The sequence below is a fragment of the Culex quinquefasciatus genome, chromosome 1 (genome assembly GCF_015732765.1).
Source record: "Culex quinquefasciatus strain JHB chromosome 1, VPISU_Cqui_1.0_pri_paternal, whole genome shotgun sequence".
NCBI lineage: Eukaryota > Metazoa > Arthropoda > Insecta > Diptera > Culicidae > Culex > Culex quinquefasciatus.
Window position 1 is genome coordinate 35,153,546 of NC_051861.1, and position 115,726 is coordinate 35,269,271.

Below are 115,726 nucleotides of genomic sequence, written 5' to 3' on the forward strand. Positions count from 1 at the left end.
TTTAAAATATATTTCCAACACTAGTTATAAATAAATAAAAAAAAAAAATACTTTGTTTACTAAAAAGGACCTAAAAAATTAATTTTACGAGAAAAAAAAGTTAACAAACATTACTTCCGGCCCGCCACTGCTTTAGAAAAATCAGATCCGGCCCGCAGGGTTAAAAGGTTGGGCACCCCTGCGTTAAACCTAGAGGACCTAGAGACCCTAAATAGGGAGACTGGTCTAAGTTTGCTAAATCGATCTGGCAACGTATGTTTTGAGCTTGGCAACACTGATAGGTTTTGCTGGGCGTAAAGGCAAATACGCGTTTGGATACGTCAAACTCGTGTCTGTTTGGGTACGTCAAAATCACTTAGACCAGTCTCCCTATTAAGGATCTCTAAGAGGACCTGGAGCTTATTAGAGAACGGCCATCTCAAACCAAAAGTATCAATCGAAGCACGAGAACTGTCAAACGGAGGTACCAATCGAGCAAAATCCTTTGTGTTTTGCTTTTGGTTTGAGATGACCGTTCTCTAATAAGCTCCAGGCTCTCTAGTTAATCTTATTGAAGCCCCGGGTTTGGGGGCCTGTATCTCCCAAACGCTTACATCCAGAAGGTTTTTTTCAATTGGGTACTAAAGCCCTATGTCAATTTTTATGTACAACGGTAAAAAACACGCTTAAAAAACATTTCTGATCACTTTTTTTCATTTTAATGCATTTTTTTTTGACAAGACAACATTTTTTCGATGGATCAACTATGGTCTCCTTGGAACGAGCTGTCAAGTAGGAGCTTTTCTGTCAAGAAGGACCGCGAGGTAAATTTTTCAAAATTGATTTAAAAATCCATTTTAAACTTTTTGTGGTCGTACAAAGGATCATTGTACTCAGAAAAATAAACTTTATCGCTGTAAACAATAATATCAGCAATCTAAGCTTCATTTTAGGACCCAATTGAATATCATTTGAATTCCGGCAACCCGGAACATCCGCCGAGAATGTTTTTTAAGCTTTTGTCATTCAATCGATTTTTGAGCCAATGTTAATAATCGTGATTTGTCATTTGAGGGCATCTGTTGTCACTCCGGAACTGATTCCATGGTGCCACGCAAATAGATCCGATGATTGTGATGTTCAAAAGTCGACATGTTGCTTATCAAACTTCGTGATATGTATGAAAAGCATTGATATATTATCATGCCTTTGTCCTTTGACCCAATCGGACTACCCCGAAACCGGTAACCGGTGGCACCGGAGGAAGTGTACTGACTATAGAAATAGAAAATAGACAATATCACACTTCATGAAATTGAAAATTATAACCAACGAAGGCCAAACTGACGTCATCGGGGTTAATCCTTCCGGAATCAACGCCTTATGAAGAATTTCATATAAACAAATATTTATAAGCTGTACACTGGTATTTATTGGTTGGCTGGTTTACAATTATCGACAGAACCTCGAGAATTATGCTCTTTCTGTTATCAAATATGTTTGATCCCTGACAATCCGGCCAAACATACATGCATTTCCATGCATACAAAGTTCGAACTTATTGTCGCTCTGGCACTAAACCGAATCGAGCGATTTGAACTTGATAAACTTGAGATGGATCTAGAGATGGATTCATTGTTTATACTTCGAAATTGGCCCATTTAAATTTATTTGATTGGTTTTGAGTGCTTTTTTGTTCGTATACGTTCGAATTAGCAAGGATTCATATCAGCGGGCAGCGAAATTCGAATTAACGAGTCCGCTCTGTATATGGAGTTAAACCCCGTAAAAAAATCGACAATTCGCATAACTTAGTCGGGTCCAGTCGGGTGGTTTCTACCGACTCGTTGGCCAACGAATCGGCCGACCGGATAACAGACTTCTGTGTAATCTTTACATAAGCGTCTGATGGAAAATCGGTTGACGAAGTCGGCCGACGAAATTTGACGGAATCGGTTATAAAAACCTGGGTGACGAATAGAGCGAATGCGTAACGTGATTTTCGAATGATCCCACTTTGTTTACTTCTACAAAGTAGGAAGCTGTTCAAGCACAAGCATGACTTTTTTCTCACTGATAAATGAGCTGTTTATAATCATCATGATTTTGGCTAGTGTTTGATATTTTTTGCTGGGAAATTGTGTGTGATGAAGGTTTTCAAACGGAATCAAATCAAAATTAAGACAGCTTCTGGATGGATACAACCGCATCGACTCCATAAACAATTTCAATTCATAATTATAACAAATTACGATCTTTCCTTCAACTTTTTAAAGATTTCTTGACTTCAACGTCTGGTCCTCAAAAGCCAAACAAAAGTCATTCTTGGAAAAAAAGATTTTTGCCTTTCTTACAAAAGAAAGGTTTAAGGACAAGGGGTTGGAAACTCTTAGAGCTATAATTATTATGTCAACCAGTATATCAAAATATATGTCAGTATACTTATTATTTCCTTTACATATCGCCAGTATACTTACCAATATACTGAGAGTATCTTAATATACTAACAGTTTATTGCTTTTCGGTTAGTATACTAACAAGTATACTGGAATATCGTTAATATACTCAGTATTTAAAAAAAAAAATTAGAGTTTCCAGCCCCTTGTTTAAGGATTGCTTTTTGAAAAACGCTTTTTTTCAGAAATCTTAAAAAATTCGTGCACGGCGAGGATTCGTCCAAGGAAAAAATCCTATTACTAAATTGAAGGTTTAGATGCGCTCTTTCGATTGATTTTTGGCCCGAAACCCGGAACTCAAAGTGTGATTTTGAGAGCTCTTTTTCTGAAATACATGAGCGATGTCTGTATCCGCTCTTAAAAATTTGTGTCTTCCATCACTGGAAAACCCTTGGGAAAACCGCTCGTAAAACCCACAATTTTTATAAGTCAGATCTGTAGTCGTGGGGTCGGAGACGAACATTTTATTTTTCTATTCACAATTTTCGACCAGTAAATGTGGTCAAAGCCATTTTTAGAGGTATTTCTTGGACTATTTTACAGATAACACTATCAAATTTAAAGAATTCAGTTTCAAACAAAAAGCCATTCGAAAACATGCGAAAACTGTTTGGGCCCAAAATTTGAAGCTTTTCCAACATGTATTTCCAGAGATATAACGATTTTAGTGTTTTTCGTCTTATTTTTACCCTATTTTTTCCTATTAAATTTTTGGATTTATACAAAATCATATACTGAACATTAAATTCGAAGTCCCGGCTCGTTCTCGCTCGAAAGCTCGACAAGTCGTCAAGTCGAAGCTTCAACGTCAGCGTGTTTACGATTGCGCGTTTTACGCTGCGCGTGAAAGTGTTCTTTCTGGCTTCTCATAATTGAACTCATAATTGAGTACTCTGTGGTACTTTTGAAGTTAAAAAAAAATGGCATTTGAGATTTAGCCTAAAAAGATTCAAAGCTTTAGGTAAAATTCTCACTGGATGGAATCATTATGTTTTTGAAAAATTAATTGCACAAATATATTTCTCGGAGTTTCATCATTTTGTAAGAAAGGCTCTATTTCACCTCTGGTGATATTAAATCGGGTTTTTTAATGATCGATAACAATAATCTCTACTTTTGGCGAACAGTAAATTGGTTCCACTTTGACAGTTCAAAATTAAGGCCGTTTTGCGAACCACTATTCAGCACCCAGATAAAAACAACCGATTTTTACCGATATAGTCTGTGAAAATAGATAATCTGACCCAACCCAATTTAATCGGTTTATTCGTAGGGATACTAACTTGGAGACTAATAATCTTACTCCTGACGCATACCGACCGGTTGGTTGTTTTTGATTACCCGATTTCGTAGGGTGTTTCGTCTGGTCGAGAACTGTAATTTTTTTACGATGAAGTCCGCCCTATTATTTTACCCTTTTTGATCACCATTTCTTCCAGCGTGTAAACTTGTTACCGCCACCCCACCACAAGTTTGACAGCTCTCCCTTCTACGCCCCCTCTTCGACGACGACACGACACGGTTGACAAATCATTCCATCAAATTAGAGAAAGATTTTTCACTCTGTTCTTCGTCCGGCGTAAATAGTGTGTTATTTTTAGTGTTTTCACAGGTTTTTAGTTTTGTAATGGTGAGTATCCGATTGCTGACGATGTGGTTGATGATTTTTCGAAGTAATTTAAGTGCCTAAAGAAGAATCTGTTCCGGGAAATTCCTCCCAACATCTCCGACCATAAAACCCTTCCGATGACGTCATCGAGCCTACGATGAATACTGATAAGATTTTGACCCCGATTTCGCCAGATGCAATTTATGCTGCTGTTTAGCCGGCAGGGCAAGCTCCGCCTGCAGAAGTGGTACGTGGCCCATCCGGACAAGGTGAAGAAAAAGATCACGCGCGAGCTCATCACGACGATCCTGTCTCGGAAGCCGAAGATGTGCAGCTTTCTCGAGTGGAAGGACTGCAAGATTGTGTACAAAAGGTTGGTTGGATATTTGGAAGCGAGTTGTTTTGGAATTAATGTTGGTTTTCTTCTTGCAGATATGCCAGTTTATACTTTTGTTGTGCAATCGAACAAAACGATAACGAGCTGCTCACGCTGGAAATCATCCACAGATACGTAGAACTGCTGGACAAATACTTTGGAAGTGTAAGTTGTGGCGGTTGCATGCCAAACTAGACTTGCTTTAATCTATTTTATTGTTCAGGTTTGCGAGCTGGACATCATCTTCAACTTCGAAAAGGCTTACTTCATCCTGGACGAGCTGCTCGTCGGCGGCGAGATCCAGGAAACGTCCAAAAAGAACGTTCTCAAAGCGATCGCGGCCCAGGACGTCCTGCAAGAGGTCAGTACTCCAGACGATACTTACGATATTTGACTTCCCAAAACTTTCTTGCCTCAAAACACACGCCACAATAACTTGCCTTGCCAAGCTAAACTCTTGCTTGTTGAGCAAAAGCTACCAGAAATCAAACATGCCACACATGCATTACACAGTTTTAGAGACACAACAAACAACATGTCCTGTCGTGTTTGTATCCGTCCGTTTTGAACTTCATTCGCGTTACTTGCCTTTAATTGTTAAGAATGTTTTTATTTTCTAATTATATTTATGTTTATCTATTTTCCTTCCGTTAAAGTTTTGTTTACGTTTGTGTTTTGTTAAATTATATGTTTTGTGATTTTGTTGATATATTTTATTCTTGCCTGGAACCAAATTTGAATGATCTTTTTTGTTTTAACGCTAACAAAATCCTTCAAAGAAGCCTTATTTTACTAGAATAGGAAACAAACATATTTTACACCCTTAGAATAAGCTTTTAGTGCGTTAGGGAGAGCTATAACATCATAAAAAGAGGCATACAATATTCATCTACCCGTTTAGAATTTAAGGCATTTTCGATAAAGATAAAACAATAACCAAAAGTAAAAAACAAAAAAAGTAGTTGCTAGAAATATCCAAGCCAAGAGCCAAGCGCGCGCATCTTCCACATCCCACCCCCAATCAGAGACCCAACAAACCACCATTCTTGCATGAAATCTGCTGCGTGATCCGCCGACTGCTAACAAACCCTGGAGATTGGTGCATTCTTAAAAAAAAACAAAACCCAAATTGCTTCCCCGGGGCTGTAGTTTTTTCCGCCCTCTATTCTTTTCTGCTGTTGCATGAAACAATCGTGTCAGTTTTGCTGGGTGCTCGACTAGAAAAAAACAATGACTAGAGTAGGTTCGGCGAGGTCCGTCCTTTCCGCGTAGAAGCTCGATAGAGGAATGTGACCCCTTTTGCGCATGTTTATCTTGTTATGGTTTGTTGGTGCAATTAGCTGGCGAATAGTTTCGTTTACATTCCACGCTTTTCATTCGTTTTAAACGGCTTTTGTTAGTTTGTAAGTGAGGGTGGAAGTACTACCAAACCGGAATTTAGCAAGAGGAAATACTCTGCTATACAACGAGATCTACGGTTTACAGATTGCCACATACATTTGGAAGTGCCAGATTTATTAGATTAGAAATAAAATTATCTGTTGTCCAGATTTTGCCAGAATCTTACCATATATTAGATTTCAAAATTTTGTTCTAAAGTCTTTATTTCAATCAAGAATATAGCAAATTATTCAGAAAATATAATAATATATAATATATAATAATACATAATATATAATAGAAAAGTGTTGGCTAAAACTAGTGAAAAAAGTTGCCTTCTTTTATTAAGTAACGCATAATTTGGGATTTTTACCCCCCCCCCCTCCCTTTTTGGTAACAAATCGTAACAGATGAGCTCCCCCCCCCCTGTAACGCGTAACACAATGTCTTTTTGCAATTTTTACGAGTGCTTATCTGGGTGCTGAAAAGACAGAATGCGTAACGTGATTTCTGAATGATCCCCACTGCTCCTCACTAATACAACTGCAACTACAGATGTAAACATAAACAAAGTAGAAGGCTATGTTCAAGCTCAAGCGTGACATATTTTTTTTGCTGCTGAAGTGACTTGTTTTGAAACAATTTGGAGCTGATGATATGAATGTTTACGCTGAAAAATTAAGTTCTTTGCGTTTTGTTTTGTTCGTAGACTAAACGATGGGCGGCCAAAATAGTCCTTCTTTGTTTTCAACGTGACGAAAAACGTGCGTCAGAAGTGGGAGGAATTTTGTGAATCAGAAGAGCAACTGAATGGAAGTTACGAAACAATTCGTAAACAAAGGTTTTGCATGAGATATATCGCTTATTAAAATGTTAGCGACGAATTATGCCAATCTCGATTTCAACCCTTTTCTTAAGATTTGTTGACTTTGAATACCTGAAAAGCTCGACGCCCTCGACCTTTTTATTTCTGACAAAATAAATTATAGATCGATTGCAATACTTGCCACTTCTTGGCATCATTTCTCAAACAATAAATTGGCTCCGCTTTGACAGTTCTAAATTGAGGCCGCTTTGCGGTCCACTATTCTGCACCCAGGTGTTTATATGCAAATTTAGCGTTACGTAACATAATTTTTCATCACCCTCTCCCTCCCCCAATTTTCGTAACATTTCATAACAGACGCCGACACCCCCTCCCCCCCCCCTAACTGCGTTACGTAATAAAGATACGCTCCCTTTGCGGCAAACTCGCAAATAAAACCAAATGAATACAAGCTGACGCAAACAAACAAAACAGGCAAACTGTCAAACAGTTTGTTTGTTTGTCATAGTCTAATACCTTCCTCACCGTTTTGTTTCGTCGACGTCTGGTTTTTTTTTCTTTAGCGGTAGTTGCTTGTGTCAAAATATTGTGATTTCGGACATAAATCGAAATACAGAGAAACCTCTTTTTACGTGGTGGCGTTACGCTTTTTATTATGTCGATTTCTGTAAAACCACACTGAGCAAAACTCCCACAGCGCATCGAAGTGTTTCGCACATGATCTGACCCTGCTGTATGAATCGCAAAACACTTGAAATTGCGCTGATTGGCCATGAAATAATTTCAATACCCAAACACTTGAATTTTAAATGGTGTTCAAAAATAAAAGTACGTACAAGCGATATACAGGTTCTCGCTTGCTAGTCGTGCACGCTACCACTGCGCCAGCCAGCCAGTTGAAAACGGAAGAGTTTTTTTTGTGCTAATCGTTCTAGCATCGCTTCTAGCCTTCGATAAAAGTCGCGCTAAAATCAATCAGTGGAACACATTAAATTCAAGTGGAAAATGACGTTGACTTTGAATAGTGCTTGTTTTTATTTATCTATCTTCGTCTTAAACAGACTGTTTCCTAACAGCTAATTAATTTCTTAAAACTATCTTTCGTCATATTTAAAACAAAACGGTCAGAAACTACATTAAACAAACGACAGCATACATCAAATGGTTGGTTGTGTCCATACACAGTATGGTGCAGAGATAGACGAAACATAGACGGATTTCGACGAAGGTTACGTGGTGGAACATAAACGATCAGAAGTTGAGACAATTTTTGACAGTCCAGCCTTTTCGTCAAAAGATCGAAGATGAACAGCTGCTGCATCCTCTGTCTCCTCTTCAACAGCGTGTCCAGCCCCAACAGACGACGGCGATCATCGATTGATGTCTGCTCCGGCGGATTCCTCCACGGCAGCGTGCGTAATGCTAGTCGCACAAACGCGCGTTGCACCCTCTCCAACCTGGCGATGTGAACATTGTGATATGGTGCCCACACATGGGCAGCATACTCCAACTGGCTTCTGACTAGGGCACTGTACAGAGCCTTTAGAGCGTGGATGTCTTTGAAGGCAGTCGTATTTCTTCGGATGAAACCAATTGTAGCAAACGCCTTAGCCGTGACGGAAGTGATATGCTCGTTGAAAGTCATCTTTCTGTCAAGAGTAACGCCAAGATCCTTAACAGAACACACCCGGTCTAGCAAGGATATTCCCATCATGTATGCGTGCGTGATTGGGCGCAGCTTACGGTCGAATGTAATTACTTGACACTTTTTGCGTTGGCCTCCATCCCGTTTTGATCGCACCACCTCATGAGCGAATCAATGTCACTTTGGAGAGCCAGGCAATCGAGCGGTGAAGTAATTGTGCGATAGAACTTCAAGTCATCAGCGTACAAGACCTTGTCGTTCTTGATCCAGTGGCAGAGATCGTCGATAAACAGAAGAAAAATTAGTGGGCCCAGATGACTACCCTGCGGGACACCAGACGGGATCATGAACAACCCAGACTTCGAGCCACCGAGTTTAACGTAGGCTGAACGAGAAGTTAGGTACGAGTGCAGCCAAGTCGTGATCCATTCAGGAGTCCAAGCCTTCGCAGTTTTTCAACGGCAAGCTGGTGCGGCACTCTATCGAACGCCTTCGCAAAATCCACATAGACAGCATCCACCTGGCAGCGACTCTCCATACTCCTTAAGACGTCGGTGACAAAGGTCATCAGGTTCGTTGTCGTAGATCTCTTGGCCATGAAACCATGCTGACAGGTAGATATTATTGGTTGCACGGCACGGGATAAAAACTTATGCACAATTTTCTCGAACACTTTGGGTAGGCAGCTCAAAATGGAGATTGAACGATAATTTTCCACGTTGTGCACGTTCCCGGACTTGTGAATTGGCGTGATCGAAGCTACCTTCCATTTAGCAGGGAACACACCCGATTCGAGGGAGCGGTTGAAGATAATGGCGAGCGGGTTTGCTAGTGTAGCTGCGCACTGCTTTACAATGGACGGAGGGATACAGTCCGGGCCAGGTCCTTTGGAGGCGTCGGTAGAGGCCAAGACCTTGCGCACGTCTTCCTCCGTGAGACACACCAAGGGCATGTGTAACTCGTGCGGCAGGATCTTGTCCAGGGACTCGTTGCTGGTTGTAGGTTGATTGGCGCTGTAAACGGTTTTGAAAAAATCTGCAAACAGTTGTACAGAATCGTCTGGCGTTGAGGCGCTTGAGTCACGATACACCATGTCCTGCGGAATCCCTTTGTCTTGCTTCCGCTTCTTCACGAATGCCCAGAAGGATTTTGGCTCACGCTTCAGGTTCGATTCGATGCCACTGATGTATCCTCGGAAGGCAGCTTCTAAGCTCATCTCGTAGTGCAACTCTCGATCCGCCAACTCCCTGCCCAGCATTTCCGTCGGATGTTTAAGGAAACGTTTCCTTGCTTTTCGCAGCCTGTTGCGAAGATTACGGGTCTCTCGATTCCACCAAGGCTGGTGGCTGTTTGGGTGCGGACGTCGATGCTTTAGAGGTACAACCTCCCGGATAATTTCATTTAGCTTGTCGTAGAATCGCTCAACGATGTCATCAACAGATCCAACGAGTAGCAGATTAGCCCAGTCCAAGCTTGCAATAGAGTTGTTTAACGCCATGGTGTCGCAGTTAGCAAAGTCGTAGTACGTTCCGGATTGTTCGGCAGCGGTCCCCGTTGATTGCGTTTCGAGAACTAGGATAAACGGCCTGTGATGTGCGTCAACCTTGAGAATGGCCCGAGGTGGTTCAATGAGTTGGAATCGAGACGAGTCGCTTACGAGGGCCAGATCGAGTAATCGTCCATTTGCGTTCGGAAGATCAAACATTTGCTGGAGGCCAGTACCAAGAACGTCCTCAATCAGAGCAACTTCCTGTTCAGTAGATTGGCCGCTGGGCAGGTACCCGTTGATGTCTTCGTCGAAATGCCAAGTGAGATTCGGAACGTTGTAGTCGCCAACGACGATGACTTCATCAGGACCTTGCGCCAGATCGCACAGTTGTTGAACACACGATGAGTGCTGAGTGTAGATAGTTGCATCTGAGTTGGGAGGAATGTAAACACAGCAGACGAATATCGTCTTTCCAGGCAAGGGGATACGCACTGCGATCTGCTCAAGCTTCTCGCCGCCCCGCAAATGAATGGGTTCCGGGTGAAAACGTTTTTTGACACCGATCAAGACGCCGCCACCTCTCTCCAAGACGCTTGTTTCACGACTAGGATCGGCACGATAAAAGGTATAATCCGAAGAAAGCTCTGAGTCCACAATCTTCGCATTGAGCCACGTTTCAGAAAATGCGATCACGTCGTAATCACATGAGCTCAGCGACAGGTGCAGTTGATTGGTTTTCGTTCTTAGTCCTCTAACGTTCTGGTAGTAGATGGTTAGCAGTGAGGAGTCACGACGGTCCACGGAGCCGGGGCGTTGAGGTTGAACATCATTAGCGAGTTGACTAGGGACGGTGGCTGACAGCGTCGAGGCGTTTGCGATTTGAGTCGCCGACGGACTGGCACACGAGCTAGAAGTTGGACGGACATCAGGCAGGAAATGTTGCGATCGAGAAGGGTACTTGCCGAAGGGCGCCGGTTGAGAGACCCCTCCCCCGACACCGACACCAGCACCAGGACGGCTCTGATGGCTGCGACTTGCAGGGGTTCTCAAGCGTTGGCGTGGTGAAGACGTGGTGGCGTCGTGTAGATCTTAAGATCAATTTCAGGTGTTTTCCTCATCACTTAAAATAGTTTAAGACAGTGGGACACGGCGTGTTTTCTGGGCAACCTTAAGGAGAAAAAATAGTCATCGCTACTTTTTTATGTGCCTTATAGGAAATTTTCTCAGCTTTCCAATGCTTCTAAGAGCGAAATGTTTCATCGGGAAATTTCTGAGATATCTATATTTTAAGTTTTTTGTTTTAAAATCCTTGATCATTTATTGGAAACTTTTAAATAACAGCTGAAAAAACTTATCAAATGATGTGTTTCATGTGTCATTTACTCATTAAAATGTGCAAAATAAGACAAGAAACAACTTTGTAGAAGGTTGCAAACCGCTTAACATTTTGAAAATGAAGTTTTAACCGATTTTTTGAATATGTGAGATTTATTCAGAAATTAAAATCATAAAATCATTAAGCATTAAAATATTATTTTAACAAAAACAAATAAATTATTACATAATTGTTGTGTACAAATAACACCGGTCTGCTCTGATCCAGCATGGAATTAGCTGATACAACCGATTTTTGCAGGTTTGAGATTGATGAGGTTTTTTTCCTTAATCAAACATTAACCAGTTGCATAGATACAAAACATGTTAATGTTTAATAATCGAAATTGAACTGCAAACTACTGTTGCAAGCTTTATGAGAAATACTTTTCATTTGTATAAAATTATTGTTTTAGTTTTTTTATTAGATAATCAAGGAATTAGCAATATTTTAGAAGTTTTTAAGACTCTCATCTTCAATCTCATGTTTTTAAAAAATGTTTTATTTCCTGATTTTTGTTCAAATAGTTTGGAAAGGAAGTTTCTGTTTGATTTTTTGTTGAAATGACAAATAATATTGTTCGAACAAAAAAAAAAAAAGTTTGTGACGGTGTTTTCAGCATTCTGAATTGGAAGACTCGAGTTTTATTGCCACTTTTTAAGTGCATTTTCAAAAGTAAACATTATATAAAATTTTATATTTATTTTAAACTCATGGAAATATGACTTTTGAAGCTTGCAACAGTAATATGTAGTACAGTTTCGATTTTAAATGATATTTGTATTTATGTTCCTGGTTAATGTTTGTTTAAGAAAATATCAAATTTATTCATTAAAATTCAATAATATCATTCACAATCACAAACCTGCCAAAGTTTCGGTTGAACAAGCTAAATTAGAGCAGACACGCTAGATTTGTACACCAAAAATATGTAATAATCTAATAATTCTTGTAAAAAATATATTTTAACACTGTTTTATCATTTAAATTTCTGAATAAATCCCATATATTCAAAAACTCAGACAAAACATAAATTGAAAAATGTTAATTGGAATGATTTTCAAAATTAGCAATCTAACCTCATTCTCGCGTTTTCAATCCGGATCTCAGAATTTTAAATTAAAAAGGCAACTTAGCAAAAAATCAAAAAGTCAATCGATAGAACTTTTTATTTCTTACCTCCTGTTAACTTTATTTTATTCCAAAAAATCACTTTTCTTTCAAAAAATCTTAAAATAATTTTCATTCCCCTTTGCACTTATTGCGCAAAAACGTAAACGTAACCTTGCACCAAAGTTCTCCTACTCGAATGTAGGTGGCGAATCGAGTTTTTAGCTTTGGTTTTGGGGGCCTATTGAAAAAATATATATTTCGGCATTTCAGTAAAAAAAAACTTGATTTTCGCAAATTAAATTTAAAATGAGCCTTGCAACTAGACGACGTGCCATTCGAGCAACGTTGCTAACGGATGGGCTTAAAAAATCGATGATGGTTTGGGTAAATATTTCTGGAGTTTTTTTTTAAAGGTCCAATAAACCAAATTTTCAGTTTTTGCTTTTTGAGTGTTTTTTAATATCCAAAAAGCAAAAACTGGAAATTTGGTTTATTGGACCTTTAAAAAAAAACAACTCCAGATTTGCACTATCTTGCCAAAGGTAGCAAAAAATTGGTATTTCGGTATTGTTGTTAAGTCATACTTAAAAACATTGTTTTCAAAATTCAATTATTCAATTCAAATATTTATTTGCAAAGTTCAAAATGTTCAAGTTTAAGCTTGCGCGTAGACATTTAATTTCGCTTGGCTTTTCTTCAAATTCCGCGTCTTAAGCTGCTTTCCAAATAATTTTCTCAAAATTTGCCTTTAAAAAGTACCCCCCATTCAAACTCCATTTTTTCCACTTTCTCTCTTTTACTTTTCTCTCTCTTTTTACATGTGTCGTCACACACACACAAACACCTACACACACTCAACTCTAACCCCCTCGAATCGGCGTCCACACTCGAAAAAATTACACCTAAAATTCCAACAGGATCTCAACGAAACACTCAACTGATAGTGGCTGAACGTTTTTGGTTGGCTCTGCCTCCCCCCCCCTTTTCTTCCCGATTTGTTTACGAATGGCTTTTTTGACAAAGGATTTTCTTTCTTTATCTTTTCCCTCCCAATGTTTTTCTCCGCTTGTCCTCCGCGCACTAAAACTAGAGGGAGCTGGATTCTTAAATAGCAATTTATGTAAAAAAAACAACAAATAGTTCGTTAAATAGTTACATCGTGCTGTAAATAAGCCTGGGATTTCTCGTTTCATCGCGCGGGTTTTAGTGACCACCTTTCCGATAGCAGATAAGTTCAACCGTTCATCACAGCTTTTGTCGCAAAGTCCATCGCGCTGGGAACACTGCGCTAGAAAAAAAAGGTAATCGGTGCTGCTGGGTGGATTAATCGGTACTCATTTTTGTTTATCTTTTTTTTTTCATTTCTTTTCTTTCGCGCTGCTGAGATTTGTTTCTCTCTCATTTCTATTGCAAATTTGGCCCCATGTTTGAACTTTTGTATTGCAGGTATTAGATGAGGATGATTATTTTTGGATTTACTAACACGCGTGAAAAGGAAAGGAATAATTGGAAACGCGGTGCGAAAATTGCGAATGAAAAGCGTGGAATGTTGCGCAACGTAGTAATGATGATGCATTTAGGAAAGTCTTGCCGATTTTAGGTCGTAAGGTTTGCTTTAGGGTTAAGAATACTTTCCATAATATTAATAGAAAACATATTTTAAAAATATAGATATTTGAATTTAATTACAACATTTTACTAGAGATAATCAAAAGATAAACTTCATCAATTTGGATAGCATTTTAAGCCTAAGATTGACAAGCTCGGTTATGACATCTATAAAAACTACATACACACTAAAAACAAAACACTGTTACACGTCCTACAATATACAGTATACACATTGAAAAAAATTTACTTCTGTTCAAAAGAGACAAAAACCAATAAAATTACTCCAAAGAAACCACATCTTTCAGTATTTACTACTTTTTCTTGAACTTTTCCGTATATCCTTCCTGTTTCGTCGTGTAAACAACCTGTTTGTTTACGTTTTTTCCCTGTTTCTGTCAAACGTTCGAGTCTGTCAAGTACACGTCATCCACAAACACTTACACTGAATATCCAGCGAAAAAAAAAAACGTAAACATTGACCTCCGCAACTGTCAACTTGCATAGGGAGCGTTCATTTATTACGTAACGCAACTTGGGAAGAGAATAAAATGGAGTTACGTAATACATTCTAAAGTTTGACTCGCGCATGCTGCCATCTGTTGGCGAACACGTGAAGTGGAATTCATTTGACGTTTCGCAGGGACAATGTTTACAAATTAACAATCTTCACACGCGTTCACAAACACGTAACAGGCTGATGTAAATAAAGAGTTAGGTTAGAATTTAAGAAAAAAAAGTATTTTAGTTGAAATGTGTAAATCAGAATTTTCTCGGCAGATTTTCACTTCGGGAGTAACAACTCTTTTCAAAGTAATGTCATCAAGCATGTCATCAAACTATTCATTGTTCATAAGGTTCTAATCACACTTATTTCTTGTAAATAGCCTCACGCAAAAAAAAAGTGGGAATTTTTGGTTAGGTTCCAAACACCGTGTAAATATGCCTGCTTTGGTGGAGCACATACACACACACTGAGTTAAATTTACACATCACTTTTTTCTTCTTATAAATGTACCACCCTCGCACTCCAATTGTTTGATTCGTATGTATTGTTTTGCACCTTTTCTCTATTGTTGTTGCGCGCACCCCCTCACAACAACAACAACAACAACAACAACAGGACGAGACGGTAGACGGCGCGCTGCGAGAGATTGGACTGCTTTGAGAGGAGAGAGAAAGAGATAAATCTGAGAGGGAGAAAAGGCAGCGTTTCTGTTACCCACTTGTTCAAATTTCTCAAAATTTTATTTTTAAGTGCATTTAAAAATAACAAGTGTCATTCCATTCTTTTGTGTTGCCATGTTTTGATCAAATTTATAGGATTTTTTTCTTTTTTTTGTAAACAGATTTAATTATGTACATTTAAATAATCATTCATAAAGCAATGAATATCAATAGCAATACACCATTTATAACATTTTATCACAGACTTATCAGACTTGAAACTCGAACATCATAACATGATTTTAAAATAACAGCCGCTTTAAAAATCTATCGCTTGATGACAGAGTGCACACTGGAAAGAAATTACTCTTTATTTTATATTTGATAAACTTTGATCTGCTGTTGTTTGAAAACGGCCTGATAAGTCTGTGATTGTAACACTTAACAACACACAACAAGGGATTGCAGCGATTGTTAGCAGTACAAATCTAAACCGAGTGAAATCAGGGAACAAAGTATTTCGTTATAAGAAGAGTTGTTAGAATTTGAAACAGAAAGATGCAATGAATAAATCAACTAACAAACCGTACTTACAAGCACTTGTTTGAACTAATTGCACTGTTGTTTTTTTTTCTTCTGTAGAGTTGTTTTACCTTTTTTGTAGAGTAGTTTTTTTTCGGTGGTTGGTTTGACATTTTGGAAAATAATAGATTTAGTGGAATTTCTAGACAGTAGCAGAGTTTGAAATCGAGACTGGTAATTTTGTAGAGGTGAGTTTGTTTGATTATTACGAAATAAGTAGAGGAAATTTGGTTGTTGGTGAACTATTCCATTTTTTTACTAGAACATAACAAAAATCCGTCTTTTTGTGGAACTTTTTTTTCAAAATTTGTAAATAAAAACATAGAAAACTATTCGCAAACAAACTTTTATTGACAATAAATTTTTCAAATTTACTCTCAAATCGAGCACTTGTGACAACGATTGTGACTCTCAAATTGTAATATTTGAACGCTGTTTGACACTCACACTGTTTAGCTGGTCCTAGCCAAGTTAGGGAGGTTCAATAAAAATTATAAATTTCCGAAAAAAAGTAAAACAATTTACAGTGTATACCTTTTTGATACAAAAAAAATCCAGCCTAACATTTAAAAAGGTCGTATGAAACTTTAATATGTCGTTTTGAACGTGTCTGGACCAAAGAGCCCATATCTGAAAATATATTTTGTGAAATCACAAAAAAACTGGATAGTTTAAGTCAATAAAATGGCCATAAAAAATAAACAGAAAAGCGATAAAATGTACATTTCTGGGTACCAAAATGTTGAAAGGATATCGTCTAACGTCTAAATTTGTTAATTTGTGAATTCGATAATAAAAATATTTTCAGACAGAAACACAAAATAAAAATATTTCTGAATGTTACATTATTTATGATGTAGAGTAGAGTGGGACAAAGGTGCGCACCTAATGACAATCGTTCTGTCACCGGTGACCATACAATATTTTGGATTCGTTGTATATGCCAAACACTTTTGAACGACATTAAACATGTAATATTAAATGCAATTTGGTGTAAATTCTCAACAAATTATACGTAAAAAACGTGATAAAATCACGTTACCGTCGGGACGATAACGATAATCTATCGTTATCGTTATCGTTATTTCGATAATTCTATCGGCGATGATTTTATCGACGATAATGGACGATAACTTATATTTAATATATTTCTAAAATTGACTTAAAACCAAGCAAATTGTCTTAAATTTTCAAGCTTCCTTGAAGTAAATATTTTTTTGATAATATGGTAAGTTTCAAAGTATAAATTCAAAAAAAATCACAAATACCCTATTTTTTAAAGTACTCTAATTTTTTTAATTTGCAATATGGGTATCAAACGATTCGAAATATTGCATGCATTTGCACTGTTTTGAAGTTTTTTTTTTAAATAAAATACTCAAAGTTTCATACCGTATTTTCTCGAAAACTCGAAAAACCATTCAAATTTTTTTATGTATTTCAACTGTTTTTTAATGTTTAAGTTTTTTAAGTTTTTTAAACGAAAAACTTAAATTTAAACAAATTTCGTATTTTCGCGAAAATATTCAAATTTTTATAATTTGCAATATGGGTATCAAACGATTTGAAATTTTGCATGCATTTGCACTGTTTTGGAGTTTTTTTTTTTAATGAAATACTCAAATTTTCATACCGTATTTTCTAGAAAATACTCAAATGTTTATAATTCGCAACATAGGTATCAAACCATTCAAAATTTCGAAATTTGTGAAAATTTGAGTTTTTTATTCAAAAAACTCTAAAACAGTTAAAATACATGCAACATTTTTCATCGTTTTATAGCCATGGAAAGTTTCAAAGTATAAATACGTAAAAATAAAACACAAAATACTTAAATTTTTATAATTTGCAATATAGGTGCCAAACGATTCGAAATTTTGCATGTATTTTAACTGTTTTAGAGTTTTTTGAATTAAAAACTAAAATTTTCACAAAATATTGTATTATCTAAAAAAATACTATTTTTTTATGACTCACAACATGGTTATAAAACGATTCCAAATGTTCCCTGTTTTTTGACTGTTTTAGAGTTTTTTGAATGAAAAACTCAATTTTTTACAAAATAACATATTTTCTCGAAAATACTATTTTTTATGGTTCACAATATGGTTATCAAACGATTCCAAATTTTGCATGTTTTAGAGTTTTTCGAATTTAAGTATTTCATTCGAAAAACTCTAAAACAGTTAAAATACACGCAAAAATTTAAAATCGTGTGAAACTTATATTGCGAATTATAAAAAATTGTGTGTTTTCGAGAAAATACGGTATTTGGTGAAAATTTGAGTATTTCATTTAAAAAACTCTAAAACAGTGAAAATGCATGAAAAATTTCGAATCGTTTGGTACTTATATAGCAAATAATAAAAATTTAAAAATCGAGCGTGGACAATCGGCATACCCCCTAAAGTGTCCACGTGGTTTATGGATGGTCCCTTAGAGGAAGCTTAGAAATTCAACATAATTGGATTGGCTTTAGTCATACGGTTTTAGTCCAGACACGGTCAAAGCCGTCATTTAAAGTTTTCATACGACTTTTCCAAATGTTTGGCTTGTTTTTTTCGGATCTCAAATTGTTTTGTCTTGAAAGGCAAACTGATCAACCCTTCATTTGCGTCCAAGACCGCTCGGTCGAAATGGCACGAAGGTAGGAATTTTTGAAAAATGTGGTTTTTGCGAAACAAAATTAAAGTTGAGCCCGATTAGAGATTTTTTTTTGGTTTAGGCTCTTTTCAAATGGAATTGCTGAAGAGAGTAAATATTGCATCATTAAATGACATTCGATGACGGAGGTACTTTCAATCGTGTCCGAGGGTTTCGGTTCTCTAGTTTGATTGTATGTATAATAATTTTCGTTCTAAATGACGATGGAATAGTTTATGTTTAGTAGATATGATTTGTGTTGAAACAGTTTTATTCATAAATGACGCATGATATTTAATAAATTCCGAATGTATAGAATTCAATGAAATTGGAAAAAACAACATTAAAATAAAAATATGTCACGAAAGGGTTGCCAAATTTGTATAGTCTATGGCCCGACTGGAAGGTCATTTTAACTCTCTAAGGCTCTTGCATAAATCACGTAGCATACAAATTTTTAATTTTTAACCCTTCCCCCTCTTTCCGTGGTTTTTTCTCCATAAAAAAGTTTAACTTTTTATGGAGCGTAGTTTAGTTTTTTTTACAATATATTTTTCATACCATTCGAAAGCGAAAATATTTTTTTTTAAATACTCAAATTGTTCAAAAAACAAATTATGTTTGAAAATGTGCAATTCTTTTTAGTTATTGTAATATCAGCATTAAATGATTGGTAGTTTTAGTACACTTTAGTACAAATCTTCCCTAGTTTTGTAAAAAATTTTAGCTAAAAAAAATTGACATTTAATTCTATGGAAAATTTAATGTAATTTTCGAATCTGCAACAACCCAGAAGAGTCATTTTTTCATTTTATAATCACATTGTTTTTTTCTAACTTTGCAGAGTTATTTTTTAGAGTATAACAATGTTCTACAAAGTTGTACAGCAGATGATTACACAAAATGTGTAGTACATTGTTTATAGAAATAAAAAAAAAACTTAAATTTTTAAACTTTTAAAATTGAGAAAAACAAAACTAATCCGAGGAAAAACGGAGAAAATACGGGACTCCCAAATTAAAAACGAAGAAAACTGTTAAAAAAATAACTTTTTGGATGTTTCGGTCTTCGAGAACACCGGTAGGTCACCTGGCCCAAGTATACCTTACACAGCTAAAAAAGTAGTAATACAGCTGCATGTAAAAGGCCTGGGTGTAAAATAAATATTGCATTATGTGCAATTTTATGTGATTTTACACCCTGAAATATGTAGCCCATCAGCAAGGGAAACCTACTTGACCGAAATGTTTAGCTCATATATGCGTTTATCCTAACAGCTTTTCATCGGTCTAATGGCCGAGTGGGCTAAGGCGCCAGTCCTTACTGTAGGTGCTGGGTTTGAATCCCGTCGGTTGCAACTTTTTTTTATGTTTGCAAAAATTGTACATGCAGTGTGTAATATTAAGTGTTTATATTGACGAAGGTGATGTGCACGCTTTTGCATGCGATTTTACCATCGGATTTTTTGCTGTGTATAGTATCGAGCAATTCCAGCTCAAATCACGAATATTTCTGGTACTTTTGTACCCGACCCTCTCCGATTTCAATGAAACTTTGTAGACATGTTATGTTATGTTGTTCAAATATTTTTGTATTTTGCAATTTAAAAATGACTGTATCTCGAAGCCGTTGCATCGTATCAAAAAGTAGTCAAATACAAACTTGTAGGAAATTGGACGGGCTTTCTGAAAAAATACACTGAAGTAAAAACACACGCCACTTCTATGATTTTTTTTCGTTCAATTTTTTTGAACAAGTAGCACAAGATGTTACAAAAGACTGACGAAAAATGCAGGATGGTATGTTTCTCATAAAAAAATACAAAAATCATTTACTAAAACTGTTTTTTTTAAAGTGGTCTAAACGTCAAAATTTTTAAAAACCGATAGTGGGAAACGATTTGCCATACAATGTTACATAAAAGTCTCTATATTGACTACCTTCTTAAGTCAAATCATTGGAAAGATACAGTGGTTTATAAATTTATGTCGAAAAAATAGGTTTTTTGGTGGTTTATGACAATTTCTATATGACAGACTTGATTTTTCAGTCTTATAAATATTTTTACCGGAAAGCTCGTCCAATTTCTCAAAAGTTTGCATTTGACAGCTTTCAATTGGGCAAACAGATGTGAGCTTAAATACATTGCTCATAACTGAAAATATCATATTTTTTTCAGTGTGGTAGAAACCTGAATGGTAAATAAGCTTACGCAAATATTAAAACGAGTCAAATTAAAAAGTTGTCCAAGGCAAACTTATGAGAAATTGGACGAGATTTCCGGTAAAAATCCTACGAGAGTGAAAAATCAAGTAATTGCCAAAAAACCTATTTTTTCGACATTTTAAATTTCAAGAAATTGCCAAAAAACCTATTTTTTCGACATTTAAAATTTATACCGCTGTATCTCAAGGATTGGACATAAGACAATGGTCAATATGAAGACTTTTATGTTTATGACATTTAGACCACTTTAAAAAAACAGTTTAAGCAAATGATTTTTGTATTTTTTTAGGAGAGACATACCATCCTGCTTTTTTCGTCAGTCTTTTGTAACATCTTGGGCTATTTCTTCAAAAATTTTGAACGAAAAAAATCGTGACATCACCTTAAAATTTGACTTTTAAACATAAAAATCAAAAAAATCTCATTGAAGTGGTGTGTATTTTTATTTCAGTGTATTTTTTTTTTCAGAAAGCCCGTCCAATTTCCTACAAGTAAGTTTGTCTTTGACCACTTTTTGATACAAATCCAATTAAGTAAAGCAACACATTAAAAAAAATCTATGTAAAACCGCATGCACATCATCTTTGTGTGCAGAAGCATGTAATATTGTATGAGAAAACGCGTGCACAAACGTGCATCCCGATTACCAAGTCCGCGCCTCAACCCACTAGGCTATCTCGCCGCTGTGAAAATGTTTGGATCAAGTTTGAATTTTGGAAGATCGGAAAAAAATATGGTTGAGACCGTCCATAAACTACGTTGGCACTTTTTTTCGTGGACAATCGTCCATTTGCAGTACACCTCATTTTTGATGTAATTTTACTTCAATTTACATGGAATATGTGAAATTACAGAGCAAACATGTAAATTTACACATTTTACGAGGTAATAATACACTTTTTTTGCAGCATTTCTAGATGTAATATTATTATGATTTTTTTACTGTGTAATGTTAAATCTCTTTTTAAAAAATGCGCCATTTGTGGATATTTCCTGGTTGAACAGTACAAACTAGTCTCACATTGTTAGATTTCCCTGAAAGCAATAGAGCCTGTTAGTGTTTGTGACGGTGAAGCCCAAATCTACTCTCAACAACGCGGAAGCTGCATGAATAATCTGACCCTTTCCAACTTTTTGCACCTTTCGAAACGAAACAAAAAAAATAGTCAATTCTTTGTCGCGAGGAACATCGCGTTAATTTGGTCTAGTTTAGTGCTATTGGTTTTTCGCCATTTTCCTAATATTTTAAACAACTGAGCTGCCGCGTTGCCCTAGAAGTTTCCCACCCTCTGTATTGATTAATCGCAACCACAAACAAGGTATGTAGAGAACGATTATTGAATGTTTGTATTGTTTTGTTTAATTGTTGTTACTGTTTTGCTCTTCTCAATTTCATCACTAGACAAAATTTTTAATGATACTAACCAAAAGAATGTTAACTTTTTTTTATTGCTAACAGTTTGGTGTTTTGTTTTAACGTCCTTGTTTTTGGTTACCAAATTTCACTAATATTTTTTTGGTTTGTGCTGCGCCCACTGTGTGAAGTGAAATGTTTGCACAACCATTTTTCCAACCTTCATCATTATAATAACGAATGCAATAACCGAAATGCCTTGCCTCTAATGCTCTCACGGCTGCAGTGGCTAATGAATGTTCCTTTTTTGATTTTTGTCAACTTATAATTTAACACAGAATGATACCAAAATTGTCCAAACATTTCCCAAAACACTTTCTTAAACTCTTTGAAAAAAAAAAAAAAACTCTGTAGCATAAACAATAGCATTCGTTTTTGTTGAATTCAAATTAGTCAAATATTATCTAATTCAATTCCTTTCGCAACTTTATTTTTCAAATACTTTAGGACGAAACACCGCAAGGGTTCTTCGAGGACCACGGCCTCGGGTAGAGGCCAACGCCAATCCGACGGCACCATCTAGCGCCCCAGCGAAAGCCAGTTGAATAAGTGTTGACAGCACAATCACAGCACAGAACAAACAAAAGAAAAAATCCACACACATACACAAAAGTCACACAATTTAATCTGTAAGCAAGTAAACATTGTAGAGATAAGGTCAACTTGTCACATTTAGCGTGTAAGATTTTAGGTTGTATGTTTATCGCGTTACCCCGACGGAGGATTTCAGACGGCATTTTTTTTCTTCGTAAAACTTTAATAGATTCTCAAAAAAAAAAAAAAACGAAAGCTCATGATCGATTTTAGTTGCCAAATGAATTAAATCTGTAGGATGTAGAACATATCAAAAAAGGGTTTCTTTTTTTTTGCTTTCAACGAATGCTTTAGACAACGCGGAAGGTTGTTCAGTACTTAAAAAAAACTGCATGGCTTCATAATCAAAACTTATCCTTTCTTCCATTATGTTTATTCCGAATCTCATTTTATTTTCAATTCAGTTGCTGAAAAAAAAACAAGAAGTTAAAACTAGAGGATGCGTTCTTCACAAGATCTAATTCATTTGAATGTGATAAGTAGTATTTTGATACCGACTCAATAAATAAAGTAAAGTGATCGCGTAAAAGTTAATAAAACCCTTCCCTTAGTTTTGTATTTGTTATGAACATTTGAAAGAAGATCCCAATTGAAGTAAGTGTCACAACAGCAATAATAAAAACGAGTTTTTTTTTTAAATTACGTCCGTCTTTCTGTTGTGCGATAATCGATTTCGAATTTACAGGGCGTAAAATTACTAAATTCAGAATAGAACAGAAAAACATCCGATGTGCCTTCCGAGCAACGACAATTCAGAAAGGACTCATTAAACCCTGTCTGACCAGTGCCAATTTTTTCCCCCGTTCGAGTCTTATGGAATCAGTCATGATGTTATAGAATTTCAAGAGCTCTATACTTTAACTCTCTACACTCAACCCCCCGATGGTTCTTTTCGTTTGACACTTGTTTAGTTTGTACACCAGTGTTGGTATACTCGCGCTCGCGAGAAAATCTTCTCTCTCTCGAGTTCTCGCCGCGAGTCTCGAGCTGCCGAGAGAAACTCACCAATTGCCCGTGCTCTTCTCCGCTCGCGAACGGGCTTTCCCGTGAGCCAGAATTGTCCGTTCGCGAGAAGTTGAACGTTTTAGAAACGAACAAAAAACAACACATTGATTGGAGTTACACCTCTATACCACCGCCTGGTTCGCATTCATAAGCCCGATTAACAAATTGCTAGATTGGGACGAACGGCTAGCCCGAGGCGCTCGTGAGCGCTCGTAGTAGAAAAGTACTACAAGTTCTCTCCCTCGCTCGCGAGCTAGAAATGCTCTCCTACTTCTCGCTCGAATTCCAACACTGTTTGTACCCCGTTGGTTGGTCAAAGTCAAACTAAAAAGTGACAAACTGTCACTTTTACACGGCGCTCACGCACACTATCAAAACAAATGTTTGGTAGTGTGTGTGAACTCCGTGTAAAAGGGGTGTCAAACTAAAAGTGACCCCGTTCGTTTGACAACAGTTGGTGTCAAACCACCGGGGTTTGAGTGTACAACCCAACCCCGCCTTTAGACGGGCTTCTATTTAAAAAATCGCCAAAAATCAATTTTTCAACCAATTTTTGATCTTTAAAAAGCATTGGAAAGAAGAACCCTTAAAATTTTAGAAAATTTATGTGTTGGAAGTTTCACTTGTTTTATGTGACTTTACCCAAACTTTGCCAATGTTTTCAAAAAAATGGCATTTCTTAGGTGTCAACTTTGGCTGTGTTTTTTTTTACTAACATTTCCTATATTTCAAGTAAAAAAAACTATGCAGTAATTTTTCTAGTGTCCCAGACTATGCCTCTACGCATTTATTAACAATTTAAATGATAATGGTGCCATTTTATAGCAGAAAATGTAAAAAAAAACAATCAGAAAATTGAAAAAGTGGCTATAAAAACATGAAAATCAAAATCAAACATAAACTAAACAAGATAAATGCCAATTAAAATACTAAAAATAAAACAAGAAAAACATAAAACAAGCGAAATAAAGTTTTTTGTAGAACAAAAGTTGCTCAAAATGACCTGAACACGGGAAAAATAAAAATTTTCGAAAAAAATTTGGGCAGTAGAAGTATAAGGCCTTTTGAAGATTGGAATTTGTTGAAAATTGTAGCATATTGTAATTTTTGTTAAGAAAAAAAATGGCGCCCGATTTAATTATCTACTGAAAATTACAACAAAATATACAATTTTAAAAACGATACGTTAGAATTCAATTTGAACTTGTATTCTTTGATTTGGATGAAACTGCAGGCCAAGGGTGCATGATACTGATGATACTCGTCGAGACGGTTAGAAAAAAGGGGCGCGTCAATGTGGGAAAGGGAGGTAATTTGTGATTGTAGACGGTATTGTTTTGATTCGCAACAAGTTGAGTCAACTGTTGTGGATGTACCTGAACATTGCAGAACGAGGTTTCTCTTTTTTTCCATTTCTGCTATCTTCTGTGTATTGTGTTTCACTGATTTTCTAACACGGTTTCGGTTTATTATCCTCCATTTGATTTCGATTTTACTGTTTAGATTCCACTCTATTTTACCAATTGATGTTGCTGTAACCGAGGCGTGCATAACCGATGCACAGAGCGTATGAAAAATCATGCAAACATCGAAAAATTATAGTGTTTTGGAATTGGGATGATGTCAGCTATCCGAAAAAAACGAAACTATTGGCACTACGCCCCCCGGGGCATGGCCTTCCTCTAACGTGGGATTTCTGCTCCAGCGCCTCTGACGAGACAGGAGAAACCGGGACCGACGTTTTACTTCACCATCCGATAGAAGCTCAGTGGATAAGGCGGGAATCGAACCCGCGTCTCAAAGCATCATCGGGATCGGCAGCCGAAGCCGCTACCCCTGCGCCACGAGACCCACAGCTATCCATTAAAATTAAAATTTCATGAAATTTTTTACAAAAATACGTATTTTTCCTATATTTTGAAAATGCATTTTTTTATCTGAAGAAAGCAAAAATATATTGTTATTGCAATCAAAAATCAAAATCAAATTATTCGCGCTAAGCATTGCCTTGGCGTTCTCGATTCCGAGATTCCTACTCGAAACTAAGTGTCCGAAGGCTTGATTGTTGAGGCAATTGCAAACCTCTTTTTACACCTTAGCTTCCATCCACCCCGGGATTCGAACTGACGACCTTTGGATTGTTAGTCCAACTGCCTACCAGCGACTCCACCGAGGCAGGACCCAGGGAGACGACTCCTACACTTGGACTGAGCTAACGACCTAACCTTTTGGTTAGTCCGGGGCCAACATTTACTTCCTCCGACGGAAGGCGTGATCAGACAAATCTCGTCTCGAAAAATGCCACCGGGACCGTCTGGGATCGAACCCAGGCCGACTGGGGTTATTGCAATATGGGTATCAAATGATCAGTTCCAGAGTTTTTTTTTAATAGGTCCTATAAACATATAAAACACAATATCTTATAGGTCCTTTACAAAAAAACTCTGATTTTTTAGCATTTCGAATGCTGAATATTTTTTTTAAATGCTCAAAATTTTCACAAAACTACGTATTTTTGAAAAAAAAACTCAAAATTTCAGTTTTTTACAATATTTGATACCCATGTTGTAAAAACTGAAACGTTGAGATTTTTTTTTATACATTTTGAATGTATTTTCAACATATTTTGAAAATACTTAAAATTTTCACAAAACTACGTATTACCGAAAAATTACTAAAAATTTCAGTTTTTACAATATGGGTATCAAACGATTAGCATTTTTCATTCATTTCGAATGTAATAACAACATTTTTTTCAAAATACTCAAAAGTTTCACAAAACTACGTATTTTCGAAAAAATACTCAAAAGCTTCGTTTTTACAATGTGGGTATCAAACGGTCGGGATTTTTTCATACATTTCGAATGTAATATCAATTTTTTTTGGAAATACTAAAAAATTTCACAAAAATATGTATTTTCAAAACGATACTCAAAATTCAAGTTTTCAGAAAATTTGGACAATTTTCAAAAGAAATTATTACATTCCAAATGTATGAAAAAATCCTGATCGTTTGAAACCCATACAAAAATTTCACAAAAATATGTATTTTCAAAACGATACTCAAAATTCAAGTTTTCAGAAAATTTGGACAATTTTCAAAAGAAATTATTACATTCCAAATGTATGAAAAAATCCTGATCGTTTGAAACCCATATTGTTAAAATTGAAAAATATATGAAAAAATCCCGATCTTTTGATATCCATACTGTATAAACTGAAATTTTGAGTATTTGTTCGAAAATATCGAAATGTGAAAATTTTGGGTATATTCAAAAAATGTTGTTATTACATTCGAAATGTATGAAAAAATCCCGATCGTTTGATACCCATATTGTAAAAACTGTTTTTTTTTTTCAAAACTACGTAGTTTTGTGAACATTTTGAGTATTTCCAAACAATGTCGTTGTTGCATTCGATATGTATGAAAAAATCCCGATCGTTTGATACCCATATTGTAAAAATTTAAATTTTGAGTATTTTTTTTCAAAAATACGTAGTTTTGTGAACATATGGACTATCTTCAAAAAAATGATTTTACATTCGAAATGTATAAAAAAAATCCAATCATTTGATACCCATATTTCAATAACAATAATTTTGAGTATTTTTTTCGAGAAACATTGCATTTTTAAAATGCAGGAAAAATACGTATTTCTAAACAGAAAACTGAGAGAAGAAATATAATCATCAATTTCGTAAAATTGTGAAATATACGAAAAAAAAACTTGGATTGATGTACAGAATAATTCTACTATTGATTTCTTACTATTTTGAATGTGTTTGCTTAAAATTTTAATTTTTCTTTTTTGAGGCATTTTATTCAAATTGATTTTTTTTAAATAAAAGAGTATGCAAAAAATTATGTTGTTTTTAGAAAACTAGAAAATTATTTTACTAATAAATTTTTAAAGGAAAAAGCTTAAAAAAGCAAATAAATTGTACAGATAACAAACAACAATATTTTTGAATTATTGACAAATGTCTCAAAATGAGTCAAGAAATTTAGCCAAAAAATATTTTTAAAATAAGCTTCAATAGTTTGAAGAAATTCCAAAAATAACTGTGTTTGTTTGAAATCATTTTATTATTTTTTTAAAGATATATGCATAAAAGTGCACAATAACGTAAGAATTGTTATTTTTGTAAAGAAGATTTGAATCCAAGTTTCGTTTAAATAAATTATAATGATGCCTGATTGATTTTTATAAATATATTTTTGTGATAATCAAATAAATCAAAAAAACACATTTAAAAAATATCTTATTATCCAAATAAATGAATCTTATTTGCAACACTAGTTTTTATTTGTTAATTTTAAAAGGATCTGATGAAAATAATGTTATGATTTTTTTCCGGGGCAGTGCAAAACCGAGGCGTGTCTGTACCATTTTTATATGGACAGCTGCCAAAATTGTATGGAGACTTGAATGAAAATAAAAATGGTCGAAATCGGCCGATTTTGTAGAGAGTTGCTCAGTTGAATAACAATCATTTCAGGCTACAAATTATTGAAAAACTTGTCTTTTTTCACATGTTCAAAAATTGAAGGGCTCGTACCGCTCCTCCGTCACGAGATATAAAAAAATCGGACCTCGGATTCAAGGTCAAAAGTTACACCTTAGGACAAAGTTTATCGCAAATCGAAGAGGGGTCGTAGCAACTGCCGTGTGAGTTGGTGGCCCAAATACCAAAGAGGGTTCAGGTCAACTGTTTTGTGAGTTGGCAGAGAATTGTGGTTATGATAAAGTAGGATTAAAAGGCAACAGCACTCAGTGGAGTCGCATGGTCTCCCAAACCATCCAAGCAATCGCACTGGTTAGTTCAAACAGCATAAAACACCGACGACATTCTCACCTTGCCGAAGAAAAACTCAAATTTCCCTCGTTCAACACCGTGTCTCTCTACCTCCTCTCTCTCTCTCTCTCTCTCTCACCTCACATTCTGTCAAAACATTGTGTCGCCTCTCCTTCGTTTGACATGTGACAATTTTCCTGAGCAACGCTCTCTCTGTCTCTCTCTCTCTCTCGCACCATCATCAGCAGGTAAAGGAAAATGAGTGCCGGGCGGAACTCTCTCTCTCTCTCTGCTCTGTGGTGGGCTCTCAGGTGTGGGGGACAAACTTCACCACACGCATCTTCGAACCTGTCGACGTCGGTTCGTCGGAAGATCCGTGCCGCCGCCGCTGTGTGTGTGTCCCCCGTCAGAGTTTTTCATCGGATTTTGTCACGGATTTTGGGAACAAAAAAACGAAGAAGAGGAAACAGTTTGACGTCGTCGCGATAATCGTGAGTGCATTGTGACGAGAAACGAAGAAAAAGTGGGATTCTTGAAGAAGACGGGTTTGGCCGATTACGGAATCTTCTCCTGCCCAAGGACGGATTTTTCATCTGTCGCGAATCGAGGAGGGGAACCTGTGCTCCTCCAAGACGGAGAAAGAGAGAGAGAGCGCGCGCGAGAGCGAGAGTGGGAGAGAAGGATTAGAGTGGCCATTTTCCGTGCGAGTGTGTGTGTGAGTGCTTCAAAGTAACACACACCGTACAGTAGGTTGGAAGTGGGTGGACGTTGTGAAGGGGTGTGTTGAGTGGCGCGGGGGAGTGTCGGAGAAAAACGACGTCGTCGTCGTCGTCGACGTTGGAGGAGCAATCTGGATTTCGTCTTGGGCGAGTGGGAAAGTTGGGAAAAAGTTGTTGCTGTTGTTATTGTCATAGCCTCAGAGCACATCGCACGCACACAGTTGGTCAACTTTTGCTCGCGGGACAGTGAAGAGCGGAAAATGTGTTTGATTGTGGCTTAGCATGGTGTTTACTTGATTTTAGAGCGGAACAATTAATGAATAAAACATAATCTGCTACAACTATAGTTTATCCAGTAAAAAGCAAGCGTGGCCAGAAAATAATATTTCTTTTTGGCATCTATATATCCCGTTGGACCACTTTCATCTTACATTTAGAGATGGTATATGAAATCCGTGCGAAATTCCATGAAAATTACTTTCGCTTACATAGCTCTTCCGTTGCAAAAGTATTTGAAGAACTTTTATCAAAACGCCATAAAGCTTAACAATCATAGATGATCAATGTCAGTTCTTCTATAGAAATGATAACACCGACCAACAATTTTCTGCGCAGGCTTAACTTGAGGGGAATGTTGAAGTTTGGGGTCCCCAAAAACACGTGCACTTTGAATTTTTCAAAAATATTAAGACGGGGTCGAATGGTTTTTTCTTCCAAATTTGTATGGAGAATTAGTGTTGTTCACTACTCCCACATATTGCATGCAATTTTTGGTTGTATGCAAGAGCGACGAACCGCCCTAATTATGCATACAAACTTTGGAGAAGAACCATTCGGCCCTGCCTAAATATACTTGAAAAAATCAAAGTGCACGTGTTTCTGGGGACCTCAAACTTCATGCTTCCCCTCGAGTTGAGGCTGCGCAGTAGGGTGCCAATAAAAGAAACCGGAATCAAGGGTACCCTCTTGCTCGATTCCTTAGGCGAAAATTAAAACAAATCTTTGTCAATTTAAAATCAAATCGGTTAAAGTTCAAGGGTCGCTAACGTCATGATTCGAATTCGGACGCTTCGAAACCCGGACACCTTATCTTGTTTTATCAATTATTTAAATATAAGTTTGCCTAGTTATTGCGAAATCTGTGTTATTTGATGAATTCTAAAATCAACTTTCATCAACTTTAAATATGTTTGTACGCTGTAGTCAATGTTAAAACAATTAAAATAAATAAAAATGTGAGTTGTAAACTGTGAAACGTATCGCTGAAACATTTCATAGACGTCCGAAGCACCGGGAAGGCACTTTTGGTTGACCGCAGTAAATTTTCTTGAAATATTTCGAACTGTCAAAAATCAGCCAAAGCACCTACCACATTGATCACACAAGAAACTTTGGTAGAAAAGTATCCACCGTGATCTACCGCGATCAATATTTGACAGTTCGACGCCAACGACGCCATTTTTTTTATTCAAAATATCGATTGTGTCGATGTTAACAGCTTATTTGAGATGTAAAGAAAGCCGTTCACTAAAATTTCAGTCTAAATTTGTTCGATTCATAAGCAAAAACGAGTGTCCGGAATTCTTTTATCAGTGTCCTGGATTCGATGCACAAGAAGTCAATTTAAGTTTGAAATTCTGAGCTGCATTGTTATGATTTTGGTTAACCGCGGTGGATTTTCTTGAAATGATTCGAACTGTCAAAAATCCACCAGAGCATCTACCGGTGGATACTTTTTTAACAAAGTTTTTTTGTGTGGTAGATGCTTTGGTGGATTTTTGACAGTTCGAATTATTTCAATAAAATCCACCGCGGTTAACCAAAATCAAATTAACAATATAACTCTGATGAAAAATTGTTGGAAAAGACATATTTTGCATGCACACTCTTAAAATTTACTGTGTATTAGGGCGTCCCAAAAAAAATTAAAAGTTGTCAAATTTTGTCAGGAACAATGTTTTCATACAACAAAAAAATCCAAAAAATGGTTTACAATTCGCGCGCGGAGCTTGAATGAAAAAAGTGCATTTTTCAAGTATTTTTCAGAAATGCGCGTAACAATCATACTAAAGTCATTCAAATTTGGTCGCCTTGGACTTCAAGTTATAGTTTAATGTCCCCTGAACAAATTCCTGTACAGACATAGTCCAAAAAAGCTTGTGTTTGGGCATGGCAGGGCGTTTTAGGGAGAAAAAATTGTATTTTTTAGCTGAAAAAATGTCAAAGATCACTCCCAAAAAACGAGCCAAAAAATTTTGCAGTCAAAACTAATGCATTAAGCTTACGGCGATCATTTTGCTTTTTAAACATTCAATTTATGTCCACGCAAAGCCGATGAGATATTCGCCTTTTAGTGAACAAAAAGTGACGTATGTTCAAAAATCTTAGTATGTAAGCGTTTTTAGCATAATACATTGGCTACTATGATTACAAACGGGAAGGCATATTTTTATTTTGCTCGCTCAAAAACGACATTTGTTAAAAACATTTTATGAAAAAATAGGAGATTTTCTCACAATGTGACGTAGGAGTGATTTTCGTTTTGGGGAGTGATTTTGCGATTTTTTTTTTAGCTACTTTTGATCTACGAAAAACTGTACTTCTCTTGTTTTATATATATTTTTGTTGTTTTTTTAGTATCTTAATTTGCATTTATCTTGTTTAGTTTATGTCTGTTTTTGGCAGTATTCTATTCTACCCCTTTTCATCATTACATTTTGCCTACACAGAAAAAAAATGATGGTAATATTCATCAGGAAATGGTGACAGATTTTGTGGCAAAATAAATGATAAATTTTACCCCAGAAAATGATTAATTTTCATCAGTTTTTGATAAATATTCATCAGGTTCACATTTTTACACATTTTTTATGTAATATTACACAAATAAAGAGGTAATATTCAACCTACCAAATTTTCAACATTCCAAAATTCAACTTTTTTTTCTGTGTATCTTATTTTTTTCATGTTTTTACACACAGAAAAAAAGTTGAATTTTGGAATGTTGAAAATTTGGTAGGTTGAATATTAACTCTATTTTTGAGTAATATTACATAAAAAATGTGAACCTGATGAATATTCATCAAAAACTGATGAAAATTTATCATTTTCTGGGGTAAAATTAATCATTTTTTTTGCCACAAAATCTGTCACCATTTTCTGATGAATATTACCATAATTTTTTTTCTGTGGCAGCCACTTTTCTATTTTTTGCCTGTTTTTCACATTTTATGCTTTAAAATGGCAGCATTCACACTAAGATTTTTTTTGTCGAATTCGGCAGTTGAAAAATCAGTAAAGTTTAGATCGGTAAACTTCGCCTGAACGCATAAATGTCCCATATGCATTTTCATCGCTTTTGAGTTATTGATGCAGTTTGGTTCAAAAACGTGTGCCCTTTCAGAAAAGCCTACAATATCCAGTACTTTGTTCTAGAAAACTTAACACGAATGCGTTTTTCTCAGCTTGTTGTTTTGCGTATGGGACATTTATGCGAACATGGGCAGTAAACCATCTGTCATAATGAAAAAAATTCTACCGAATTTCGGTTGTGCAATGAATAATGATGAACTTCATTACCAAATTTCGGTAAGTTTTTACCGAATTTGATAGTATTCAGTTTACCGAACTGTTAAGCAGTTGATAATTCGGTAAACATTACCGAATTCGGTAAAAAATCTAAGTGTGTTATCATTTAAATTGTAAAAAAATGCGTAGAGGCATAGTCTATGACACTATAAAAATTACTGTATACCTTTTTTTACTTAAAATTTAGGAAATGTTAGTAAAAGCACAGCCAAAGTTGACCCCTAAAAAACCACATTTTTAAAAACATTGACCAAGTCTCATAAAATAAATAAAACTTCCAACCCAATATTGGATATCCTAAAATTCCAAGAGTTCTTCTTTCCAATGCTTTTTAAAGATCAAAAATTGGTTGAAAAATGATTTTTTAGCATTTTTTTTTTAATCGAAGCCCGTCTAAAGGCGAGGTTGTGTTGTAGAGGGTTAACCGATTTGGCTAAAAAAATTGCTTGATATTTGCGAATTTAGTGTATTTGTCCCTTTCTTTGACCAGAGTCGAGGGCAAAAACTTCGAATAAAATTGGTTCTAGTCTAATTCTAGTAAAACAACGTAGCAAAGAGTCTATCCTGCTCGTCCTAAATGTAAACATCAACTGACGTAAGCAGGATAGAATTTGTGTTTACATTTCTATATTGGCCCATTTTTATTGTTTCGTTTGAATTGAAATTGAAAAAAAAACTAAATGCTTGTAACAGCCCAAGTAACATTTTTTTTCCAGGAGTTCTACAAGAGCTCTTCAAGATAGCTACAGCATAGCAGTTTAGACCGCGGTAGGATAAAATTCTCTTCAAAACTTCTTCAGGAGTTTGGAAGAGTACTTGAAGAGAGTTTTATCCTACCGCGGTCCAAACTGCTATGCTGTAGCTATCTTGAAGAGCTCTTGTAGAACTCCTGGAAAAAAGTTACTTGGGAGTCTAATTTTATCAACGAAGCTCTTATAAACAAAATATGTTTTGTCGATTTTTGAAGCAAATACTGAAAGGTAAACGGATCGTGTTATTTTACAGTATTGGTTTTAGCAGAGCCTAAAAGTCTGTTAAATTTAAAAATACCAAATCCAATATTACTCACCTTAGATTCCAAAAAAATAACAATGTTGATTTCACATTAAAAAAAATCATCCAACCGTTTTTTTTGTTTTATCTTTAATTCAAGCTAAACATTGAAAATGAGTTTAAATTGAGCAGTTCTCTCAGATTTCAGTAATTCGATTTTTTTTGTATTTTTTAATCCGACTGAAACTTTTTTGGTGAATTCGGTATGCCCAAAGATGCCATTTTGCATCATTAGTTTGTCCATATAATTTTCCATACAAATTTGGCAGCTGTCCATACAAAAATGATTTATGCAAATCAAAAAATCTGTATCATTTGAAGGAATTTTTTGATCGATTTGATGTCTTCGGCAAAGTTGTAGGTATGGATACGGACTTGCAAAAAACACTATTTTTTTATTTTTTGATATGTTTTAGAGGACATAAAATGCCAACTTTCCAGGTTGTGCAAAAAATCTTTGAGCGAGTTATGATTTTTTTAATCAATACTGATTTTTTCAAAAAATCGAAATATTGGTCGCAAAAATTTTTCAACTTCATTTTTCGATGTAAAATCAAATTTTCAATCAAAAAGTACCGTAGTAAAATTTTGATAAAGTGCACCGTTTTCAAGTAAAATAAATATTTAGGTGACTTTTTTGAAAATAGTCGCAGTTTTTCATTTTTAAAAATTAGTGCACATGTTTGCCCATTTTTGAAAAAAAAATATTTTTGAAAAGCTGAGAAAATTCTCTATATTTTGCTATATTGAACTTTGTTGATACGACCTTTAGTTGCTGAGATATCGCCATGCACAGGTTTAAAAACAGAAAAATTGATGTTTTCTAAGTCTCACCCAAACAACCCACCATTTTCTAATGTCGATATCTTAGCAACTAATGGTCCGATTTTCAATGTTAAAATATGAAACATTCGTGAAATTTTCCGATCTCTTCGAAAAAAATATTTTCAATTTTTTTAAACCAAGACAAATATTTTAAAAGGACGTAATATTAAATGTTTGTCCCTTTTGAAATGTTAGTCTTGACTTGAAAATTTTGAAAATATTTTTTTCGAAAAGATCGAAAAATTGCACAAATATTTCATATTTTAATATTGAAAATCGGACCATTAGTTGCTGGGATATCGACATTAGAAAATGATGGATTTTTTGGGTGAGACTTAGAAAACATCAATTTTCCTGTTTTTAAACATTTGCATGGCAATATCTCAGCAACTAAAGGTCGTATCAACAAAGTTCAAAAAAGCAAAATGTAGAGAATTTTCTCAGCTTTTCAAAAATATTTCTTTCAAAAGTGGGCAAACATGTACACTTATTTAAAAAAATGAAAAACTGCGACTATTTTAAAAAAAGTTACCGAAAAATGGATATAACTTCAAAACGGTGCACTTTATCAAAATTTCACTGAAGTACTTTTTGATTGAAAATTTGATTTAACATCGTTAAAAAATTTGTGCGACCAATATTTCGATTTTTTGAAAAAATCAGTATTGATTAAAAAATAATCATAACTCGCTCAAAGATTTTTTGCACAACCTGGATATTTCTGAAAAGTTGGCATTTTATGTCCTCTAAAACATATCAAAAAAATTAAAAAAATTAAAAATTGTTTTTTTTTTGCAAATCAAGTTTTAGTGATAAAAAGTTAAATAAATCAGATTTTTTTTTACCGTGTATCATTTTTTTTCCAGTGTAGTCCGTATCCATACCTACAACTTTGCCGAAGACACCAAATCGATCAAAAAATTAACGTTTTTCGAAAATATTTCGCTCTTTCCACAAACAGTTTCGCCCTTTCAAATCAAGTCTCCACCATGTGTGCTAACACAGGCCTACTTTCTCCCTCTCTGTTTGAAAATGAGTGCCACCCGCGAGTGTGTGCGAGTGGGAAATCCTCCCCCCTGAGAGTTCCATCGCTCTCCTTTTCCACGCGCTCTCTCTCGCTCTCTCCATCTCCCAATTCCGTCACATCACACTGACTGCGATTTCGTGTGTGCGTTTGCACGGACGGACATCGTCGAACACGGATGGTTGTGATAAAAGAAGAAGACTGCTTCCGTCTGACGCGGGTTGCTGGGATCGTTGTAACGATCTCCCGTGATCGTGTCCAGTGTGGGGTGTTTGAGACAAGCGAGTTGTTATTTTGTTAAGGTGATTTCACAGGTTCACACAGGTCGGAAAAGTGGTGAGTGAAAGAAGAAGAGGAGGAGAAGCAGGAAAAAGTGAGAGACACTCACGAGAGAGAGAGCGAGGAAAATTCAAGGGAATAGTGAGTGACAGATGGAGCGACCGGTCACGGCGATAGAATCACACGGGAGCAACGCCAACACCAACAGTTTTCCAAGGATGGCGGATTAAGAGTGTTCAGGTCGGAGTGTGGAACACTAGCCAGCAGCAGCAGTGCTAGTAAAAGCTAGCACAGCACACTTGGATTGTGCACAGGAAGAAGAAGTTAGGGGAAAAAATCGTCGTCGGAACAGCGACGGAATTCGGGCTGTGAAGTGTGCAGGTCGTCAGCAGCAGGTAGTGTTGAAGTTGTGAAACCTCCCCGGACCATGATGGATGAAGAAGCCCTCGCAGCCGTCAGCGCCGTCGTCACTTGGAGCCGTCCGTCGTTGGCCGGAGGAGTAGCGTGAGTCTGCCGTGACGACTGCGACGACGACGACCACGACGACGACGACGACATACCAGAAGACCACGGCCAGTTCCAGCAGCCGCCTCCTGGCACCGGCAGAGCAGGATCCGCAGAGCACGACGGCAGCGACACCAGAACCAGAACCAGAGGCAGCAGCATCTCATTGCATCGCAGCCGCGCAAAACAAAATGGCGGGTGGTGAGCATTCGTTTGGAAGAAAGACATTTCACAAGCCAACCTATTGCCACCACTGCTCGGACCTGCTGTGGGGACTCATCGGACAGGGATACATCTGCGAAGGTAATGGACCACGGAACGCGACCCGTCTTCCGGAACGAACCCCCCCTCCCAGACGGGGAGTAGCTCCGGAATGACTTGTCAAGATTCGCCATCGTTGACTTCGCCAGGATATTCAACACCCAAAATCTCCAGACTCTTCGTTCAATTCTTCATTTCTGCAAAGGGGTTTGCGTCGAGGGGAAAAAAACCCCACAAGATTTCCATTAATTTTCATCGTTGGCCATTTTTGCTACTCATATTGGCCCCCCTTCGTCTACCGCGCCCCCTCTGCCCCACTGCCCAGGGCTGGGGGCCACCAGAGCCAGAGCCCCAGCTTCGGGGCGGCCGACGACGAAAGGAAAAATAATATTGATCTATACTCCCGAAATTCACTTCACACATTCGCAGCAGCAGCAGCAGCACCGTGTGCCAAGTGTGTGTTATCTCGAGTGCGCGCGCCCCTCACAAGAGAGTGAGTGACCGCGTGAGAGTGAGAGCGCGTTTCACGCACGCACGCACGCGACTTTGTTCACCAACACTGGCGAAGACAGGAAAACAGAGAGGGTGGCACACTTGGATTATATTACAGGAGTGAGGAAACAGTTGTGAGATTCCACTGGTTGGAGTGAGTGCCGTCGCGCGCTGGATGTCAATACGCACTCACGAGTGAGAGTGCTCACGGGAGAGTGAGCGGGCGAGTGCGTATGACATTGAAAAATGTTGTTCTCGAAATGAAAAATTGTGATTTTTTGGGGGTTTTGCATACAGAATGAAAAGATTAGATCGTTTTACATGGTTGTAAATATCGTTTGTAGTAGTGCTTTCAAAATATTCATCAATCAGGAAAACAAAAATCAATCACATCTCATCAAAAAGTGTTTAGTGGCCGCTTCGCTCAAGTTGCCTCCGGCGTGAACCACTCGAGAATATGTGCTGATGATGAGGAAAAAAGAAGTAAAAAAAATCTTGGAAGAAACGCGGAAAAGCGGAATCTCTTGCACACGAACTCAAGTGGAAAACTACTGATGAAAAGCGCTGAGCCCGTCAAGTGTCTGGCCGTTTTTTTTCTTCTTGCTTGTAGATCGAGAGGGAAAAGAATATCTTTTTTTTCTTGTTTCAAAGGCAATGTCCAAGAGGCACGAAGAAGTGCCCCGAGGGGAGAGTTGGGGGAGGGACGGTTGGTCATAAAAGTGGAAATTGTTGAGATTAGAAGTTGGGAAGCAAGAAGACGAAGAAGAAGACACACGAAAGATGATGAGGAAAATGAACTGAAAATCATGCTGGCTTTGATCACATCGAAGGAAAAGTGGTTTTAATGTCTTTGTGCAGCTGTCCGTTTGTGTGCGTGTGTGCGTGTGTGTGTGTGTTTGCTTCTTTAATTTTTATTATCAGTGTATAGTGGATAGGAGCTCACTCGCTCGCTCGCTCTCCTTCGAATTCGCTAACGGATACACAAATTGCTGGCGATAAAGTTTTATGGATTAAGCCGTTTTTCGTCAAGGAAGATCGAGGATTTGCTGCGGAATGAAGAAGAAGAGCGCAAATATGTGTGAATTGAACGTATGATTTCGTTAAATATGTGTGAATAGATTAGTGCGAATGCTCTGCATGCTATTAAAACCAATTTTAATCACGTGCATTATGTATAAATACACACAAACACACACACACACACATGATTAGTTACGGAATGGATTAGTAGTATCGCTTTGGTTCGTAGTATTGGATTACTCTGATTATGGTAAGGTGTTTGTTTATCTAAGCGGGGAATACATTGCGGATGTCAACAATAGGGGTGTTGTAGATATTTCTTATCATTGTTCTTTCGAGTAGAATAGTATTTGATTTCAAATTTAGTTTTTTACAATTGTCACATGTAAAACATTATTATCGATTATTTTGTATTACGAAAGCCTTCGAGATTACGAAATCTACCCCAGTTTATCAACAGTTGCATGAACAACTTTGCTACCAACTCATAGATAAATGTTTGCTTTCTTCACCTGAGAAAAGGTTGTAAAATCACCTTGAACAATACATACGGTCAAAATGATCCCACCCGCGATGTCTTCTACAACCTTTGTGGGTATTTGTGAGATCAGTCAAAAGTTTAAACACTAACTTTTCTGAAGTCGAAATTCCTCCTGAAAGTAGATAGTTGAAATGACTATATTATTGAAAATTGAATGTGAAATAATGTAATTTCGTCAAAATTTTCTTCAAACATTTTTAGAAATAGGTTATAAAACTTTCAAATAAGACTAAATTATAAAATTGTAAAAATGGTGAAAATATAGGTATCACATACTTATTTAAAAGTTATAATTCACTATTTTCTTACAGGCTGGGCCTCAAACTTATGAGGCACTTAGAAACCTTCCCCATCGGATTTCGAGCTCATGACATTTGGATTATGAATCTAATTGACAAACATTCGATTTAGGCAGACCAAAATGTATTAAATTTTTATTGAAATTTCAATGATTGTTGAAAAATCCTTCTACACATTACTTCAAAGTTTGTGTCACCCCTTTTGAAATATGTTCTGCAGAAAATGAAAATACAAGTGAATTGAATTGAATACCCTTTAAATTTCATTTTATTTGTGAAATCACGATTGTCTTCAGCCAAAAAATGTTCCTCTCAACTGTGACCTTGTAACAAAAATATTTGCAGCTAGAGGGTGACGATTCTCGAGATTTTCAATTTCCCGGGAATCGAGAGTTGAATTTGGCCATTTCCCGGAAATTCCCGGGACCCGAGATTTTTTTGACTATGCCAATAGTGCCAATAATTTTAAAAGGAATGGTCATAAATTTGTTTCTTTTCAATAAATTCAGTTACAATTAATTCACACTTATTCAAAGAAATGTTAATTTACGAAGCCTCATTATTTTAAGGAACTAGTTCAACCTTTAGATTTTTCTTAGAATCTGTAAATACAAGTTCGTTTTTTGAGCTTTCGGGGACTCAAAATTGCAGTTTAAAATTTTACGAATCTTAATTCGCACAGAGTGATTTTTCAAAAGTTGCACAAGCTTGTTGCATGAACTTGTTATAAGTTTTTCGTGAAGTTAAAAAATAGCAAATATATGATTTCCCAGTATCGAGATTTTTGCAATATGATACATAACGACTCAAAACATCTATTTGAACTTGTTTTTTTTTTCTTATTAAGGTAAACTGGAAATATTCATTGAAGAAATATTTACATTTATCAGGAAATGCGAATGTTCACAAATATCGGACCTTAACCAAGATTAAGACAATCTTTACAGAATGCTAGAGTTTTTTCTTCTAATATATAATCTAATATTCAGGTTGAAGAGAAACACAAAATGACTTAATGAGGATATGAAAATTGAACTTATTGAAAAGGGTGTTCCCTCTTAGAGATAACGAATAAAAATAATTTAACAAAAAAAGTTTATGCAACAAAATTTCACTTCGAATAAACAAAACTTCAGATAATCGAATCTCGACAAAAAAAATTCACTGTCTTATTTTAGATTTTTTGGCTTTAAACTACTCCAAACTACTCTAAGATTATTAGGAAATTTTTAAATTCAAGATTCAAATTTGACTAAAGTGTTGTTGCAGAACTTGAATTTGATGATGAAATACGAAAAAAAAAAATTTGTTCGTGATTAGATTATCCGAAGACCCATACAAACCTTCAGATAATCGAACTTCGGATAATCGAAACTTCGGATAATCGAAACTTTGGATAATCGAGTCTGGACTGTATTTAATTTCTGAGATGTAACTGCTTTTTTATGGTAAATTTTGGGCTCTTCATTTTTTTGGGCTTTTCTCAATTATAGTTATTGGAATTTTCGACAAGTTAAAATTTACACTTTCTGAATAACAAGCTTAGAGAAGCATAGGTTTATTCGAACTTGAACATTGAACATCCAAAGTTCTAAACCATTTCGATTTTTTAAATGTGTTTCTGATTAGTTTATAACATTTTGCTTCGATATTTATAAGTAGAAAATTTCCCGGGACTCTCGACCAAATTTCCCTGGAATCGAGAGGTTTAAAAACTGTCGATTTTCCGGGAAATTTTTCTCGGGAATTCCCGCTTGTCACCCTCTATTTGCAGCGGTCTAACCTGATTTCAGTGTTTGTTGACACATGCAAATTGCAATAACAATCTTATGGATAATATTTATTGAAAAAAAAATGGTTTGGCCCGCAAGATCATGAGAGCTTCAAATTTGCCCGCCATTCAAACACTTTGAGCACCCCTGAATTAAAGCAAGTAACAGAAAAATCGTCTAATTATGAGAAAAACCTTCATTGACCAAAAAGTTATATCGTAGTTACACAAAATTCTATCTATTTTAAAAAGTATTTGCAACGAGGTTTCAAAAATAAACCTTTTTTGCAATTTTCGCGGATTGCTTTTTTTTTTCAACCCAGAAATGTGAATTGGAGATGAGTGTTGTTGAAAATTTCAAATGGTATTGCAGAAAATTTTAAATATTTGAATTATATCTAAAAGACACAGGCCTGTTACTATGCATAAGTTGCAATAATAACTTCATGTTATCATAAAATTTCTTGGGATTTCAAAAAAAGTGTCCAAGTGGTTTGTGGATGGTCCCATCACCACAGGTGAAATCGAGCCTTTTTTGCCTTCCTCACCTCACTGAGGAAAGGCTATAAAATCACTCGAAAAATGAACTTATTAATTTGACCTCGTAGACCCACCTTCACGTATACATATCGACTCAGAATCATGTTCTGACCAAATGTCTGTGTGGATGTGTGTAGGTGGGAGGACAAAAAAATTGTCACTCGATTATCTCCGGACTGGATGAACGGATTTTGACCGTTTTAGTCTCATTCGATCTGTCTTGGGGTCCCATAGGTCTCTATTTAAAATCAGCAAGTTTAGTTAAGTACTTCAAAAGTTATGCTAAAAAACGATTTCGGCGTATGTTGGGAAGATTGTAAAAAGAAAGGTAATAAAAAGACCTTTCAAATGAGCCTAAAACATCTAGGATCTGACAGCCCTATCAAAAGTTATTTGCACATAAGTGTTATTTATACACTTTTTGGAGGCCGGATCTCAGATTTTTCAATGAAAATGGTGTCCGGGTCCACCATGCAACCTGTCGTTAGTTAGATAATCGAAAGACCTTTCAAATGAGCCTAAAACATTGTGGATCTGACTACCTTATCAAATGTTATTAGCACTTAAGTGTTATTTATACACTTTTTGGAGGCTGGATTCCAAATATTGTGATAGAAATATTGTCTGAATCTTCCATGCGAACTATCGTTGGATAGGTTTTTTATCAGACCTTGCCGATAACCAGAAATATGGAAGGACTGCGAACCCTATCAACAGAAATGAGTAATAAAGTTGATTTGTCAAACATGTTAAGGGGGAATGTTGCTATTTTTACTGAATGTATTGACTTTATGAACCACCTAAAAGGTGGATTAAGTAACGTTTTACAAAATGATGAAACTCCGACAAATATATATGTGCAATTAATTTTTCAGAAACATAATTATACTACCCAGTGAGAATTTGACCTAAAGCTTCAAATCTTTTTAGGTTAAACCTCGAATGCCATTTTTTTTTTAATTTCAGAGGTACATTATAGGTAGCAGGATTTAATTAAGAAAAACATATTTGTTTGACATTATTAGAAAAAAATAACGGGTAATCAGTCTTTAATGTTAGTCTATGATTAATTTTAAAAAATATGTATCGCTATTGCACTTTTTCGATCTATTATGAGAAGCCAGAAAGAACACTTTCACGCGCAGCGTAAATGTGCTGGCGTTTATGCTTCGACTTGACGACTTGTCGATCTTTCGAGCGAGAACGAGCCGGGACTACGAATTTGATGTTCAGTATATGATTCTGTATAAAACCAACAATTTAATAGGAAAAAATAGGGTAAAAATAAGACGAAAAACACTAATATGGAAATATCTCTGGAAATATATTTTGGAAAAGCTTCAAATTTTGGGCCCAAGCAGTTTATGGCGCATGTTTTCGAATGGCTTTTTGTTTGAAACTGAATTCTTTTAATTTAATAATGTTATCTGTAAAATTGTCCAAAAACTACCTCTAAAATAAAATGTTCGTCTCCGACCGCATGGCTACAAATCTGAAATATAAAAATTGTGGGTTTTACGAGCGGTTTTCCAATTATGGAAGACACAAATTTTTAAGAGCGGATATACAGACATCGCTCAAGTATTTCAGAAAAAGAGCTTTCAAAAATTAGACTTTGAGTACCGGGTTTCGGGCCAAAATTCAATCGAAAGAGCGCATCAAAACGTTCAAATTAGTAATAGGATTTTTTTCTCGGATGATTCCCCGCCGTGCACCATTTTTTTAGGATTTCTGAGAAAAACGTTTTTCCAAAAGCAAACCTTAAACCTTTCTTTTGTAAGAAAGGCAAAATGTGGTTTTGAATTTTTAATTGAATAATATTATTTTGAACAGTTTGCATTTTTTTCTCGTGATTTTTTTTAGAAAATTTTACTGATTTTAAAATGATATACAGTCATCCCACATATTCGGAACGGTTTCCAGATCGGCTAATGTTCAAAAAGTCATAGCAAATCGATAATTGAACTTAATGATTCGCTTTTACCTTCATTTGAAAGCTTTTCTTGCGATCTTTCGAATGCTGTATCGAACATCTGCAAATTTTAACTTTTATATGAAGTTTTTGAAGAATTACTTTGACCCTTGAAATCCACAAATTCGGAACACTTTTTTCTTACGAATGTAAACAAACTTTGGATCTCTCCAGGAGTACATATTTATTACCAAATAATGACTTCTCACACTGAAACCAATGAAACTCAAGCTTTGTGATGTTTTATACATGGTTTGATAACTTTTTTTTGTGAAAATATCAGTTAAATTCAGGTGTTCCACAATAGTGGGAGGCACAATAACATCCCACAATTATGAAACAGGCCATTTGGAGGCAGTTTTTTGCTGCTCTGGACAAAATAGTCTTGGAATGAAGTTTTTTTTCAAAAAGTACTACTTTTACTAGTGAAATAGCAAGATAATGTCCAAATGACGGTTCTAAAAATAGTAAGGTCGACAGAAAAGCTACTTTTGGCATGCTATTGACAAATTATCATAAAAGTGTTCCGAATTTGTGGGTGTTCCGAATATGTGGGATGACTGTACGAATTCTTTTTCGTTAATTCTAACCTTCTGAAGAAGTCGTGGATATATTAAATTTATTTTATAAATGGTTTAGTATATTTATTACTTGTTGTTGAAAATGCGAAAATTTATCTGAATCAAATAGTTAACTGAAAGGGTTATATTATTTTTGGAATTAAAATGAGTTTTGATTCGGAAAATGGTTCGAATTTTCGTATTGCTTGAGATATTTTCCAATAAAAGCCGAAATAAGAGCTTTTTAATTCGGATACTTAGTTTTGAATTCATGCTTTATTTTTTTAATGGCAATATACGATATTTGCACAAAAACTGTTAGATTAGTTTTGAGCGAAATTGTAACATTTTATCTTCTAAAACTCAATGCTCGAAGAATAATATTTATGTATAAAAACTGATCCTGATTTTTTCTTAAAATATTTTTTAGTTGGTGATGGAAAAATAAATAAAAAATAACACTGGTTCCCTGATCATTATTGTTTAGTTTTAAATAAATATTTATTTTGCCTAGAAAAAATGAATTTTTTATGACTTTAATATGATTTATAAATTGATGAAAAGGCCTGGTGTCCACTGGTTCCCCGATCCGGAACATTTAAACAGGTTCCCGATGGCCATTTGGCCACATTTCTGGTTCTGGTTGTAGATAAATTCGCATTTTTCCAGGAATTTTGAAATTTTATTGGCTAAAATATGATTTATAAATTTAACAAAAATATCAAGTGCTCACTGGTTCCCGGATCCGGAACAGGCAGAACAGGTTCCCAATAGCCCCTTGGCCAAATAATGCGGGTAGGAAAATATAAAGTAGCAAAGAATGCTTTTGTTCAAGTTTGTATAAATTGTTTGATTTTTCGCACAAATCTGAAAACATTTAAGATTTCGCTAAATTTTGACCAATAATCCGGATTTCCTCCGGAACCGTTTATGGGAACCGACCAATGGGACCATATTTTAAGTATTTCTAACAATTTTCCGTCGAATGACGCCGGAGCATCCAAAAAGACCTAATTGAACTTAAGTTACAGAGAAAACATTCATATGCAAAACTTCTGCATTGAATATCTCGAGTTAGGCTAACAATTCGTCCCATGTGTGCTATCTTTTGACACGTCCTATCTTTTTCCAGCAGAGGTGTCACAAGATAGCACACAAGCGATGAATTAAGACATGGGCCAGATTGCATTGTGTTTTTTTCGTCTTGCTTATAATTAAAATGTTTTTTTTCGTTACGCTGTGTAACTCTTATACAAAAATTATAGGCCATCAGGCCTGAAAGGGTTTAAGAAACATTTGACTGATTGATTTTCACAAGTAAAGCAATAGGAACGTTGTTTATTTATTTATTTATGTCTGGCAGCTTTAACCTTCTTGGTCATTCCCTGTTCTATAAAAGAAATATGAGTAAAAATCCATTTAACGTAAATATTGTATTTTGAACGATTTTTAATCATAACTTTACAAACTTATGGTTTTTTTCTATGAAAACATCAAATATATTTCACAAAATGTAATTTGCGATAGTAAAACAAAACTTATAAAAATACCAAGAGTAACATAAATACCTTTTCTTTGTATGCTAAAAGTTGTTTTGGATCTTCTGTCAACTTGTCTTAAAATACCTAAATTGTTTTGAAATTTGGCGAAAAAAAATACAGAGCGGATTCATATCTCTTTTCTGCAACTTGTCTGCAACTTTGTATGATCCAATGTCACCTCCAGAACCAACTTAACCCCAGCTGACGGTACTTTTTTTAAATTTAAAAAGTCCGAAAGTGCTAGATATCATTGAAACAAAAAATGCAAATGTTTGTTAAAGTTAAACAAATTCTATAGTACTAAAAGTTTATCAAGTGATTTAAAGATGGCTTTATAAATTTAAAATATCTATTTCTAGCGAGAATATGTTATTTACAGTGGCTAAAAAATGCTTAAACCTAATAATTTTTTTTTCCTCTATCGCCAATATATATTGACCAAATAAGGCATGCAAGTCATTACATGGGATTAGTCTATTCTTTTAGTTTGTAAAAAACGTCTAAACGGCAACTCGCTAAAGTTTTGTCAAAGTAAATTATGACCAGACAGTAATAACAAAAATCATGCCATTTCAATAATCATAACAAAATTTGTTATTGGTCTGATATTGATTGAAAGCAAGAACAACTGGGGAATAACATTTGTTGTTATGGAAGAATACCGCCAACTGTTATTGGGATGATCGGATTAGTTGTTAAAATAGCAAAAAAATAATAACAAAGATTTGTTCGAAGAATAACTAAAAGTGTCATTAGTATGTTATTACAATAACAATCCAATAACAAAAAAAAAAAAACATAACGGCGAATTTGTCGTGTTATTAATAACATAAAATATTATTGGCCTAGTATTTCTAAATGTCAAAAAATGTTATTCCCAAGTTATGTCCGTCTGCTCGGGAAGCATAGATAGAATATTTATCGAGGTATATCGTCTAGATCTTGTCGCATGTTGATGTTGGACCAAATTGAGTTGAGAACGCCATTTTGTGCAGCTCTCATGCCTCACCTCTTTAGACCTTCACAAATCCTCAAAATTCGATTTCAATCCTGAGATATTGAACAAAATCCATAAAAACACCGTACAATGTTGTCACTCTTCATAAAAAAGTAGTTGCAATCTGGTCGTGCTATCTTGTCACACCCAACAATTATGACAACTGGCAAAGGGAATTTAGGCAATGGACGTATTGTCACATGTAAATGCCCAACTACTGTGTTCATTTTAGATTGAAGCTCTAGAATCCGGAAACCAAAAAAAACGAAACTATTGGCACTACGCCCCCCGGGGCATGGCCTTCCTCTAACGTGGGATTTCTGCTCCAGCGCCTCTGACGAGACAGGAGAAACCGGGACCGACGTTTTACTTCACCATCCGATAGAAGCTCAGTGGATAAGGCGGGAATCGAACCCGCGTCTCATAGCATCATCGGGATCGGCAGCCGAAGCCGCTACCCCTGCGCCACGAGACCCAGACAATCCGGAAACCAACTTCAACCAAATTGAGACAATGCACAGAATGGTTAGGGAAACAAAACGTGTTTGTTATTGTTTACGTTGCTTGCTTTTGATTTTGTTCATTTAAGGTTACAACATGTTTTTCTTGACATGACGTGCATTAAACCAAATAAAAGTATCTTGTTCTGATCCCTAAGAAATTCTATGCAATCTCATAATCCATAGAGGTTTTTTTTTCGCTATAGATTTTCCCCAAACAGCTCCCCACCAAGCAGAGTGTGTACATAGTTTTTTCTTCTTCTTCTTCTTCTAACTAAATTCTCAGTACAAATCATTGAATTTAAGCCAATCTGCGTTATGTCGGTGCTCTCAGGGGCACCACCAAATCGTGCGTGACGTCAATTGAGCAAGATGACCCCCTCCGAACGTCACTAATGTGTGTTTGTGCGTGTGTGTGTGTGTGTGTCATGGCGCAGATCATCGCGGACTGGCCTTCTGGTTTCTTTCCCCACTGGGGACCGACTTTTCCTCTCCACACTTTAGTAGACTATTTATCGTTTGGAAAGCATCGTGGTAGACTATTTATCGTGAGAAAGAATCATGAATGCTGAGGATTTTGTTTGAAAATCTTACTATCTTAATATCTTGGGAATTTATCGGAATTACTGAGGAAAGGCTATAAAATCACTAGAAAAATGAACTTTTTAAGCTGAATTCGTAGACCCACCTTCACTTATAACATATCGACTCAGAATCATGTTCTGAGCAAATGTCTGTGTGGATGTGTGTAGGTGGGTGGACAAAAAAATGTCACTCGATTTTCTCCGGACTGGATTAACGGACTGACCGTATTAGTCTCATTCGATCCGTCTTGGGGTCCCATAGGTCTCTATTTAAAATCAGCAAGTTTAGTTAAGTACTTCAAAAGTTATGCTAAAAAAACGATTCTGGCGTATGTCCGGAAGATTGTAAAAATAGTGGTTTTTGCAGGAAAACATGTCATGTTATAAATTTTCAGAAAGGTATTAAAAAGACCTTTCCAATGAGTCCATAACATTGAAGATCTGACATCCCTATCAAAAGTTATAAGCATTTCAGTGTTATTTATACACTTTTTGAAAGCTGGATATCAGATATTTCAATGAAAATGATGTCAGTATTTAAAGTATTTGCTGCAAGCTCATAGCTCATTTTTGCCCCCGTGTAAACATGTCATCTGCAGTTCTCACCAACACATATAATGTTGGCGCGTCCCCGAGCAACACTCTAGAGAGAAGATTATGTTGGTGCTCTGTAACTCTCAATTCATCAAGCGCCCATGGCGCGGTGGTAGCGTGTCGGACCTGTAACCAAGAAGTTGATGGTTCAATCTTCGTTCTGTTAAGATTTTTTTTCTCCAATACAATCAATGTTGCTATTTTTACTGAATGTATTGACATTATGAATGCGAGGAAGGCACCAATCACCTGGATTAAGTAACGTCTTTTTTTTACTTTGAAAATCGAACTCGATCAGAAAATACTATCTCAAGATACATATTTTCGAAAATTCACGTTAAAATTGTATGGATACTTGTATGATAAAATAATGATTCAAAATGGCTTCTTTTGACACAAAGAATAAATTTAAATCTCATTAAAAAAAAACAGAAACAAGAAAAGTGGATCTACGAAAACATGGATAATTAATTATTGATTAATAAAATAAACTGCTATATCTGTTAAGATTCATTTATATTTTTTTCAAGCTGCTTTCATTTTATTACCATTTTTCACAAACAGAATACAGTTATCAGTCGATTTACCCAAGAAAATTTCTTTTTTCACCAAATTTTCGAAAATCATTGTACATACAATGTTTTGATTAGCCTTTTTTTGTCGTTGAGTGATAAGCTGGGTGCAGAATAGTGGTTTGCAAAGCGGCCTCAATTTAGAACTGTCAAAGCGAAACCAATTTACTGTTTGCAAAAAGATACCCAAACCCAAAAGTGGCAAGTATTGTAATCAATCTATAATTTATTTTGTCGGGAATAAAAAAAATGTAGGTGGCGTCGAGCTTTTAAGGTATTCGAAGTCAACAAATCTTAAGAAGAGGGTTGAAATCGAGATTGGCATAATTCGTCGCTACGAATTATCAATAATTATGATAACACCTGCCAAATCTCTATCTTTAAAAAATTTCGACGGTTTTGTTCGAAAGCGAATCAATTCAACACGGAACGTCGGATCGAGGTGCTCTTTGTTGCGTTGGGTTCGTATAAGTCCAAGGAAGGTTTTTACGCCAAAAATTTACGACTTTGGCCACTCTGGAACCGATTCCGGAAAACCTGCAGATTATATGGGAAAAGTTAGGTAAAATCAAATTTAGATCATAGGAGGCTGAAGAAGCAAAAAAGTTAAAACGTCAACAAACGAAAAAAAGGCAGAACGAAGTTTATCGGGTAAGGCTTGTAATATATAATAATCTTACTCCGATATTCACACTGGGCTTCAAAGATGCATGATCTCGGAACATCCATTCGGTTGCTCATCTATTTCGCAAAATTCCACCCACTTCTGACGTATTTTTTCGCCATATGAAAAACAAAATAAAGGCCTCTTTTGCCGCTCATCGTTTTGTCTACAAACAAAACAAGTTCGAAGCACCTAATTTTCAAGCGAACAAGTCACTTTAGCAGCAAAAAATAAGTCACGTTTGAGCTTGAACTCAGTCTTCTAATTTGTTTATCTTTACAGCTGTAGTGCAGTTGTAGTAGTTAGGAACAGTGGGGAGCATTCGAAAATTACGTTACGCATTCTGTCTTTTCAGCACCCAGGCGATAAGTTATTGTTCAATTTACAAGATGCACTTTTAAATATTGTCGAAGTTTTTGCGTTCGCTCAGGTCGTTTTTAGTCGAAAAAAATGCATTTTAGTTTTTTTTCTGGATCCTCACTTTGGTTTTGGAACCGGTGACCTTTGGATTGTGAGCCCAGTGCGCGGTACGATTGATCCATACAGGCAGACATTGTTTAAATGGGAGTTAAATCCAGAAATTTTGGAAAAAGTCGCTTATTATTTTACGAAATTGGGCATACCTCCGCTTATATTGAACCAAAATTGATACTTTTTTATGGAAATTGTTCAGTAAACTGATCTCTACAGTGGGATTGAGTCGAAGAAATTTTAAAATGTCATAGTGTTATACGACATAGGATTAAAACATATTTCTGGGATCTTTTTGGGTAATGTGTTTATGCACGAATTTGTATCTGGGCAATCTGTTCTTGCATTTTCATGATAGATTAAACAAAAAAAAAAGATTTTTTATTCGGTCGTAGGTTATTTTAACCATTAGTGGACCCACTAGTAGAGTCGACGGGCATTTTCACAATTTTGTAAATATTTTAAGCACTAGTTCATAACCTCTGTACAAAACATTTAAATCTGAAGTCTTTTGAACAATTCTGACTATTTTTTCTTCAATTATTTGCTTTAGTGCAGGAAAATGGCCATTGAAAAAAAAATTTTTTTTCGCCGATTATGGACCCCCTGTTATTTTAATATCAAGTTTTGATACATGGTGTGGATCTAATGATAGATATAAAGAATTTAAAAGAGCAGTTGCTTGCTTTTCATTGTATACAAATAAATTTGGTTAACAGATTAGGCTTAAAGTAACATGAAAAAGCTAACAGACTTTCTAAAACTTTTATTTCCGACGAAGATCCATGAAAACGTAACAAAAACCACCGTAAACATGATAATAATTAAAACAGTAATTTTGATGTAATTTAAAGTAAATATTATTTACTTAACACTGGAACGCCCAACGCATGTCCAACTTACACGGACGCCCAAGCCTCCCAAAAAAATTGGAACGGTAACTTCAACACGCCCGTTCTCGGGCATAACTCAACCAATCGGGACGATTCTTGTTCCCAGTGATTTGTAAGAATGTCTAGATGATCCTAAAATTTTGCAGAACTTGATTTGAACAAATCTGTAATTTCTGCGACCGAAAACATCGTTCCAACTTTTTTTAAACGACTGCCTCCGCGGAACTTTCGGCGATTTTTTTTTTACACTCGAAAAAAAAAGTTGGAACGATGTTTTTGATCGCAAAAATTACAGATTTGATCAAATTAAGTTCTGCAAAGGTCTAGAATCATCTAGACATCCTAACAAATCACTGGAAAGAAGAATCATCTTGATTGGTTGAGTTATGCCCGAGAACCACTGAGTTGAAGTTACCGTTCCAACTTTTTTGGAGCCTTGGGCGTTGGAATGTTAAATAACGTCATGATTCGAATTCCCGGACGCTTCGAAACCCGGACACTTCATCTTGTTTTATCAATTATGTGGATATAAGTTCGCGTAATTATAGTGTAAACTGTGTTATTTCATGAATTCTAAGATCAACATTCATTTCAAATATGTTTGAACGCTGTGGCCAATGATAAAACTATTGAATTAAATTAAATCATGTGATTACCAAAACTGTGAAACATTTCTGATGAAATATTTCATAGGCGTTCGAAGCACCGGGAAGGCAATGCAGAAATTTTTGGCTCTGATTTTCTTAAATTCTAGCAATTTTTTATGCAAAATATCGATTGTTTTGATGTCAACATCTTATTTGAGACCTAAAGAATGACATTCACTGAAATTTCGGCCCAAATTTGTGCGATTCATAAGTAAAATCGAGTGTCCGGATTTCAAATCAACTTTTATCGGTGTCCGGGTTTCGAAGCACAACAAAGGGCTTTTGTTAATTTGATTTGGTTAACCGCGGTGGATTTTCTTGAAATAATTCGAACTGTCAAAAATCCACCAAAGCATCTACCGGTAGATACTTTTCTACCACAGATTTTTGTGCGATCAATGTGGTAGATGCTTTTTTTTGACAGTTCAAATTATTTCAAGAAAATCCACCGCGGTTAACCAAATCAAATTAACAAAAGCCCTCAAGTCATATTGATTTGGAAATTTTGAGGAAAAATTGTTAGAAAAGGCATACTTTGCATGCATTCTCTTTAAATTGACTGTTTATACTACATCCTGATGATATTTCTACATGTCTAACTTATTACATGATTTTTTGCCAGCTATAACAAAAATGATATGCTACTAAGTGTCCGAATTTCGAATCATGACGTTAGTTGACCAAAACAAAAGAATTGTTTACAGTTGCTGATAAAACCACGCATGTTTATTTTCAAAAAATGTTTTGAAAATGATTTATTACTATAAAATATCATTTCAAACGTCAATTATGATGCTTCAGTTAAGTACAATTGAATATAGTTTAAATAAATTTTAAATTCTTACAGTTTCAGCAACTTTGGTTTTTGAACATGAAAAGATCTATGCAACTAGGTTGATTACAACAAGAATTTATTGTATGTTTAAGGAAAAACTTTTGCATAAATACACAGTTTTCTTTATTTTTATAGGTTACAATAACAGATGTAAACTTTTGGAAAAGTTAGGATTTTCATTGTCCTATATTGGACCCCCTTAATTTCGCTTGAAATTGAGCAGTTCTTTGTTTTGTTTTAGTAAAGTTCTTTAAACTTACATTACGACAGTTATAAAAATGATTGGAAAGTTAATTCAATCTTAAAATAGAAATTCTGTTTTGTTGTGGATATGCTTGTGGCCATGGCTGATTTCAGATGTCGAACACTTATTTTGGCGAAAAGGACAATCAAATGTCGGTCAACATTGTGAAATGATAAATGATGCTGAACATGCCAAATAAACGATTTATAGACAAAAACATGCTTGAAATTGTGATTAGGCTGCAACATTGTCAGCTGCACAGCTGTCCCAATTCGCCCCATGTATCCCGATTTGCCCCCCGATGACGGTACATACAAATTAACAATTTTAAATGCATTTAAAATATTTATTAACTGCTATCCCTGTTCAGATAGCACTCTAAACTAATTACAGGTAATGCTTATAAACTTATTCTATGATTTCAAGCAAAACCTAACAAATGCATTGGAAATAGTAGTTTATGCAACAAGTTGCAAAAAGAGGATTTTTTTCAGCACGAGTCGTACATTTATATATATAAATAAGCACGAGTCGTACATTTATATAGATAAATACGAAGAGTGCTGAAAAAATCAAGTTTTGCAACGAGTTCCATACAACATTTTTTGCAATTCCAAAAAACACACACTGAGTGAAATTTTATGTAAAATTTTCATGTATTTTGTCAATAAATCGTTTAAATTAAAAAAAATGTTGAAAAGTATTACTTTTCGAAACAAGTGCTGAAAAGTTCAACTTTTCAGCGCTCATTTGAGTGCTGAAAAGTGTTACTTTTCAGCATTTATTTTGAAAAGTGTTGCTATTCGATTCTGTTATTTTTGGTACAGAAAAGTAGGCTATTTCGTCGTTCAAGAATGACAGGAAAAGTAAGTAGTTTCACGACGGAATTGCAAAAATGGTTTTTATTACCATCTCAAAAATATCCTGGGATCCCGGAAATTCCTGGGATTTGAAAAATATTTATCCCATTTCTTGGGATTTTTGTTTTTATTTAGTCATTATTATACATTTACATGATCCATTTCATCGGTATTTAGGCAACGGCCTATAATAATCAATAGTCTTTTTCTTCCCTTGATTAGTGTTAGTTCCACTCAAAGCTTCTTCCAGTTTCTTAGCATTCTCCATTTCTTCATTTCTTTTTCCAGACTCGTTTTGTTCCGCTAGTGTTTTGTTCTCCTTCATGATCGTTTCATTTGTATTGTCACTGTTCCTGTTCTTCTCGGAAATTTAAAACCCGGGAAAATTAGACGCCCAACCTAAGTTGCTATAAGGCGAGGGGTTCGATGCTCGGCCTATCCTCCGGGAGCTTTTCGTTCAAAATTTCCAGAGTTTTTTTTAAAAGGTCATATAAACTATTGTCTTTCATATGTTTATAAGACCTTTTTTTTAAAAAAAAAACTCTAGATTTCTGGAGTTCATTCTGAAAAGGTCCAATAAACCAAATTTTCAGTTTTTGCTTTTTGGGTGTTTTTTCATACCCCTGACTCAAGGCGGTTTCAGAAACACTCAAAAAGCAAAAACTTGAAATTTGGTTTATTGGACCTTTTTTTTTTTTAAAAAAAAACTTGCAGATTTGATCCCTTTAATATTAGTATTTAGTCTTCAAATGACGGTGTGATTGACAGTGAAACATAAAGTGTTTGTTTTTGTTTACATTGCGCACTCTTGCTTTATTTATGTTGAAACTTAATTGTTCGTGTCAATATTTAGAAGAAAAAAAAAAATTAACGAGGAAAAGATATTCTCAAGACCACCGATGTTTTTGACACATTCTCCGGCAATGTACACCTTAGGATGAAATTTTGAAAAGCGTGTATGAGCTATTTGGATATTTTTCCTCGATTCTAGACTACTTGAAGCTTCAAAAATCATGGTTTTCATTAATTTATCATTTGAACATCATTATGTACAGGTTGGTTAAGTTGTGCATCAATTCGTGATAAAATTACCGTTTTAAAACATTTTTCTAAAAACTCCTGGTTTTCAGCGAAATAAAATCCAAAAAATATTCTTTTGATTGCATTTTGTAGGTTTTTAAATGTACTAAACGGAAATGTCATGGATTTGCAGTTTATCTTAAGTTAAGTATTTTTTCAAACTAGTGTAAGTTTACCATTATATTGCGTTGCAACGTCACGAAAAAGGGACAGTTGTTTATGCCAACAGAAAACTAAACATTCAATCATTTTGATATTTCGGATGCTCTTTGTACTTGGAAAGAGCTTTCAAATGCAACCTAGAGCGACTAAATTGGTTGTCTAAATCCAAAGTTACAACAGGTTTAAGTTTGCGTTGCAACGTCACGAAATTTTAAATCATATTGGCCACACGTCAAAAAGGTGAATGCGTAGTTGGTTGTTGAAGATAAAAGGATACTAAATATTATATATTTTTTATATAATGTTTCCGAGCATATTTACAAAAGAATTGTACATGGGTCATTCACAAATTACGTCACTTAAGTTTGTATGCAACTCGAAAAAAGTAGTATTTTATGAAACTTGTTGAACAAATCAAAATATACAGATGTTCACAAGGGGAGAAAAATCTCAAACTTTCAAAAAAGTAATCACGTGGTTACTGAATGGCCCCTTTATGATTTACTGATTTACGTGAGGGTTCATTCTAATACAACGCAACGATTTTTTTTATCCCACACCCTTAAGTAGGCCAAATTACAGTGAAATTCACTTAGCAATGAAAATCACGTGATTCGATTGTTTTTTTTACAAACTTTTGTCAATTTGTTGTTGGATGAACCCTTACCTAAATAAGTTGTATGCAACGTTTAGCTGTTCGGAATTAAAAATGTTATGTTGCGCAGGTAAATAGTTTTATTATTTCCTCAAATTTACACAAAAGTCAACAAAATAAGTTACGTTGTTTGCAGATCACCCCTTAGGGGCCATCAACAAACGTTATGTGCCCTTTATTTATAAATTTCAGCCCTCCTGAAAACTTGAAGCTCCTTACCTCCCTTCTTAAACTTCCACGTGTTTTGTTAATTGCCCAAAACCATTAAAATGTTAAGAGAGCGTTCTTGCATTACGTAACAATACGTTTATATTTTTAGGCCCCCTCCAGCCCCTGGTAATATATTTCCGATAATTTTTTTTTTGTATGAATCCTCAACCCCCCCCCTCCCCTTGATATTACGCCATTACGTAATGCATGGACGTCCCATTACATAGATAGAGGAGGGGAGAGGGGGGGGGGGGGCGGTGTGTCCTTCGTGATAATGGAATAAATACAAAAAAAATGAAAACCCTTTGGAAAACTTCGTAAATCGTACTGCTACTGTGAAAGCGGTACAGGGGGAGGGGGGGTCTAACATGGGCGGGCCAAGCAATTCACATGTCCTTGTACTGTCTATTAATGTCTTATAATAAAATCTTAACCTCCAGTTGTTCAAAGTAACAAAAACTATGATTTATTTTGAAACTAAAATTTCGTGACGTTGCAACGCAACGAAAAACCCTGTTTTCAAAAACAGAGCGTTGCAACGTCACGAAATGTAAGTGGTCTTTAAAAATCGAGGTTTAATTTTTTCGAAAAACTAATGATTGCATTCGATTTGTTGGCCAATTTTACACTAAAAATGGAAGAAGAACTCCAAATTTGCCGTTTAACAAAGCAGAGTTAGTGGCGAAACATGAATTGGGTCAGGATTGAGAAAAAGTCACGCGTTGCAACGTCACGCTACATATTCCCCTCTCAAAAATAGAATATTCGCTTAAAATAATGTTTTAATATTGTTTCTTATAGGAAATTTAATGTACTTTCCGAATCTGTAATAACATCTGTACCTTTTCAATGTATTTTTTGAGTTACAGCCGAAATACTGAAAAAAGAAAAGTCAAAGCGTTGCAACGTCACGGCGGAATGTGTCTTTTACGTCCACCGTGTACCATTCTGACTCGATTCTGACTATGTTGATACACAGTTTAGAAACACAGGAGTGAAAAGCAGTCTACAGATAGGATGCTTTGAGGGTGGTGGGATTTGCCGAAGGGAGCATGAAAACTAAAAACAGCGTGAGTGAAACTGTGACGCACGGAAAGCCCTTCGACATGTCTGCTGTCATTCGTTGTAGTTGAAGCCGGGGATGGGATGCTGGGGTGGGGAGACAACGTGAAGAAAAACGGAAACCGTGCACCATTCGCTGGCAGGCTGCTAATTTTTATGCCCTTCTCGTGCACGGATTCTGGCTTCTGGTTTTTATGCTTGGTCAGGTGAAGCGGAACGCTAAATTAAAGCGTGGATTTATTTGTCACGATGAGTTACGGTGACAAATTCATCTAGTATATTGTCCGTGCCCATTTTGATCATATTTTTAAATCTACATGCAATTTTTTTCTTTTGAAATGTTATTTAGAAAATATTATGAACCAATTTAAATTAATAGAACCTAGAAGAGTCATTTTTTCATTTAGATATTTTTTTCATTTTTAAATTTCGTGTTCTTTTAACTTTGCAGGGTTTCTTTTTAGAGTTTAATAATGTTGTAGAGTTGTAGAGGTACCAATCGAGCAAAATCCTTTCTGTACCTCCGTTCGACAGTTCTCGTGCTTCGATTGGTACATTTGGTTTGAGATGGCCGTTCTCTAATAACCTCCAGGTTCTTTAGTGGAGATGAGCGAGATTGAGGGGAAACCTCGTTTATTTTTGACCCATCTAGAGATCGTTACCGATCATATAGACCAATCTTCAGCTCGAATTTTGCCTGAGAGCATGTGGCCAAGTCAAAAGTAGCATTTGAAGCTCTTCTCTCTTCTTTTTATTATAACTTCTGATCAGGAAAATGAAAAAAAGTAGCTTGTAAAAAAATATTTTGTAATGTTTTTATAAGGAAAGAGTTCAAAAAAAAACTACTCATTAAAATTCAAATGGGAAAAACAAATAGGAGACACTTGATCCCAAGCCTGTATCTTTTCAGCATGTGAGGGGAAAAAAAACTTTGGTCAATAAAGTTGTGCAAAGGTGACTCAAACTCAGTGTAGACAACAATGATAAAATAAATAAAAAATGTTTGGATTTAGTTACATACATTTTTCTACAAATTGCTACAAAAACCTCCAAGAAATATTTTGTCATTGTTTTGACATGTATAGAAAACACTTAAAATTCATTCAAAAAAATATGTTTTAAACATGAATTGTTTGGAAAACTTATCAACTACAAAACCTTTACGTGTTTGACGTAAAATTTATCGTCATAATATTTTTACAATCAATTGTTTAAAAAAGTGCATTTAGGGAGACTCGATCCCTGCATCCCGCACAATCACTGGAATCAGCCTCAAGTTTAATCAATTGGTTTGGTTTTTCGTACATTGTTTCCTTTAGTATAGTTGTAGATGACTTACTGCAGTTTGAACTATTTTTAAATATTTTGTAATCAAAAGCTTCTACTAACATTATTTTAAGTTTTTATATATTTTACATATAAAACTTGTTATATTTTGAACACAAACGTTAAGGTTTCATGTGAAATAGCTATAACTTATAGAAAATCAAAAGTTTGGATGAATAAGAAACATTTTGCTTAAGATTTCTTCAAAATGTTGAATGAGGATCAAGTTAAGTTATTTTTTTAAACGCTTGACATGATTCGAAGAGTTCATGTGATTAAATAAACCCAAAAAATACAAAGCTTAGTTTTTTTTAAGTAACTAGGATTATATTATTTATACATTATAAATAATGTACGGGGGTTATTTACACACCATTTTTTTGCTGAAATTCAGTAAAGTTTTACTGAATTTTCTTCTACTGAATTTCAGTTAACGATTCAGTAATTTAGATTTTACTGAATTCTCAGTTAACTGATATTTATCACTACTGAAATTTCAGTAAAATTGTTGTCAAAACAACTGAAATTTCAGCAAAAGCAAAACGTTAAATTATTTTGCTGAAAATTCAGTTATTTTCTTGACAGATCATTTGCTGAAGATTCAGCATACATTGCTGGTATTTCAGTTATCAAAATTTGATTTTGCTTGTCATTAAAATACTGTTACTAATTAATTGATTTCATCAATCGTCCAAACCTAAAAAATAGGTGGTTAACACCGTGGCATAAGTTATTAACATTTTTCTTACCTTTGTTTCTAAAGATCACAATTGAAGTGACATTTCAGTTTGACAGCTATGCAATTACTGATTTTTCAGTAATGTTTTTGTTTATTACCGATTTTCAGCAAATGTGGTGATTACTGAAGCGCATTCATTATTTCATCGTTATTTATTTTACTGAAATGGCAACCCAAAATTTGCTGTGCATACACTTTTTGGAGGCTGGTATCCCAAATATCTTGATGAAAACGTTGCCCAGATCTTTCGTATGACCCATGGTTGAATGGGTAATCAAAAGATCTTTCTAACGAGACCAAAGAATTGAAGATTTGACAACCCTATCAAGAAAAATAGGTGATGGTGTTTAACTAAACCACGTGGAAACTTTTTTGAAATCTGAGACCCCCGTCCCCCTCCCCCTCTTAGACAATTTCCATACAACTCAAATCTTTTTTGCATGCAGCGTGGACTATCGCTGTCGCTAGTCCCGAGCAAACGAAAATAACTTGAGAAGGTCAGTTTTTGATATTGCGAGAAGATCGAAATATGTTATTGGGAAGATCGGATTAGTTGTTAAAATGACAAAAGTCAATAACAAAGATTTGTTCGAAGAATAACTTAAACTGTAATTATGTTGTTATTGCAATAACAAACCAATAATACAGAAGGAATCATGAAGGAATAACATGATTTGTTATTTTGTGCAGAGAGGTGGAGCAGCATAATAACAAAAAATGTTATTAAACTGGTATGTCTCCATAACAAAACAAGTTATTGTTTTGGTTTATTTGCACTCCTCTGTATTAGTCAGGGCTACAGAGTCGGGTGCCTTCAAGCGACTTTGAATTATACTTTGAAGACAACTCCGACTCTGGATGCAGGAAATGACGTCAACGCCGACTTCAGCTCTCCTAAAATACCCGACTTCACAGATTCCGACTCTAAGTAAAAGTTGCTGAAAATCAGCTGTATCCGATGCCGTCTCCGAGGTCTCACTCCTGCTCGAACTACAACGTCAGCTCAGACTTCCTGGCTCTGTGAAAATAATAACAATTTTTGTTATTGACATTTCAAAAATTCTCAATAAATAAATTAATTCCCTTAGGGAATATAACAAAATCAAAAAAACAGCTTTCAAAGGTTAATTTTATCGGGATAATTTTAGCTTAAGGACCTCATTTCATGGTCAAATAAATAACCACGATGAAATTGGTAATGACCCAGAGGAAATTGGTCAAAATAAACCCTAGTTCTAGCCAATTTTAGCAAAGTCCCTTAGGGGGTATATCAAATAATTAAAAAAAAATCAACATTCAAAATTTCAACTTTTTAGAATAATTTTAGCTTAAGGACCCTATTTCATGGTCAAATGAATGACCCTGACGAAATTGGTAAAAATTATCCCATAGTTCTAGCCATTTTAAACAACGTCCCTTAGGGTGTATATCAAACAATTTAAAAAAACAAATTTTCAAAATTTCAACTTATCAGAATAATTTTAGCTTAAGGACCCCATTTCATGACCAATATAATGACCCCGAAGAACTTGGACAGAATCATCCCAAAGATCTAAACATATTTAACAAAAGAAAAAATAATAACAGATTGTGTTATGGACACTTAAAAACTTTTCCATTTCTGCGATTAATGGTAATTCTATTTCTAAGTTAGAATACCAAACGAATAACAAATCTTGTTATTAGGAGAGTTTTTGAAATGTATGACATTACCTCTTATTAGCGTGCTATTAAACATTTTCAATATAATATCACTTCAATACCAAATCTTGTTATTTTACCAGAAACAGATATTATTTTTTCTTATTGAAGTTGAAGTTCAGGATAAAATAATAACACTTTTTGTTATTTTAACAGGATTTGTAATCGCGCTAAATGCTTGGGATAGAAATACGACCTCGTGTTGTTCATGACAACATAATTTGAAAAACATGACTTAAAATGTTATTATTATCTTATTCCACATTTCTAATTGAATTTCATCCCAATAACATAGTTTGTTAAAATAACAGTAATTGTTATTATTTTTTCTTCCAAAATTTATTTCCAAGAATATCCAACAACAGTTTCTGTTATTTCAACAAAATCTGTTATTGAAATGACATGAATTTTGTTATTACCGTCTGCCCGGGACGTAACCATTGTAATGTTGTTTGACCATTTGCAGTCAGAAAATGGTTAAAAAAAAAACTGCTGTATATCTTCTGTGTAACCAGGGTAGTAATACATTTTTATTTCGTGTTTTGTAATATGTGCTTGTATTATTGTTCAGTAGTTTGTTAATTTTTGTTCTCATCTGTGATAATTTATTTGATTGCCTGCCTGCATGGAAGAATCAGGCTTATAATACCAACATAGATTTGAGCTCAATTCTTCGATAAACATGACCCTCTTATTTTCACCAAAACATAAGAGAAACAATATTCCTATCACATCGTCGGAGCAAAAACACTGCAGAAATGGAGATTTGAACGCGTCGATTTCGTCGACTCTTGGAGAGTCAGTTTGCTGTGGTGCATCCTGAAGTCATCCTGGCGCTGCATAAATCGTGTCTCTCTCCTGCTGACACTTACTGACTTGAAATTTTCCCTTCTTTTTCACCCCCACCACCCACACCCCCTTCGCCGCTGCAGTCTGCAACTTTATAGTGCATGAAAAGTGTGTGACGAACGTGATAACACCATGCCTAGGCGTTGCCCCGTATCTCATCCGGAATCCGGTCGCGCACTGCTGGTCCGAGCCGACGCAACACAAACGGAAGTTCTGCTCGGTCTGCCGGAAACGTCTGGACGAAACACCCGCCGTTCACTGTTTAAGTAAGTTGTGTACACCATCAGGCCCACGTACCCTATCGATTGATAATGCTGAGGCTGCTCGTCTTGTTCTTGCTCTGACTCTGACTCTTACTTCTTCTATTTTTAAACACAGTTTGTGAGTACTTTGCCCACGTCGAGTGTCAGGACTTTGCGATCCCCGACTGCAAGGAGAATGCCACGTACGTGCCGGGCAAGGAACTGGGTCACGTCAAGCACCAGCACCACTGGCGCGAGGGCAATCTTCCGCAATCATCGAAGTGCGCGTACTGCAAGAAGGCATGCTGGTCCTACGAATGCCTTACAGGTGAGTGATATCCGTTTGGCATGGATTTTTTGTTTTTGAAATGTAGTTAATGCATTTTAGAGTAAAAAATTATATAAAAACGTTAGAGATAATTCTCAGAATTAGCAAAAATAAATAAATCAAGCATGTTTTTTTTCTTATCATTATTTATCTACAGCTTTAACCGAGACACCAAATCGAAAATTAAAAATAATAAAAATACAAAAATATTTACAAATTTCAAAAAAAATAATGTTTATCAGTAGACATCGATTGCTTTGTACAATAAACAGTAAAAAAATTATCAAAAAATCAAAATATAGACGAGGTTTCCTGTAAAAATATTTATAAGACTGAAAAATTAAGTCTGTCTTATAAAAATGGTCAAAGAGTACCAAAAAATTGCCAATACCTCTGTTATTCAACATTTTAATTTTTAAAACCGCTGTATCTTCACAAGTTTTCCACTCATGACAATCGTCAATATAGGGCCAGCGGGTCAGAATGGCCCGCCTCAGATATAATATATTGTAGATATGTTGAATATTGTAAATATGTTGAAATGAGACACAATTTTTGTACAAATAAGCATTAAAACAACTTTCACATGATTTGTGAAGCTACCAGGAGTGAATTCAATAAACAAAATTAATAAATTCGTCATTTTATCCTAAAATGTATTTCAATTAAAATTTACCCTTTTTGATTGTAAAACAATTAGTGGTTATGTGCTGTGCCACACTCACAGGAAAAAAAAAATGCATCAAAATATGTCATAGTGGATTTGATACAACAAATGTTACCTTTTTACAACAGATTTTGCAGCAAGCGCATAAAACAATTTCACCCGTGTGTAATAGGGTGCCCAGAAAAAATGACCCCCTGCTCCACAAGCGGAAAATGGTTTTTTGGGTTATTTTAAGCATCTGTGTAAATTTTGAGCGAAATTGGTTGAGATTAACCCATTGATACCCAAGCCTAAAGTTGGAGAAAAAAATGATTTTCATACAAAAATGACTTTTTTAACTCGTTGATAACTTTTTAGGATCGAGTTTTACAGCGTTGGTACACCCAAAACTGGCAGCGCTAGTCCGAGAGAATGATTGTTTCGAGTCGAGAGAATAGTGGTACCATTCACGGACGCAGAGAACACAGCTCGAGATGGGCAATAGAACTATTCTCTCGAGGTTCATTTGCAAAAAAGTTCATCCGTCAAACAAAAAACCAAAAGTGTCGACAACGGGAATCGAACCAGAGACCTTTGACAAACCAATACAATGACTTAGCTGCCTCGGCCACCACAGCTTGGTGACCAAGGAGAAGTCAGAAGTCGATGTATGACACTTGTTGGAGATTTATTGATTCAACTAACGAATGAACTCATTTGTTATGATGGTGTGAGTTGGTACCATTATTCTATCGATTTTGGCACTGAGCCCTCAATAAATTTTGAGAGAACGATTATCTCGACTCTGAATTTTGGGTGTATGTTCTACAAAGTTGTAGAGCATTTAATTTCCAATGAGAATCTCACTTTTGGGAATATTTGAAAAGAAGTAGCCCGCCGTGCAGACCAAACCGTGAGAAAATTGGGTTTTCCATACATTTTTTCGATTTTTTCCATACAAACTTCACCTGCGAGTATCAATGGGTAAATGATGACCGATTTGGCTCATATTTGGCCTAGAGTCCTAAAATAGCTCAAGGAACAATATTCAGCTTGTGGAGCGAGGTTTTGAGAAAAAGTCCCATATTCTGGGCACCCTAGTGTGTAAACATGTCAGCGATCTGCAGTCTTCACCAATACTGTCAACTATAGCCAGAAAGAAGAAAATGTATGTGCTCTGTCACACTAATGTCATGAAGCGTTCCATGGCGCGGTGGTAGCGTGTCGGATCACCAATCCAGAATTTGATCCCCGTTCTGTTAAAAAAAATTTCTGCAATACAATCAAATAGCCGTCGGTAATGTCGATAATTGTCGGTAATGGGCAAAATTGTCAAATGATGTATTTTTCAATTTATCGAAAATTTTCTAATACACTCAATCCCCGATGGTTTGACACCAAACCAAACCCGTTGTCAAACGAACGGGGTCACGTTTTAGATCACACACACTATCAAACGTTTGTTTTGATAGTGTGCATGAGCGACGTGTAAAAAGTGACAGTTCGTCACTTTTTAGTTTGACTTTGACCAACCAACGGGGTACAAACTAAAAAAGTGTCAAACGAAAAAGTGACCAACCACCGGGGGTTGAGTGTATTTTCGAAAAATAAGTCACTTTCTATATATTCTATCATAAAATCACTCAAAAATCACTGAAAAATTTAAATTTTCAAGCAAGCCTCCAAGATATACCTTTACATATACATATCGGCTCAGAATCAAATTCTGAGCAAATGGCTGTGCGTGTGGATGGACGTTGAATTTTTTTCTCACTCACTTTTCTCGGAACTGGCTCTACCGATTTTGTCCGGATCTATGTTTTTGGATTCGTCTTCAGGTCCTTAAAATCTTTTTTTAAATTCAACCAGTGTTATGTTCGAAAAACTGTTTTGGTTGATACAAAAAAGGGTTATTATTTACATAATTAGAAAGCTCCGATGGATAGCTGTCGGAACTTTCCGCTCAGTGCACACAGTGCGTGCCACGCACACAAACACTGCAGAGCTTTCAAAAAGTATAATATGATAGATGGCAGCACTCAGATGTATAGTGTCTTTACTAAGGAAGCATTAGCCAAAGCTTTCGTAGTGTGTGGTTGCAAGGTTTTTAGGAGAAAGGCAGCAACCAGCTTCTGGTGGATTAAGTCAGGTTTTTCCTAGAAATTTACTTTTTGTAAAAAATTGTCGTAAATACATGCGTTCTCATGTTTAAATATTTTTATAGCATTTTTGTTGACAGCTGCCAATTTTACAAGCAATACCTTTTCTTGAATTTATAATTGTAATTGTAATTGTAATTGTAATTGTAATTTTATTGAAACGATATCCTGTTAGTTTACACTGTATATCAGGGCAAGGAGGTATACGAGTTTTTTATGTTCAAAAAAGGGTCACAAACAAACGCCATTTCCAACCGTCTAGTTATGAATTACAATATGATCTAAAACAAAATTTAACTGCTAGTTTGACAAAAATGAATGGCAGGAAGATGAAAAATCTCCAACTCGTGATGTTTATGAGCAAACCCCTTATGTTTATATATCAAATTTTTTGTAGTTGTCTGTTCTACAACTTTGTAGAACATTATTTCACTCTAAAAAATAACCCAGCAAAGTTAGAAAAAACACGAAATTTTAAAATGAAAAATTTTGTTCTAAATGAAAAAATGACCCTTCTGGGTCAATGTAGATTCGAAAAGTACATTAAATTTCCCATAAAATGACATGTTCCAAAATTGTTTACAGTAGAGTAACGGAAAATGGGAGAACTTTTAAAACTTTTTTAGTGTTTTTTCGATGAAAAATCCTTTTTTTCGGAAATCTGAGTACGCCATCAAATCGGGCGTCTAATTTCACATAAAAGTCCCTTTGACACCAAATTTCTATCTCATCACCGCTTCAGGCTGCAAATTAACACCTCTTTTTTCGCATGTTAAAAATGGAAAGGGGTCGTACCGCCCCTCCGTCACGAGATATCAAAAAACGGATTCGTGTTCAGGGACAAAAGTTACCCCTTAGAACAAAGTTTCACGCAAATCGAAGACCCCTCATATAAATCAAAACTCATATAAATCAAAACATCATAAATAATTTTGTCAACAAAATGGCTTAAACAGTGCCTATCTCCTATTCCTTATTTTTTATTTATTTTTTCAACATTTTTATTGTACTTGTTTTTACTCGCACTGTATATTATGCAGTCATTTAATAAAAATATAAAATTAATTACAAAATAGGCATTTTGCGAATCTTTAAACACAATTTTTAACAATTTTCCCCTTTAACCCAAATGAATCCTGATATATGCTGATTTCAAATTGTAATTTTCAGGCCAAAACTAGATTTTTGTTTTATTTTGTTTTATTTCTTTTTTCGTGAAATTCGGGTTTCGAAAAATCCCGGGAATTTTGTGCTGGGTTCTCCAAGCACGTGATTTGTGCGTTTGACAGCTGTCAATCGATCCAATTCAAACGACTTTTCGGTTTCTCAATATGATGGAAGCTAGGCAGTAATTCCAAGTTATTTTTATAAATTTTGAGCAATTTTGCGTGGTTTCTGGTAATTCTATTCATGCTGGTTAGGAAACCCCTTAATTTTTACTAGCAAAATTGTCTGGAAAATGTACTTGTTTTGGGATAATCGAGTTTTCGTCAAACCGAGCTTACATTCGAGATTCATGTTGTTTTTGGTTTTGGAAAACTTTAGTCAGACTCAGACTGTAGGAACTGTATATTAAGGTTGAAGAGAATAAAACATCGTGCGTCTCTATCACATTTAAACCTTTCTAAATTTTCATGTAGACGCATGGTATTATAAGTTGTTTGTTATGGAAACATTTATTAATTGTTGCTTCTTTCCTCGATGGCCAGGTTACCGCTGCGAGTGGTGCGGCACGACGACGCACGGCGGCTGCCGGACCAACCTGCCGTCGGAGTGCACGTTCGGGACGCTGCAGCCGATCTACCTGCCGCCGCACGCCGTCTCCATCCCGCGAACAGAAGTGCCAATGGAAGCAATCATCGGGGTGCAGAACAAGAACAAGGGAACACCGGGCCTGCCGCGGGACTACTCGTGCCGTAAGTATACTTTTGGCTGTTATGTTTTTATCAGGTACTAAACACAAGTGAATTTGGTCAATTGTTACAATGTGGGCTTTATCGCAAAAGTTGTTAGTACTGCTCTTTGCTTCAGTGAATCTTGAAAATTTTCGGAATTTCTCTAAATTTAACTTATTTTGTTCTTTAATGAGTATTGCGTTCCCCTTTTTTAATTTTGTTATCTTCATCTTTCTTTTTTTCGTTTCTTATTTATATGTCCACACACACAAACACACACTCCTGTTTTCGGTTCAATGTCGCATTCCTCGCCCACCTCAACTGTGTACGCTCTCACTACTCTGTCGATGTTGTGTCCGCGCCCCACTCGAAACTAACGCCTCATAAAAAAAAACTCAAAAAACCAAAAACATACAAAAACCACAAATCACCAAATCCCCCCGGGAAGCGGAACTGTGGACCATCGGGCAGGACTTTGACGAGCCGTCCCCGCCGGGCATCGTGACCAACGGAACGAGCGCGGCACCCTCTCCGATGCCGTACAAGCTTCCAGTCTTTACCTTCTTCGACGACGGCGACGAGAGCGAGTCGAGTCAACCGCGCTATCCCAGCGATACGGACCTGCTGCTGGCGCTGGAGGACACTCCGGTGAGCCCCTTTCGGCCGGTCCCCAGCCGGAACCTGATTCACCCGGCGATGCGCAAGGTGGCGGCCACCAAACTGGGCACGCCCAAGGACACCGTCGTCATGCGAAGCCGCTCCTTCCAGGACCAAACCGACAGCATCCCGAAGCGACTCCGCATGTTGCCCTTTCTGCGCGCCAAAGACCGGGCCAAGAAGCGGTCGCCCCTCTGCAGCACCACCGACTCGAACGTGTCCTCCGGATGTCCGTCGCCGCTTCCGCCGCACAAGTCGAGTTGCTCGCCGGTGACGGCTGCGTCCGTAACGACGATCCAAACGACGGACGAGTTGCTGCCGGCGGTCGCCTCCTGCGGACGGTGAACGACGCGTACTCGTACGGTGACGTCAGCAGCTTTGTGTTCATCGACGAGGATGCTGCACTTGGCGGGGATGACGAAGACGAGGAAGAGGAGGAGGACGATGACGATAGCAGCAGTACGGCCAAGGTGGTCACCGATGCTAAATTAAATGCTCGAAATGTCGCTTCCGGGTGTGCAGTGACGACATCGAAAGGAGACCAGCAGGCCGACAAGGAGAACCGGCGGACGGGAGGAGGGCATTTGCTGGGCAGGATTTATCGTCGCATGCGAAAGTGCTCCATGGGATGGAGCAAGACGGGATGTAGAGAGCGGAGAGGTGAATTTGCTTGATTTTTTTTTCTCCTTTCGTTTAGTTTAGTTTCGTGAATTGTTTATATTGATTATTGCGTTGTTTGATTTGTTTGTTGGTTTTGTATGATTGCGTTTGAAAAAGTTTTCTTCTGCCAAACTAACCTTGCTGCAAATGCTGCTGTTATTGCTGTTACGTGTTTTTGAGCTTTTGTAAGCTAGTACTTTACAAATCAGTTGAAGTATTTAACCTTCTGGTCAAAACTCAGAAAATAAGTTGATAAAGTATTGTTTATGTACGATTGATACGATTGAACTGGGTACACTTTTGGACTCGACCTTCACCGATTTGGACCAAATTTGGAGGGAACGTTCACCTATCGATAGTTAACAGAAATCCCTTTATTTTTCTAGAAAACTTTTTAATTTTTTACTTGAAACTTTCCCACTGTTAGCCTAAAAAAAATTCTTCTGGTTGCATTTCATAGAAAATTGTCCAAGGAATTCATTAAAAATATGATAACTGTAAAACCAGTAACGATTGCTGAATCTTCAGCACATGATGCTGAAAAATAAAAGGGTGTGATATAAATTTGCGTTGTTTTTCTATCGAATAATCTGATTTAAAAATTATTCGAATAACGAAAACCACATCACTACTATGCTGCCGCTCTAACTAGTCCGTCCCATATGTAAAAACAAGCCGAGCTGAGAAAAACGCAAGGCAAATTTGTCCTGTCCATAAGTCTATGTGTTAGAAATTCACGGTTTTCAGAATAAGCTATTAAATTTGATTATTTTTACTGATAGTTCACATGACTACATCATTAACTCAAAATTGACGAAATTACATATGGGACGGACTTGATTTGAGCAGCAAAGCATCTCCATAAAGTTTAATAATTATTTTAAAACTATGGAGACGCATGGCTTCTCATATTTAATGTCTCTTAAACATGGGAAATTTAAGGGTATTTTAAAACTCGAAAACATTTTTGCCTTCCTCACTGAGGTAAGGCTATAATCCTGCTCAGTGCTTGCGAAATTTTGACATTGTTTGTGATAGCTGAAAGAACACTAGAATCGTCTTCACCACGACAACCTGATTTTTACATTCTACTTTCGTTCGTTTCACACACATAGGAATGAGTGCTACGCAAAGTCACTCACACAATAATTGACTTTCCTCCAGGAAAAAAATGATAAGAGAGCAGTCGTTTGACATTCTACCGAGATTTCGATCATCGCTCCAATGATATGACTTCTGTCACCACGCAGCATACACTAGGAAGAGAAAGACAAAAACGAGAGAAAGAGAAAGAGCACGTTGTTTCGTTCGGGCGGCGGCTTGAGGGGTGCTCATTTTTCGTTCGTTTCGTCTTCGTGTTCACGTTCACCGACCATCACCAAGCAATGACGATCATGATAGGCGTTGTGTGTCAGCGATCAAATATCGTTTTGGGAAATGATCGCTGACAGAAAGTTCTGTCAAATATCGAGCAGTCCCATTCAGTGATAGATCCCTTTCAAGCCTTGATCCTGCTCCAAAATTGAACTTTTTATTTTAAGTTCTAAAACCCACCTTGATGTATGACTCAGAATCGAAAACTGAACAAATGTCTGTGTGTATGTGCGTGTGTATGTGTGTGCGTATGTGACCAATAATGTCACTCAGTTTTCTCAGCTCTGGCTGAACCGATTTTGACCAAACCAGTCGCAATCGACTTGGTTTAGGGTCCCTTACGGTGCTATTGAATTGTTTGAAGTTCCGATAAGTAGTTCAAAAGTTATGTATAAAAATGTGTTTTCGCAGAAGTTGAATAAATGGCAGTAAACTGTACCAAACATCATCATGCTTTACATCGTTAGTTAGGTAATTGAAAGACCTTTCCAACGAGTCCAAAACATTTAAGATCTGGCAACCCTGCCTCAAGCTATGACCACTTATGATGCCACTTATGAGCCCTTGAGTGATATGTGTGTTTTTTGTATTCCGGAACTTAACGAAATTAGACAAAATTTGTGTCCAAACCCATCATATTACATATCACCCATTGTTGGAAAACAGTGAGGAAGGCACCAACCACATAGGTGGATTAAGTTAGTTTTTTTATTATTATAAACATTTTGGCAGATTTTAGCGTTACGTAATTTATGGATGAAGCCAAATGAATTCTAGTAATTTGTTAATAAACCTCATTATATGACGTGTTTCAAAATGTTTTACATTTCTTTTGCCTTTGATTGGAATAAACTTTCGAAATAAGTACTTTTTTAATATTTTTTTAATTTTAATTTAGTACCACGCTATGCTATGAGACGCGGGTTCGATTCCCGCCTTATCCACTGAGCTTCTATCGGATGGTGAAGTAAAACGTCGGTCCCGGTTTCTCCTGTCTCGTCAGAGGCGCTGGAGCAGAAATCCCACGTTAGAGGAAGGCCATGCCCCGGGGGGCGTAGTGCCAATAGTTTCGTTTTTTAGTACCACGCGTCTCCATTATTATAAAAACACATTTTTTTCTGAAAAACGCGTTTTTCACCGATAGAATATTTTGAATCGAACATATTTTTGATCAGGAAGGTGAAACACAACTTTCTTCGGATAAATCTCCCATGGGTGTTTTCGATTTATAATATTTTGCTTCCTCCATACCGTGCGTAGCTGATGTAGTTTAGTTAACACATTTTATATGAAATTTGTTCAACTGAAATTGCCTATACATTTGGAAATATTTGTTTGAATTATGTTTCAAAAACACACATCATTTATCATTTATTTTACCTTCTCCTAATGGAAAATTGTCCAAGGAATCAGAAAATGCATTCCGTTTTCCGATTCAAAATCATGTTCATTGAGAAACTAATGACACTTTGAGAAGTTTGAAATAATGCTTTTTATCAACATTTTCTTAGTTATAATTAACTAACTTTTTAAACTTTTCAAAATTTTATGGAAAGTTCTTCTCGGGGTATTTTAAGCACTTCTCTGCCACGCTCCCCCCCATTCCCTAAGTACAGTCATCCCACATATTCGGAACACCCACAAATTCGGAACACTTTTGTGGTAATTTGTCAATAGGATACAAAATGCAACTTTTCTGTCGATCTTACTATTTTTAGGACCTTTATTTGGACATTCTCTTGCTATTTCACTAATAAAAGTAGTACACAAGTAAACAAAAACCTGCCTTTCAAGACTATTTTAACCAAAGCTGCAAAACACTGCCTCCAAATTGCCTGTTCCATGATTGTGGGATGTGATTGTGCCTCCCACCATTGTGGAACACCTGAATTTAACTGATATTTTCACAAAAAAAGATATCAGACCATTCATAAAACATTACTAAGCATAAGTTTTATTGGTTTCAGTGTGTGAAGTCATTATTTTGAAAAAGATAAGTACTCCTGGAGAGAAAAAAAAGTTTGTTTACATCGTAAGAAAAAAGTGTCCCGAATTTGTGGATTTCAAGGGTCAATGTTTAGAAACTTGATATAAAACGTAAAAATACACAGCCGGTCTATACATCAATCGAAAGATCGCAAGAAAAGCTTTCCCATGAAGGTAAAAGCAAATCATTATGTTCAATCATCGATTTTCCATGATTTGTTGAACATTGACCACCACGAAATTGTGTTCACTTTTTCATTGAAACAGTTCATCCATGGAGTGGCCTATGTTGAAAATGAGCATATCATAGTCATCGAACTGTGGCGGCCGATACGTATCAAAGTCACCCCGTTTTACGGAAAACTAAATCTAACTTTAAAAAAGTTTTATTTTAATATTTTCTTAATCAAATTCATAACTCCGACTCCTTGAGACTAACCTAGAATTACCGAGGATTCCACATATCGTCAGCTATCTTGTGACATAGACCATTTTGGTCTAAAATGAGCTAATGATGACGTTTTGTTATACTTAACAAACACTACGAGAAGATTTAACCCGATTTTGGAAACTCGCTTCTGTTTCCCGAATATCGCAATACACACTTGTGACATAGACCAATTTATTATAAAAATGATTGCGCACTTTTGACACGTCATATATGTTGTTGGAAAATGTGGAATTTTTTTCTTGTTTTTCACAAATTTATGTCCACACATACTTTCTAAAGACAATGCAACCTTTTGTTTATAAAAATATACTGATTAAGTCGATTAAACCATTGATTTGAGCTTATTTTAGTTTGTATGGAAATTCCACGAAATTCTGTGCACACTTGTGGCACGTAGTACAATTTTACTTTCGAAACACACTTGTGACACGTGCTTTTCAGATTTTTGTTTACATTATTTACTGTATCTTTTAACTGGTATAACCAAATTAGTTGAAACTTGGTGCGTTTGTTATGCGGTAGTATACGAACCGATTGCTTCAAAAAGTTTGGCTCTATCATTCATAGTTTTGAAATTATTTACCAACAAACTTTAAAAATCGATTTTCTCGAAAAGTACTAAATGGTCGTTGTAACAAGATAGCACACAACTGACGATATGTCAAAATTGAGACCGAAAATTGCCGTCTTGTTGGCCTACTGGGCAAAAGTCAACGGAGAAAAAAATATGTTAATATGTTAATCGTAAAACTAAGAGAAAACCTGCGATTGGTCAAACATTTATTTCCGTAGGCTTATAGTCCATTAAATTCCCAAACTTTTGACATGCAGGAGTATGGGTGTGGGAGGCTGTTGCAAAAAGATATTAAGGTAATTTAAAATATCATTTTTAACAGTAATTTGAAAAAGCTATGAGAAAAAGTCAAACCAATTCTGGATGTTTGATGGCTCATTTTAATGTGCTGCAAATACCTATCAAATAACTTCATTAGGACATTATTTTGCTTTTGGAACGATTTTTTTAAAACATTTGCAAAATCATATGAAGCAATTCGTCTAGAGGCGGGTTTGGATTACATGTTTTTGTGACAATTTGTGATAAAATTTCAATACATTTTTTACGTAACTGAAGAGTAGATTCCCATACACATTTTTCTGATGATGCCCTCATTATCAACAGTTTGTAAATAGTGAACTTTGTGAAAAATGATTTCTCTTTTGGAGACACACACATACATACTAAAATAACAAAAGTACCAAATTTCCCAACAAAAATCGTAGAAACTGTGGTGTGTGCAACAGAGAGAGGGAGAGAGAAAGAGCATGTTCACAGGAAAAGAGAGAAAACACACACACTGTGAGTGCGGATTCACCGTCACAGTCCGTAAGGCAAAATCAATAAAGTTAAGGGAGATATAATTTAGTGCTTTGTCTGTATTCGCATATTCGCGCCCCAGAATCCCCTGCGATTTTTGTTGGCTTTTGCCAATTGTTTGCATTAAATTGTTTTGTAGAGTTTAAGAGACATCGAAAGAGTTTTTGCTTTAAATTAAAGCAATTAGTTTAGGACCAGCAGATGGATCCTGAACCTTTTTATTTGCTGGAAAAATTCTAACCTAGTGTTTGGAGTTTTACTCAATTTTATGCTCGTTTTTTTGCCAAACACATACACACAAATCAATGATGGCTCACTCACTAACCTCTGTTACATTTTTCTGTCTTTTTTCCCCTTGCCTACTCTGCTTATCATCAAACGGATTGACGGACGTGGTGACGGATCGGATCTCATCCCCTCAACCACTCACTCGCTGCTCACCCATTCACTCGCAACGCACAGCTCGCAGCATCTCGGAGGAACTAGCTAGTGATAACGCACGCTGCAGCGACGACCTGCAGAAGGCGGAGGGCAGTTCTGGCTCTCACTCGTCGTCGAAGCCCGATTCTGCGCACAAGAGTGACAAAGATAAAGATAAGAAAGATAAGGAAAAGGAGGAACGCGATGAAGGTAAGTGTGTGGAGCACTCACACGCGGCACTCACTTTTCCTCATTTTCATCTGTTGTTTTTGCCATGTCGGAAAACGATGCATTTTTCGGTGTAGTTGTGCGCTGGATGCTGTGTGAGTGGTTGCGCTCAGAGACGCTCCTCTCTGGGACGCTCTCTGGCACACTGTGTGAGCGCTCAGCATCCGATGAGGAGTGGCACTCATTTCAACAACGAATCAAACACAGTTATTTTTCTCCTCCTTTTGATCTTGTTATTTTCGAAGAGATCGTGTTGGGAAGCCTCCCACCCATTTCTTTGATGACTTTTCTGTTCAATTTTTGACCCACTCTTCCCTCCCAGTCGATTCGTTTGGCATAAATACTTTAAGATCACACCTGACTCACGCACTCTCTCACTCGCTCATCATTTCTCACTCGATAATTTTACATTTTTTTTCTCTTCCACAAAATAAAAAATCTTGCAGAAACAATCAAAGTATTCGACGGCAACTGTTCATATCGAAGAAGAATATATAGAGCCATCACCGTACCTAGAACATGCTCGTTAGAACAATTACTGACCACCGCCTTGAGGGCCTTTCATATAGCCAGGGATTCTAATGTGAGTTGTTTAGAAATTTTATTTTAAAACCAATATCAAAGTAAGTTTTTTTTTCTTCGCAGCTATTTTTTCTTACTGATCTTTACGGTGATGAAGTAAGACTACAGGATCCGACGCCGGTGCTGAACCTGCACCGGGTGGAGGCGAAACGACCCGCGATCTACCTGCGGTTTCGGTAAGCTAAAGCAATTCGCAAAAAAAATACTGGTGGAACGTCTTTTAAAAAGTCGTACTATTTTTTCCAGAGTTTTAATTTACTCTTGTTTGACATGGATGATTTTTTCTCCATGCATTTCCTCTTTTCTTGGTATACTGGTATACCAAAAGGGCATTTATGTTTGAAAATCTGTATCTTGAACATTGTTGAAAATGAGTGATAGAAAAAACTATCTTTTGATGATAACCATGACCAAAATACTGCCACTGTAGCTTGCGAGTTCTCTGATTTTGTTTCGTGAGTGTCAGCAAGTGCATTCTTTTTCTATCACTCCTTCTCTTTTCCTCGTTCACGCACACTCGCCGAAGATTCGTTTGATTTCTCAGAAAACCGCAATGAAGGAACGCAAGAGGAGGAACGCTATGTTGATGGGGGATGATTGTGAATGTGGAAATGAGAGGATAAAATATATTGTCACACGGGATTTAGTAAACACGCTTTAGAGTCCGTCAATTTTTGGTGCTTATAATCTTGCGACAGAAAGAAGGCAGTGAATGTTGGGAGATGAAATTTCAGACCTCATGAAAAAAATGAAGTCGCTGAGAGAGCTTGAGAAGAATTGGAGCCTAACATTTCAAAAGGGCACATAACTTTTGTAAACAATAGTGTATCCCTTTCACTCAAATGACAGCTTAAATAAGGTGTGAAAGGGACACACTCTTGTTTAAAAAAGTAATATAATGAAATGGCAAGCACCAATTTTCAGAATGATTTGGTTTTTTCGGCAAATTTGTAGGTTGTAATTAGGGTTATTGAATTTTCACGATTTTGCGGACAGCGTGAAATTTAAAGATTTCCGTGAAATCCCGTGAAATTTATCAATTTTCTCAAATCAATTCTTTAAAATAACAACATAATACATATATCGTTTATAAAAACTTTTTAAGTGAATCTTATTAGTTTTCAATTGATAAGTGTGATATGAACCATTTGAAGAATTATTAGCAAAACATACATTAACATGAAGTTATTAAAACATTTACTAAGAAGTGAATGCTGCGAATACTTAAAAGATGTTAACAACAAACAGCAAAAGAAAAAAAATATTCTCGGATTTTATTTTTTTATAGATTTTTCTTTTTCAACCAAAACTTGTTGCAATTTACTGAACAATGCTCGATATTATGTTTTTTAAAGATTGTACAGTTTTTCAAACTGTATTGATTAATTTTTTGAAATCAATTGAAAGCAAACATTTATTTAAAAGGTCAATGATACCGGAGGAACAAAAAAAAATATAGATTGAAAAAAAATTTCCATCAGATTAAAGAAAAATATTGAGAAAGTAGATTCTCAATTTTTCTAAGCAAACTAACTGAATTAAGCAATATTTTCATTCGCCGTAATAACAATTTATCTATTATTTAAGGCCATTGCCCCTCCCCCCTTCGAAGCTTTTCCGAAAAATCAGAGAGCAAAAAAATGTTTTTTTCAAAAAAACATTAAAATTTCAATGGAAATACAAGTCTTATCAACCGAGAACAATCTAAAATGCCTTTTTTGCAATTCCGTCGTGAAACTAGTTACTTTTCCTGTCATTCTTGAACGACGAAACAGCCTACTTTTCTGTACCAAAAATAACAGAATCGAATAGTAACCATTTTCAAAACAAATGCTGAAAAGATCTACTTTTCTACTTTTTTTTGAAAAGTATTTTCAGCACTTATTTCGAAAAGTTATACTTTTCAGCACTTGTTTCGAAAAGTTATACTTTTCAATTTTTTTTAAATTAAACGATTCATTGACTCAATGCATGGACATTTATCCTATAATTCTGTTCAAAGGGTGTTTTCGGAATTGCAAAAAACGTTGTATGGAACTCGTTGCAAAACTTGTTTTTTCAACACTCGTCGTATTTATCCAACTCGGTGAACCTCGTTGGATAAAATCCTCTTTTCGCAACTTGTTGCATAAACTACTATTTCTGCATTGATAATCATATATAGCATGTTTGGGCTCGTTTAAAAATATTTTGAACTTTTACGAAATAAAAATGTACAGCACCGCAAAAACTTTATTGCTGGCAAAAATAAAATGTTCGTCAGAACTTAGACATTTTGGAAATTAATGATTGCAAAACAACTGGACAAGTGTATAATGCATTTTAAAACACATTTTTCATTCAAATGTTGACACCATGGCCTGTAATTTTAGTTTTTTACCGTTTTTTTTTTAACTTTTTGCAAGTAATGAATGAACTCTTTATTATAGAATAAATAATACTATTTTTTAAACACGAGAATTTCCAAAAAATAAGCTAATCAAATTTCATTTTTATGCAACAAACCATTATGTTCATGACAGCTCTGCATAGATTGGTTCCTCAATTTGCTCCCTGCTTTACAACCTTTGATCAGTGCTGAAGACAAAACACATCGAAAAAAAGAGTTGAAAATGTATTCTATCATATGCCATAGGGTAAAAGTTTCTGTGGTTTTAACTTGTTGCAGATTATTTTTGAGATTATTCCGGATCAAATGCAACAAGAATCATCGAAATCATCATCAAATTAGCTGAGATACATGTAGGGGAGAGTGGGGAGACTTGATTCCTAGCCTTTCTAGAAAGTTGTGCGAAATTGATTCAAACTAATTGTAGAACACAAAGAAATAATTTAAGAAATGACTGGATTGTGTTACACACATTTTTCTAAAAAGTGCTAAACAAACCTCCAAGAGATCTTTTTTCTCAGTTTTGGTATGTATATAAAACACTTAAAATTTATTTTAAAAAAATCATACACGAATTGTTTGTTAAGCTTATTAACTACACAACCCTTACGCATTTGATGTTAAATTAATCGTCATACTATTTTTACAATCAATTGTTTAAAAAAGTGCGTTTAGGGAGATTTGATCCCGGCATTTTCACAGTCACTGGAATCAGCCTCAAGCTTAATAAATTGGTTTGATTTTTCGTACATGGGTTCCTTTAGTATAGTTGTACATGACTTACTGCAGTTTGAACCATTTTTCAAAAGTTTTGTAAACAAAAAATACCCGCTTTTATAAACATGTTTAATTTTGGTCTAAATAAGAATATTTTAAGTTTAAACTGAGTACACTTTTGGACTCGACCTTTACCGATTTGGACTAAACTTGGGGGGAACGTTCATCTATCGATAGTTAACAGTTAACAAGTTTGGTGCTTATTGGATCATCTCTCTATTTTTGGCACCCTTTTTTGACAATTTTCTAAAAAACTTTTTTTTCTTTTAATCATAACTTTGCAAATACTTAAGCAAAAAAACTTTCTACAGGTTGCATATTACAGAAAATTGTCCAAGGAGCTCGATAAAAATAAAATTTTCACCCTTAAATGTGCACTAATATTATATTTTAACGTTTTAAGTATTAAAATTCAGTTTTGACCCATTCCTTATAATTTTATTTGTTTTATTTTATCACCATCGTGTTTCCCGGAAAATTTTACATAATAATCAATGTAGACCTTAAACTAAAATGAACTATTGGCAAGATACAGCGATTTTGCTGAACAAAGTTTGATTCCAGTGACTGTTGAAACGCAAGGATCAAATCTCCCTAAACGCACTTTTTCAAACAATTGATTGTAAAAACAGTATGACGATAAATTTAACATCAAATGTGTATATGAGTATATATTTTTAAAACGCTTGGCATGATTCGAAGAGTTCATCTGATTAAATACCCTTATTAGCCAAACATAGTTGCTTTCAACTCATGCAAAAAGTTCATCGTTTTGTGAGAAATTGACAGAGTTATCTGCTATACAAAAAGGGGATCAAGTCTCCCCACTCTCCTCTATTTCAATTTGCATTTTTGGACTTTTTGGACCTCTTGGGGATACAAAAGTAAATGTTGGGTTGTTTTTTCTTGCCATGTATTGTCATTAAAAAATCAATTAATTTAAGATTTTTTTTAAACAAATCTGAGGTTATTTTTCAAGAAGACGTAGCCTTGCTTGAAAACGCCCAAAGTTAAGTTCTATTGTGAAGTAACTTTGCAAGCATATCACAAAACTATAATATTTAACTTGAAAAATCAATTCTATTATTGCTAACCGCTTCCGGAAAGTGTAAAAAAAGTCTCAACATGAGAAATAAAAAGTGTTAATGAGTTTTCCACATTTCGAAGCACAACAGGTCATTTGAATTTGAGAAATTGCCACAAATCATGTCAAAATAGATAAATTGTATGCAATTAATTTTAAATTGCCTAAATTTAAGTGACCTTTATTTTCCGTTGTAAAATTTATTATTTCCCTGTCCTTGTGAAGCGACGAAATGGCCTGTTTTTTTCATCCCAAAAATAGATGTGTGCTGAAAAGTTCGTTGTATGGAGTTCGATGCGAAATCGGAGTTTTTCAGCACTAGAGGTGTTCTACAAATAATTCGTGCTGAAAAATCGTCATTTTGCAACTCGTTGCATAAACTACTACAGCACTTGTTCGGCAACCGGGCTGAGAACGAATCGCAGTCACCGAATGCTGCTCGCTAACTGGGCTGAACGAAAAATAACGAGGGCCACCTCTGCGTAATATTTTGCAAATAGAATATAAAAATAAATTTCACTCACATTTATTTACAATGCTTACTTTTCAACTAATTGTAACTTGAAATTACATAAAAGTTTGAAAAAAGTTTTTTTTTAATTATTGAACATACTTCTGCATCCATTAACCCCTCGGTCATTTCGGTTTGTTTTGGTTTTTTGACGTTTGTTAGATTTTTAACTGGGCTACGGCCCAGTTATCGAGCGCCCAGTTAAACAAAGCCCAGTTGCCGAACAACTACTGTATTTCAATTTAAACCAAACTTTTCATTGATGTTCCACCCAGTGTCCGGACGTCGGCTCATGACGTTACCCACCATGCGTCTCCATTGGAACAAATCACCCAGCATTAAATCAATGGAGACGGATGGTTCTTCACAATCAAGATTTGAAGCTGAATACTAACGACTTGTGTTTGTGCCCCAACAGTGACCGCGAGAACGACCACGGCTTCGTGCGCGTCTACCCGGGCAAGCTGCAGGTGGAGAACGCGTACGTGAACGTGCCGGTGCACAACGACACCACGGTCAAGGACCTGCTCGGCGAGTCGCTGAAAAAGTTCGGCCTCGAGGGCCACCAGGTCGAGGACTACCGCTGCTCGGAGATCCTGCTCGACAGGGGGGTCACGGAGCGGGTGCTGTCGTGGAATGAGCGCCCCTGGGAGATCATGAAGCAGCTCGGCAAGGACTCGATCCGCCAGATGGAGATGATGCGGTTCTACCTGCAGCTCAAGCAGGACCCGCACGGGCCGAACCTGGCGCTGTTTGTCGGGAACCTGCCGCCGGGGCTGTCCCAGCGGAACTACGAACACATCCTGACTGAATTCCTAGGTTTCGAGAACAAGTTTAGCAGTATCGGGCCGATCTACTACGAGTACGGGTCGCTGGTGATAACCTACGAAAACGCATCCAAAGCTGTGAGTTTCGACGAATTCGTTGAAGATCGGTGAGGAATTTGTACTTAATGCTTTGCTTTCCATTTCGCAGGTTCGTGCATTCCAAGCCCTGCGGGAATCCAGGTACGAGGACAAGAATCTACTGGTGCTGCTATTGCCGAACATCGAACCGAGCATGGTCCCGTCCGGGGTCCAGCCGCTGCTGGTGTTCGTCAACGTCAAGTCCGGCGGATGCCAGGGGGCCGAGCTTATCAGCAGCTTTCGCAAGCTGCTGAACCCATATCAGGTCTTTGATCTGGATAACGGTGGACCACTGCCTGGGTAAGATTTGCCGGTGGCGTTCTTTTGGGAGACTGCTTACTGACTTGCTGCTCTTCTTCCTGGCCAGACTGTACGTTTTCAGACACATTCAGGATTACAAGATTTTAGTTTGTGGCGGTGACGGTACGATCGGATGGGTGCTGCAGTGTTTGGACAACGTCGGCCAGGATTCGGAGTGCTCTAGTCCACCGTGTGCGATTGTTCCGCTGGGAACCGGTAAGAAAGATTTAGTCCTAGGTTTGGAAGTCTTGAGTTCATCTTCTCCTTTCTGCAGGCAATGATCTGGCCCGGGTGTTGCGCTGGGGTGCCGGCTACACTGGCGGCGAGGACCCGCTGAACCTGCTGCGGGACGTGATCGACGCCGAGGAGATCCGGCTGGACCGCTGGACGGTGGTGTTCCACCCGGAGGACAAGCCGGAGGACGCCGCCCCGAAACCGTCCACCAACTCAGCGGGTAAGAAGAAGAAAATACAACAATCACAACAACAGAATCAGCATCACCATCCGGCGACAACGGCGATCAGCGCAAGTCAACCGCAAGGTCATTTTCGTTTTGCTACCTGAATATGCAACCCGCAAACAGTTATCATTATATAACTTCTACCCGTACTACTCTTTTGGTTCTTTAAAAAATAAAACGACTCTAACTTGCAACAGCCACACACCACACCAAAAAAAAAGTCCTTTCTCTCTATATTCATAGTTAATTCTTTCGTTGTTTTTTTTTTCGACGTGTAATTCTTTTGGACACGATTAGAGTTTTGGTTTACCACGATGTTGCATACAGTTTTGATGGAAGTGATCGATTGCATTCTATTTCCGGCCCAACCAACCACTCAAAATCACCCCACAAAGTAGTGCAATGATAACTATCCCACCCCACTTTTGAAAGTAAAATCCCACAGTTCCAAAGTTCTCCTAAAATCCACTTTGAGATTTTCGAGCAAGCCTAAAAATTTCCAAACCCGCGCGCGCACCTTTTTGGAGCTGAACCATTTTACTTTGATTTTGAAAGGAAACGGCATGATCTGGTTGTAAACCAAAAAAAAAAACACCACAGAGAAAAAAGTTGTACATTAAACTCAACTAAAACAACCAACTCAATATCTTACTAATGCTCGATATTTTGGTTGGTGGTGTGCGTAGCGCTAGCGAATGTTCGTAACAACTCACCAAAGCCAGAACTGAAGCTGAAGCTCAGCCCACTCACAAAAAAATGTACCTGTACAAACAGAAACGGCGCGCACCGCAAAATACCGAGCTGATGTACTTTTTGTTACGATTGTTTCTTTCTACGTGGAAATTACTTTGCTGTTGTTGTAATTGGTGTATTCGTAGTAGCTTGATTAAAACCTAAGTTTAGGATATGTAAGTGTAAATGTGCTACGTTTCTTAATAAAAAAAATAACAACAGGTTAGGGTATAATGTAGCTCAGCATGTGTTAATAACGGCTGATTTTTGTGATGCTCTGAAGTTGGGCTTCCCGAAACTGTTACAATGGACAGTAGGTAATGAGTTTTAGTTCACGAATTCACGAAAACAAGCTCAAATTTCGATTGTATATAAAAGAAAATCAAATCTTTGGTAATTTTTGGCCGGACAATAATCAAAACTGTAATTCTGTCGGTTGAAACACACGGTGTGTTTTTTAGAACAAGCAAATGATAAAAAAATGGTATGTCTAATATTTGGCACCGTGGAAGAAGGGCTATTTCCCGACATTTTGCGGGGTATACCGAAATATTTCGTCGTGGAGTTTAGAACAATTTTTTTTAAAGATTATTTTCTCGATTTTATGGGATATTTGTTCAAAAAAATTCCAGAAAATTGGTGCATTCATGTTGATATCACTCAAACTTCTTATGAATATGCCTTGGGGACTCTAACAAACTACCTTTGACCAATATTTGACCCCCAATAAAAAAAATCGAACCAAATTTACCAGATTTCTAACATTCTTTGAAATTTGCCTTAAAATCCAACTTGGAAAACCCGATACGACCGAAAATAAATCTCTTCTTTGTACAATTTGTCATGAAAATATAGCAACACATTGCCCGGATACGAATTTGAGCATTAAACCAAATACCAAATAGGTTCGAAAAATTATTTTTTCAATCTTCTGCTACATCGCACTATTATATTTTTAAACATTCTAGAATCAATCACATTGTAGAAAACAGTTTTCTGAACAAGTTCCATAAAAAAGGTTTCAATTTTGGGTCAATATACGCAGAGATATACCCAATTTCCTGAAATAAATAGTGCCTTTCTCCAAAATTTCTTTATTTAATCACCTTTGGGCACTGCCAACTTAGATATTTTTATTATGATAGTATTTCATTGTAACATAAAAATTATAACAATTTTTGACGAAATTCATGAAAATTATTCTATAGCATTCATTACAAAACTCAGGAGGCAGTGCCAGTGGCAGTGAAAGGTTATTAAATTTAAAAAAGTTGGTGAAAGGCACTATTTATTTCAGGAAATTGGGTATATCTCTGCGTATATTGACCCAAAATTGAAACTTTTTTATGGAACTTGTTCAGCAAACTGTTTTCTACAATGTGATTGATTAGAAAATGTTTTAAATGCAATGGTGTAATGTGGCAGAGGATTGAAAAAAAAATGTCGGCACAGCTTGTTTAAAATAATCCATGTTTTGCATTGTTTGATGCTCAAATTAGTATCCGGGCAATGTGTTGCTGTATTTTCATGACAAATTGTACAAAGAAAAGATTTATTTTCGGTCGTATCGGGGTTTCCAGCTTGGATTTTTGGGTAATTTCAAAGAAAGCTACAAATCTGGTAAATTTGGTTCGAATGTTTGTTTATTGGAAGTCAAATATTGGTCAAAGGTAGTTTGTTAGAGTCCCCAAGGCATATTATAAAGAAGTTTGAGTGATATCAACATGAATGATTTTCTGTGACTTTTTTGTACACATATCCCATAAAATCGAGAAAATAATCTTCAAAAAAAGTAGCTCTAGACCCCCCGACGAAATATTTCGGTATACCCCGCAAAATGTCGGGGAATAGCCCTTCTTTAACGGTGCCAAATATCAGACCTACCGATTTTTTTTATCTTTGAGGTCTCGAATAAATACACCGTGAACAGCTTTGGAGGAATTAAATTCCCATCAAGAATGACAAAAAATCACCTGTTGTTAACATCGACTTTCGAAATGTTGAGCTGGGTAGAGCGTCTCGGGATAAATTAACTGCATTTAAATTTAACATCAACGTAAATGTTTCATCGGATCTCCGTACGCAACCGTTCCAGTAAGGTTATCTGTTTTTTAAACTACATATAAAATGTCGTTTTGAAAATACTTGCTTTTCCAACCGTTCTATAGTGACGGAATGGCCTACTTATCATCACCAAGGAAGCAGTGATAAAATTGTCATTGTAGCTCTCACTTGGAATGCTAAAAAGATCAACCTGCAACTCGTTTAAAGACGCAATAGTTTTTCAGCACTCATTGTATTTTTACAATTCGGTTGTATAAATGTACGACTCGCGATGAATAAATCTTCTTTTTGCATCATGTCGCATAAATTAATGTTTTGAATCTAAAGCACCATGCGTCTCCATCAAAGTGCTTTGTAATAAACTGTTTGATGGAGACGCATGGTTACTTGGATTGATTTGCCATCTCGGGAAACACGGAAAACACCTAACTTTAACCAAAAATCATGGGGGGTTATTCAGGGAACAAGCTAAATAGTCTTTCCTGCATCAGTAAAGATCTATGGAATGGAAATGTGTAAATATTTGGTATCGTATTGAGGAGTTGACCCGGAGTAAAGTACTTAAGCCTTGCCTGGATGCCTTGTTGTTGTTTTTGTTGTGCCCAATAAATCCAAAAAACCATTATAGATAAACCTCACGAGCAAGTAAGGTCCAGTGCCCAACCCAAAAATTAAAACGTCCCTCCTCTTCCCCCGTTTCCGTTCAAAATGACCACCCAACAGTCGGCAGCGGTGGCACCCAGAGCGAGGACAACTCGCAGATCTTCGTGATGAACAACTACTTCGGCATCGGCATCGACGCGGACCTGTGTCTGGACTTTCACAACGCACGGGAGGAGAACCCGAACAAGTTCAACAGCCGGCTGCACAACAAGGGCGTCTACGTGAAGATGGGCCTGCGCAAGATGGTCGGCCGCAAGATGATCAAGGAGCTGCACAAGGAGCTGCGGCTGGAGGTGGACGGCAAGGTGGTCGATCTGCCCCCCGTCGAGGGCATCATCATACTGAACATTCTGAGGTGCGTTTGGGAAGGTTTCGAAGCTAAGGTCCGAAAGCTAAAGACTTGTTTGTTCAACAGCTGGGGCTCTGGTGCTAATCCGTGGGGACCTGAGAAGGAGGACCAGTTCAGCAAACCGAACCACTGGGACGGCATGCTGGAGGTGGTCGGTGTGACCGGGGTCGTTCACCTCGGCCAGATCCAGTCCGGTCTGCGGTCCGCGATGCGAATAGCTCAGGTAAGCTCGGTGGGTCGTAGTTTCCGTGTACCGTAACTTGACACGCTACCTTCGCCGACAGGGTGGCCACATCAAGATTCATCTCCACACGGACATCCCGGTGCAGGTGGACGGCGAGCCGTGGGTTCAGAGTCCCGGCGACGTGGTGGTGCTCAAGTCTGCGCTGAAGGTAAGTTTGTGATCTTTGAGCCAGTTCTATTACACTCCCTAAATTTGTTTCGCTCCTGCTTGGTGATCGATTTGCATGCGTTGCTTACGTTACTACTTGATATTAACTACTACAACAGTACCAGTAAACCTATTACTAGTAACACAAACACAACCTCACATTTACAACAGCACATAAGGAACTATAGCTAGGATGCAGTAGTAGATTGACAAACCCCTTTTCAAAACACCCCTCTGTCACGCAATAGTCTCAATATCTGGACACAACCACAGAACATGAGCAATTTGACAAAACAAATACTTGCATGATGACTTTGTATTTTCAAAACCAAAATTTCACTGCTTGGACAAACCCCCCTCCCCCACTTTCTCGTTCGCCACGTAACTTGAAAATTGACACGCAAAAAGCCTTTTTATATTGATTAGGGAGTCAAATAGATACTTTTGTGGGATTTTTAGATGTCTTTCCCGTACAAGAGATCACATAATGTTTTTTTTTCAGCATCTTAGCAAGCATCTAACGTGAAATAGTTCCAAATGATATCGTCTTTAAATTTATAACATACTGAATCATTAGTGTATTTTGATGCGGACACGAATAATAATAATAATCGTCTCGTAATCACGACGAAAATTTTGAATGATTTTTTGGTTGTTTTTTAGTTTTTTTTTTTTTTGCAAAATAAATTCCCGAAATTTAAGCGGAAGTATACATTTTCTTAAATTTGTGAAACTGTTTTTTTAACATGCTCTGAAAAAAAAATGAACAAACTCAACATGGTTTTGTTCAATTTAATTTGTTGTTTGGTTTGTTTATAATTAATCAGATTATCTGAAATTATGATATCAGAATTATTTCTGATAATACAAGCCTTACCCGACAAACTTCGTTCGTTCTTCGTCTGTTGACGTTTTTAACTTTTGCTTATTCAGCCTACTGTGATCAAAATTTGATTTTACGTAACTTTTGCCAAACAATCTGCAGATTTTCCGGAATCGGTTTCAGAGTGGCCAAAGTTGTATTTTTTGACGTAAGAACCATCCTTGGACTTATACGAACCCAACGCAACAAAGAGCACCTCGATCCGACGTTCCGTTTTGAATTGATTCGTGTTCGAACAAAACCGTCGAAATATTTTATATATATAAGAATTAATTTTTGAAGCAACTGGGAATAGATCTTGCTTAATGAGTATTAAATTATTACAATTAGGTATTAGGCTTCATCCATAAAGTATGTCACGCTAAAATCGGCCAAAATTTACCCCCCCCTACCCCCCTTTGTCACGCTTTTCCTATACTTATAACATGCAATGTCACACTTGCTCAGACCCCCCTCCCCCCCTAGAGCGTGACATACTTTATGGATGACGCCTAAGCTTTTAACAGATTGACGTTATTTCATCAAAACAATATTAACTCCTTACCAAATTAAAATTGAGATTTTTTTTACGTTTGTGTTTACCATGATCAAATAAGATGAAAATCGAGTTTGTGCAAAAAGAATTAATTTAATTGGTTGAATACCTAGTACTAAAGAAATCACAATTTGAAGTAAAAGAATTATGGAGCACTGGTGCATCTACAGACGTTAGCGGGTTAAATGTGAAAAAATAGTAGACTTTTTGTGGAATGATGTTTATTTATCGTATAATTTAAATCATATTGCATAATAATACAAAAAAAATCATTGAAAAATTACTTTTCATTGTTTGTTCTCAAAAAATGCAAATATATCTTCAAAACTTGCTTCAAATATTTGAAAAAATTGGGTTGTTTGGAGTAAAACCAACACTAAAAAGCTTTACCATTTGTTCAAGAGCTGAAACCAGTATTTGTCATGAAAAACATAATTTCTGCATGTTTTTTTTTCTCAATTCAATAAACTGGTTGCAGAGGCAAGTTTAAAATTTCTCATCAAAAATACCAAAATACATTTTCTTGTAGTTGAATTTTTTTTACATGCAGTCAAGCTGGTAATTGATCTTCACACTTATTTAAACCATTGATGTTGATGTCCTATATAATTCTGTTGCATAATACTAATTTAAAACCAAGATCATAACAATTTTAATAAATTTAAAATTTCCCGGAAATTCCAGGAAATTGGCGGAAAATTTCCGTTTCTCGAGAAATTTGTAATCCCGGAAATTGGGAAAAATTAATTTCCTACAGTAAATTTTATTATTTTATTTTTCTTGTTTTAATAATCCAAATTTGAAGGCATTTTCAGTAAAACAAATTTCATACAAAATGTGAAAACCTTTGATTCGTGCTTCGAATTAAGTTAAAAATACAATATGAATCGATCATTTTATAAACAAAACTATTTTTAACAAGTTTCAGACAAAATTCCGTCTTTTTAACAGTTTAACCTAAAATTTATATGTATTTTATTGAAAAGCTTATGAACTTAGTTAACTAAACTGCCGCTCGAAGCTAGTCCGTCCCATATGTAATTTCGTCAATTTTGAGGTAATGATGCAGTTTGGTTCAAAATCATGTAAACTATCAGAAAAACCAATAAAATGTAGTACTTTGTTCTAGAAATCCAATGAAAATCCACTTTTTCGTGAAATTCTAATACGTTGTCTTATGGGCGGGACAACTTTGACACGCGTTTTTCTCGGCTTGCTGTTTTTACATATGAGACGGACACGGTTAGAGCGGCAGTAAATATAAACATTGATTTTTTGGGTTAACAACTATATCAGCAACCTCAGCGATGGTACATTCGACGAAAAAATAAAATTTAAACACCTTTAACCTGATTTTAACAACAAAAACTATTACTATCAAAGTCACCCCGGTATTCAAAATAAAAATTTTCAACGCAACTATTTTTTTAAACAATATTTAAAAAACTTTTTTCCAAAATAGTGCATGGAACTGGTGTGGCCAACCCTAGTACATAAATAAAAATAATAATAACCGTATGTGAAAATGAACAAAATTTACCGAAAATTGGTAGTAAGGTGAACAATAATAAACTTAATTACAAATGTTCGGCAATATTTCACCAAATTCGGTGGTTTTCAGTTTACCGATCTATTCAGCAGTTGAAAGTTCGGAAAAATTTACCGAATTCGGTAGAAATGTCTAAGTGTGCAGTGCTGATATATTGTTTTAAAAACGTTTTTTTAAAACTGTTAACTTCAACAAAGATTTGTTCGAAGAATAAATAAAAATGTTATTAGTCTGTTATAAAAATGATCATCTAATAACAAACAAATCATGAAGACGAATAACAATGCTTGTTTTAAATAACATATCATGTTATTGGCCTAGTATTTCCAAATATCAAAAAAAAATTATTCCCAAGTAATTTCCGTCTACTCGGGATGTCTCAGCAATGATACAACCAAGTGACTTTAAAAAATGTATATGGATTAAAATAGATTCCAAAAACACAAATTCCCTATAAGAAATGTTCGTACAAAATTGAATCACTTTGTCCAAAGTGGGGACTTAGCCAATCGTTTTGTTATCCATAAACCGTTTAATAACCTAATAAGTCATTGCACTATTTGAAATGTTAGCAGTTGTTTTGCAATAATTAGTTTTGAAAACACGTAAAATTTAACGAGAAAAAAAAAACAAATAATAATCTCAAACATGATTAAAATGGTTTTGAAAGCGTGGGAATGCATTTTAAATTTGTTACAGCTGATTGCACTGATTTTTTTTTTTTTTAGTTTTAAGGCCGTTGCAAATATTTTTTGAAGTTTATGTCCCTCGACTCTGATCAAAGTCGACGGTGGGAGGGGGGCAAAAAATAAAAAAAGCTAAAAATTCAAATTATTGGCCACGGTGTCAACATTTGAATGAAAAAAGTGTTTTAAAATGCATCATACACCTGTCTAGTTGTTTTGCAATCATTGATTTCCAAAATTTCTAAATACTGACGAAAATTTTATTTTTGCGAGAAAAAAAAAGTTTTTGCGGTGCTGTACATTGTAATTTCATAAAAGTTCAAAATATTTTTAAACGAGTCCAAACATGTTAAATATGATTATCAATGCAGAAAAAGGCATTTAGGATTGTTCTCAGTTGATTAGACTTCTATTTCCATTGAAATTTTGATATATTTTGAAAAATATTCTTGCCCCCCTGATTTTTCGGACCAAATTTGAAGGGCGGGGGGAGGGGACATAAACTTTGATTTTTTTTTGTTCCCTGATTTTTCGGTTTGATTTTGAAGGGGGAGGGGGAGAGGAGTGGTGTCAATCTTTAAAAAATATTTGTACCAGGCTTACATTAAAGAAGAAAAAAAAACTAAAAGCTGTAAATTTTTCAAATTTTAAAGTAATTTACTTTGTTCAATAAGACTTAGTGATTTTTTTGTTGTGGATTCCTCCTTTTTATTTCATAGAAAAGTAAAAGGAAGATCAATTTCAAAACCTGACTCTTTTTCAAAAAAATGTTTTTTTTTTACTTTTTAAGCTCTGACTTATGGCCTATCTACAATCACTTAGCTTAGAATAGTTAAGTAAAGTAAAACTTAGAAAATGTACACAACTTACGGCCGTCATCCACAATCAACTTAGAAAATTTGCTGGGCTGATATACGTTGCTATGCAGTTGTTTGTTCACCTTTGATATGGAAACGTCAACTTACCGTAGATTTTGAAATTTTCCAAACCATACGTCAAGTTTCTAATTTTATACCTTTTCAGTGTAGAAGATCAGATTCATTTCCATTGATTCAAACTCCTAAGCTAAGTGAAATTTTCTAAGTTAAGTGATTGTAGATAGGCCATTAGTTTTGTCGTTAAAACATGGTCAAATGGAGCTTTGCTTGCAATATTTAAAATCAAATGCCCGTCATGTCAACCATTCATCTAGCAATCCGATCATAATATTTGCCTTTGTTGACAGAGGTGGCGCTGTGACTTTGCCGTACGCCGATGGTTCGACACCAACTGTTGTCAAACGAACGGGGTCACTTTTTAGTTTGATACGGAGTTCACACACACTACCAAACGTTTGTTTTGAAAATGTGCGTGAGCGTCGTGTAAAAAGTGACAGTTCGTCACTTTTAAGTTTGACCAACCAACGGGGTACAAACTAAAAATCGGATTACTAGACGAATAACAATAAAGTTATCGAAGAGAGATTTGTGAAATACGAGTGTAAAATGATGAAAAATGATCAGGCTTCCAGTTGTTTGATCACATGAATTAGTTTAATCAATTGGAACTATTTCACTAAAACGACTTAAATTATAGTTTAGGGCAAGACAATTTCAGACTTAAAGCCACTAACAAGTAGATGTTTCCAAGGCTTTCCGTTGTAACATGCGTTTCTAGGTCCTTATTTGGTGTGTTTTGAACGGACAGCAACTAAAAGTTAGTCCTACGATTTTAAGTCACAACTCACAAACACACTCAAAACACACACTTACGCGTATACGTACGTATCTTCATTTCGTTTTCCGAAAGTCTGTAAGTTTGTGTCACAGCGGAAATTGTCCCCACCCCGCCCACTTTCTACTTTTTCCGGTCATACACACACCCACACACACACACGAACGTTGTATCATACCTTCTTCCCTCAGGCCACCATGCTGAAGAAGATCAAGAGCAAACGGAGACTCACTGAGCCGCATATCTCGCCGGCCGTCGCGGGCTTCTCGCAGGGGGGTGGCCCCCCGGAAAATGGAGACCGCGACAAAGACGCCCTGAGCGGAGCATAGAGTACCCGTCCGTCCGGTCCTAGTTTTCTGTTTTCCTGCTTTCTGTAGAAGTGTCAGTCACTGACTCTCAAACACAAACACACCCACACACTCTGTCTCTCTCTTACTCTGTTTTTAAGTAGACACACATCTCGCTCTCTCTACGACAATTGTTGAAAAGATGAGAACTTTGGAAAATAGACTAACAAATATTAGGCTCGGTTAGGCCTCACCAATTCAAAGGGAAAACATCTAGTGAGAGTTGAGATTTGATCTCCTAACTAGTCTATTTGCACGAATTTAAACCTAATTAAACAAAAGTCATGCTGAAGTCCTGGGAAATCCAGAAAACTCTGCGTAGAACGGAATTATTTGCCTCGAACAAACAAACAAAAAGCTTGAATGTTTTTTTTTTTGCACGACCAGAGTTTTGTATCACCAGTGCGGTGTGTTACGTTCAAAGACATCAGTTTAAACGTGAAGAGAACAATTTAGGACTGCTAGGTACGACTACTTTACACAAACAAGGAGAACGAGGACTTCCTGGTAACACCAACCCACACCAAAAAAACACACCCACCTTGTGCATTTGATCTGATTGTATTCGAAACCCCTGGAATTTCACGCAAAAGACCACAATTCACATCACATGAACGCTAACCACCCACCACCACCAACACCACCACTATTACCTGTCAGTCTGAAACACACCCACACCATAATCAACACGATTCCCAATAATTAACCCAACCAATAATCAAACAGTGACTCGCCCCTGGTTTTCTTGTACTATTTTTTTAGAACTTTTACTACTACTTTTTTAATCTACTCTAGTTTCGTACCTTATACTCTCATAAATATATATATATATACATTTGCCAATCTATTCTTGCGTATACTATCTCTAACAGCGTTTGTATTATTCTAAAATTAGTTTACTATCGAAAAAAAAAAATATAATCAATGCAGTTAGCCAGAAAGCATTACTTATATTGAACATATAATCTTGTTTGCAGTTTGCGAGCGAAACTCAAGCATATATCCTAACCATCACACACCCACACATGTAACCTCTTGTATACTCTATCTTGTTATCGATTATCTTAAAAAAGGTTCATTCTTTACCATAGTTCCTAGTTTGCTCTGTAGCACTAATCTACGGATCGAAATATCTCGAAAAGGCGACGCCACAAGTTGAAGTTCGTGCTCAGCTAGTCAAACAAAGTAAGCCGTTGTTGGCGGCGTGCTTCATTTGACGTCATTCACCTTGCAGGAAATGAACCATTTGGCTGCAAGCTGTCAAAAATTTATCAATGCTGAATCTAAATTTTACAAAACAAGATCACATTTCGAAAGGTCCTATGCGCTTTCGGTATCCTATGCTGATAGAAACCATTGAAAAAGTACTATGGAAAAAGTATGAACAACAGTGAAACAATGTTTATTTTCACACACTCGATCGGAATGATGACGAAAATGTAGGAGTGTCGTTCCCCTAGGACAAACTTCACATTGCTCTACAAACATACTCAAGCTTACTCCGATTTTTAAAGTTATTTTCGAAAAAAATGTTCGCTTCTTTACTTGACAGAAATTATACGATTTGACAGCTTATTCCTAGTCATGAAATATTCTCGCAGAGCTGGTTCTGTCAGAATCTTGCTAGAACAGTGGAACATTTCTGTGTTCCACAAGAACTACATTTGAACAGACGCGAAATGTTGACTTGTCAATTTAATTATCTTGCATGAACGTATAAAAAACAAAAATGGTTCGCTGGTGTGCCTTTATCGTTGCATGCTAATAATATTGCTTATTGTGAGATAAAATCACGTTTCTCCATCGCTGTGAGTGACAGCCGCCTGACTACCGCAGTGTAAAAATCAGCAAGTTGGACTGAAATTCTGCGTTGATTTGGTCAGCTGAAAACTCAAGGCATCCTTTGACAACAGCCAATACTTTGTTCTGCGGTTGTCATGCGGCTGTCATGCGACCATTATCTTGCGGTCGTATCACCGCGCGTGAACTCTAATTATTGACGCCCGCAGTAATAACATTTTCATAAAGAAACACACAAAAACTTGAAATTTAATTTACTTACCTGTTGATTAGGATCGCCTAACATTAAATTTGATTGGTTTTGGTTCTGTGTGTGTAATATACACGGTCATCCAACAGTTCATTTCTGAATTATAAGGCTTTCTACACTCAAAATCAGTAGTACCTCTCAAAAAGGGATCTGTCTACCCTTTATTTGTCATCACAAATAACGGTAGTAACCGTTTGCAAAAGGGAAACGACGGGCCAGCTTGAAAAAAGGCTGGAAGTAACCCTCTAAAAGGGTTTGTTTTCCTTGTGTTGACAGATAAAGGGGTTGATAGAACTCTTTTTGAGGGGTGCTTCTAATTTTGGGTGTAATCTGAAATTTACCAACACATTCGAAGTATATTTACATGACAGCTGCATTATATTATGAATTTTTTAATATACACTCTGAAATATGTAGCCCATCAGTATGGGAAACCAACATGACTGAATTGTCAAGCTCAAAAATGCGTTTATCCTTTCCATTCTTCTTCGGTCTAATAGCCGAGTGGGCTAAGGCACCAGTCTTTACTGTTGGTACTGGGTTTGAAGCCCGTCGGTTGTCACTTTTTTTGTGATTATTAAAACTGTACGTGTTGTGTGTAATATTTAATGTCTTTTTTCACAAAGGTGTGCATGCGATTTTATCATCGGTTGGAATTTAATAGAAAATTATGCATTTTCTCCTGACTCTGATGTAAATAAAACTTATTCAGAAATAAGTTTTGAAAACACGTTTTACACATATTTTGGGTGAATTTTATCATGTATGATGTCATTATATGTTTATGGTGAAATCTGAGTGATTTTTTTTTATAAAATGAGTTATGAGTCTATAAACATCAGTTTGACAAAGTTTGAAATCATATAGAAAAATATGAGTATTTCACCTGATTCTGATGTAAATCGATAACTATTTTCGAACACTAAATCTTCCATGAATATTTTTGCCAAACAACATGTTTGATTTTAAATCAGAAAATTGTGAAATTTTCATCTGGTTCTATAATAGTGGTTTATGCAACAAGTTGCAAAAAGAGGATTTTTTCAGCACGAGCCGTACATTTATCCAACGAGGTTCACCGAGTTGGATAAATACGAAGAGTGCTGAAAAAATCAAGTTTTGCAAAGAGTTCCATACAACATTTTATGCAATTCCAAAAAACACACACTTAGTGAAATTTTATGTAAAATTTTCATGTATTTTGTCAATAAATCGTTTAAACCAAAAAATTTTGAAAAGTGTAACTTTTCGAAACAAGTGCTGAAAAGTTCAACTTTTCAGCACCCATTTGAGTGCTGAAAAGTAGAACTTTTCAGCATTTATTTTGAAAAGTGTTGCTATTCGATTCTGTTATTTTTGGTACAGAAAAGTAGGCTATTTTGTCATTCAAGAATGACAGGAAAAGTAAATAGTTTCTCGACTGAGTTGCAAAAACTTTTTTACACAATACTTAAGGTAAAACTACATAAAAGAGGTAATATTCAACAATAATTTCTAGAGTTTTTTTAATAGCTTATAGGACCCTTTAAAAAAAACTCTAGTTTTTTTTCTCAATTTCAACATTCTTGATAACTTTTTTTTACTTTGTAAGAGAAGTTTAAACTCAAAACCCAAGCCATATCATGAATTGTCAAGTTAATCATTTTACGTTTTATAATGGTTAAATTATTATTACATTTTCTAATTTCAAATCATTTTGAATAAACTGAACTTTTGTGGTAACCGCTAAAAACAGTGTCATATAGCTTTTATTGTTAGACTAGTTGAGCACGACCGTCCTAAAAAGTCTTATTATTGCAAGTTTCGTGAACTATCTTAGAAAGCGTGATTTATTTTTAAACATTTAATTATTCGAGTTGATCTTTTGTGCTTCCAAAATGGCGCGTTAAGCTGAGCAATCAGAATAAAAAGGCTTTTCAGTTTGAGAGTGTGTGTTTGTGTGTGCGCGCAAAAACAGATCAAGTATTAACAGTCTAGTTTAAACGTGTATTGCGTAGCTTTATTCGGTTGCTAATTTAATTGCCGGGAACGATTTCTCGCTTATAATTTTAACACTTTGTGTTTCTTTTTTCAGTTATTATTTATGTTATTTTTTAACTGTCATCACGAGAATGCTGCCAAAGTTTACTGTCTGTCTTTTTTGATTATCGGAATGATGTCTTGCTACCACTAACACACACAATTAAACACTAACATTCCTTCCTACACTTACACATATATATCGCTCGTAAATTTTTTTCTTCTGGCGTTCAATTTTTAACCACAATTTTACTCGCTGGCAGTTGTTACAAGTTTGCTAACGACCTTCATTTTTCTGTTTTTTTTTTTTTTAATAACTCAATATTGATGCAATTTATCCCATTGGAAAGCAAAATTTTACTCAGAAAAACGGTATTTTTTTCTTTTTCTCTTTTTCTTAATGATAACGTGGACAAACCTACCAACCAACCAACCAACACCACTACCACTCGACAACATTTGTTCTGACGCAACGCAACAAAAAACAACTAAATCTCTCAACTCATCAAAATTTTCGAAACAAAAAAAATAATGAATTTCTGCACGCTAAATTACTTGTCAAACACCAACATTCTCACCTACTACACGTTAAACCACAACAAAAAAATTACGAAATTTCGTAACAATCCGCGGACCGGACGGTACAGGCGACCATGTTGAAAAAAATGAAGGGCAAGATGAAGCGACGTAACACCGAACCGACCATGCAGGTGATGGGGCCATCAGGGATACAGATGACGCTGGCCGCTCCCCAGGAGCCGGAAGAGGTCGACTCGAACAATACTGATTTCTGAATTTGGTATAACGAGCGATTAATTTAACGTGCTTCGTCGTTTGTTGACACTACCACTAGCACCATGGCTATCATAACAGCAAGGGCAACCACAGCCGAGGCCGAACCACTACCACTACCGGGAAGGGAAGAGGAAGAGGAAAAGGAAGTGACAGTAGCGGCAGTAGCAACAGCAACAACAGTAGCGGAAGTAGAGGTAGAATCCGTGCCTAGCCAGGAAACAAGTGGTGGTGACAAGTGCGAATAGTTGACGACTGTGTACAGTGTACCTTTACTAATACTAGCAGAATCCCGTAGCTTCGTGACACAACGATCCCGATCCCACAATGTCCCACAAACATTCCCATCGAATTCGACGTTTTTTGGAGCAATTTGTGACGATCTGAATGAAACTAGAGTGTCACATCCCTCGGCTGCTAACGATAGCTGTCAAACTGACAGCGCCAGCTGTCGCTTTGACAGCGCCCTTCGGTACCGAGGGGCGCGACACTGCACTCATTCCATCGTTACACTTGCTTGAAAAAGGTCGAATGTTTTTGTCCATCCCATTCAAAAACATTGCCCCGCGGTGCTGTCAAAACACACAAACACATACTAAAATACCAAAGGTTAAACGTACACTTTCCCCAGTCCACCCCTAAAATTTGTAAATGTGGTAGCAGCAGTCTATTGTGCATCGTAGGCCATTCTCTCATTCACACGTTTCATACATCAATAACACACACACCAGCCACACACAGACCTTGTAAGAAAGAGAAAGCCACAATCTCACACCCACTCACGTTTAATGTTAGCGTCGTACCACCAATTCAATGAAACCCTGACTGTAGTGTTTAGCACGAATCGTATGTGAGAGAAAGAAAGACAGTGAGGAGCAGAACAATTTGGTTAGGAAATGTGTGACAGTTGTGACAGCTAAACAAAGCCACCGCCCGAACCATGAAAATACCAATTTGAAACTTTTTCGAGAAATGGTGACGCCTGCGAAAATTATACTGTTGCCTTCCTCGGCGCTAGCGCGAACTGTCAAGCTGACAGAATGCGTCAGTGAGCGAGGGACGCAACTGTTGTTAAATTGGGGTTGCCGTTTCTCGTGAAAGTAAACTTTAACCGGACAAAAACCAGTCATCAAACTCTTACCGAAAGTCTTTAGCCAAACACACAAGAAAACATTTAACAAACAAAAGAAAAAAAAAACTCCGTGGGAACAATAGATTTTTGCCAAACAAAGTTCTATCTAGAGAGTGAAGTCCAAAGAAAACCAGACAGGAACTGGAACGTAAACAAAACGCAACTTTCATCATGTCACAAGTCAAACACACAAAGCAAATCAAGCAAACGCGCAAGGAACGTTAAATTAATGGCTCTTAATTTACACCGAAGCAGAAGGAGGCTCAAGAAGAAGAAACTAGGAGGAGAACAAAACAAACATTAAAGGAAAATCACCCACACACACACACAGGAAAAATATTCATTATCACAAACAAAGAACAAACAAAAAAGTATTCTAGTCAAAGCAAGAGAAGAAAAAAACAAGATATACTTATTAGGAAGTTTTGCATTTCTAACGTAAAAGGAGAACAATGAGCAAAAATCGTAAGTAGGAGAGAGCAAATTGCTAAAAAAAACCAAACCAAAACAAAGCAGATAAACAAAAAAAAAAAAACAAACATATTTTTGAACCTTGTTATGCATACTATTTGTTATTCAGAGACTGTCTGACTGGCGCGCTAGAGCGCGCACGGTTTGTTATAATGATTTTTCGATTTTGGGTTTCGTTCCTTCTCAAAACGTATCGAGCTATATTATTGTAATACTATCAGATCGAACATTCATACAACAAACACACAAACTTTTGTCATAGTGCGATAAATCAACACAAAGAAAAAATATGAGGGTAAACTGTTTTTTAGATCAAACTGATTTATGCATAAAGAAAAAAAAAACACACACACACACAAATGAAATAAAATGTCTATCAAAAAGTAAGACAGAAGGGTTTAAAAAGAGAAATACAAAGAAACAAATTCTTCTTGAGAGTAAACCAAACAAAAAAAAAGTATTTATACGGAAAGTTGTTGACTATATTTACTATGAATTTTATTTCTATTCTTTTTCTATACAAAGTGCGTGGAGATCGCAGCAAAACAAAGAAGAAAAAACAAACCACGTTATATTAAAAAAAAAAGAAAAATACGCTTCAAAACACGTGGTGTGAAGCCGGAGAGTACACGAGAGAAAGAGAGAGAGAGCGAAAAGTCATAGAGAAGAGGGCATATATTTTGAACAGATTTCAAAGTTGAGCGGAAGCGAACCGGATTTGACACAAACGAAAAATGAAAGAAATGGTTCCGGTCACTGCGGAAAAACGGTTATTTTTTTTTTCTTTTAAGTTTAATCAAGTGTACGATTGTAAGAGTAAGCGCGAGAAAGCAGCAGGACACTGCAGAGTGTAGTGGAGGAGAGGGAAGGAGAAGAAGAAACCAAAACATTACGTACAGTAAGCAAGTGAACACACAAACATACACAAACACACAATTATAGCCGTAAATTGTAATTTAAACAATTACGTTTTGTATGGTATTTTACCAAAACTACATAAAGAAAACAAAACTATTAAACGCTAGCAAACAAAAAAAAAATCTCCCAGACTTTGTCACCGAAACAAGGGAAAAACACTTGCCAAAAACAAACCAAAACAAAAAACAATCCCGAACTTGACATCATCATGACATCAAACGCATCCACCAACTGTAAACACAAACTCACACATTCAAAAGTCTAACCAACGAATGGCAGAACCAATGTCACGAGTTTTCTTCCACCCAAAAAGCAAACAAACAAAAACATCAAACACATACAGCCAATAAACCATAAACAAAAAAAAAACAAACACCCGATCTGTCAAAGTGAGCTGTTTGCGCAAAATGGCGCCGCCAAACTTGAGGCGGCCATTTTGACGCGCCACGCAGCCCCCAGAATAATCGGTTCTTGGGAATGTTTAGTCAACGCACGGATTCGGAGCTGGGGGAGACGCTTTCCCCGCTGCGAATGGAAGTTACACGCACACAATTGAGACGACGGATGTTCTCGCAGAACGTTCCGGAAATGAATCCGCGGGCACAGAAAATTACCACCAATCGAAAAAAACAAAACTCAAAGAGAAGCGGGTGCGTTTTCTAGAATATTCTCAGCGTTATTCTACCCAGCCGTGCACACTTACACGCAAATCACCCTCCCGAACGGTGGACGCGGGCGCGAACCTTTGGAAATAAAGGTCAACCGTGGACGCTCCAGGAAGTGTCACATGGCGCCCAGGGCGACTCGGGAACGAACGCCGTGTGTAGCTTCCGCCTGTGCCGCGGCTCGCACCGGGTCCGCCGTTCCGCTTTGGTTCGTAGAAGTTGAGATTCTGAGTTCCGAGGACACCAGATTGAGTTCCGCCACCTCCCCCCTCTCGGAAAGGGCGCCGTGTTGTCTCGCTCCGGCCCGGAATGGAGAGATCGCGAACGCGGCGGACCGATCCAAAACCAAGCAGACGTTTCGTTACTCGCGATCCAGAAACCTGTAGGGGCTCAGTGTTACTAGCTTTGTAATTCCGGCCGCACGTGGCGAGTTCTGCGCGACGGCCGCAGCTGTCAAGTGGCGCCACCGTCGGCTTGGGGGCCGATCCCCGGGTGGACGGTGGCGCTGCGTGAGGGATGCAATTGCCGGAACTTGACCACATCTACTGCAGACCTAGTACCACATACACTTTTCTGGATAGTGACAACGGCGTTTGTAAACACGCAGGTTTTATAGTCTTAAAACGGTTCTTTGTGGAACGCCTTTTTCGTTGTATTAGTTGTATAGACGACTCTGTTTCGGTATCCTAAGTTAGTGTAGGTGCACATTCGGCTAACCAACCAAACAAACCAATTCGATTACGCCCTTCGTTCATGTTACACAACCCAAACTACAGAACAAAAATAATGTGAAAAAGCAGCACACAAATACACGTACTATAATAGTAATAATAGTGGTAACTATTATTATGGTGTAATTAAAAGGAAAAATAAAAAAATGACCATAATATATTACAGTATATCTTTTAAAAGAATAAATTTAAATAAAAATCTCAAAATAGAGTTGATGTAGTGTCGAACGCATATAAATATAACAGATATAATTAAAAATTTAATTAAAACCGTATTTTTTCGTATGAATAATTAAAGAAAACAAAAGAAAAAAAAAACATTAGAAACTCTTCTAAACGGTGTCGTGCTAAGAGATACTAATACATACCAAACTTAGAACCACAGACTAATGGAAACAAAAGAGAGAGAGAGCAAAAAATAAACACAAACAAAACACGACGTACGCGCACACACATCGAAGATGTCGTTCCCCTGGGCGGACTCTGTCAAGCGCCTCCTTGGATAGCAGTCCGCGCAAGTCCAGGGGAGACTGACAGCAGCGCGCTCCTCCTCCCTCGCGAAACCCCGCGCCGTCGCCGCCTCCACCACTGACATTTCCACCAACGCAAGCGTGTATATTTCTACCCAACAAAACACACATAAAACGTCACCACAAACTCTTTCATTGTCAAAGCGGTGCGAATGTCGTCAAAATGGCGGCGGCGACGGCGCCGGGCTTTGCCCAGCAGGGGACCAAGGGGCTGTGTTCACTCTGGTGAGTACCAAATCCAACCGGATTGGATGTGGACGCCGGTTCTAGTACTCCCGCGTTATAAGCTAGTATAACAAAAACAAACGAAAAGGGCGGTGCCACGTGGCTCCGCCCTCGTACAGTCCCACCCCCCAAAAAAGGCGGACGCCAGGTATTCAAACCTTGGTTTAGACGTCTAGAGAATCAAACCAAACGCAGCGTAACACTATCTAGAATCACCAATTTTCACACAAAAACACACTCACACACTCTACACAAAACTAAAAACAATCGAAACAAAAAAAAAACAATGCTTAGTGCAAGCAAACAAAACCAAAACAAACAGCAAACGTCACAACGGGACTCGGTATGACAAGGCTTGCAGCGTTCGTTTAGCGGCCTAGTTGCCGGAATCTGTCGCGCGCAGTTGGGCCATCCCGCTGAAAGGGATGGTCACGCCAACAACTAAACAAAGAACGAACAAACAAACAACACAACCGATAGGGACAAAACAGTCGGTAATAGTAGAGTTGGAGGAGAAGAAAAAAATCAAAATGTAAACAAAACAGTATAGAACAAACAAACAACCTAACCAAAACAAGGAACGCAAAAAGAGGGTATTTATGATCAATCAAAGAAAAGAAGAGGAAGAAGCGTGCGAAGGGGCGAGAGCGAGAGAGAAAAAGAATGAAATGCAACGCTCTCATTAAAGTACCCAGAACAAAAAAAAACCAACGCATGAGAATCACAGAGGAAAATTCCCACAAGTAGTAGCAACTCTACCCGCTCTCCTCTCGCGGGAGGTTGAGGAGAAAATCAAAGAGAGAATAGGAGAGTAAAAAAAAGAAAGGGGGAGAAGAGAACAGTAAATTACACACACACATGAATCGATTAAAGTATAAACAAATGAATACTATTAACTATTTAATAACTATTATTAAAAATGAATTATATAATATATAAATATATGTGATTATAAATAGGTTAAACATAATTTGTCAATAGCAAACAAAACAAACAAAAAATATATATATACATATATGTATAATTAAAAATATACAAAAGAAGCATTGCTTTTAGCTGGTTTTATTGAAAGAAAGTCCCTTCAATTTCAGAGTTTATGAATTGTTTGAAAAAGATCATGCGCCTCCATCAAAATCGTTAACGTAGTTTGTATTGGTGGAGACGCATGGTTGTTTTGCTCTGGGTCAGTGTTTCTCAACTGGTGGGGAATTCCTCCCTGGGGGGAAATTTTACCATTCTAGGGGAGAATGAAGATGCAAAAGAAATCCAAAGTTTTTAAACGTTTTTGCAAAATCTTGAACACAAATCTGGTACTTTCAATGAAACTATAATGCTTTCAATAATTTTTGAACAGATGTGACTTTCTTTAATATGTAAAAAGAGCATTTTCTATTTACTTGTATTTCATCTTCTAATGAGGCTTAAAAATATAACTGAAACAAAACTAAAATTCAAAATGTTTATTGAAGATATTAAAATTTCCGTCGAATTGTGCAGAAAGCGAATTCAGAGGAATACTAGTCTTTATCATTTTGCATTTTTTTTTTATCATTTTCGAGAGTTTTTGTTTTCGCACAAACATAAAAAGATGATTGGAAATGAATTTTCACATAGTTTGAAATATGAGCAGTTCAGAAATTGGTTTTGTTCTAGTTTTCCAAAATAAGCTGGTGTTATTTTTTCAAGAGAAAGTTTATGTATTTTTTAATTCTTTCAAAATTAGCAGTTCTCGAAAAAATATAAAATTGAACAATCTTGAAAATGTGCCAAGGGGGGAATCAGCCCGGGAGCATGTTGACAGCTCCCATACAAACTGAGCGTACCTCTTTTTGTGGGCCCAGTGGGCCTAAGATGGCGGCCTTTGATATTATCTAGCCAAATTTTTGAAAATGGCGAATAGTTTAAATAAATATAGTTTTTGCCTTGTTTCGGTTTAAAACGACGAAATAAGCAGCTTGGAATCATTTTTGTGAAAAACTTGTTTAGAGATACGCCTCGTGCAAATATTAGTCTAGAACAGCTGAAAGGAGTGTGCCGCGAAAGCTGTCACGAAAAAAAAGTTTCCCATGCAAATTTTGAGTTGCGTAATTAATGGGCGGATCCGACGAGGCCCACTGGCCATCTGTCGGTGAATACGCGCAACTCACGAAAACTGTCATCTTAGGGTCCGGCTGGGGGGAATGGATCGAAAAAGGTTGAGAAAAACTGCACAGTGGGCGAAATGGAACCCAAAATCGGACTTAATTGAACGCGGCTGGTTCCCTGGTATGAAAAATAGTAAAGTAAATGTGTCAAACTATCAAGTGCAAATCGTTATTCTTATGTAAAATTGTCTGATCTTTACGATAAAAATATTTTCAGATTTTAAAAATCAGACCTAACATTTGAAAACGGCCAAAAATGCTTTTATAGCGGAATTTGGGTTAAATGGACCCTAGATGATTTTTGCGGTGCAAGTGGTTATTTTTACTGGATTTCTGGGACATTTTCACATAAGTAAAATGCATTTTGGATGGCCGCATGAAGCCTCCGCTCTAAATACAGACTGATTTTCAAGAAAAAATTTAAAAACTGGGGAATTGGGGAAAAATGGACCCTTTGCCGTTACGTGCGGTGGATGAAACCATCACCAATCGATTCCTCGGATTTTTTTACATAAGAAACACTCTTGTTCATACCGGGGAACCAGCCGCGTTCAATTAAGTCCGATTTTGGGATCCGTTTCGCCCACTGTGCACTGCTCTGGGTGATGCACGGAAAGGGACCATCCATAAACCACGTTAGGGGGAGGGGTGGTTTCAGCGGTCGTCCACGCTCCATACCAAAAAGGTTTTTGTTGTATGAAAATTGTTCACAAGGTGGGGGGGGGCTAGGTGGGAGGGTCTGAGGTTTCAAAAAGTGTCTACGTGGTTTATGGATGCTCCCAAAGCAACAAACACGGCAGGATCTAAAACGATAATGTTTTGTTTTTGTGTTAATTTTTGAAATTTAGATTGAAATTTGAAATTAACAACGAATCTGTTTTAGCACTATCAATTGAATTTTCAAAACAAGATTTTTTAAATTTTTTATTTTTGTATGTATTTTTGGGAACTAAAAAGGCATCTTTTGTTCTAGAGGTTAGGGTGGTGCAAAATCTGGTACCGAAAATTAAATTTGCGACTTTTGCAAGAACTTAAAAACAATTTTTCGTTTTTTTTTTATAAAAGTGTCCATGAGTGTCCATTTTTAAAAAATAATATAAAGTTCAGAAAATTTTATATAAATTGTCCAAAAAACATTGCTGATTTAAGGCTAGTATGGAGATCGGAAGGAAAGGGGTCAAGAAACAGCCTTACGAACAGCAGAACAAAGGAGAGGGAGAGTTTTCTTGGGGCTTTTCTTCACCCTCTCTGGCTTGCTTTCGCTGCCGCTGCTGCCCATTTGAAATTTTTCTTGACCGATTCATACACCGCTTTACACAAAGACAAGGAAATAGGAAAATTGTTGGAAAATTACCCAAACAGAAATTTTTGAATCAACCTAGGAATCAGCTTTCAATGTTTGAATATTTTTTGTATGTACTTTTTTAATGCCGGATGTCACTTAAAGGTATGTAAACTATGTCCAGTTCCTTCATCCAACCCATCGTTGGTTGGATAATCGAAAGACCTTTCCAACGAGTCCAAAACATTGAAGATCTGGCAACCCTGTCTCAAGTTATGACAACTTAAGTTATGTTTAAGAACTTATTTAAAGCTGGATCTCCCTTATTTGTTTGTAAACATTCTCCGGATCCATCTACCGACCTTTTCTTTGAATGCTAATGGAAAGACCTTCCAAACGAGTCTGAACCTGGTAACTCAGTTTAAATTATGATAGTTATGATTATTCCAAAGAATTGATAATTTAGATGACAAATATTTCTGGATCAATTGGGTACTAAAGCCTTATGTCAATTTTTATGTACAACTGTAAAAAACACGATTAAAAAGCATTTCTGATCACTTTTTTTCACTTTAATGCAAAAATTTTTTTTTGACAAGACAACATTTTTTCGATGGTTCAACTATGGCCCCCTTAGAACGAGCTGTCAAGTAGGAGCTTTTCTGTCAAGAAGGACCACGAGGTTAATTTTTAAAAATTGATTTAAAAATCCACTTTAAACTCTTTGTGGTCGTACAAAGGGTCATTGTACTTAGAAAAATAAGCTTTATCGCTGTAAACAATAATATCAGCAATCTATGCTTCATTTTAGGACCCAATTGTTAGGAAGTAGTGAGCAGGGTTGTGGAGTTTTGCGGAAAAATCGCAAACCTATCAAAGTCGGTATTTGGAAAATTCTGGAGTTTTTTTTTTTCTTTTAAAAGGTCCAATAAACCAAATTTTCAGTTTTTTTGCTTTTTGGGTGTTTTTTAATACCCCTGACTCAAGGCGGTTTCAAAAACACCCAAAAAGCAAAAACTGGAAATTTGGTTTATTGGACCTTTTCAAAAAAATCTCCAGAATTCAAGGTGCACGGGTTTCTGGGGACCCCAAAGCTCATGCTTCCCCTTGAGTTGAGCTTGCGCAGTAACATTTTTCAATTTTTGTAGGTCAGTGTAATTGCATCCCTGTCAAAAAATATTGTCGAATAGCTGAGAAAATTGTCCACAATTCTCATTTTTTGACTTTGTTGATCATACTTTTGATTGCTGAGATACAACCTTTTGAATTAGAATAACAAGAATGAACCAGAATGATGTCTTTTTACTCTGTGTGTAATATTCACCTCGTACTTTCAAACAAACTGTTATCACCTGATAAGCGCAAAGTCATTTTAATAATATAAATAAATGTGCAAATCATTGCAAGCTGTTCAGTTGCACTTGAAGCGTCCCTCACTCAATCCAAAATGCCTTCGGTCGCTCCCACCGTAACGCTGAACAATGGACAGAAAATGCCCGTGCTGGGTCTGGGCACTTGGTTGGTAAGTCATGTTCAAATTTCTTACACTGGAAGATCTTTTAACTAGACTTTTCACAAAACTCAAGTCCCGTGAAGGTGAGGCGGTTACCGCGGTCAAAGCAGCCATCGACGCCGGATACCGCCACATCGACACGGCCTACTTGTACGCGAACGAGCAGGAAGTAGGCCAGGCGATTCGCGAGAAGATCGCCGAGGGCGTGATCAAGCGCGAGGACGTTTTCGTTACCACCAAGGTTGGCTTTGATGGTTTGAGGGTAAATTGATGTTAATTTTAAGGCTTTTTCTCTCAAATAGCTGTGGAACACGTACCACGAACCTCGGCACGTCGAAGAAGCGTTCAATCGCTCGCTGGCCAACCTAGACATCGGTTACATCGATCTGTACCTGATGCATTGGCCAACGAGCTCCAAGTTTATCGGTTGGGCTGCACCGGATCCGGATTCACCGGTGGCGCCGGAGTTTACCGAAGTGGACATCATAGATACGTACCGCGCCATGGAGAAACTGTTAAAGACTGGAAAGGTCAAGGGCCTTGGTGTGTCAAACTTCAACAGCGAACAGGTGGCGCGGATCGTGAACGAGTGTAAAGTGCTCCCGGTGACGAATCAGGTTGAGTGCAATCCCAGTCTGAATCAGCGGAAGCTCACAGAGTTTTGCAAACAGTGGAACATTACAATCACCGCGTACAGTCCGTTGGGTCGTCCCAATTACTACGAAAAAGATCCACTCAACATGCCTAAACCGGCTCTGGATGATCCACGCGTATTGAAGATCGGTAAAAAGTACGGCAAGTCTCCGGGTCAGGTCATTTTGCGTTACCTGGTGGACATTGGTACCATACCGGTGCCGAAATCGGCGAACCTGGATCGGCTTCGTCAGAACATTGCCATTTTCGACTTTAGGTTGACCCCCGAAGAGATCGCAATTATGGACGGATTCAACACCGGAGTGCGAACAGTGCCGTTCGCCGTTTGGGCGCCCCACAAATACTTTCCCTTTGCTGCGGAATTTTAGGTAAATAAATAAATAAATATGAAATTCTCGTAATCATTATTTGCATTCCTGGAACAACCTTAGAAACCACCAAACAGTAACGCATTTATTCAGAGCAATATAAAACTCCAAAGTAGAAAACCAAATGCTTTTTTTTAATTTTTAAGCAGACTAGTAAGAAAGAGGGGAGTAAGTGTGGCTGAATGGTAACGCTGTTCGGTTTTGTAAGCGGAAGGTTCTGGGTTCGATTCCCATCTGCTCCTATCGAGAAATTATGGAAGGAAGGAATCCTGAACACTTGAATATGAACGAATACCCACTCTAACGTTAGGGGGGCTGCGGGCGAGAAACGGGCATCGCCAGTGCCAGTTAAGACGCTTTAGTTCAGACACAATCCTCAAAATTTTCGATTTTTTTGTTGCACACGCACACCTCCATACTTCCTTCATGGCCCACTCACACTCTCTCAATTTTCCATAACGCGCAAACGTCAAACATTTTCCTTGCTAGTCGGAACCTGTCGGAACGTGTTTGCAAGGTTGTTTTTTTTAAATGAAAAAGTGCGTTGTTTTTTTTACAAAATTGATGGTGAGTAATGAATTTTATTTAGAATTTAAGACAAAATCATTCATTTTGATTTATTTTCCCGACAACAGGTTTGCTCGTTTGCCCCAGAAGATGGAATATTCACTAGGGACGGCTTGGCAGACTCCCAGCCGCCGCTGCTAGATAACACGTCTCTAGCATCGATCAAAACGGCCACCTTTGGCAAACCAAGGAAGATCTGCCACCAGCTGGATAACCGGATCAGGAATCGGAGAATCGGAAGGTATGTTGCGGGAGTTGTTGGGATGGGAATGCTATTTACAAAAAGCTGACACAGGATTGTTTTTCAGCAAAGGAAATTCCCAAATAGTTGGCCCTCGAGCCAGAACGCGGTTGGAGCGGAGATCATCTGCCGTCGAAACTACTCTCCAAGGCACATCGCCGTTGCACCTTATCCAATGAGCAGCACAAACGGCTCTGGTGAAAGGCGAAAAAGTTTGGTGGAGGTGATCAGTTGAACGGCCAGAGTCCGGTGGCCTGGTAGAAGAAGAGCTTGGTCCATTCGACGAAAAGTGATGTTGGATAGTCGACCATCCCCTCCCATAGCAGGAGGGTTATCCACCTCAAGACTACGACACCGCCTAGCTACGGAAACCGGGAGGTTCAAGGCATCCGTTCAACCGAGAACCTACTACGAGTTAAGGTAGACAGTTGTCTTCGTAAGCTTCCTCCTCCGCAACCTCTTCCAAGCGGCGCTCCGCTGGCATCCCCAAGGACCAAAACGGCCAACGTGACCGCAAAAAGCTGCAAGACCAGCGCCGTCGAATCGGCCGTAGCCAAACCGGAAGCAGTTTGTCCAATACGTCTGCCCCAACATCCAACGCAGCCGGTGGCCGGTGCTAGGCCAAACGGCCGAAGGAGCGAACCAGTTATCCGCCAACTCAGTGTTCCGCGGCCGTGCTGTCCAACTTGCTGCATCTCTCGCTACCACAGAGGGCGTCACGCCGTGGCTTGAATCACTTCGACAAGGCTTCCGTCACCTCGACTGACCAGTGTTGATTTGCTAAAGTGCTTTTTTTGCTTCTTTTCCAAGAGTGTAATCACTTGCCAAAGGCGCTTCACTTTGGGACCATCCATAAACCACGTGGACACTTTTTGGGAATCTGTTACCCCCATCGTGGACAATTGTCCATACAAAAAAACTTTTTGTATGGATCGTGGACAATCGCCATACCCCCTAAAGTGTCCACGTGGTTTATGGATGGTCCCTTTTCAAAGTTCTCAATAATTTATTTTCCCCAAAAACATTTATTTTTGATCGATTTAATTTTTAAGTTTTGGTCCTACAGTAGGAATTTTTTTCAAGGACAAAAGTTTCCGTAGTAACTTATTAAAAAAGGCAAAAATACCCAATTACATAATAAAATACATAAATTCAAAGATATAGAACATAAACAAACTCAACATAAAATACAAAACAAAATATCAAAAATAAAAAGATACAAAATACTCAAATACTAAAACACAAAACTACGGAATAGAAAAGTTATATAAAATACTAAAATATAAATAATGAGATACAAAGAATACAAAAATATAAAAATACAAAAATACAAAAATACAAAAATACAAAAATACAAAAATACAAAAAATATTAGAATACAAGAATACAAAAAATACAAAAAATACAAGAATACAAAAATGCAAAAAACAAAATGCAAAATGCTGTATGTAAAATGTTTGTTTGCAAAAATACATACCCAAAAAAATAAAATAAAAAACACACAAATTCAAAGATAAACAAACATACAATAATTTAAAAACACAAACTAAAGTTAACTTTTTTTAACTGAATTTAGCAAAATTTTACTTCATTTAACTAAATTATAATTAATTTAAATAAATTTAATAAAATTTTAACTTAATATTTAAAAATTTAGTCAAAATTATTTAAATAAAACCAAATTCAGCCTCATAAAACTAAATCAAACATAATTCAACTAAATTGAGCTTATTTAAACTTAATTTAACTAAATTTTACTCATTTTAGCCAAATTGAACTAAATTTTACCAAATTTTGCTAAACGTAACATATTTTAACTAAATTTTACTACATTTAACAAAACTTACCTTAATTTTATTGAATTGACATAAATTCTACCAAATTTGACTCAATTTTGCTAAATATAACTAAATTTAACGAAATTTAACTTTTTTCTACTTGATTCTACTAATTTTAACTAAGTTTATCTTAAACTAATTTAAATCAATTTTGCGAAGTTTAATAAAATTCATTGAACTTAACTGAATTCAACAGAATTAAACAAAAAATTAACCAAGCTTAACTGAATTTAGCAAAATTTAACTAGTCAAATTAATAAACTCAACAAACAAACAACAAAATTGAACACAATTTATATTAATTTAGCCAAATTTAGCTAAAATTAGTCAAATTCAACGAATTTTTTCCAAAATTTAGCTAAATTAAACATAATTTAACTTAATTTAAGTAAATTTATTCATTTATTTGACTGAACTGAAAGTCATTAAACTCTATTTTACTAATTTTATCAGAATTCATCAAATTTTAGGTAAATTTAATTCAATTTAACTTAACTTAAATATTTCTTTATTTAGTCAAACTTTACTAAATTAAGCGAAATTTTACTAAACATACATAAATTTTACTTAATCTAACCAAATTTTACTTAATTTAACCAAATTTAACTGAATGTAACTAATTTTAGCAAAATTAAAATAAATTTTACGAAATTTTGCTAAACTTAACGTTTTTAAACTAAATATAACTTAATTTAACTAAGTTTACCTTAATTTAATTTAATTGATTTAAGTTTTGCCAAATTTAACTAAATCATAAAAAAATATAACATAATTTAACTAGATTTGACTTTATTTTACTTGATTCTACCAATTTTAACATAGTTTATCTTATTTCAAACCAATTTAACTTAATTTTACCAAATTTTAACAAAGATTATTAAAAATTATTAAACTTAACTGAATTGAACAAAATTAAACATAGATTTACTAAACGTAGTTTAACTAAATTAAACCTAATTTAAGTAATTTATATAAATTCAGCCATATTTAACTAAATTATACTTCACTTAATTCATTTTAACAAAAATTGAAATCAATTCAACAAATTTTACTTAATTTTGCTAAATTTAGTGAAATTCAACTAAATTTAGCAAAATTTTACTGAATTTAGCCAAACTTAACTCAGTTAAATTCAACTAAATTCAACAAATTTTTGGTAAATTAAACATAATTTTGCTTAATCTAGCTTTATGAAGATTTAACTTAATTCAACAAAATTTTACTTAATTTTACTAAATTCGACTTAATTCAAATTAATTTAACTTTTTAAACTGATTATTATTAAGTTTAGTAAAATTTAAGTGAATTAAACTAAATTGAGCAAATTTAACGAAATCAAGCTTAATTTAACTATTTTTTTCCAATTTAAAATAAATTAACCGTAATTTTAATAAATTTTACTTATTTTGACTAAATGTAACTAAATTCAACTAAATTTAGTTAAATCTAACTTAATTCAACTGAATTTAACTAAATTTCAATAAGTTTAACTAAATATAACAAAATTTCACTAAATATAACACAATTTAACTAAATTTTACAAAATTTTACTGAATTTTACTGAATTTATGAAAAACTTGAACTTAATATAACTTAATTTAGCCAATGCTAACTTAATTGAAATAAATTAAGTAAAATGTAACTAAATTCAACTGGATTTAATTAAATCTAACTAAATTTAACTAAATTTGAATAAATTTAAATAAGTTTTACTAAATCTTACTAAAATTAACTAAGTTTAACGAAATATATTTAAATTTAACTATTTATAACTCAATTTAAGTCAAATCAGCTTAATTTAACTAATTTTAACTTGATATATCTCATTTTAGCCACACTTAACACATTTGAAATAAATGAAGCGAAATTTTACGAAACTTAATTAAATATTACTCAATCTAACTAAATTTTACTTATTTTAACGAAATATAACTAAATTCAACTAAATTTAATTAAATCATAATAAATTCAACTAAATTTTAATTCATTTAACTATATTAAACTAAATTTAACTATGAAGAACTGATGTTAACTGAATTGAACTAATTTTAGCTAAATTTATCTAAACTTAACTAAATCTTACTAAAATTAACTAAATTTGACCAAATTACCAATAAAATCAATTTAAAGTCTTGTTAACATACTAACCTAAAGCCCAACTTATATATTTTTTTAGTTAGTTAGGTAATTAGTTTAAGTTTTGTTGTTAATTCAATATTTTATGAATAAAAAAATAATCTGTCGTGTTTATTTGTCACCCTATTTTATTTAATCGCCCTAACTTGAAATCCGAAGTAAACAGGAAGGAGAAACCCCCCGGTTTCCGGCACGTCGGTCCCCCGTTTATAGGCCCGTTATCGTGGTCAAAACGGGCCCAAAAGCGTGCCACAGACGGGCGTAACACATCGGCCAAAATTCGTAACGCCCGCCTAAATGTTGCATTCTGGCACGCAATGGGCCACAACGAGGGGAAAAAGCGTGCTGAAAATCGGGCCCGCTTTCAGGCAAAACGTCCCCGCTTTTTGGCCATTTTCCGCCCATTTTTCTATGTGGGTAATTTAGAGCTCGCGGCGGGGTTCGATTCCCCGTCCTATGGGTCAGCAGACAAAAATGGTAACCACCAGACCATAGAGAATTTGCAGCAAAGCTAAAAGACACGTGCCGCCACCTATGAAATAATAGCGTAAACCTATGATTTTTTGAAAAAATGTGTTTTGTCCTCCATAATCAACATTTTTACAAAACTTATGCCGGATTCGGATGAGAAAAATTATTTCCAACAATTTGGTGTACAACTTTCCAAAATTTGATTGATTTTTCTATGAGAAAACTGTAAATTTATAAAAAGATAGTCATTTGGACTATTTGGCAAGAAAGTCTGTCAAAAATCAATAAAAATTGTCGAATCAACTATATACCTGTTTATTTCATTGATATATACGGGGAAACTATTTTTTTCGTGTTCCAAAACATGTTTTTTAAAGAAAAAGGTCACAATTTTTTGCGCGCCCAAAAATTGATGTTCATTATTTTAAAGCAAAAAAAATTTCTCGTCTTTTGCAACCAGTTTCATTATGATTGATGCAGGGAATCATGAGAAATAAGCGATTTTGTTCTTCAAACCAGCAGAAAGGAATGCGATTTTTGGCAAGTAACCTCATTTTGGCGCCACCTACATTTGAAACACAGTCACGCTGCAAAACCTCAATCGAGGCTTTGTTGACTAGAAGCATTATGAATGCTGTTGGCATTCATACCCACATAGAAAAATGGGCGGAAAACGGCCAAAAAGCGGGGACGTTTTGCCTGAAAGCGGGCCCGATTTTCAGCACGCTTTTTCCCCTCGTTGTGGCCCATTGCGTGCCAGAATGCAACATTTAGGCGGGCGTTACGCATTTTGGCCGAGCTGTTACGTCCGTCTGTGGCACGCTTCTGGGCACAATTTGACCACGATAACGGGCAAAAAAACGATGGCGAAACGGGGCGCATTTTGGGGGTGCTTCTTCTTCTTTAGTATTTCCGGATTCAGTTTAGAGCGGTTAGGGTGATCCATACAAATAGGGTGACAAAAAACAAAACAGATTAAAATGTTTATTCAAAGAGTTTTAAAATTACAATAAAAGCCACTAAACCTATTTAAAACTAGGTTATATAAATAAAAGTTGAATTAATATGTAAATGTATTATAAATTTAAACTGGTCCTATTGGTTTAAATAACTAAAATTGATAAACTTATTTTACTAAACTTACTAAAATAGTTTCAATAACTTAAAATTAGTAGTAATTATAAAAATTTAGTTGAAGTTAGGTAAATTTAGTTAAATTAAGGTAAATTTAAATTAATTGAGTTAAATGTCAAGTTTAGTTTAGTGTAGTTTAATACAGTTGAATTTAGTATATTTTAGTTGAATTTAATTTAATTAAGTTGAATTGAGTTAAATTGATGTGAATAAATTAAAATCTAGTTAAATTTGATTAAATTTAGTTAAACTTATTTAAATTCAGTTACATTAAGAATAATTTAGTTAAATTTACTTGAATTAAGTTAACTCATGTTAAATCAAGTTTAATTTAGATAAATTAGGTTAAATAGAGCTAAATTAAGTTTAATGAAGTTAAATACAGTTAAATTAAGTTAAATAAAGTTAAATGAATTCAGATGAATTTAGTTTATTTAAGAAAAATTGAGTTAAAAAAAGTTAAATTAAGTAAAATTTAGAGAAAAATAATTAAATTTATTAAAATTTAGTTAAGTTTCGTTTAAATTTAGTCAAATGTAGTTAAATTTAGTTTAATTTAGTTAAATTTAATTTAATTCAGTTAAATTTAGTTAAATTCTGTTAATTTTAGCTAAGTTTTGTTAATTTTGGTTAAATTTAGATAATTTTAGATAAGTTCAGTTATAGTAAATTGTTAAATCTAGTTAAATTAAGTTTGATTTATTTAAATATAAATAAACATAGTTAAATTATGTCAAATTTAGTTAATTTTAGTTAAATTCAGTAAAATGTAATTTAATTTAGTAAAATTTAGTTCAATAGTTCAGTTTAGTTAAATTTTGGTTTTTAGTAAAATTTAGTAAAATTTAGTTGAATTGAGTTAAATTTAGTTATATTTTGTTAAATTTAGTTAAATTTAGTTGAATTTAGGTAAATTTAGTTATATTTAGTTGAATTTAGTTTAATTTAATTGAATTTAGTAAAATTCAGTCGAATTTAGTAAGATTTAGTTAGATTTAGTAAAATTTAGTTAGATTTAATTATATTCAGTTGAATTTAGTTACATTTAGTCAAAAAAAAATAAAAATTAGTTAGATCAAGACAAATTTAATAAAGTTTCGTAAATTTTCACTTAATTTTTTTAAATTTAGTTAACTTTGGTTAAATTAAGTTACATTAAGTTAAAATATGTTTTTTTAAAGTTAAATTGAGTTATATTTAGTTAAAATGAATGTAAGTCAAATTTAGTTGATTTTAGTTAGATTTAGTTAAATTTACTTAAAGTTTAGTTAAATTCATGTGGATTTAATTGAATTTAGTTGATTTTAATTACATTTAGTAAAATAAGTAAAATTTATTCAAGTTACGTAAAATTTCGCTAAAATTATTTAAATTTAGTTAAATTTAGTATAATTTAGTTCAATTTAGTTCAATTGAGTTATATTTAGTTAAACTTAGTTAAATTTAGTTGAATTTAGATAAATTCAGTTGAAATTAGTTAGATTTAGTAAAATTTAGTTAGATTTAGTTAAACTTAGTTAAATTTAGCAAGGTTTAATTAAATTTAGTAGAATTTAGTTACATTTAGTCAAAATAAGTAAAATTTAGTTAGAATTTCCTAAAATTTCGCTTAATTTATTTCAATTTAGTTAAACTTAGTTAATTTTAGTAAAATTTAGATAAATTTAGAAAAATTTAGTTAAATATATTTAGTTAAGTTTAGTAAAACTTAGTTAAATTTAGTTAAATTCAGTTGAATTTCGTAAGATTTAATAAATTTAGTAGAATCTAGAAACATTTATTTCAAATAAGTAAAATTTAGTTAGATTAAGTAAATTTCAATTAGGTATCGTAAAACTTCGCATAATTTATTTCAATTTATTCGAATTTTGTTAATTTTGGCTTAATTAAGTTAAAATTAGTTAAATTGAGATAAATTTAGTTCAATTGAGTTATATTTAGATACACTTAGTTAAATTTATTTATATTTATTTAAACTGAGTTCAATTTAGTAAAAAAAATTTGAATTTAGTGAAATTAATAAAGTTAAATTAAGTTAAATTTATTTAAATTTAGTAGAATATAATAAAGTTTTTTCAACAAAATTAATTTGAATTACATTGATCAACATTTGTTTTAACTCAATTATTATTGAGTCAAATTCAGTTTTACTAAGTGAAAGTAAGCTAAATTTATTAAGTTATATTAATAATCTAACTAGTTTTTACTCATTTTGACTAAACATAACTAAATTAAATAAAATTTAACCAAATCAACCTAAATTTGACTAAATCTAACTAAATTTAAATAAATCTTACTAAATTTAAATAAATCTTACTAAATACAACTGTATTTAACTAATTTTTACTAAATCTAAATAAATTTAACTTAATATAACTCAATTCAACTAAATTTTGCTTAATTTAACTAAATTGAAATAAATATACCGAAATTTTATGAAACTTCATTAAATTTTACTTAATCTAACTTAATTTGGCTTGTTTTGACTAAATGTAACTAATTTTAATTATTTTTTTTAATCAATTTTAGTCAATTTAACTTAGTGTAACTAATTTCAACTTAACATTACTTAATTTCGCCACAGTTAACTAAAAAGGAAAAAAATAAGCGAAATTTTTACTAAATTCAACTAAATTTAATTAAATCTTACTGAATTTAACTAAATTCCACCAAATTTAAATAAATTTTATTAATCTTACTTAAATTAAAAAAAAATTCACTAAATTTTACTAAATTTAACTAAGTTTAGCTAAATATAACTAAATTTTACTTTATACACCTCAATTTAAGTCAATTTAACATATTTTAACTAATTTTTATTTGATATAACTTAATTTAGCCAAAGTAAACAATATTGAAATAAATGAAGCGAAATTTCACAAAACCTAATTAAATTTTATATAATCTTACTAAATTTTCCTCATTTTAACTCAATATAACTAAATTCAACTATTTAACAAAATTCTACTTAATTTAACTTTATTTAACTAAAGATAAATGATTTAAATTGAATTTAACTTATTTTAACTAAAATTATCTAAATTTAACTAAGTTTAACTTAATTTTAATAAATGAAGCAAAATATTACGAAACTTAACTTAACTTAACTGAATTTAACTAAATTTAACTAAATTTGACTAAACTTAAATAAATTTTACTAAATCTAACTAAATTTAACTAAATTCAACTAAATTTGACTAAATATAACTAAGTTTAACTAAATATAACTAAATTTAGTTGAATTAAGTTTAATTTAGTTAAATTTAGTCGAATTAAGTTCTGTTTAAATAAATTTAGTTAAATTAAATTAATAAATATTTAATATAATTTTGCTGAATTAAGTTCAATAAAGTTAAATTTAGATAAATTTAGACAAATTAAGTTCAATATCGATATATTTAAAAAATATATTTCAATTTAGTAAATTAAGTTGAAATTAGTTGAATTTTGTTTAGTTTATTAAAATTTAGTTAAATTTAGTTAAATTGTGTAGATTTAGTTGAATTAAGTAAATTTAGTTAAATTATGTAAATTTAATTTACTTAAATTATTTAAATTTAGTTAAACTAAACAAAATAAGTACAAT

At 35.6% G+C, this 115,726-nt stretch overlaps 4 protein-coding genes across 10 annotated transcripts; all 4 read left to right on the forward strand.

Annotated features, from left to right (window-relative positions):
• Positions 1-3,933: 3,933 nt before the first annotated feature.
• Positions 3,934-23,021, forward strand: LOC6039165 (AP-1 complex subunit sigma-2). Of its 4 annotated transcripts, none has more exons than XM_038252684.1 (5): positions 3,934-4,065; positions 4,239-4,417; positions 4,477-4,585; positions 4,644-4,781; positions 22,336-23,021. In XM_038252684.1, exons 1-5 carry the CDS (start codon positions 4,063-4,065, stop codon positions 22,378-22,380), a joined length of 474 nt encoding a protein of 157 aa, XP_038108612.1. In that variant the 5' UTR covers positions 3,934-4,062; the 3' UTR covers positions 22,381-23,021. The 4 variants fall into 4 exon arrangements, with proteins under 4 accessions (XP_038108612.1, XP_038108623.1, XP_038108633.1 ...); XM_038252695.1 differs by lacking the exon at positions 22,336-23,021 and adding an exon at positions 14,980-15,619; XM_038252705.1 differs by lacking the exon at positions 22,336-23,021 and adding an exon at positions 13,339-14,158.
• A 5,589-nt stretch (positions 23,022-28,610) lies between these two features.
• Positions 28,611-100,499, forward strand: LOC6039164 (diacylglycerol kinase theta). Of its 4 annotated transcripts, none has more exons than XM_038249350.1 (16): positions 28,611-28,775; positions 35,808-36,579; positions 61,002-61,184; positions 61,297-61,488; positions 66,003-66,209; positions 73,154-73,321; positions 73,786-73,922; positions 73,985-74,097; positions 79,101-79,587; positions 79,658-79,887; positions 79,955-80,103; positions 80,162-80,428; positions 83,867-84,161; positions 84,222-84,378; positions 84,440-84,547; positions 94,976-100,499. In XM_038249350.1, exons 2-16 carry the CDS (start codon positions 36,468-36,470, stop codon positions 95,120-95,122), a joined length of 2,952 nt encoding a protein of 983 aa, XP_038105278.1. In that variant the 5' UTR covers positions 28,611-28,775; positions 35,808-36,467; the 3' UTR covers positions 95,123-100,499. The 4 variants fall into 4 exon arrangements, with proteins under 4 accessions (XP_038105278.1, XP_038105281.1, XP_038105279.1 ...); XM_038249353.1 differs by lacking the exon at positions 94,976-100,499 and adding an exon at positions 90,104-90,893; XM_038249351.1 differs by having other exon boundaries at positions 28,612-28,775; positions 80,162-80,341.
• A 4,109-nt stretch (positions 100,500-104,608) lies between these two features.
• Positions 104,609-105,786, forward strand: LOC6039162 (1,5-anhydro-D-fructose reductase). The gene is made up of 3 exons (XM_001848766.2): positions 104,609-104,740; positions 104,805-104,972; positions 105,034-105,786. Exons 1-3 carry the CDS (start codon positions 104,666-104,668, stop codon positions 105,751-105,753), a joined length of 963 nt encoding a protein of 320 aa, XP_001848818.2. The 5' UTR covers positions 104,609-104,665; the 3' UTR covers positions 105,754-105,786.
• A 171-nt stretch (positions 105,787-105,957) lies between these two features.
• LOC119765335 lies at positions 105,958-107,422 on the forward strand. Its single transcript, XM_038248984.1, has 3 exons — positions 105,958-106,320; positions 106,389-106,561; positions 106,629-107,422. The coding sequence occupies exons 1-3, from the start codon at positions 106,285-106,287 to the stop codon at positions 106,738-106,740; spliced, it is 321 nt and encodes a 106-aa protein (XP_038104912.1). The 5' UTR covers positions 105,958-106,284; the 3' UTR covers positions 106,741-107,422.
• Positions 107,423-115,726: the final 8,304 nt, after the last annotated feature.

Coding starts and splice junctions, on each gene's coding strand:
- LOC119765335 (XM_038248984.1), top strand. CDS start 106,285: ATGAAAAAGTGCGTTGTTTTTTTTACAAAATTGATG. Junction 106,321..106,388: donor TTTTTTTTACAAAATTGATG/GTGAGTAATGAA, acceptor TCCCGACAACAG/GTTTGCTCGTTTGCCCCAGA. Junction 106,562..106,628: donor AGGAATCGGAGAATCGGAAG/GTATGTTGCGGG, acceptor ATTGTTTTTCAG/CAAAGGAAATTCCCAAATAG.
- LOC6039165 (XM_038252684.1), top strand. Junction 4,586..4,643: donor TGGACAAATACTTTGGAAGT/GTAAGTTGTGGC, acceptor TTTATTGTTCAG/GTTTGCGAGCTGGACATCAT. Junction 4,782..22,335: donor CCCAGGACGTCCTGCAAGAG/GTCAGTACTCCA, acceptor CAAATACTTTAG/GACGAAACACCGCAAGGGTT.
- LOC6039164 (XM_038249350.1), top strand. CDS start 36,468: ATGGCGGGTGGTGAGCATTCGTTTGGAAGAAAGACATTTCACAAGCCA. Junction 79,588..79,657: donor ACGAAAACGCATCCAAAGCT/GTGAGTTTCGAC, acceptor TCCATTTCGCAG/GTTCGTGCATTCCAAGCCCT. Junction 84,379..84,439: donor CCGCGATGCGAATAGCTCAG/GTAAGCTCGGTG, acceptor CTTCGCCGACAG/GGTGGCCACATCAAGATTCA.
- LOC6039162 (XM_001848766.2), top strand. CDS start 104,666: ATGCCTTCGGTCGCTCCCACCGTAACGCTGAACAATGGACAGAAAATG. Junction 104,741..104,804: donor TGGGTCTGGGCACTTGGTTG/GTAAGTCATGTT, acceptor ACAAAACTCAAG/TCCCGTGAAGGTGAGGCGGT. Junction 104,973..105,033: donor ACGTTTTCGTTACCACCAAG/GTTGGCTTTGAT, acceptor TCTCTCAAATAG/CTGTGGAACACGTACCACGA.